The following is a 144179-nucleotide window of genomic DNA, read 5'->3' on the forward strand; positions in this document are numbered from 1 at the left end:
ACTTTTTCGGCTTTCACTCCCGTTCTTTCTGTTGGGAATGTCTCTTTTACCTCGGGCAGCTTGATGGGTTCCAATTTCCCACCAGATTATAAAGATAAGTACCTACACCAGCTTTTGATAGAATTCTAGGATTTATTATGAAAATAATAAAGCCTATGCGTTGTCACAGACTTAACAGGACACAGGTACACAATTAATACCAGGGATTCCTGCCTCTAGGGTTTTGGCCTTTGATGAGAAAGTGTGTGTTACAGTTGTCACTAGTGGGCACATCTGCATAACAAAATTGTGCTTTTAAAATACTTCATTGTCTTTCGTGTAATAAGAGTCAGTGAAACAAGGTAACTGTGATATCATTAGATCCTGGAAAGAAAATATGTTGGGTGATTGGGCTGAAAACATGAAGATATATTCCACCTAAAATGGTTAGCTAAATGGATAAGATGCCTGCTTTTGATTTCTAACATTTCTTTCTCTTTCTTAGAATTTCCAACTCTCTGCTTACATGACCCAACTGTTCTTGCACGTTGTTTTTTCCATTAGAGGTGTTATCATATTTATTGTACTGATCTTAAGCTCCCAGCCTCACAATCTCAACATCCCTGCCGTATCAGAGTCGTGTTCTGATGCTTGCTTTGACTCTTCAAACTGTGTTTTAATCCCTTTTGTATGCCTTGTAATTTTCTGTCAAAAGCCTAATGTGTGTGATATACTGGGTAAAAGCAAGTCTGATAAATAGGTCTTTAATGATATGGTGATGAGGCTGGGGGTTGGGTAGGAGAAGTGCTCTGCAGTCCTGTGATTAGCTGGCAGTCTTGAAGTGAGCATGTACCTCGTCTGTGAACCTCACCAGTGCTTCTCAGTCTTTTTTCACTTCTTAGGTAGGACAGGAAGGTTAGAGGGGGCTGGAGTTGGGTATTTCCCTGCCTCCATATTGGTTAGGCCCTGGTGAAACCCACTTCAATTAGGCTCTGCCAAAATCACTTGAGTGCAGGTCTTGTTGAGAAGATCAGTATTTTCAAATGTCTGCTTTTCCCTTCCCCCTGCTAGAAGTACATAGTCACCCTGAGAAGTTCTGGTAGGGCTCCTGGAGGTAAAAACTCACAAAAGTGTAGGAATCTCTGTAAGGATGGACCCCTAAAGAGTTTTTAACTCTTGGCCTTGTCTACAGTGAGTGATATTAGCTGGAGAAATTCAGTCTTTCACCCTAAGTGTGATGTTTGCTAGCTTTTTTGGGAGTTTAATCGGTGTGAGAAACTGGGAGGGCCAAATCTCGTTGGCCACCTGTTTTGTAAATAAAGTTTTATTGGAACATAGCCCCACCATTTGTTTACCCATTGTGGCTTCTTTTGCCCTTAAAACCACAGAGTTGAAGAGTTGTGACAGAGACAGTCTGGATGAAAGTCCCAGAAAGCCTAAAATATTAACTATCTTTTTACAGAAAAAATTTGCCAATCCTAGCCCACTTGTGTTGAGGAAATTCCCTTTTATTTCTGGTTCTGAGAGTTTTTATCATGAATGGGTATTGAAGTTTGCTGATTGCCTCTTAAACTAAGATGTTTTCTGTTTTGTTTTTAGACCAGTGATAGGGTGAATTGTATTTATGTTTTTTCTTTTTTTTAATTGAAGGATAATAGCTTATTTACAATGTTGTGTTAATTTCTGCTATACAGCAAAGTGATTCGGCTGTACATATATATACATTCGTTTTTGTATATTATTTTCCATTATGGTTTATCATAGGATACTGAATATATACTTCTCTGTGCTATACAGTAGGACCTTGTTGTTTATCCATTCCATATATGATAGCTTACATCTGCTCACCCCAACCTCCCACTCCATCCCTCCCCCACCCTCTTCCCCCTTGGAAACAAGTCTGTTCTGTATGAGTGTGAGTCTGTTTCTGTCTTGTACATAGGTTCATTTGTGTCATATTTTAGACTCCACATATAAGTGACATCATGTGGTATTTGTCTTTCTGACTTTCTTCACTTAGTATGATAATCTCTTGTTGCTGCAAATACCATTGTTCTGTTATATGGCTGAGTAGTATTCCATTGTATATATGTACCACATCTTCTTTATCCATTCATCAGTTGATGGACATTAAGACTGTTTCCATGTCCTGGCTATTGTGAATAGTGCTGCTATGAACATAGGGGTACATGTATCTTTTTGGATTAGTTTTGTCTGGATATATGCCCCGAAGTGGGATTGCTGGCTCATATCGTAATTCTATTTTTAGTTTTCTGAGGACCCTCCATACTGTTTTCCATAGCAGCCGTACCAACTTACATTCCCACCAGTGGTGTAGGAGGGTTCCCTTTCCTCCACATCCTCTCCAACATTTGTTATTTTATAGAGTTTTAATGATGGCCATTCTGACCTGTGTGAGGTGGTACCTCATTGTAGTTTTGATTTGCATTTCTCTAATAATAGGCACTGTTGAGCATCTTACCATGTACTTCTTGGCCATCTGTATGTTACTGGGAGAAATGTGTATTTTGGTCTTATGCCCATTTTTCGATTTGGTTGTTTTTGAACTGTTTGTGTTTTGGAATTTATGCCCTTGTCCATAGCATCGTTTAGAAATATTTTCTGCCATTCTGTAGGTTGTCTTTTCGTTTTGTTTATGGTTTCCTTTGCTGTGCAAAAGCTTCTAAGTTTGACACGGTCCCATTTATATTTATTTCCATTGCCTTGGAAGACTGACCTTAGAAAACATTGGTACGATTTATATCAGAGAATGTTTTGCCTATGATCTCTTCTAGAGATACAATAGAACATATAATGATACAATAGAACAGTTAGAGTTAATTGATGTTTCCAGGACATTACATCCAAAGAACCAGAATTCACATTCTTTCCAAGTGCACATGGAACATCCTCTAGGACTGACCACATACCAGGGCACAAAACAAACCTCAACAAATTTAAGAGTCTAGGAATTATTTGTAGCATCTTCTCAGACCACAGTGCCATGAAACTTGAAATCACAGAAAAAGAAATGCGAAAAACAATTACATGGAGACTAAATACCATGCTACTAAAAAAACAATGGGTCAATGAGGAAATGAAAAATTACCTTGTGACAAATGACAGTGAAAATACAACCATACAAAATCTAGGGGATGCAGCAAAACCAGTTCTAGGGGGAAGTTTATCACAATACAGCCCTTCCTTACAAAACAAGAAAAATCTCAACCTAACCAACCACTTAAAAGAATTACAAACAAAACAAAGTCAGCAGAAGAAAGGAAAGAATAAAGATCAGAGAGGAATAGAGATTAAAAAAAGGACAAAAACCAATAAAAGCAAAAGCTCTTTCTTTGAAAGGGCAGACAAAATTGACAAAACTCTCCAGGCACAAAAAGACAAGAGAACCTAAATAAGCAAAATTAGAAATGAAAAATCAACCAGTTACACAGAAATACAAAAAACTATAAGGGAATACTATGAACAATTATATAGCAACAGATTTGAAAACCTAGATGTAATAGACAAGTTTCTAGAAAGACAGAGCCCACCAAAATTGAATCAAGAAGAAATAGACAATTTGAAAAAACTCCCTACAAAGTCCAGGACTGGATGGCTTCACAGGTGAATTGTACCAAACATACAAAGAAGAACCTATACCAATCCTTCTCAAACTCTTTGAAAACACTGAAGAGGAGGAACAAACACTACCAAAGACATTCTATGAAGCCACCATCACCCTGATACCAAAACTGGACAAAGGTATCACCTAAAAAGAAAATTACAAGCCAGTATCTTTGATGAATACAAATGCAGAAATTCTCAACAAAATATTAGCAAATTGAATCCAACAACACATGAAGAAGATCATACATGGGACTTCCCTGGTGGTGCAGTGGTTAAGAATCTGCCTGCTAATGCAGGGTACACGGGTTCAATCCCTGGTCCGGGAATATCCCACGTGCCATGGAGCAGCTAAGCCTGTGCACCACAACTATTGAAGCCTGCGCGCCTAGAGCCCGTGCTCCACAACAAGAGAAGCCACTGCAGTGAGAAGCCCGCACACTGCAATGAGGAGTAGCCCCCACTCTCCGCAACTAGAGAAAGCCCATGAGCATCAACAAAGACCCAACACAACCATAAATAAAAAATCATACACCAAGTGGGATTCATCCCAACTTCACAAGGATGGTTCAACATATGCAAATCAATGTGATACACCACATCAAAAGACAAGACAAAAACCACATGATCATCTCAATAGATGCAGAAAAAGCTTTTGCCAAAATTCAGTGTCTATTCATGATAAAAACTCTTTCCAAAGTGGGTAGAGAGGCAACATATCTCAACATAATAAAACCTATTTATGACAAACCCACAGCCAATATAATACTCAATGGTGAAAAGCTGAAAGCCCTCCTGCTAAAATCTGGAACAAGACAAGGATGCTCACTTTCACCACTTCTACTGAACATAGAACTGGAAGTCCTAACCACAGCAGTCAGACAAGAAAAAGAAATAAAAGGTATCCAAATTGGGAGGGAAGAGGTAAAATTTTCATTATCTGCAGATGACATGACCCTGTATATAGAAAATCCTAAGCACTCCACACAAAAACTACTAGAACTGATCAGTAAGTGCCAGGATACAAGATTAACATACAGAAACTGGTTGCATTTCTTTACACTAACAATGAAATACCAGAAAGGGAATGTAAAAAAAAAAATACCTTTTAACATCACAGCCCCAAAATAAAAATACTTAGAAGTAAACCTGACCAAGGAGATTAAAGACTTATATGCTGAGAAGTATAAAACATTAATAAAGGAAATTAAAGTTGATTCAAAGAAATGGAAAGATATCCCATGCTCTTGAAATGGAAAAATTAATATTATTAAAATGGCCATACTACTGAAAGCAATCTACATATTTAACGCAATCCCTATCAACTTACCTATGACATTTTTCACATAACTAGAATAATCCTAAAATTTACATGGAACCATAAAAGACCCAGGATTGCCAAAGTAATCCTGAGGAAAAGAACAAAGCAGGAGGCATAAACCTTCCAGACTTCAGACAATACTACCAAGCTACAGTAATCAAAACAGTGTGATATAGGCACAAAAACAGACACATGGATCAATGGAACAAAACAGAGAACTCAGAAACCCACACACCTATGGTCAATTAAACCTTAAAGGAGGCAAGAATATAAAATGGGAAAAAGACAGTCTCTTAAGCAAGTGATACTGGGAAAGTTGGACAGCTGCATGTAAATCAATGAAGTGAGAACATACCTTTACACCATGCACAAAAATAAACTCAAAATGCCTTAAAGCTTATTAAGAAATCCTCTTCAATTATGACTATGAAAAATCCCTCAGATGTGTGCATGTGTGTATATATGTAGATACATATGGAAAATAAAGTTATTTTAAAATACGTGGCAATGCTAAGAAATTACACCAAGCTATACTCATAAAGACATAATAAAAACATTAGCTCCTGCCTCTGTTTTTTAAAGAAGTCTAAATTTAAAATGTGCATTTATCGGAGAAAGTCCTCTGCAAGTTTCCTCTTGATGTCTGGAGCATCTGAACAAAGCTGATTCCATGGAACAAACTAAATAACTGAGGCTTTTAGCTTCTTGCATGAATTTGCTTTGGGAAGAGGCCAAATTTGGGGGAAGAATTATATACCCTTCTCTAGAACTTGACAAAATCTTTCCCACAAATTAAGCATTCACAACTCCAAGGAGTTTCTCCTTTGCCCATACACAGCACTTTTCCCCATGAATTCACCCTTGACTTAGCCTTCAGTTTGGAAGGTCTGCTCTCACTTGCTTCTACTCCAAATGAATAAAATTCCATCTTGCTCAGAGAGAGAGTAACTGATAGTAATTTGTATTCACACAAATTCTTTTTTGCTGCTTCAATATATTATTTCAAGGAAAGTGAACATCCATGCAAAGTCACACCATTATCAACAGACACATTTACTTCTATTTCCCACCCATCAGCATGGGTCCCTTTACTATTATCCATAGCAAGAGCACTATAATATATTAAAATGACATGTAAGTTACCATGTTCATTAATCCACACCAAAGAGTAGTCACAAAGCACTTGCAGCCTTTCAACGTTGGGCACTTAATTATAGATATTCTTCTTCTACTTTTTCTATTATTTTGTGAAAATTTTCAGACACACAGAAAATATGAATTATACAGTGAACACACCTAGATTCTAAAGTTTACATTTTGCTATACTAGGCAAAGTCTTCTTTAGTTACACAATTCTGGGTATACCTATACTCTGATGTCCTGTTAGTTTACGTAGAGTAATAAAGGTCTGGTTCTGGTATTAAAAGCATGAAAGAGATTGTTAACCTTACCCAAGAGTCAGCCACAAACTACTGTGAAAATGAACTGAGCTTTTTTCTAGACTCACTGAAAAGAGATAACATTCTCATTTCTTCCAAAGAAAATAACTAAAAGACAGAGGTCAGTTAAGCACCATAAAGAAAAATAAATGAAATGACCTAAAATACTGACAAAAACGTTATGTTAAAAGAAGCAACATTTGGAGAAAAAGGAGTAACTTACTACTGTTCATGCCTATGATGCACACTGCTCACCATCCCAAATGTACGCAATACTGTTTCAGAAATTCTAATCTGTTCCAGCTCTAACACTGCTAACTCTAGCAGAACATTCACAGGCAACAAAAATAGTCCATACGGACACTGTAGTGATAGGAGGCTCAAACCAGTTATAACTGGAAGCACATGACCTGTCAAGATATTACAAAATAACCGCTGTCAGCCTAGGAAAGCTTAGAATATCAAAGGATAGATTTCACTTTTCACTCTGCTTTAGTTCAAGGTGAAGTCATTTAAATGATTAAATTTGACCTATTGTTGGGAGCACTAATAGCCATGTTGTTTATATATAAAGCTTTCCTCAAGGAACATAAAACAATTTAAAAACATTATTTTACTTTTCTTCACACTTTTGAGGTAGCAGCCACAAAACATTCCCAGTTAACTGAGGCACGAATCAATCCTGTGATTTGTCTACAGTCCCAATATGATTCAGACCTGTAGCTGGGAATGAAACCCAATGTCCTGATTACCATAAATACCAGAAATATGCTCTCAGTCAGCACTAAGTAGAAGAACAGTAATTTTTACAAAATGATGCTATATGGGTTAAAGCTTAAAGCCTTGCTAATGATTAAGATTATATGCAAACTAAAACAGAACTGGTGTCTGCTGAGGTCAGCTGCACAGAGCAGCTCTCCGTAATGCTAAGGTAGATGGTCTTACTCTCCCCAGTTCCCAGCAGCCAGGCCTCGAGGAGTGAGGAGTGGAAGGAAAACAGCCTTCTCTGCCAGAGCCCTCCTAACTGGGGTCAGAGTCACTCTAGAAGGCTCAGTTTCCACTGGGTTCTTCTGTTGATCTTTGGTGGTATAAAAAGCTCAGCATCTGAAAGAAAGGAGAGGGAAATTGTGATAGGCACACTATTTTTTCTTGGTGGGAGCTGAGGCAAGTAATTCTAAGCTAAAATTAGGCAACTGGGCTTTGCACCTACAAGACGACCATCAGAACCAGAGTTAATGTTCCATCAAACTATGCACCTAACATCTGTACATTTTACTGTATGTAAAATTTACATCATATGTAAAATTTACATCAATTTTAAGAGTAAAACAAAGTAGTGGCGTGTATTCAGTATGTAAAGTTAATGGACAGAAAATGCTTTATGATAAAAATTTCTGCAAACACACTGATCAATAAAAATGTCCATATTTTTAAAATATAAATAAATGGAGGCAGCGGGTGATGGTTGGGGGAAATCTGTCACCGTTAGATAAAACTCACAGGCCCTCTTTCAGTTAGATTTATGGAGTCTCTTATCTAAGTAGGAATCATATACAGGAAGTAGAGACATGAGAAAACATGCATATATAAAGATGGTCTTTCTCAGTATTATTCATAGTACATCTGTATATATGACCCATACAGACATGAAAAATAATTTACATGAATATTTTGAAATGTGTGAAAAATGCTCAAGATAAAATGTTTTAAAAACATGGTTTTCATTATACATATATACATGCATGGTACACATGTATGGCTAGAAATTATTAAATCTTAATTTTCTTTGCCATACTGTACAATCCAGATTTTCTCTACTAATCATAACAGTTTTATAATTTCACATACAATTACTACTCTCTACACCCCCAAACAAAAATCTATATAGACAGAAAGACCACAAGAAGTTTCGCTTATTTATAATATTGGAAAAGCCTACTTAAATTCATTGTCAACAAGCTCCATAATTTTATGTTAAATAGTGGGTAAACTTTGAATGAGACTCCATCATTTTTTAAAAAAGAAACAAGTTATGAAAATAATGTATTTTATTTTTAAAAATTAGACATAACTACAATTATATTTGATTCTTAGACTTAACTAAATATAAATACCAAGTATTGACTTATTGGCAGGAAAGAAATTATTCTGACAAACTGTATGACAGCAGGACATGACATCTTTCACATTTCCATGTTTGAATTTCACAGCACAGAGAGAGTCATTTCACAAAAACATTTTGAGGGCTTTATCAGTTTTTCCAAGGACTTCTCTTAATCCTTTGATAGTCAAATCATACTCATTTGAAGAATTTTGTTATCAACTGTAACAAGTCCAGTTTCTCCATGATTTAAGCACTACTGTGGTAAAAGGTTAATCCATTTTATGAAATGGATTACATTTTTGCAGACTTGCAATCAACCTGCATGGTACTACGTTGCATCTTAACATGAAACAATCAGAAAATGCCCCATCAAGTCACTGATCCCCTACTACTACTGTTAGCTGGGAAGGGGCAGGTGAGGAATATTTGAGAGGAACTAATTTTGTGAGTAGCTCATCGGCCTCTTTTTGGGTTATGAGAACTTCTCCTTTCCTAAACAATCTACACTAGTGTTCCTACACAGGGACACGGATAATACATACTCTGATAATGAGGAGCCTCAAAATTTTAAAGTCTTTAAGGCTCAGCTGGGAAATGGAAGTGCTCTTTGATAAAGCCAACTAGACCAGCCTAGAGAAAGGTGTGACTGAACTTGACCTGAAGGTCAGCATCAAGCCAGCAGTGAGGAAAACAGGACAGAAATCACAACTGGATTCGACACATTACAAACTAAACAATTACCAAACAACCTCTGGTCTGAGATGAATTGTAGCATCTCAGAAATAAGTGTACGTTTTGGGACTGATACCAAAGGCAGCTTGCCAGCCTCCAGGAAGAAGGGGATCTAGGCATACAGCAGTTAACTCTCTGCATGTATGAGCTTAGCTGGAACAGAAGGTGGTTAATTTTTTCCTGGTAGCAACATAAGCCATGAAAGTTAAACTTGACATGGCTTCCACAAAGTCTACTTCAAATGTCATCAAAATGCTACCACAGTGTAGCATTTAAATGAAAAAATTTCAGAACATTGCCTCTCACATGCCAGAAATGCAAATAGCAGCCGTAAAAACTGCCACCTTTTCAAAGCTAAAAAGAAGTTGCTGTGCTTGACTGATCCACATGAAGGGCAAATACTGTGGCACCAAATTGATCTGTCAAAAGGTTTTTAACCAACTTTCAAAAGAAAGGCTTTTAACTTTGAGGAATATGTAACCTAACTGATGAGAATCCTCTCCCCCCCACCACAAAGAAACAGAACATTTTAGGAATTCAACAGAAAATGCAGATGAAATGCTAATCTTCTTTGGATTTGTTTTCAAATTATACTGTTAATCCTAAGTATGACTAAAATGGTCCAGCTCTTAAGCAAGGAATATGAAAATGTCCCCAAGACACAATGTAAAACTGCCAATAGCCAAAAAGGATGATTCAGATGAATCCTTAAAATGTATGTGCAAATTAGACTGTTTAGGAGTCACACTTCTTCAACTGTGATGTGTCTGTATGGACTAGTGTATGCCATTGCATTAATACGTGTGTACGTCAGAACAATTTTTTTTTAATTATACATTTAATGTCACATTGGATTTCTTACCCGCTAACCCAGGATCCCAACACTAAAGGCATTAAACTAATTTTACTAAAGACAGACTCTTAGAACTGAGGGAAAATAGTAGTGATTCCCCAATCTCTCCTTATACTACTGACCATCTCAACACTTAGAAAAAGATACTCCTTCTGCTTAGTACTATAATAATTTAGAGAGAAAAAAATACTAACCAAGAACAGGAACTGAAGTCTTTTCTTGTTGATAAGAGGCCATGATACTATTTGCAGTAGAATTGGGACCTAGAACCTAAGTAGAAAGTAGACTGAATCAGCAAAGATTATCTTATAATTCTGCTGACTGCATATACCAAATCTCTACCAGCAATAAATAGCCTTTCATTTTCATTATGGTATCAAACACATATGTGATTTTAATTTGCCAGTTTCTCCAGTCTCAATTCAGACCTCTACATCTCCTGTCCACCAGAAGAACAAGGTAATGATGGGGGGAAAACAAAAAAAGAAAATCTCAGTGATATATGCCTGGTCCTTTCCAAATAAGTGAGCCATACCCTGGGGGGAGGGGATATAATAATAAGAGGTTATAGAATACACAGAGCACCAGACTGTACTCAAAGATTTGTGAGAATTTTTACATTAAAACAATTCTGTGCATATCATGGAGGAGAATGCAAACTCTGCACACGTGTTTAAGGTAAAACAAGAGACTTTGCAGGAATTCCACATCCGCTCGAGCCTCAGCAGGCACACTCCAGGCCCTCCGCCTCGCCTTCACTCAGGTCTGTGTGTTCTCTCCTGGCGCACTCTCAGCAGTGATGTCACATGCTCAAAACACTGCCATGTGACTATACCACGTAGTATACTGCATATATGACATTACCATGCTTTACCAACCAAGGCAAAAACACAATTTTCCTGGTCATTTCCCCTAGAAGACTCGTAAGTTGGTATCTTAGATTTAACATGATCTGAATAGACGAGGATAAGGGAGAGCATTGGGAAGCATTATAAATTGTTAGCCTCGAAAGTACTAGTTCTGAAGGTGATCACATTTCTTCTAGGAAATACTTATTATAGTAAATTCAAGTATTTATGAGGGGCTAATTCTCAGTTGCTTTTATCTTTATGGTTTGTAAAATGCTTTTATATCTACCCTCTCACCTAACCTTCAAAACATTCCAATGAAGTATACAGGGGAGTATTATCCCCATTTATAACTGAGGAAATCGAGACCCAGTAAGCTTATGAGCCGATTTCCAGCCTCTCTCTCAGCTCCAAACCCACCCTTCCTATACACTGCTGGTGATGCTGGGACTGGGGGCCTGAGAAAACACCCCTCCTTGGACAGCCGTTATGCTCCAACAATAGCAGACACCAGCTGGACGGAGAAAAGAGAGGGAATTTGTTCCCTTGTTCGCTTGCTTTCACTCAACAGTAGCTCTGTATCCCGCAGCAGCTGTTTGTTCCAGTTTCTGTTTATTTCTATACGCTTAGACCCAGCCTCATCCTGCCCCCTCGGCAATACCAGCACCAGCCAGCTGCCACCCCCTTCTCCAAGGTTCAAGAACCAGATCTGCAGGGGCCTCACCTCCAAGCGTCTAAACTCTAAGAATCCCAACTCTTCCTTTTGTTCCTTCAGCTTTATGGGTACAAGTGGCTGTCGGGTTTCAATCTCAATGTTCCTTCTCTGTGTTCCCTTACTGCCTTCTCAGTCCTCTAGTACTTGGTTAACCAGTTCCATATATTAAACTCTCTCTGATAAAATAACAGCTGTGGTTTTTGTTTTTCCTTAATGGACTCTGACTGATAAACCAGCCTTTCTGGATCAAAACTGAAACTTTGAACAACAGACCTGAGATGTAAGAGACTGAGCAGATATACACAATAAATAGATGACAATATATTAGAATTCTTGATGGGACACAAACAGCTTTAACATAATTAGCAAGCTTGTTGCAACAACACAGAAGTGACAAGTCAAATTTACCATAAAACAAGAGAAAAAGCAATTGTCTGAGCTTCCTTTAAAGAACTCAGATCCCATCCATAAGTCTGAACAGAGAGGTGAGAGGCTAGTTCTGGTCCTAGCTTGCCCCCTACCCTGACCAATCTCACTGAAGGTCAGGGCAACCATCTGACATCTGACTTTCCCATCTTCTCCATGACAGCAGTTTCATGCAGAAAGGAGAAATAAAAAGCAAACTTTACCTAGGCCAAGGTGTACTATGAACTATACTATCAAACATAAAATCTTACTGACAGCTTAAACATAAGCCTAAGACAATTTACCTATTGTATAGTATGTTTTAAGAACATGAAAATCTTTTGCTCTCACTATTAAGAGATTGTGTGAGAGTAATAACCTGTCAAAGTGATTAAAAAAAAAAAGAAGCACATTCTGTCTTTGAGGAAAACTTACAGGTGTAGCTGAACTCTGCTGGGGGGTGAGAGTCCAAATTTCTGGAAGTGACCTTTCCATTAGCTGCAGAGTATCTTCAAAGGCCTTCTGTAATTCCCTTCCTTGCTCGTCAAACTCAAAGAGAAAGAGTATCTTTAAAATATGGTATATTTCATCTAGAGAGAAGAAATTTGAGAGTAGTAAGTTGTATCACCAGCTCTACTGCTAGAATCCTAACAGGAGTTTCTTTACCAAGTGAAAATATCTAATAGCATACTACAATATCTCCCTCATTTTCTTCTTTCTCCCGAAAAGCTGGAATAATTCAACATATCTACTACAAAAAGAAAACAAACCCACTAGAGCCAAGCAGGAAAGCAGTGCCTCCTCTGTCTTTATCCTGGTTTCAGTGATAGTCTCTCACAGCTCAGGTAGGTGGATGCCAAAGAGGAAGACGTCTAGGCTATTGGCTGAGAAGTTTTGTTTCAAGAATGCACCCTGAAGTGACGAATCTACTATGTTTTTTGTGGGCAAGAATCATCAGTACTGAGAATATACCTTTCAGTTTTTCAGTGCCCTGCACCACATCACTCAATGCCTCCAAAAGGGCCAGATCCTCTAGTGGACTCCCTTCCTTGAGGCTGTGCTTCTTCCGTTCCGCTTTGCGCCGATTCTTAGATGATCTCCTGTTAGAAATTAGAGATGTTTTAAAAGGGGCTCTCCTTGTGCTGAACAGATTAAAATGGATGTAACTACTGGCCACCAACTTTCTGGGAAACCAGAGTATATACAGATGGTATTTGTATTTTGGGGAAAATGGTGAAGGTGTTAAGATGATACATAAAAATTAAATTGGGAGAGAAAAGGCAGGAAGTAATAAGGAAAACCCTAAAAAGTGATGCCTGGCCTTGAAGTTTTGATTAAAATACAGAATAAAATCAGATTTCATCTGATAATAAGAGGCAGAAAAATGAAAAGAACAAACAGCTTCAATTTTGTAGCAAAAACCAAATAAGTTTAAAGGCAACAAAATTAAGTTGAAGATAACAGACATACAAGATTGGAATTTGAATATCATAAAATATATATGAATCCCACATTCTCTCCTGCCTCAGAGGTCTTTAATTATGGCATTTGTTTTGTCTGGGACTCTCACCCCAACTCTCAAAGCCCAGTTCTAGGTGGCTTTCTTGCAGTTTCTGATTGCCCCACACAACCTCACAGGTCTCCATTCTGAATTCCTAAAGCACAATTTGGTTTAAATGTATAATCTTGCATTATATACTTTTGTTTCCCAAGGAAGAGTACAAGCTCTTATAACTCACATCTCCTTAAAAGGTTTTGGTAACATCCACTACAACTAGCTCGATTATGCTTCTGACAAGTTGAATTTTGAATTGAAGAAGTGTGAAATCTTTTTTCTTTATAATCTTTATATTTTTCTCAGTGCCTACACATTATAGTCACTTAATATTTCTTAAAGGAATAAAGTCAGATGTCATATATAAATTGAGTACCTAGTGTAAGCGCCATGTGGTTGATGGGCAAACACACAGGCCACGAAGTTGCAGCAGAAAACATTTCAAAGCTGAGTCTAATCTCTTAGATATGCTGCGAAGGTCCTTGCACAGCTTCCACAGGGCCTTGAAGAATGTCCTCCCCCTCCTGCTGCACTGTCCTGTTGGAAAACTGACCTATTTACTTGTACTTTCTCCATATACCCAGGGCATGGTCAATGTGCTGAATAAACATGATACATACGCTGATATTCTGGAGTTACTGTGGGAATATTTGCCACTCATGTCACTGCCACTCATGACACTGCTAGTTTCAGAGAAGAGATCTGACTCTTGACCGTGGGGTGCCTCATCATCTAGAGGAGAAGAACCAGACAGCATGAAAACTACCTGCAATGAGGGTTTACCTTCAGTGGGGTAAGGGAACTACAGTTAACCAGGTCATATCTAAGGACATGAAAACTAGTACAAAGTCGATCGCAAAATGAAATAGATAATATATACAGTTTTATTACTGTAAACTAGTACTTTACCAAACTTCTTTATTCTTTTTACATAAAAAATTTTTACTTATTTATTTATCTAGCTAGCTAGCTGCGCTGGGTCTTAGTTGTGGCATGTGGGATCTTTGTGGCCGTGTGCAAGATCTTCGTTGTGGCATGTGGGATCTAGTTCCCTGACCAGGGATCGAACCTGGGCACCCTGCGTTGGGAGTGCAGAGTCTTAACCACTGGACCACCAGGCAAGTCTTTTTTTTTTTAAAGCAAAGGAACTTCTGGAAATGAGGAGATCACTGTGTAAATACAGTAGTCTGCTGCTCTGGTCGGGGTGTGGAGAGAATGTTTGGCAGACCTCTGCCCATTGGTGCCTGGTCCTGCCCCCAAGCTCTCACCAGTACCCACAACAAAGACCCTCACAGACCCTCAGAGGCCTCGGACTTCCACTTGGCACACTAATCACACTGCGTGCTGAGACAAAGCACGATGCTGCCCCTCACCCCCCAAGCACTGGTGCCTTCAGGTGGGCACTCACCCAGATGCACCTGCTGTGCTTGCTCCTTGAGCTCTCGCACCACCAACAGACGTGCTTTATGGCGACTGAAGGTTGCTGTCTGAGAGTCCAGAAACGCCATATAATTTTTCTGGGCTAAGGGAGCAGATGGAAAATAATTTGAGCACGTTTAAACAAAGAGATAAACCTAGAGTGGGGGTGGTTAGCGAGGGAGTTGGAGCTTAACAAAGAAAAGAAGTTACCAGGTTTTTCAAGCAAGAATTTTTTCTTTATTGAGAAGTAACCAAAATTGCTATAGGAGAAAGAACTAGAGATTGAGATTCCAGATCTTAACGTTCATCAACATCATCCTAGAGGGCTTCCCTGGTGGCGCAGTGGTTGAGAGTCCGCCTGCCGATGCAGGGGACACGGGTTCATGCCCCGGTCCGGGAAGATCCCACATGCCGCGGAGCGGCTGGGCCCGTGAGCCGTGGCCGCTGAGCCTGCGCGTCCGGAGCCTGTGCTCCGCAACGGGAGAGGCCACAACAGTGAGAGGCCCACGTACAGCAAAAACAAAACAAAACAAAACAAAACATCATCCAAGAATACTCTCTACCACTAAACTTACAAAATCACCTGAACAAAAGACTTGGTATCTAACCCAAGAGAAGACTAGTAAATAAAAGGAGTGCACAGGAAGCTGCTAACAAAAATAGGAGGAAAGTCTCTGAAATGCTTCTTAAACATATAAGTATTAGGTCTTTGTAGTTTTTCATCTACAAATACACAATACTTATATGTTTAAGAAGCACTTTTTCTAGGTTCTAATTAATGGAGAAAAATCCAAGTAAGAGTGGGCTAGATGGATTGTTACAGGGCCAGGAAGGATGCTTCCAGTATCCAGTTAGGAGTACCTAAAGTGAATGATACACAAAGAACCCTCCCAGTTTTGAGTAGGAAAGGGTAGTAGAGAGCAGGCAGGGTAAGAATATAAATACATGTTAATGTCAGAAAGGCCAGACATTACTTACAGGGTAGACTGTGCAGAGCTTAAAATCAACCTCTACTCCCAAAGACTTTTATAAGTCCAACTGATGTCCTTCTTTTACACTTTGCTTTTAAGGGATACAGTGAACACCAGAGTATTCTAGAACTGATAACACTCATCTGTTATTGAGGGACCATCTGCAAAGGTTCTTCTTTTTATTATTACTTTCTGGGCCGCACCACACAGCATGCAGGATCTTAGTTCCCCAACCAGGGGTCAAACCCAAGGCCCCTGCAGTCTAAGTGCAGAGTCTAAACCACTGGACCACCAGGGAAGTCCCTTCTTATTTTTAAAAAATTTTTATTTTGAAAAAGTTTCAAACCTACTTAAAGGTTGCAGTAATTCAATGTACATACATATACCCTTCACTTAGATTTATCAATTATTAACATTTTGCCATATTTTTGGCTGCCTCTGTTTCTACACACACACATTTTTGTGGAACCCTCTGAGAGGAAGTTGCAGATATGATTCTTCCCTCTTAAATACTTCAGCATCTCTCTCTTAAGAATCAGGATATCATCTATATAACCACAATACAATTATTAAATGCAGGAAATTAACCGTTTGATACAATATTATCTAATATACAGTTCATATTTGAGTTTACCAACTGTTCCCAAAGATTCTTAATTGTATCTTATCACAGGTTTTTAACATTCAAATAAGTTATGTGCTACTATTTAGCAACATAGCATATTTAAAAACCATGTTCAGAAGTAAATTTCACACCCAGTGGAGAACTCTGATTGACTCGATATAATGAGTCCTTTCATCACTGACATGATTAAAGGATGTAATAGCACAGGCAGTACTTTCCCGTCTCCCTCTCCCCCAGCAGTTCTATACTTCCAAATCAGGAATTCTATCTTAATGTAACGCTCACCTTCTAAAATGGAAGGCTTTACGTTGGTTTCTATAATATCTGGTCTGTTATATTTATGTACCTAAAAAAAAAAAAAAAAACAACAATTTTAGGCAGGAAAACTTCAAATCATTGGAAAGTTAAGATACTTGGAAATGGATCACTTTCCGAGGTGACAGGATATTTTCCAGAGGAGTAGGCCTCCTATAAGGTAGCCAATGAAAACTCAGTTCATTTCAGTAAATATTAGTAATATTTCATATTTAGAGGACTAATTCCAAACATCAAGAATAAACTTTTTAGATGGTTTAAAAAGCACTGCTTATCCTTAGACCAGGAACCTGAACTATTTCTAACAAATTTCAGTAGCTCCGAAGACAAGGGACTGCGGCTGACACTGTCTCCCCTGTGCATCTTGCTCCGCTTAGCACTTCATGCAGGGAGGAGTTTTGAAGTCCTCTTACCAGTCTCAGAGCTTCTTCCCAGGCAGCTCCTTCTAACAGCAAGAGCACAGCTTCTTCATAATCCTGACAGGGGAACATCAAGGAAGGTAACAGGCTAATGGAGCAAGTGTGTTAGATGCCACCATAATAAACTGCAAAACTGCCCACAGAGCTGCCTCCCTCTGCCTTTCCAGCCTATCACTCACAGTCCCAGTTGGTGGGACTGGCCTAGAGTACATGCTCGATAAATATTGATGCAAGAGACAAAGGAGGGGTGTCAATTCTGGAAATGATCACAAAGCACAAGGTATGCATCACCTCTCTACATCCCTGAGCATCAAAACCACGAGAAAGACTGTTAGAAATGCCCATTTCCCCAGCTGCGCCTCCAAATCTGATCCCAGAGGTTTAGGTGGACTCCTGAATTGACAAGTACACACTCTGGAAAAATGGCAGACTAGAATAGTAACCTTCTAAACCATTTTTTCTTTTTTAATGTTTATTTTTTTATTTTGAACTTCAAACTTACAAAAAACTGATGAGTGTAATAAACACCTGCATACCCTACAGTCTTTAACCATTCGTGATGCTTGTACCCTTATCACTAAAAACTTTTGATCATGTACCCCAATACATAATTAGTTAATGTACTTAAAAAGCATATAAAAAACACGTTTTTAAAAGATGAAATATATGAGGCAACTGGCTGAGTTTCTTCAAGTAATCTCTGTCATAAAAAGGGGGGGGTGTATACATTAGATAAAAGGGATTTAAAGGACATAACAAAATGCAATACCTGTCCCTAGACTGGAATCTAATTTGGATCGATCTACTGTAAACAATTTTGGAATATTGAGGGAACTTAAATTGTAATTATTAGATGAATTAAAATGTGTCAACATGGAGAGATGAAGATCATAACCAAACACACCAAATTTACAAACAGAACAAACAGCATAATTTCATTTTGGTTAAAAATACGTGTGTGTGTGTGTGTGGAGAGAGGGGGTGGGGAAGAGACAGAAAGGAGAGAGAAAACTCTAGAAAGAAAACAAGAGGTGCTAATAATAGCAATCTGAGTGGTAGGAATGAGATGTTTTTATTTTCTTGTATGTGCTTTCAGCACTTTAAACAATCTATAATACATATATACTACTTTAAATAGGTTATTTTTAATTAAAAAGATTGATTAAACATTTTCTTCCGAGAGCCCAAAGGATCCTTGCAGGCCTGTACCACGTGTCCCAGAGTAACGCGGTAGGATGTGTTTTGCTTGACTGGCAATGTGTGAGTGTGTGTGTTTTATTGAGATCAAATTCACATAACATACACTGAATGATTTTAAAGTGTGTAATTCGATGGTGTTTACTGTATCACAATGTTGGTAACCACAAGCTCTCCCTTTCAAAATTTTTTTATCATCACATAAAAACACTCCATATCCATTAACCAATCCCTCCTTATTTCCCACTCCTCTCACCCCCTGGTAACTTCTAACCTGCTTTCTGTCTCTCTGGATTTGCCTAATCTGGATATATTGTAAAAAAGGAACCACACAATAGGTGACTTTTTGTGTCTGACTTATTTCACTTAGCATATGTTTTTAAGATTCATCCAAGTTGTACCATCTACTGGTTCTTTGTTCCTTTCTTTCCCCTTATTTTTTTTGATTGTAGTAAAATTTAATATAAAATTTACCCTTTTAACCATTTACTGTATAGTTCGGTGGCATTAAGCAAATTCACACTGTTGTGAAACCATCACCACCATCAGTCTCCAAAACTTTTTTTTATCTTGCAAAACTGAAATTCTATATCCATTAAACAGTAAATCCCCATGTTCCCCTACCCCCAGACTCTAGCAACCATCATTATACTTTCTGTCCAGATGAATTTGACTACTCTAGTTACTTCATGTAAGTAGAATCATACAATATTTGTCCTTTTATGTGAGTTATTTCACTCAGCATAATGTTTTCAAGTTTCATCTAAGTTGTAGCATGCATCAATTTTTCATTCTTTTTTATGACTGAATAATATTCCTCTGTGTGTGTGTGTATGTGTGTGTATCTGTGCATGTATGCACATATCACAATTTATTCATCTGTTCATCTGTCTTGATGGACATTTGGGTTGTTTCCACCTTTTGGCTATTATAATGCTCTAAAAATATCAACATTTGTATACAAGTTTCTTTGTGGACGTATGTTTCCATTTCTCGAGTATATATTTAGGGGTGGAACTGCTGAATCATATGGTAATGCTATGCTTAATTTTTTAAGGAACCACCAAACTCTTTTCCATAGCAGCTGCACCATTTTACCTTCCCACTAGCAATATACAAGGGTTCCTATTTCTCCACATCTTTGACAACACTTATTTTTCATTCTTTTGATTAAAATGATTCTAGTGGGTATGAAGTGATAGCCCACTGTGGTTTTGATTTACATTTCCTTAATGAACAACGATGTTGAACATCTCTTCATGTGGTTAATGGCCATCTGTATATCTTCTCTGGAGAAATATCCAAGTCTTTTGGCCATTTCAAACAAAATGAGTTGTTTGTCCTTTTGTTCTTGAGTTGTAAGAGTTCTTTACATATTCTGGACATAACAAGGAAACTATACACCAATATTCCTTGTGAACAAGCAAAAAAGCCTCAAGTAAACTTTCAAATCCACCAATATAGGTCATACATTATGACCAAGTTGGGTTTAACTCAGGGATGCAAGATTGGTTTAACATTCAAAAGTCAGTGCAGATGAGTGATCAAGATGGTGGAGTAGTAGGACATGAAGCTCACCCCCTCCCACAAATATATCAGAAATACACATACATGTGGAACAATTCTCACAGAATATCTACCAAACGCTGGCAGAGGACCTCAGAACTCTGAATGAGCAAGAAAATCTCCCTGTAACTGGGTAGGACAAAAGAAAAAAAAAAAGAGAAAGGAATCGGGACAGGACCTGGGCCCTTGGGAGGGATCTGTGAAAGAGGAAAGGTTCCTGTACCCTGGGAAGTCCCCTCACCAGTGGGGAGATTAGCCGGGACAGAGGGGGAGCTTTGGAGCCTGGGAGGAGAATGCAGCAACTGGTTTGCAGCAGCTAGAATGGAGAGACAGACAGTGCCACCGCCCTGCACTCCCCAGCCTAAGACACAAGTCCTCTGGTATGGGCGGGGGCTGGGTGTGTAAACTTGGGCTTCAGAGATCAGACCCAGGTAGACAACTGGAGTGGGCTGCACGCAAACAGCCTGAAGGGGCTAGAGTCTGGTGCAACCACACCTGGGAGTGCACGCGGAGGAAAGCTAGGCTGCTTTAGAGGCCAGGTGCCATTGTGTGGGCGGTGCGTGAGGGGAGGGGCAGGACCTGCCACTACAGCCTTTCTCCCTGCAGGAGCTCTCAGGCAGCAGAACACCGCCTACACGAGCTCCAGGAGCAGTCACGAGCAGCGACTGCCCTCTGGGCTTTAGGAGTAATCACCAGCTGCCACCACCACCCTTCTGGACTCCAGGATTGGTCGTGAGCTGCCTCTACTCCCTTTGCATGCTCTAGGGGTGCACGTGATCTGCCAGTGCCACCGAGAACCCCAAGACCAGGCACTAGCTCCCATATCTGCACACCCCCTATCAAGGGGATGATGGCCAGCACATGCTGAGGAAAGACGCTACAGGTAAAAAAAAAAACAGCCCTCATGGGACTTTACTGGTGGTCCAGTGGTTAAGAATCTGCTTCCAATGCAGGGGATGTAGGTTCGATCCCTGGTTGGGGAACTAAGATCCCACATGCCACGGGACAACTAAGCCTGCATGCTCTGTAGCCCGCGTGCCACAACTAGAGAGAAGCCCCTGTGCAACTAGAGAGGAGCCCATGCGCCGCAATGTAAGATCCCACGTGCCACAACTAAGACCTGATGCAGCCAAATAAATAAACAAACAAATAAATAAATAAATAATAAAAACAGCCCTCGCACCAAAAATATTAAACCCACACAAGATACACAGGGACAGACCCACATATAAATAGCCCTCCAAGACGAGTAGCTAACTGTTTCTCCTAAACTCACAGAATAAGAGAAATATAAGTAAAATGAAGAAGTAAAGGAACCACTCACAGTTAAAAGACCAAGAGAATTCCCCTGAAAGAACAAATAAACAGACCTCTTCAGTCAAATAGACACCAATTTCAAAAAGGAGATAATGAAAATACTGAAACAATTAAGGAAGGCTACTGACAGAAATGCAGAGTACTGTAAAAAAAAAAAAAAAAAGGAACTAGAAACTATAAAGTATAACCAAGAAAAATTAGAGAACTCATTTGCTGAGATGACAACTGAACTAAAAGCAATGAACAGCAGAATAAATAATGCACAAGAACAAATAAGTGACCTGGAAGATATCAACAGAATAATGGAAATCACCCAATCAGGACAGCAGACAGAAAGGCAAATTAAAAAAAAAAAAGAAAATGAAAGCAATATAAGAGACCTATGGGATAATATAAAGCATGCCAATGGGGACTGAAAATGTATTTGAAGAAATTATGGCTGAAAACTTCCCAAACATAAAGAAGGAAACATATCCAGGTATAGGAAACACAGAGGGTCCCAAACAAGGTAAGCCCAAATAGACCTACACCAAGACATATTATAATACAAATAGCAAAATTTAAAGATAAAGAGGATTCTAAAAGCAGCAAGAGAAAAACAAAGAGTTAATTACAAGGGGACCCCCATAAGGCTATCAGCTGATTTCTCTACAGAAACGTTGCAAGGCCAGAAGGGAGGGGCAAGATATATTCAAAGTCCTGAAAGGGAAAAGTCTGCAACCTATGATACTCTACCCAGCAAGATTATCATTTAGAATAGAAGGAAAGATAGAGAATTTCTCAGACAAGCAGAAACTAAAAGAATACAGCAATACTAAACCTATCCTAAAGGAAATATTAAAAGGTCTTCTCTAAATAGAAAAGAAGAATATATAAGAAAGAAAATCACAATTGGAAAGCAAATCACCTAAATAAGCCAGTACAGAGATTAAAAAAAAAATTTTAAATTTCTGTGAAAGTGATAACCACAATAAACAGCAAAAGGATGAACATGAAGATGTAAAAGAGGACATCAAAATCATAAAGTGTAGGGGAGGAGAGTAAGAAAATGTAGATTTTTTTTTTCATTTCCTAGAATGTGTTTGAGCCTATATGACTAGCAGTCTAAGGCAAGCAGATACAGGATGGGGTTAACATAGTGGAAAAACAGGGTAACCACAAATCAAAGACATACAATAGATTAAAAAAACCAAAAAGAACGTAAGTATAACACAAAAGAAAGTCATCGAACCACAAAAGATAAAAAGAAAAAGGGACAAAGAAAAAATATAAAATCAACAGGAAAACAAGGTTAAAAAGACAATTAATACATATCTATCAATAATTACCTTAAATGTCAATGGACTAAATGCTCAAATCAAAAGACACAGAGTGGCAGACTGAATTAAAAAAATGAGCCTACATACAATACCTGCCTGCAAGAGACCCACTTCAGGGCAATGAACACACAGAGATTGAAAGTGAGGGGACAGAAAAAGGTATTTCATGCAAACGGAAATGACAAGAAAAGTGGGAGTCACAACACTCATATCAGACAAAATAGACTTTAAAACAAAGTCCATAAAGAAGGATAAAGACGGACACTATATAATAAAAGGATCAACACAAGAAGAGGATTTTACACTCGTCAACATATATTCACCTAATATAGGAGCATCCAAATACACAAAACAAATACTAACAGACATAAAGGGAGAAACTGACAGGAATACAATAATAGTAGGAGACTTTAACACCCCACTCACATCAATGGACAGATCTTCTAGACAGAAAATCAATAAGGCAACAGAGATCCTAAATGATACAATAGAACAGTTAGACTTAATTGATATTTTCAGGGCATTACATCCAAAAAAACCCATAATACACATTCTTTTCAAGTGCACATTAAACATTCTCTAGGATTGACAACATACTAGGGCACAAAACAAGACTCAATGAATTTCAGAGTATAGACGTTATCTCAAGGATCTTTTCTGACCACAATACCATGAAACTAGAAATCAACCACAGGAAAAGAAATGAGGAAAAAAATGACTACATGAAGACTAGACAACATGCTACTAAAAAACCAACAGGTCAATGATGAAATCAAAGAGGAAATTAAAAAATACCTTGAAACAAATGACAATGAAAACACAACCATACAAAATCTATGGGATGCAGCAAAACCATTTCTTAGAGGGAAGTTCATAGTGATACAGGCCTTATTCAAAAAACAAGAAAAATCTCAAATAAACAACCTAACCAACCACTTAAAACAATTACAAAAAGAAGAACAAATAAAAGAATTATAAAAAGTAATTCATGAAGTAATTCATGAATAAAAATAATTCATGAAGTAATTCATGAATTACATGAAGTCAGTAGAAGGAAGGAATTAATAAAAATCAGGGAGGAAATAAAGATTTAAAAAACAACAGAAAAAAAACAATAAAACAAACAGCTTGTTCTTTTAAAGGATAAACAAGATTGACAAGCCTCTGGCAAGACTCACCAGGAAGAAGAGAGAGAGAACCCAAATAAACAAAATAAGAAATGAAAAAGGAGACATGACAACTGATACTGCACAAATACAAAAAACCATAAGGGAATACTATGAACAACTATATGCCAACAAATTGACAACCTAGAAGAAATGGACAAGTTTCCAGAAACATAGAACCCACCAAAATTGAATCAAGAAGAAACAGATAATTTGAAAAACCAATCACTAGAGGTGAAATAGTCTGTAATTTAAAAAACTCCCTACAAACAAAAGTCCAGGACCAGATGGCTTCACAGGTGAATTCTACCAAACATAAAAAGAAGAACTTATACCTATCTTTCTCAAACTCCTCCAAAAAACTGAAGAGTGGGGAACACTCTCAAAGACATTCTATGAAGCTGCCATCATCCTGATACCAAAACTGGACAAAGACACCACCAAAAAAGAAAATTTTAGGCCAATATCTTTGATGAATACAGAGGCAGAAATTCTCAACAAAGTGTTCGCAAACTGAATCCAACAACACATAAAAAAGATCAGACACCACGACCAAGTGAGATGCATCCCAAGTTCCCATGGATGGTTCAACGTACGCAAGTCAATGTGATACACCACATCAACAAAAGGCAAGACAAAAACCACATGACCATCTCAATAGATGCAGAAAAGCATTTGACAAAATTCAACATCCATTTATGTTAAAACCCCTTTCCAAAGTGGGTATAGAGGGAACATATCTCAACATAATAAAGCTATTTATGACAAACCCACAAGCAATATAATACTCAATGGTGAAAAGCTGAAAGGCTTCCTGCTAAAATCTGGAACTAGACAAGGATGCCCACTCACACCACTTCTATTCACCATAGTATTGAAAGGCCTAACCACAGCAATCAGACAAAAAGAAATAAAAGGTATCCAAATCGGAAGGGAAGAGGTAAAATTGTCATTATATGCAGATAACATGATACTATACATAGAAAACCCTAAATACACCCCAGAAAAACTACTAGAACTGATAAACAAATTCAGCAAGGTAGCAGGATACAAGATTAACATACAGAAATCAGCTACATTTCTTTACACTAACAATGAAATATCAGAAAGGGAATGTAAAAAAACAATACCTTTCAAAATCACAGCCCCCCAAATAAAATACTTCGGAATAAACCTGACCAAGGAGGTGAAAGACTTATATGCTGAAAGCTATAAAACATTAAGAAAGATAATTGAAGATGACTCAAAGATATGGAAAGAAATCCTATGCTCTTGGATTCAAAGAATTAATATTGTTAAAATGGCCATACTACTGAAAGCAATCTACAGATTTAATGCAATCCCTATCAAATGACCCATGACATCTTTCACAGAACTAGAACAAGTAATTGTAAAATATATATGGAACCACAAAAGACCCAGAATTGCCAAAGCAATCCTGAGGAAAAAGAACAAAGCAGGAGGCATAACCTTCCCAGACTTCAGACATACTACAGAGCTACAGAAATCAAACCAGCATGGTATTGGCACAAAAACAGACAAATGGATCAATGGAACAGAATAGATAGCCCAGAAATAAATACACACAACTACTGTCAATTAATCTTTGATAAAAAAGTCAAAAATATATAATGTGAAAAACACAGTCTCTTTAGCAAGTGCTGTTGGAAAAGTTGGACAGCCACATGTAAACTGATGAAGTTGAAGCACACACTACACAAAATAACCTCAAAATTGTTTAAAGACTTAAACATAAGACATGACATAGTAAAACTCCTAGAAGAGATCACAGGCAAAACATTCTCTGACATAAATTGTACCAATGTTTTCTTAGGCCAGTCTTCCAAGGCAATGGAAATAAAAACAAAAATAAACAAATGGGACCTTGTCAAACTTACAAGCTTTTGCACAGCAAAGGAAACCATAAACAAAACGAAAAAACAACCTATGGAATGGCAGAAAATATTTGCAAATGATGTGATGGACAAGGGCTTAATTTCCAAAATATACAAACAGCTCATATAACTCAACAACAAAAAATCAAACAACCCAATCAAAAGATGGGCAGAAAACATAAATAGACATTTCTCTAAAGAATACATACGGATGGCCAATAGGCACACGGAAAGATGCTCAACATCATTCATTATTAGAGAAACACAAATCAAAACGACAATGAGGTACCACCTCACACAGGTCAGAATGGCCATCATTGAAACTCTATAAAATAACAAATGTTGGAGAGGATGTGGAGGAAAGGGAACCCTCCTACACCACTGGTGGGAATGTAAGTTGGTGCTGCTGCTATGGAAAACAGTATGGAGGGTCCTCAGAAAACGAAAAATAGAATTACGATATGAGCCAGCAATCCCACTCCGGGGCATATATCCAGACAAAACTAATCCAAAAAGATACATGTACCCCTATGTTCATAGCAGCACTATTCACAATAGCCAGGACATGGAAACAGTCTTAATGTCCATCAACTGATGAATGGATAAAGAAGATGTGGTACATATATACGATGGAATACTACTCAGCCATATAACAGAACAATGGTATTTGCAGCAACAAGAGATCATCATACTAAGTGAAGAAAGAAAGACAAATACCACATGATGTCACTTATATGCGGAGTCAAATATATGACACAAAAGAACCTATGTACGAGACAGAAACAGATTCACACTCATACAGAACAGACTTGTTTCCAAGGGGGAAGAGGGTGGGGGAGGGATGGAGTGGGAGGTTGGGGTGAGCAGATGTAAGCTATCATATATGGAATGGATAAACAACAAGGTCCTACTGTATAGCACAGAGAAGTATATATTCAGTATCCTATGATAAACCATAATGGAAAATAATATATAAAAACGAATGTATATATATGTACAGCCGAATCACTTTGCTGTATAGCAGAAATTAACACAACATTGTAAATAAGCTATTATCCTTCAATTAAAAAAAAGAAAAAACATAAATACAATTCACCCTATCACTGGTCTAAAAACAAAACAGAAAACATCTTAGTTTAAGAGGCAATCAGCAAACTTCAATACCCGTTCATGATAAAAACTCTCAGAACCAGAAATAAAAGGGAATTTCCTCAACACAAGTGGGCTAGGATTGGCAAATTTTTTCTGTAAAAGGATAGAGAGTTAATATTTTAGGCTTTCTGGGACTTTCATCCAGACTGTTTCTGTCACAACTCTTCAACTCTGTGGTTTTAAGTGCAAAAGCAGCCACAGACAATGGGTAAACAAATGGTGGGGCTATGTTCCAATAAAAATTTACAAAACAGGTGGCCAACGAGATTTGGCCTACAGGCTATAGTTTGCCAACTCCAACAACAGCCCTCCCAGTTTCTCACACCTATTAAACTCCCAAAAAAGCTAGCAAACATCACACTTAGGGTGAAAGACTGAATTTCTCCAGCTAATATCACTCACTGTAGACAAGGCCAAGAGTTAAAAACTCTATGGGGGTCCATACTTATGGAGATTCCCACACTTTTGTGAGTTTTTACCTCCAGGAGCCCTACCAGAACTTCTCACGGTGTCTGCGTACTTCTAGCAGGGGGAAGGGAAAAGCAGACATTTGAAAATACTGACAAGACCTGCACTCAAATGATTTTGGCAGACCTAATCGAAGTGGGTTTCACCAGGGCCTAACCAATGTGGAGGCAGGGAAATACCCAACTCCAGCCCCCTCTAACCTTCCTGTCCTACCTAAGAAGTGAAAAAAGACTGAGAAGCACTGGTGAGGTTCACAGACGAGGTACATGCTCACTTCAAGACTGCCAGCTAATCACAGGACTGCAGAGCACTTCTCCTACCCAACCCCCAGCCTCATCACCATATCATTAAAGACCTATTTATCAGACTTGCTTTTACCCAGTATATCACACACATTAGGCTTTTGACAGAAAATTACAAGGCATACAAAAGGGATTAAAACACAGTTTGAAGAGTCAAAGCAAGCATCAGAACACGACTCTGATACGGCAGGGATGTTGAGATTGTGAGACTGGGAACTTAAGATCAGTACAATAAATATGATAACACCTCTAATGGAAAAAACAACGTGCAAGAACAGTTGGGTCATGTAAGCAGAGAGTTGGAAATTCTAAGAAAGAGAAAGAAATGTTAGAAATCAAAAGCAGGCATCTTATCCATTTAGCTAACCATTTTAGGTGGAATATATCTTCATGTTTTCAGCCCAATCACCCAACATATTTTCTTTCCAGGATCTAATGATATCACAGTTACCTTGTTTCACTGACTCTTATTACACGAAAGACAATGAAGTATTTTAAAAGCACAATTTTGTTATGCAGATGTGCCCACTAGTGACAACTGTAACAAACACTTTCTCATCAAAGGCCAAAACCCTAGAGGCAGGAATCCCTGGTATTAATTGTGTACCTGTTAAGTCTGTGACAACGCATAGGCTTTATTATTTTCATAATAAATCCTAGAATTCTATCAAAAGCTGGTGTAGGTACTTATCTTTATAATCTGGTGGGAAATTGGAACCCATCAAGCTGCCCGAGGTAAAAGAGACATTTCCAACAGAAAGAACGGGAGTGAAAGCCGAAAAAGTGTGTAACGCTCCATCCTATTGAGAACAGTCTTTTCTCATTGTTGCTACTTTGGCAAGTTAATATAAAAGGTATAATTCCCTTCAGATTTAATTTATACTTTCTACCAAGGTCAAGCCACTAGTGCATATTATAATAGTGTTCTTTGGCACAGCAAGTGTAATTACTTAGAGATATACTGAATTTAGATTACCAAGTCAAGCCAGCAAGATGGGAGACCCTCAGGGGAAATACTATCTCTGGATTTCCTAAATACCAACAGTTCCTTTAATTTTCATGATCACTAAGGTACTTGCTTGTTGATTGGGGGTGGGGGAGGGGTGTGGATGGGAGGCACTGAGTTTACCTGGGCGTACTGTTCCAAAACTGTGGCTGCGTCGCCGTGCTTCCTCTGCTCAGCTAGCTTTCCTGCAAAGACAGTAAGCATCTGAGCACAGTCGGCTTACTAAGAACGGTATTCCCAAAACTCAAGTTGAAACGGTTTTAGGTGGTACTATTTAAATCAAAATGGTCCCCTACAAATTGGAGATTGAGCTCTACAGAGTATACATTCAAAGTGAACTGCTTTAAAATAGCATTTTCAAAAGTGTTCTCCCAGACTGCTCGAAGGATCATAAAAGGCAGGACCAAGAAACCATTCTCAGGTCAAGTACGTTTGTGAAGCACTGGGTAAGATAGAGTTAAGCGTTCTTTTGCTGAAATGCTTCATTAATATGTCTTTATTGTGTATCAAACTGTATACTTTGTGAATTTCTATGAGAGAGACAGGCAGGAATACCATGGGGTCCTATCTTAAATGGCAGTTACAATCAAAATTTAGCATGGATGTGAAAATCACATATAGTCAAAATCAGTCATGAAAAATGCTTACAAAGGCACACATGTGGGAAACTGACCTAGCATCTCACACTAATCCATTATTTCCTCTAATAGGAAGAGGCTGCTGTTTCTTTGGTTGAGCACTAGATGGGGGTAGTTGGCTTATGTCAGGGGTCTTGCAGTATCTTCAGATCTGAGACTCATTCTCAGCCCAGTTGAGATAATTACACTATGAGAGGCACACAGAACCCAGAGTTAACTAAGGGGCTGGCAGAGTCACATCTCCCATTTCATGCTAACTCCAGGGCATATTATCACTGTCAAAACCAGGAAGAGTCATCTCCACTGTTTCAATAGCTATCTTTTCTTCCGTTTGGTGACTTGTGTAAACTAAGTTAAATGTACACATGAAGTGACTCCACCCTCTAACATTTCTCAAAAATCTTTGAGCACTGTCTTCTCCACCTTTTTCTGCTAAGCATCTGGGAGAACTAGGTGCACTCCATTATAAGGCATGACACACAGCAAGCTAAGAGTTGAAAAGAATGTAAGAGAAGATAACAGACACCAAGAACAGAACTAGAAAATTTAAACTAAAAATAACAAGTTTCGAGAGCAGAAATATCAACGGAGCCAGAATGAAGAGTTAATAAGACTCAAATAAGGACTTCTTGGTACCTGTAAAAAGAGTTCAGCTTGGAAATTGAAAGGGCTTATAGAAGAGTCCACAGATATAATAACCAGAAAATGCCAGAAACAGAAAAGTGATAATCTCACACATTTTTATAATCCCAAAGGAAAAAAAAACAATGTGAAATTACTCAAGAGAATATGTATGTACATTTAACAGGATGTAGTTTAGATTTTTTTTCAGGACTGCTTTTTATGGGGATATCATAACAATATTTACAAGACTCTTGAAAAGGTGGGGGGAAAATATACCAGCCACTCACTCACTTCAAGCATGGCTGAGAGGGCCAGAGCCGCACCCGTCACTTCTCCCAGGCACTCTGGGAATGTCACTCCACTCTAAGAAATCAGACTGGAATAACCTCACCTCCAGTTCAGGCAATCCCTAGATCCTGACACAGCTAAACTGCCTTTGCTTTCACATTGCTTATACATTTGGCTTCGTTTCTGAAAATTGCTATTATGGTTTCCAATGATCTATTGGCTATATTTGAACAGTCCCACCTGGAAATTCACCTTTACATTCTCGCAGGGCACATTGCTACCCAGCTACACTGTACCCGGTCTCCTGTAAAGTGTGAGTTTGGTGAATGAGGTAGAGAAAAGTGTTAGCTAGATCATTTCCAACTTTGAGTGTTCTCTCACGATTCTAGCTTTTCCCCTTCCTGAGGACTGGAATACAGATGTGGAGAAAATCCACCTTCAACTTTCTGCCTAAGAGATGGCAGATCTGCACCATGGGAGGACTTGTCAGTGCCATGAGAGACACAAGTAAACTGCTTTGTTTTTTGTGCCATTGTATTTGGGGAACTCTCGTAGCAGTTAAACTTTTACTCTACCTAATAAGCCACTCCAAATTAACCTTTACCCATGCACATGACAGTGCACCAAGGTGTGCTCCCACCTGACACATGTCTGCAAAACTGCCAAACAAAACCACAGAGACACAAAGCCATTAGAGAAGTTATCTTGGAGAACCTAATGGCGTGTTTACCTGCCAGAGTTCTGCCCAGGCCAGCCAGCTGGTCTTTGGTCAAGTGAAGCTGGGCTGCCACACAGAGAGCTTGCTGCCAACTGCCACAAGCCAGAAAGGCGCTGAGAGCTTTCTCGTGGGCACCAGCGCGGGCAAACACAAGCCCTGCTGGCTCACAGAGGTTCTCCTGCAGCAGGTGTTCCCCGTAAGCAATGCTGATGTCCTGGGACAGGAGGAGACAAAGGGTTGGTGAGGACAGGTGATAACTGTTTTTTTAAATCTCCAAGGTAGGCTGCCTCGGTCATTATACTTGAAACTCCCTGGAATGACTTAGAAAAACCCTGTGGATGACCAGTGAATTCATCTTTCTTCCACTCAAAACCTTACTGAGGATGTGCCATGTATTCATCCAACAAATAATTACTGAGTGCTGTTCAGGGCAGCGGGAGTAACACAGCAAAGCAAAAAATAAAGCCAAACAAAGCAAAAACAAACAAACAGAAAAAATAAACAGTAACAAGAACCCCTCCCAAGTTCCTGCTCTTGTGGTGAAAGAGTATGGACTTATAAACACACTGTGGTCGACAGCATAATGGCAGATAGTGGTAAAGGGATAGAGCGATGGAAGTGCTGTTTCAGAGGGCTGTGAGGATTAGAAGCCATGTGAAGAGTTACGGGACAGTATTCCACGCCAATAGCACAGAAAGCACCACGGCCATCGGGCAGGAATGGGTATGGAACGCACAGGAAAGAATAATAAAAAGGCTGGTATGACTGAAGCACACAGAGCACAGGAGACGAACAGATAAGGCAAATGAGAGAAAAGAGGCAGGCTTTGGCCAAATTCTGTATTCCCCAGGCTCAGTATGAGGCAGGAAAACAGAGGGACATAACACGGGGTCCCTGCCCTTAAGGAAACCCACAGCCTGGTGGGGCAACAAATCAGTAGATAGCAGATTGATAAATGCCATCCCCAAGGTTAGAACAAGGTGCTCTGGGAGCTCAGTGTTTGGCACCTCAGCCAGGAACGGCTTTCTGGCAGAGGAGACCCGAGAGTTTAGAAGGACAGGAGGGCTAAAGAAAGTGGAGGAAGAGGGCTGCCAGAGGCAGCTGATGCTGAAGAAGCAGGCAGGGGCCAGATGACAGAAAGACGTGTACAATTTGTGGACAAACTGAAAATGGTGGTGATGATGGCACGGGCTCCATATCCCAGGTCGGCCACCTCACGTCCCAGGTCCTGAGGCAAGGTGGTTCCTCATTTGAAAATTGTGCACAACACCTACCAGGTTGTTGTAAGAATTATAATACATGTAGCTGATAAGCAAAGTACTGCATATGAGAAAAGCTAAACAGATGTTTGTTCAAACAAGCGAACCAAACTTTATGCAGAAATACATGGGAAAGATCAGCACTATTCAGGATGATCATGAGTTTGGGCTGGAGGAGGGGCAGGATGGAAACTGCCATGGTATTCCCGAGGAGGATCCAGAGACAACGCCTAGGTTTCTTGCCTGGGCAAGTTCTTCAGAAGAGGAACAGGTCAGGGCCTTTCTCCCAGATAAGAAGTTCAAGATGAGGCTAATTAGTTTGAAGATAAATCTTGAAACCAAGGACAGTGTCAGGGACTCAGGAGCCTCATCCTTCTCCAACTACAGCACAAAGCAAAATCAGGAGAGCCTCATTTCACATGCTACACACCTTGTACTGCTGCGAGTTTGGCGGATATAACTTCAGAGCTTCGTTATACAAGTTTTTATCTTTTATTAAGTTTAAGCATTCTGGGAAGTACTCCGGTCCTACAGGAATAAGATTCATACACACACAAGCTTGAGACTTGGGAAGCATAATGGATTTCATTTCTACCAATGGTCCCTACATAAAATCAACAAGGGACCTTTTTAAGACCCGCATAATTAGAGTATCTGGAGAACGGGAATGCAGGAGTGTGAGCTTTAATGAGCACCACTGCAGATTCTGAGGTATGAGAAGCACCAGCTGGAATCAGAGTTCTACTTAAAAGGAATTTTACACCACCCCTGATGAATGACCATCCAGCCCAGTGTTTGCTCAGCCTCCTTAGTAAGAATCACCTGGGGAGCTTATTAACCATACACACGCCTGAGTCCCGTCCCAGCCCAGCTGAACCAGATCCTCCAAGGAAGCCAGAAGCTGAAGGCTTAACAAGCACCCCAGGTGACTCTTCCTTGTCCCCGTCTCAGCCCTTAGGAAAGAGTCATAACTGCTGAAGCGTGAGGCTCCACTACTGGTCAGGGATGGGGTGAAGCACAACACCCGGCATCGTGTTGCTTAGACTCCATTTCACTGCCAATCAAAACTGTGTCAGGGCACTGCCAGTAGGCATGGCCACCAGACAAGCTGGGTTTCCTTCAGGTGTCTGCAAACACCAGGAGAAGAGTGAATTATCAACCAATTTTGATTTTAAGACACTGAAGTGAATTTCGAGGAAGATCACTCTTGACTCAGAAGCATCTGCTCTTTCTTCTTAGCTATGGAGCTCCTCCCGTTCATTCAAAGACATTTGCTTTACCCTCAGCTTTTCAAAACATATGATAAAAATAAGGTGCGCGTACGTAATTGTTAACATTTTCAGGTGTGGAAATTGAAATCAGTCTGTCTAAACTAACATTTGATTGCAATTTATACCCTCCCTAGTTCCAAAGAATATTTGAAGCAGAAATAAACATACTAATCCTCACACTTACCACATTTGCTGAGGTGGCCAATGGCTTTTTCATACCGTTTCAAATATTTGTCTATAGTGAACCGCTGATAATTCGTTTCCATTTTCTTAAGTGTATTTAGAAATGGAAGGTATTCTTTGGGATCCTAAGAATTTAAAAAAAGAAAATTTTTAAAGGACAATTTTATTGCTTGTGATTATACTACTTATAAAAATAAACATAATAATTATAGCAATGAAACGAAAGCTACATCATTTTTAAAATATGTAGTGTATTAATATATTAATTGTATATAAAACCAAACTACATAAAGCCACTTTTGGTAAAAATGCCTTAACATACGGACATATTCTCCAGGTTCCCAATTTGCACTGGAAAAAGAAGCTACATGATAGAACTGGACTGGAATATGAATCATTTGTTATATTTCCTTTATAAGAGAATAATTTGTTCACACTTATGCCTGTAAGCTTAAAAATAACTCAGTAATTTTATTTCCATTGCTCATCCTAGCAATCAAAACACTTTGGTAAGCCCAGAACAGCGACAGAGAATGAGCTTGGAATTATGGGCCCTGGAGACTCACAGTTCTGCCTCGAGGCCTGTCCTCACAGCCTTAACATCAGACCAAACACTGCAGTGTCAGGAGTACTGTTTCATACTACCATGTTCGCATAAACAAAAATGAGAAGTATGTCTAAGTAGTAACTCCACATACCTTCTGTGACTTCTCAGCTACCATGAGGACCAAATCAAAGTTATAGGTCCCAAGAGAATGATCATATAATTCATTAACATCTACAAGCAGCAGCAAATACTTCAGGGCCTCTTCAGCACTCACAGCATCAGGAACAGGTGCAGCACTTCCTGTCAGTGTGTAAGAAAACAAAACAGAACAAAACCATTTGGGAAAAAAACCCACACACCTAGCAACATAACCAAAAAGACAAAGTAATACGTTTTCCTGGCAGAACTGGACACCAGATGAATATATTCTTTTGACTCTTTTGTACAAGCTTTATAGGGCAGCATTCAAAGAAATGGACCCAGGTCTTAAAATGGAGACCAAAAGGCCACACGCCAAATCAGTGATGTGACCCTGGTCCTGGTCAGTGTGATCTCCAGAAGACCGAAGACCCGATGTCAGTCGAGGCCCCGATACACACACTCTGTCAACATGTCTCTACCTTGAAGCTCGTGTACCTTCTGCAGCACAATTTCCAGTTCTGGGGTTGTTTTTTTCACGTGAGAGGTGAGTATTGATAGGCAGTACCTGAAGTAATAAGTGAAGTACACCAGAATAAGAAAGACGAGCAAGCTGAAGAGAAACAACTACACACTTCTGTTACTCAAAAGATGCCACCTAACGACAGCACACGTACTTGTGAGGATTTATGTTCTCCATGGCTGCTCTCATAGCATCGCAGATAAGGTCTACTTTTTTCCCATCAGGATCGCTGGACAGCTGGACAGTGCTGGTAACTGGTGGAGGGTACATGGTTTTTGTAACATCTTCTTCCCTGCGAACAAGCGTGTGTTACAAGGTCACTAACTGAACATATGTCCCAGCTATCAAACTACTAACATATATGTTGGAGTGCCGATGAGATAATAAATAAAAAATGGCTTTTGGAAGACAGTTTAATTCTAAAAATATTCATATATGGTGAAAAATGGAAAAACTTGCTGAGAAAATGGAAACATGTCCACAGAATACTTGTATGTTAATGTTTACAGATGTTACATTCATAGAGCCCCAAACTGGGTACAGTCCAGGTGTCCACCCACAGGAGAAAGAAGAACTAAACTGCAGTATGTTTACACTACGGCATACTACTCAGCAATAAAAAAGAATAAACTAGTGATACATGCAAAAACATGGATGAAATCTCAAGATAGTATACTATATGATTCATTTATATAAAGTTCTTGAACAGGCAAAACTGATCTACAGTGAAAAACTCAAAAAAGCAGTTGCCAAGAGGGTGGGGACAAAGAACAAATGAGAAGGGATTTGGGGGAACTTTCTGAGATGAAGGAAATGTTCTCTATCTCGATAGGGGTCAAGATTACATGGAAGTATACCTTTGTCAAAACTCAGTGAATGGTACACTTATAATCTGTGCATTTCATTATATATAAATTTGACATGCAGGGGGACCCGTACACAAAGAATATGCTCTAGCTAATGTTATGCAAGGTGAAGTACTGACAGGTAAAGTGGACTGATGCCTATAATTACCTCGAAATTTGTCTAAAGTAAAGATGAAGGGTGGGGACTTCCCTGGTGGCGCAGTGGTTAAGAGTCCGCCTGCTAATGCACGGGACACAGGTTCGAGCCCTGGTCTGGGAAGATCCCACATGCCACGGAGCAACTAAGCCTGTGCGCCACAACTACTGAGCCTGCGCTCTCTAGCCCGTGAGCCACAACTACTGAGCCCACATGCCGCAACTACTGAAGCCTGTGTGCCTAGAGCCTGTGCTCTGCAACAAGAGAAGCCACCGCAATGAGAAGCCTGCGCACCACAACAAAGAGTAGCCCCCGCTCACCACAACTAGAGAAAGCCTGCACGCAGCAACGAAGACCCAATGCAGCCAAAAATAAATTAATTTTTTTAAAAAGTGCATTAGGAAAAAAAATGAATGGTGGATGGACAGATGGGAAATAGTGATAAAGCAAATACAGGAAAATATGAACTGTAGAATCTAGGTGCTGGTACAGGATGCTCACTGGACAATTTTATCAACTTTTCTACATGTTTAAAATTTTTCATTAAAAAGTTAGAAAAAATAAAAAAAATAGAAAGTTAGAAAAAAGTCACTGCAGAGGAAGACACCATTTATTTCAATTAATAGTTTTTTATGTACACCTAAAATTAAAGTCAAATAATAATTCTAAATGACATCTTTTAAAGTCTTACTTTTAAAAAGGGAAAAGACTGAAAATCCAGTACATGCGGCATCTAAGAGTTAGAGATTAAAAAAAATATATTGAAAAGTAATTTTTCTCCTCTATTTATCTGTCTGATTTCCTTAACCAGAAGAGAGAAAATTATGCATGCAATACTCATGAATTATTCAAAATACTTACTTCAATTCTGTGAAAAACAGATTAATATGATTTACAGAATCTATCTGTCTTATGAAGGTTTCCACATTTTCAAGAAACACCTACCCAAGAAAAAAATAAAAAAAGGATAAAACATTTTAGTTCAGATCATCTTAGTTCAAGTCTAAGGTAACCTATGATAAATATCAGATTCAGAATGTTACCTTAGGGTTATGATCATGAATCAGATTGAGATTAATTCTCAGTTTTCTCATGCATTCAAATGCTTCTTTAAACATTAGTCTGTGAAGAGACAGAAAATGAACAGAGAGGGCATTTCACAAAAAGTAAGCTCCCTGGACTCAGCATATTTTCATAATGATATAAACCAGTTAAAATCAAGACTATAGCCCAACTACTACTGGATTTCTACTCTGAAATCATAGAATGAAAAAAATCAGGTACCAGATTCATTTACCTTCCTAAAAGCTGTGATTTAGTCATCATGGCTGGTTGAGGACTATATCCACACACACGCACACAAGAAAATCATTATGGAACTTAGAGCTACTTTCTTTTTTAACAAAATGTTAGTAAACATTTTCCAATATAAAGTTTCCCCCAAATTCAGAGATTCAGACAATGGATCATTTCCTTCACGACAGTGGCTCAGGCATTTTTGGGTCATAGGCCTTTTTATAAGTCTGCTGAAAGCCTTAGGCCTTCTGCCCAGACAAATACACACAGACACAGGATGGTGCAAAAATTCCCTGGGTTCACAGGCCATCTAAAGCCTATATCGTTCCCCTTAGGCTAGGAAGCCCTGTTTCGTACATTGAGCCTCATGATTCCTTCTGCTAGGAATGTTTATTACACCATACGATATAAGAATCAAAGTGTGAAAAAAAGAGAGCCTCTGAGAATCTGATTGAAGATATATGTAACGAAAGATTTGAAGACTTTTAAAAATCTTAATGGAATACTTGCTGTCTTCACACATAAGTCATAACAATAAGCTAACTAATCATATACATGGTACTTACTTGTCCAACCACTTCCGAATCTGAGCTAAAACCAGGGCTCGATGATGAACAACTTCTAAGTTTCCCCTTGGCATCTTAAAATAAATAAATCAAATAGATAACTTTTTTAACTAAATAGAAAAAAATTAAATACCCAGGATATACAACTTTACCTAACTCTTCTTAGAGAACTAACACAACACTGTAAAATGAGCATAGCTTTGGCAAAATTTAGTTGTGCTCAAAACTTATTTTGACTTTTAAAAGAAGTTTCCCTCTTCGCCTTACTGGGCAGAGCCTGTATTAACACTCCTTTGTATAAAGCTAACAGAGAACTTAGCAAGGAAAGGCTTATAATAAATTAACACAAATGATAAAACAGCTTAAAATATAATCCACAAGAATTCTGTTTGCTATTTACTGTCAAATGACTATCAGAAACATAGCCTGAAAAATCAGCTTACCTGTAATATAAGCTTTGTGTCCTGGGGCACAACAGTGACAATGCGTGAACCCCTCTCCACCTTCCGCAGAGATTCCCCATTAGACACATGGCTGCTGCTCAGACCTGCCTGTAATGCTAAAGACACCACAGGCTAAGCCTTAAGAATCACTGTCAGGACAAGCCACTCTCCACTAACTGCAGCTGAAACTGCATGTTATCCAAAGTAGAAGGAAGCAATTAACAACTAAGCCGCACTGCTCTCTTACTCAGCCTCAAGACCATTAGCCCCTCTGATAAACAATCTTATCCCAGAATTTTGTGCTCTCTCACAGAGCCCTCATGCACATGCCCATACACAACGTCTCAACTGATATGGAAAACACAGGGAGGACTGGGCACCTTCTGTCTTAGTGTACTGATAAAGCTACGATCGTATCAGTGAAAGATTCCGTTTCCAAGTTATCAATAGAAGCAAAGAACATAAGTGGGCTTCTTTTTTCATAAGAAAATTGTGTGCATGCGCACACAAACACGCTGGGTGGGGGGACGTGGAACACAAAAAAAAATGCAGCCGATATCCTATGAGCCATGAGATGGAGTCCTTCAGATACACAATGGAGGGTTGCCACAGTGAGAAAAGGAAGATTACAAAGAAGATTGAGCATATTGCCCGTTTGGTGCCTACATGGTAATTCAAAGTAAAATATTAGTTATATTAAAAAATTTCCTGAAAATTGTTTGTTTACCTTAGGATGTGCTGCTTAAGGAAGGACCTCCTTCTCTTTGCTAACTGATGTGGAGTGACTCAACTGAGATATCATGTTGAGATTAGGGGCTAAGTAAATGAACTTGAAAAGTTTTCTCCAGTCTAGGACTCATGATAAAAAGCCAAAGTATGCAACAATCTTAAGTCACCAAGACTTCAAAGGACAAACGATATTAGAACAGGGACTATTTTCTATTTTATACACTGAAAACTTACTTTTCAATGATGCATCTCTCAGGCAAAAACACTGGCAAGTATGGGAATAAGTCGTCAACAATAAAAACTCATCATATACTGCAAATGATGTGATATTTGAAGCAACCTACAAAAGGTCAGGGAGGCAAACGGGAGAGTTAGCTATATTACTTGGAGCCAAGGCTGAAAAAGATCCACTGTCAGAACAAGCCTTGATACCTCAGTGTCATTGATGTAAAAGCGACATCTATCAGTCAGACCGAGGACACATTCCTGCAAAGAAATAAAATATGAAATTACAAACAATTCTAACCAAACTAGTTAAACCAAACTTTTCTATTACATGGTTCCATTACCCTATGATTTCACATCTAGGTCCTTGTAATGTGGACTGAAGGTGCCTAAGATGTGGTTGGTCCAGTGCAAAGTGTGCTATGAGGCCATCCAGTGCATCAGCAAGCTCCGCCGTTTCTATCTCCTATGCATGTCTCAAACGTATCACCTTTTGGCCCCTCACTGCCTCCACTCACAGCCACTTTCACTCTCCTCCCTTTCAACCTACTCTCTACGGGGCAGCCAGAATAACCTTTCAAACCATGAAGCACATCACACTACTCCCTGATTAAAATCATCAATTTCCAATCTATGTTAAATGAGCAAAGCCACACTCTTTCCCATGGCCTATCACTAAGGACTAGCCATTGCTTCCGTTAGGTTCCTTGAGGAAGCTGAGCTCTTCTAAGCTCACAGTATGGATAGTTCCTCCTCCCTGGAACACTCTCCCTTTCTTAGAGATAGAACTTTCTTTTTCTTCACATCTCAGCACATACACCACCACCTCCTAGAGGCTTTCCCAGACCACCAAAAGTTGGTCTCCCCATCCTCACAGCTACCATCCTCTAACTAGCCTCAAACACTTCTCTATTCTCTACCATTACACCCTGCTCATTTACTTCATTCTCCTATCAGAAGGGACAGCCATACCCGTATTGATAGATTAAAAATTCCAGAAGGGCAGGAACTAGTCAGTTGTTTGGTTTTGTAACCACTGTATCTACCACCGGCCACAATTATAGGCATTCTAATATTTGATGAATGATAACCTACTGAATACTAGTTTCAAGATTACATTTCTGTTGTCCCCAAAAGTTACTTATAAACTAACTTTGAATGTTTTGTACAAATGGGGATAAAAGTCTGCCAATTGCATTTTTCTATTTTTGAATTTATACTTCCAAGGAAAGGAATCAACTAACCACTACATGCAATCTCCTAATCCCATTTCAGAGATTTACAGGCTGAGGCTCAGGAAACTTCTCATTGTTGAGAGTGAGTAACTCCTCATTGTTGCCTTGAGATTTAGTGGACACTCAGGTCCACCTCCAAAGTACACACTCTTTCTACTTAATGCTATCAGTTCCTGGGTCACTGCTCTAAGTGGTAAGTTTTTCTGCCTGTGTTTACTTACCTCTCCTCCAACCATGGCCAGTTCGGTCTGTGTGCACGGATAAGGAAATCGAACAGGAAATCCACCAGGGTTCTTCCATGGTTCAACAGCCAGAGAGGGTGATTCTGCAGGATTGGCAGATGAGGTTTACCAAGAGCTGATCCGCTCTTTGTAAAAAAAAAACTGTTACATTAATACTTGCTAAAATACTTAACATGCAATTTAAATCACTTTACAAATTTGTTTTGGAAACTCAGTAAAGTACTCCAGTTCATTACAAGAGAAAATACAGGGAGAACACACCAGCTAATTCTACTCTATAGATTAGGGTTTTTCAGGGTAGTTAAAAGACCTAATAATCACGGCAACATGGATAAGATACAAGTATATGTACTCAAGAATTAAATATCTACGTAAGTCATAAACATGCTTTCCTAACTTTTTTTTTTTGTGGTACGCGGGCCTCTCACTGCTGTGGCCCCTCCCACCATGGAGCATAGGCTCCGGATGTGCAGGCTTAGCGGCCATGGCTCACGGGCCCAGCCGCTCTGCGGCATGTGGGATCTTCCCGGACCGGGGCACGAACCCGTGTCCCCTACATCGGCAGGCGGACTCTCAACCACTGCGCCCCCAGGGAAGCCCCCGCTTTCCTAACATTTTGATACTCACCCCAAAGGTACTTAAGTATCTGACCACCAGCCACCTGCAGTGCTACTGACTTGGTCTTGGAGTTGCAACACAGACTGATTATGACCCCATCCACTGTCACAGATGAACTGACAAGAGTAAAATAAAAAACAAAGGAAGTGAAGGAGGTGTGAACAGACTTGTTTTTCTCAAAAGTAGTGACATTTCATTGATTTTGCAAAACAGAAAAAGAAGCAATTTTCCTTTGGTGCTGCACTGCCTATTTCAATATAACATAAACAGAATAAATGCACACACATATGTATATACACACTAATAGATAAACTATTGCAAGCGCAAGCCCAGGTAAAGCAATTACCTGTCACATGACATTTTCCACAATGTCAATAAGTAGGTGTCTACATTGTGAGGTCATCACTCCTATTCTGGCAGCAACTTTATATAACTTATTGCAACTTATTTCAATTTATTGCATTAAATAAAGCAGTGAATCTGTGGGAAAGTGAGCACGCTTAATACCTATATTGCTATTATATTCATTCATAGAAATCTGTGGGTCTCCCTTAATGGGAAGAGAGGAATCTGTTATTGCCATTATATTTTTTCCTGAGTCAATGAACCAAGAGTAGACATGTCTTAAAGGAAGTGGAAGAGGTACGATAAAAGCAAATGGTGCCAATGCTAACATTTATTCAAAGAGTTTTAAACAAATCTACAAAAACCCCCAAGATGCCACAAATTTGGGGAGGATAAGTTATCTGAGAAGTTAAAGGAATAGACTCTGGAGGTGCAATGGCTGGGACTGGATCCTGGCTCCACCTGCGTTATCTCAGGCAAGTTACTTAAACTGCTCTGTGCCTCAGCTGTCTTAGCTGTCAAATGAGGGCGCCAACAGTACATACTTCAGAGAGGTGCTGTGAGAAATAAGTGAGTTAATACAGGAAAAGCATTTAAAAGGGTACCTTTTACAAAGCACAAGCTATAGTAAATGTAAGCTATAAGCTGATTGGGGGACTATATATTTGTCAAAGACTAACATTTTTGTATGAACAAAATAGTCTTTTTTGAGAAACAAAAGTCAAAGCAGCAGAAATATATTTTAAATGACTTCTCACTTCCTTTATAGCAAATGAGGTGACCGCATTTACCTTCTACAAGATGATAAAAAATTTCAAATTTTTAGTAGTGGAAACATGCATAATTTAGGCATTTCTAATGTAAATTGCTCTGTTTTACAAAGGAAGCCCCTGTTAAGTCTGCATGCAGCTAGAACATATTCTGCATCCAGACATATTCACAAAACCTTTAAAAATGTGAAACATTACTGGGACTTCCCTGGGGGCCAGCGGTTAAGACTCCACGCTCCCAATGCAGGGAGCCCGGGTTGGATCCCTGGTTGGGGAACTAGATCCCACGTGACGCAACTAAAAAAGATCCTGCGTGCCACAACTAAGACCTGGCGCAGCCAAAATAAATCATAAATAAATAAATATTTTTTTAAAAATATGAAGCAGTATCATTCAAAGATTAGAAATTAATGACTGCATTTGGAATATGCTTCATGTATACAATAAAGAAAGGTTCCTAATTTTGCAACAACGGTTTTCAGAATTTAAACCTAACCAGCAGAACTTTAATTACATGTGAATCTGGGGATTACTATCAATGTATGCCGAAGGTGCCGAGTTTTGACACTGGAAACCTGAGGATTTCTCGGAGCTGTCCACACAACGCTATCTGGTGCACAACAGGGCTTGCGATACAGAAAACAACATTCATTAATGAAACCTGTTACGTGACAAAGATGCAGTCGGGAATCAAAATGAAACTCAGGGCCAGGGAGCTATGAAATTTTAGCAAAGAAAAACAGAAGAGGTTTTCTAGTAATAAATGCAATCAAGTGCCAAATAAAATGTACAGGAGGCTGGAAGAAGTATTTTGAAGTCACTAAATCAAAATGAAGTGCATATATATAGATCTCATAGTCGATTTTAATAACAAGGGTAATTAGAGTGGCTAATTCTCATAGGCTAATAATTACTCTGCTGGAATATAAGGTGAATGAAAATTTTTAACACACCTTAAAAATGTTTTGCCTCATCTCTTGGCATTTGTGCTATTTTTCACCACTTCTTGATGTATTTTAGTCTATATTTTGACATGACTAAAAACTAGACTTAACCCTCTTGCTAAGTATGTCTAAAAAGGAAGCCACTGCCCCTCAACCCTGCTCACTGGAAGTAAAAAAAAAAAAAGTCCCATGCTCATAAAAGAAGCCTAACTCTATCTGCTTATTAACACATGGAATACAGCGAATTGTTGGAATACCTAATGTTGAGCTGTCCCTGCTCGTCATCCATCGCAGAAGGGGCCACAGTCAGATGGTGAATGACAGACTGTGGGCTGGACTGACTGTGGCTCACAGCCAGGAAAACGTCTTCCTGAACCCAGGTGAGAAGGCCAAGCTTCAGTGGGTTTACTTCTTCATCTTCACTGTTCTCAAACTGAATTCTGTTTTAAACATCGAAGAATTTTCAAAACATGAATAAAATTTAGCATCACCGAGATTTTCCTGAATGAAGGATGAACCACTTTATATATAGTCAACTCCTAATTATTTGGAGGGACAAAACCTGAGGTAATGCCCAATACCAGAAAATCCAAAAATAATGTTTGCCTGGCTTAAGAATACAGTTTTCTAGTATTTAAAATTAAGTGTCTTATACTCTGAGATCTTTAGATTTGAAGAGAACATTTCAAGAAACTGACGACACAAGAAAAACTGGCAGCCCCAGGCCCTACACTAATAAACCCCAGCAGTCTTCCATGGTTGCCATTTACCAGCGTTCAAAGCAGGCTTCAGCAGATATTTAGGTCTCAGCTGAACGGATCCGAAGCATCTCGTATCAAAATGACTACTTCGTTTGGGAGATGACTTCTTTGCCGCTAATGCCTTCCTCCTGGAGCATTCAGACACTGGAGGAGGGCCTGTTTTCACTACTTCACGCGGGAACTCACAGTGGCTCCTTCCTGTCTTTCAGCTCAAGCAGCACATCCTCAGCACCCACTAAAGCTGAGTCACTAGTCTGATCTTCCTACTCAAGCAGCTCTCCCTGGACTCAGTCTCTTCACTGCATTCAGCCCCACACAGGAGCATTCCTGCCTCGGGTTCTCACTGACACTCTTCTGCCCACCACACTCAACATTCTCAATCCTTCTTTGGCAATCCTAAACCTATCTCTTTTTCAAGGTTCAAGGTAAGTTATTTATGCCCTTCATGAAATCTTCTCTAAATGACTTAGAGCTATCCTTCTCACAATTTTTTAAAAAATGAAACTATATTCTCAATTTCCTCATGCTTTCTAGTTTGCCTTAAATCTGTCCTCTAAACTTTCAAGTCTGTGAAATGAAATAATCCATGTACATGCTCTTTCAAAAACTACTAAGCATTATATAGACAGCTCCCAAATCATACACAGGTAGGAAATATATTCATTAAATATATTGCATATATTGGCATTTAAGAAACATTTTATTTGTTATATTCAGTTATTTGCTCATTATTCCCATTAATTTAGAAATAAATGCGCCCAGGAGACAAAGTACTGCGTTAGTTAAGAACATGGGCTTATTAAATAGAACACAATCAAATTCTAGGTTCTCACAGAAATGGACTTATAATTAATAATTTGGCTTCTGGGTCATTTTACAATGCCTATAGTGCACCCGAGGTATTCAATTATATCCAACTGTTTGTAGTACTGTTTCAATAGGAAAATGAATTCTGATTTGCAACAAGAGCCTCAAAACACAGCAACCAAAAGTTCTGCATTGTAGGATGAAACAAACTAGAGACTGCATTAGGTCAGCCGCACATTAACAATGTACATATCCTCATTTGTGTAAGCAAACGCACTCTGCTCTACCATCTGCATCTCCATCTTTCCCATGGGATTTTCCCTGTTGAAAATCCCCCCAGGGATGTTGGGGGAATGGGTTCTAAGTCAGCCTAAGACTTATGCTCCATTGCCACCCATCAGCATATATGATATTCAGATACATAGGTAACTGACTTCTCCAACCAGGCTGTAAAACCAGGACCAAGGTGTTGTATCTACTTCTTGTTCCACTGAGCAACAGGCACAGGATAAGACAATAACAGCTGGCTGAATTTAGGACTAAATGCTGGCTGCTTCTGTGCCCAGAGGTCCAAGGCAACTAAGAACAACCTACTTGTAGCTCTTGTCCAGATGAGGTGTTCTAAGAGAAATTTTAAATCCATTTCCACCCACAGCTCCCAGTTTCACCGTAGAGTCTATGCTTGGACTATCACCTAGGAAAAAAAAAATGCAAATACTATCATAGTAAACTACAAACATTTTTCCTGATACTAAGGATATGGGGTTCTGCATTTAATGGGCTCTAGAAGGTAATCCACTTTACAAGTAAAGCAATCTAGAAAATAACCACATCTCAACCTCTTTCTTAAATTAAATTTCTGCCTACCTTTCAGGCTAAGAATTCAAAACTTATTTGAAAACAAGGCTACCACTGCCATGAGCCAGTATAACCTACGATACAACCATAGAATTCACAAATTTCAGGTTCTTCAAGTATATCAGGAAAGCAACTAGAAACTGGCAGCAATGTGACTGTGGAAAGACAACTAGATTAGACGCTAGAACACCTAAGTAGAGGTCCTTGTCCTTTCTTGCTCAAGCAGACTGCAAACCCTCCGGCATGCTGTTCCCTCATCTATAAAACAGAAAAACTCCACCTCTGACACAGCTCCTAGGAAAGCTGTGAGATCAACTGAAAATACGTGCAATGGCAATGTTAAGGATGTAATGAGATACTACGTTCTTTCTAGGGTTGAGAATTATTCTTAAATAACTAACCCTTCAAATTCAACAAAGCAAAAGGAATTGTTCTTATTAGCCAGAGTAGGATTGAACACCCCCCACAAACACAGAAAAAACCCTGCAAGTCAATTAAACATCATAGTAAGAATGATATTAATTATAAACTTCAAAATTTTTGGAAGCCCTAGAGCTAATGCAACACCAAACTGTAATTTGCTTTCGTGTAGATTTGATTCAGAACATCCTGATAGCAGTTTCTGAACATACCACATTTATAAACAGAAATCTGGTTACTGGCATCTAGGACAGCGAGGTCATTGCTCTTTTTAGGGTGTGCCGAGAACATGACTTGATTTACAGGGTGTGGGAGCAGCAGTCGGTAGGTGCACATGGGAGGTGGAACCACACTCTGCCGGAAGACTGTCACCAATACCCTGTCTGCATGCGAGAGAAAAAGAGGATGAGACATATGGATGTTCAATTCGTAAAACAAGGCATCTGAACGGCACAGTACCACTAATTAATAATGGTGGTAGAAAATATACAGCGATTCTTAAAAGTAACTGTTGGTGTTTTTATCATGAATAAGCTTAAATACAGTGTAGAGGAGGGAAGTAAGTGTCAGAGCTCTGTCTATATCTGGCTATTGTCACCTCCAGGCCTATAGCAGTCCATCTCGGGGCTTGGAGTTTCAGATGCCAGGGACTAGGGCAAGCAGGCCAAAAGGTCAGAGTTCTAGCATTAAACCTGGGCCTGCAACCAAGCCAGAATAAACCAAAATCCTTAAAGCACTTCCCTGTGCATGGATCTGGTAATAAGGCATATGTGCTTAAGTCCTCTATATAGAACATATGATTGTAAAATCAGTATTATGATCACTACATAGAACATAAATTAGTACATCAACTCACGTTACAACCTTAGAAGCAAGTTTTCCTTTAGGTCATTAGCAACAAATAAACTGTCTATTCAGGAAAGACTGACTTTCCCTAGTTTCTTTCCCCTCACTAAACAAAAAGCCTCAACCTAATTAAAAAACACCAATCCAATCCGAGTACTAGGCAGATGTCTGTAACTTGAACTGAAGATACTGGAAAGGTATATAATTAGCAAGCAAATTATATATATAAATTAAATATATATCAAAAAATAAAGCAACATAATGGAGTGGTGTGGGGGTCAACGCAACCCTATGTCAGGGCACAAAGACAAGGCTGACACACCAACGCCAGAAGCCTATTGTTGTCTTCCTCTCCACCCAGGGTCAGAAATGTCAATGTCTTCAAAGCCCAGACAAGTAAATGTGTAAAGGCCATGGTTGTAGTAGAAAAGGGAGTTGAGGGAGGCAGGGGGAGAGGAGAGACCATGGTTCTCAGAGGAGTACACGCCTCACCTAAGGGCGTTCCCATTCAATCGAAACCAAAACAAGTAAAAACAAACCAAACAACCAGAATAATCAATCAAATAAAAATCCTACACTGTTTCAGTCAAACTACCACATCTGCAGGCTCCTGGCTCAGGCCCTCTGCGGGCCCACGGACACACTTTCCAGCTCCTTACTTCCATCAACAACAGCCACATTTGCCATGTCACTTAAATTCTCTCCTGAGCTCCGGTCAGTCGTCCAGTGCCAGTCATAGCAGAGGTAATGCCAGCCTTGACAGAGAACATGCAGCCGGTATGGGGTCACCGGGTCCCACATCAGAGACACAATCTTGCTCTTCCCACAGGTGCTGAAGGGCAGGCTTTGCTTGAGATACCAGTGATAGTTTCCAACAGTCCAGAGCTGAACTGCAGGGGAAAATGAAAAGGAGGCCATCAGAGGCAGGGGTCTGAGGACCGGACTTCGTACCACTTGCTAGAGAGGGATGAGGACACCCTTTTCTTTTTCAAATGACCCTTTCTGCTCAGCCTCTTCATTAAGATAATAATATTAACAATAATTGTTAAAGTATAGTTTGTCATGAGGATAAAATATTAAGCATCAATAAGGTCAGAAGCACATGTGTTCATTTCTACCTCTACCTTCAAACTTTATGATCATGATGATGGAAGGCTCCTACCACAGGACAGTGCTTTAGTGAGTTGTTTTTTTCCATTAAGACTTAGAAAGAAGAAAATTTGGCAATTAGATTAAAAGTATTAAAACACTCAATCCAAGAGCACTAGACTAGCATCACTATGTTGTATTACGCTTAAGACGCTTATTATTTTCTTCCAGGTGTTTTGCATGCAGTTATGTCCAAGGGAGATTAGCATGCAATTACCCTTAAAAGAACAAGACCAAAACCTGTAGTGCGCAGGAAATAGGAAGAAGTTGGTCAAAGAGTACAAACCCTTCAGTTATACGTTCCAGAGATCTAATGTATAGCATGGTGACTACAGTTAACAATACTGTATTGTATACTTGAAAGCTGCTACGAGAGTAGATTTAAAATGTTCTCACTGGGCTTCCCTGGTGGTGCAGTGGTTAAGAATCCGCCTGCCAATGCAGGGGACACGGGTTCGAGCCCTGGTCTGGGACGATCCCACATGCCACGGAGCAACTAAGCCCGTGCGCCACAACTACTGAGTCTGCGCTCTAGAGCCCACGAGCCACAACTACTGAGCCCATGTGCCACAACTACTGAGCCTGTGTGCCACAACTACTGAAGCCTGCATGGAGGCAAGTGGAGCAACTAAGCCCGTGCGCCACAACTACTGAGCCTGCACTCTAGAGCCTGTGCTCCGTGACAAGAGAAGCCACCACAATGAGAAGCCCACGCACCGCACCGAAGAGTAGCCCCTGCTCACCACAACTAGAGAAAGCCCGCACGCAGCAATGAAGACCCAACGCAGCCAAAAAAAGTTCTCACCATACAACAAAAATGGTAATTATGTGAAGTGAAGGATGAGTTAATCAACCTTACTGTGGCAAACATTTCACAGTACATGCATGCATCAAATCATCACATTGTAGCTCCTGAATGTACACGTTATATGTCAATTATATCTCAATAAAGCTGGAAAAAAAAAAGACCTAATCATGTCAAAGCCAACCTCTGTTAAACAGATGACACACATAAATGAAGATTTTAATTATATTAAGGAACTTCTTTTCTTTAAACATCTCCCTCATCACTAATTCTTAACTCAGCAATCACAGCAAATCCAACCTAGTTCTCAAACAAGGCTACTACAATACTTCAACCTACCTCTGGGTTAAGTTAGACTACATGCTCATGCTCTGTGAGGACAGACGTTGTGGCTGTTCTTGCAGCTACACTTTTATCCTGAGCATATCACAGGGCCAGCCGTTAACACATGGTTAATCAGTGGTTCTCAAATCTGGCTACACATTAAAAAATCACCTGGGGACTTCCCTGGTGGCGCAGTGGTTAAGAATCCGCCTGCCAATGCAGGGGACATGGGTTCGAGCCCTAGTCTGGGAAGATCCCACATGCCGCGGAGCAACTAAGCCCATGCGCCACAACTACTGAAGCCTGTGTACCTAGAGCCCGTGCTCCACAACAAGAGAAGCTGCTACCACAATGAGAAGCCCACACAGCACAAGGAAGAGTGGCCCCCACTCGCCGCAACTAGAGACAGTCTGCGCACAGCAATGGAGACCCAACACAGCCAAAAATAAATAAATAAATAAAATTAAAAATAAATAAGTAAATAAATGTCAGTGTTTACAAAAAAAAATCACCTGGAAGCTTTTTTTTTTTAATTTAATACTGATGTATAGTCCCCATTATAACACACTGAGAGCAGCTCTGAAATAAGACATTGGTAGCATTTTTTTTTCCTAAAGCTGCAGCCAGGGTTGAGAACTATTGTGTTGAATGAATAAATGAATGAATGAGCTTCTCAATAACATTTCAGTTAAAGTTCTATTGATTAAAAAGTTTGAAAGCCACTCAGAAAATAATCAAGCAAATGAAAAGATTTATGAAAAAAATGTTCAGTGCACTGCTATTGATGACAGTGAAAAATGACAAAACTTTAAATGTCTAACAACTAAGATTTAATAAACTGTAGCATAAATGAATATACAGCAATTTAAAATGACACAGATAGATATCTGAAATGGAAAGTTTGTGACACACTGTAAAAGCAAGTTACAAAACTGCAGGTATCATACCTACATATTTAACAAAAATGAGATCATAGCTTTACTGAGATGTATACATAAAATCTGAAAGACAAGAAACTTTAAATAGTGATTATTACTGACAGAATTACGGAAGAACTCTTCTTCGCATCTTTATTTTCTAACGCTTTCACATATTACATATATGCTGAAAAATACATATTTACAATTTGATTTACAATTTAAAAGCTATAGAAGATTCTTACTTATATCTAATCTCATTTCTCTTTCACTTCCACAGTATTCCTTTGGCTAGCATTTTTATTTGCTACAGTGGTACCATCCATGAAGAGAAAGCACTGATGACTTGTGATAATTTACATGTCAACTTGGCTAGGCTATGGTGTCTAGTTGTTTGATCAAACACTAGTCTAGATGTTGCTGGGAAGGTATTCTGCAGATGTGATTAACCTTTATAATCAGCTGACTTTAAGTACAGCAGACCATCCTCCATAATGTGGATAAATCTCAACCAAAGAGTTCATAGAGCCTAAGAGCAAAAACTAAGGCCTCCCATGGAAAATGGAATTTTGCCTCAAGACGGTAACAGAGAATCTTGTCCAAGTTTCCAGACTGTGGGTCGGTCCCACAGATTTTGGACTCAAGACTGCAACATCAACTCTTCACTGAATTTCCAACCAGCCAGCTTACCCTGATTCTATTTCTCTAGAGACCCTGCCTGATACATAACTGAAATCCATCCCATCAAAAGCTAACCACTCCCTCATCTCTACCTACCCCCCTCAGTTATCTCTGATTCCATTACAAGACTAAGAGAAAAGGATAAAGGAAACTCCATGGCCTACTACTTTCAATTACATTTTATGAGGCAGAAGGCTGAGGTACTAGAGCTGTCTTACCATAGGTTTTTAGAGTGGAATTTTCTTCCCTCTGAAGGTCTTCCAGCCAAACTGCAAGCACAGTGGAATCTGCATTCCAGAGAAGGTCATTAACCTAGTAGGGAAAAAAGACCTGTCACTGGCCTTTATGTATTTACCTCAAAATCTTTATGATAGCTGAATTCCCTGCTCTCACAAGTCAAATAATCCCACACTTGAGTTGATCCCTAGCTGTAAATTACTAACCTATGGAGTTTTTAAACAAATCTCTGTCGTCATATGTAAAGGACTTCAAAAAAATGCATTATGTTTAAATACTTAACCAAATGAAGGTGACATTTTTAGACAATCAAGAATATTTGAATATGGACTAGATATTAGATAATATCAAGGAGTTATTACTAATTTTGTAAGGTATCATAATGGAATTGTGGTTATATTAAGAAAAATGTTCTCAATTGTTAGAGAAATGAATATTGAAAATATGATGTTTAAAATTAAAACCCTAGGAAATTTTTACAAAGTGTGTGTGTAGGGGGCGGAGCAAAGAGTGAAGAATAGATGAAAATAATTTTGCAAAATGCTGGTACATATCTGTTGAAAGTAAGTAATAGGTACATGGGAGTTCATTAAACTCTTCTCTCAACTTTTAATATATCTAAATTTTTACATAATTAAAAATTACCATGATTTGTTTTCGCTCCAGCAAAGATCCAAATGGTACACAACCTCCTTAAGGTTTACATGTTAAAAACGGCACATGTCTTTATCACTGGAAGAATTATGCTTTTGTCAAAATAAACAATAAAAACTGGCATTTATATTTCCTTTCTGTGTTTTATCTAGGGTGCGGAAGGAATGCTATTGCTTCTCTACAAAATCTCCTTAGGAAAAACAATTTGGTTTATAAAAATAAAATTCAGTCACAGGAAGCCACTATTTTTATTACTGTCTCCTCTGGGGCTTCTATTTACATACCCATATCAAATACAAATCTTCTTCTCTATAGCTGTGCAAAGTCCTCTAAATGTGATGGTAAAACAAGTCAGGCACCTACCTTAACCTCATCTTTAAAGAAAGGAAGTGTAAAATGTCCATGGAGAAGTCCATTTTTCTCAAAAAACACAACATCCTGCTGATTGGGTTTATCTTGCGTAGATGCAATCAAACTGCCTGAGGGCCTTAAAGCAAACCCAGAGTGTTAGAGCATCCAAAAGCTCATCCAGCCAGCTAAGAACAAGATGAAATTCAGAGAAACACTTTTTTCAGCAAAAACAAAAAGCCTCCATCCAAGGAAGTTTTAAATCCCATGTTTCCTGGCAAGCAGTCACCCTAGTGTGGGACTGTATCTGCCCAGAGGACAGAGTGCCTTTTCCTGATTTGCACAAGGGCTCTATTTGCCCACAAAGACTCACAGATTGAGACTGCACTTGGGTGACTTTTTAAAAGAACCAATAAATTATTTAAACCATTCCCAGTATAATGTCCTATAAAACCATAAACTATTTCTCTTTCAATTATATGACTTCAGCAATATTACATGCTCAGGTAGGTATTTTTAAAGACTTCTAAATCTACTGAAAACACCTTGATCGCCCCACCTTGTTTGTATTTGTCTCTAGTTTTAATTCAAATACATTTCTCTCTTTTCTCTGTCGTCCAACTGCCACTCAAATACTGGTGGGAAACATGTCTAAAACCTAGACACCTAGGTTTTGCCTATAACAGATGCTGCTGAGGCAGAAAATATTTCTTCTATCTATAATCAGGACAGCCATATATCATAAGCAGGTTGTGACCTGCACAAGGGTACTAGGCCAACAGGTGAATTGGGCCCAAATCCAGCCTGCGTGTTCCTCAGCAAACAGGTCCCCTTAGTGTGGGAGTTTGTGCAGAGAAAGGAAGCCCTTTTCCTAGTTTTCACCAAAGCTCTGCTGCCCCACAGAAATTCACAGACTGCAACTTCCCTTCGAAGCACCACTTTCTGTTTTACACAGTGGCTTCATGTAGGCCCCGCCTATAACCTACAAAATGTGTGGGCCTTGGAATGATGAGGTCTGCGAAGCTCAGAATCTACTATTCAAACCACATTCAGACTTCAGGGAACTAAAAAAGAAAGATACAGGCTTACAGTCAAATGAGAAAAAGTAATTATCTCTTTGTGTTTTATAAACACCTACATTCAGTAGGTACCACCACTCCCACCCTAGTACCAAGAAATCTCTGGCAAGAAGTTACAAGGTTTCTTCTCCCACTCACTTCCAAGCCAGAGCAGGTCCCAGTCCTGCCACAGGCTCACTGGTTGACTGTAAAGCAAACTCCCGGCTCCACACTCTGACCTTTCGAGCCCCTGTGTAGTAGACAGAGGGAGAAAAACAACAATGGCAAAATTTAAAGCATTGTGATAAATGTTGTCAAGTCTGAACTTCCAATCACCTTCCTTATTAATAAAAACTGTCATGGTTTCACAAAGCCAATTAGATGAATCTTGTTAAAAATTCGTATCCAGGGCTTCCCTGGTGGCATAGTAGTTAAGAATCCGTCTGCGGGGCTTCCCTGGTGGCGCAGTGGTTGAGAGTCCACCTGCCGATGCAGGGGACACGGGTTCGTGCCCCAGTCCGGAGGATCCCACATGCCACGGAGCGGCTGGGCCCGTGAGCCATGGCTGCTGAGCCTGCACATCCGGAGCCTCTGCTCCACAACGGGACAGGCCACAACGGTGAGAGGCCCATGTACCGCAAAAAAAAAAAAAAAAAGAATCCGTCTGCCAATGCAGGGTTCGAGCCCTGGTCTGGGAAGATCCCACATGCTGCGGAGCAACTAAGCCCATGAGCCACAACTACTGAGCCTGCGCTCTAGAGCCCGTGAGCCACAACTACTGAGCCCATGCGCCACAACTACTGAAGCCCGCGCACCTAGAGCCTGTGCTCCACAACAAGAGAAGCCACTGCAATGAGAAGCATGTGCACTGCAATGAAGAGTAGCCCCCGGTCGCTGCAACTAGAGAAAGCCCGCGCAGCAACAAAAGACCAAACACAGCCAAAAATAAATAAATAAAATAAATTTATAAATAATAAATTAAAAAAATTTTTTAAATGCTTTAAAAAAAATTCATATCAAACTGGCAGGAGGCTGGGCCAAATAGCCTCAAAGAACTCTTCTGATTCTTAGCTCTATATTCATTTAACACCTGAAGCAGCACATTGTTACCTCATGGGTGTAATGAAAGAAAACCCTCAAAGCAAAAGTAAGAAAAATTTATTTCCATACCTGTCTCTGGGCAAACAACACTCACAGCAAAAAACTGTCCATCACCACGCCAGGTAACTTGTGGTCTATGGTCATCCCAGGGCAAAGCAGACTCGTGCTAAAGAGAGGAAAAAACACAAATGTTACTGGTGGCCTTAAATGGCCCAGAACCAAACAAGCCTCAGGCTATTAAAGTTAAATCTTTTATATAAGGTTTAAGCTATCTAGAAATCGAGTTTCACAGAATCCTCAGGAACCCTTCCAGAAGGGCCCTTAGACCCAAAAATCAAGAGAAAAGAACTTAAAACCAAACAAAACAAAATCTTTCTCTGGACATTAAAAAGTGGCCTCCAAGCATAGCAACAGGGAAAAAGAGCTACATATCTAGATACTAAAAATAACAAGCTGAGGAATCTATCAGGTAACTATATAAGAAAATTAATGTTTGTCTAAATTTAAGAGGGTAGAGTTTTAGTCACTGAGTAAACTTCACAATGCTGCAAAGAAGAGTTAAGAAGATGAGGAATGTGGGAGGGAAGAGCCAGAAGAGATAAAGCCAGCAGCAGTGATGAAAACATGGACAAGCTCCGCATTCTGCAGCACCGAAAGAAGAAAGGTTTCCAGTGCCACTTGCATCTCAGTCCCGAATGCCTTGAAGACAGAAGCCAATTCTGTGGGGTTGGGGACAAATGACCACCTGAGCATCCGTCATCACATTCCAGTGACAGGCCATGTCAGAATGGTGCTAGTGCCACAAACTGCACAGCAGGGAATACACAGCAGCCTAACAAGATTTATTCTCAATGAAACTGCCCTGTGGTATACACAAACTTCCTCTAGTGAAGGGTTAGGAGACAATATGAGTTACACGGAATGTAGCCAGAAATTAATTAAGGATGGAAAATGTAACGGCAGGCAGTGTATGATTTCATCTATCCTAGAAGGTCAGCACAGGGAAATCTCCACATATAATACAGACAAAGTGCTTCCATTTGCTCAGGCCCACATCTGGGGATTATCCTCAATTCCTCTCTCTCTTACCCTACATCTGATCTATTATCAATAAATCCTGTAGCTCTATCCTTCAAAATGTATCCAGAAAGAAGGAAAACATAGGGTTTCATCCAGGAAGAGAAATCAGGAAAAAAAAGACTAATATATACATATGTAGGAAAAGTATAAAAACATGCACGTGAATTATCAACAGTGAACGCAGGGCAGCAGCTCCTTCTGAGGAGGAAGGGGGAGGGTATCAGGAAGGGATACAGAGTGCTTCATTTCTGTCTGTGGTGAGTTATTTTTTTTAAATGAATATTGGTGATACTTATTCTCTATGTGAAAAAAAAATAACAAAACAACTTGGCAATAAAAAAGAAAAAGGATCTTTCTAGGATGACTTATTCCCTAAGGTCTCCAAACAGCTTGTTTTACTAGAGCAGAAGAGATCTGTCCATTACCGCCCTCTACCTGTGAAACAGAGCAGGACCCGATGGTCCCCCCAACCCCATGTCCTCAGCCTGCCTTTTGTCTGCAGAAAAACTTTAGCCAAACAGTAAGTTTAATCAGAGAAGTGAGAAAATGCAGAAACAAAGGAAAACAGTCCAACATGACTAAATAATAATAGTTTAGGCATTAAGCACAGTCAAGGACCTTTTTAGTTCCTCCTCAAGGGCTACAGATAATATTCTGAGCCATATCCTGTGAGCTGTCTTATAGATACTGAAACCGCCACCAGGTGGAAGAAATTAACTACATGATGACCAGACTGTGGCCATGACATAAGCTGCCACAAATCCGAGAACTGGCCTCCAAGAAATGGGAACAAACCGACCCTGGAAGTAAAGACTAACTGTACTTAATAATCAAGATGACGCTGGTCAGACCACCGCATGACCAATTTCAAGATGACTGTCAGAGCTGCCTGTACTGTTTCTGCATGTAGCGCCCCCTCGGCCTTTAAAGCTCTTGCCCACTGGTTGTCAGGGAGGGGAGTCGGCCTTTGGACAAAAATCACCCCCCCAACCCTCCCACCCCCCAGTTGCTGGCATCCAGCGGAATAAAGCAAACTTTCCTTTTCACCAACCTTGCCTCTTTATTGGCTTTAGAGCGGCGAGCAGCCGGACCCCACTTTTGGTAACACCTGGACACCTAAGAGCTCCTGGTGGGTAGCAGAACTTCTATTTGTTCGAAAGAAGGTTCTTTATCCATCAGACCAACCTTACCATTTGCATCTGAAAGGCGGCTTGCCTGCCTTCTGATCCATGGAACTGCGTCTCCTTCCTGCCCCAGCCAACAGTGATGAACTTGCCTAGAGAACAAGTGAGTGAGAATATGCAAGACAACCAATAAGCTAAATAAAATAAAAGCAGTTTCATGGCTATTCTTCATGAACTTGGGTCCTCTGAGACCTCTCAATAGATTGACCAGCAGTCAATATTTTTAAAACCTACGTTCCATATTATATACTGAAGGGATTCTGAAGACTTTGAAATGCCCTTATCTTGGAAAGAGCTTTACTGCCATTGTATATAAATTCCCTTGATGACAGTCAGCAATCCATCCCCACTTTACAAGGAGAATGAAACATGAAGAATCTATGCAATATGTCCACAGATAACAAAACATAAAACTCAAGAAGACAAGAGCTGGGAATAAAATTCCAATCGTAAGTTCAATCCACTAAATGTATCCAACCTCCCTGCTAGTGTTGGAGACCACGATTATGGAATTCAAGCCCTCACAGAGTCTGACACACCCTAGTGACAGAGGCCAAAATTAGAACACAGGGCTTCTGCCTTCCAGGCTGGGCTTCTTTCTAAATTATAATGCTGATCTTACATAAAATATAAAGTCAGTTGCTGAAATAACGTAGCCTCCTGTTCCTGAAGGTAGGACCTGGCATCCACCTATAAGAGGTACTTACAGAGATGCCCCTGAAAGCATCGGCCAGATCCAGGACCCAATATTTCCCTCCTACAACTGATGCTGATTCTGACGAAGCAGAGCTGTTTATAATTTCTATAAATTATGGGTCAGCATGACCGTTTCCTGTCTGCTCTGCTTGGGCACACCCAAGTATTGCAGTATCCCAAAGCATACCTTGCTGCTGTATACAAATAGTAGTACCTATCCTGGTGCACACCCCTGCGCTTCTATCCGAAAGTTTCCACAGAGAGATAAAGGGTCAAGGAGCGAAGCAAGACAACTTTTCCAGTGGGATCAGATGATAAGTGGTGGAGTTACAGCAGGAATCAGCAAACTACAGCCTGCATTTGCTTTTACAAATAAACTTGTATTGGAACACAGCCATACCCATTTCTTTATGTACTATCTTAAGTGCTTTCACACTACATCAGCAGAGTTGAGCAGCTGCAACACAGACCATATGGCCTGAAAGCGGAAAACAATTACTATCCAGTTCTTTACAGAACAAGTTTGTCGACACCTGGGTTAGAAGAAAAATATCTATTCACCGCTCCACAGAGTGACTTTTTGTACTGACAAATACATTTCTAAGACCCAAGAACCTGACTTGGACTCCCCCTCCTTTGCTTTACTCTATTAGATTTCTTATGAAAAGGTCGGTGGGATGAGCCAGGCCCAGAGCACTTTCCCATGCAGAGATGTGTTGGTTACTACCTCTATGACTATCCTCTAAGCTGGATGCCCCAGAGTCCCACCCTGGGCCCTAGATGCAGCACCATGCCTGCTCCCTGAGCAAGCACATCTAATCCCAAGATTGTAAAGAGTCCCCACATGCCAATGACTCCCAGTCCACGGCTCTGGCCTCTCCTGAGCTTCAGCCCCTTCTACTTACCTGCTTTACTTGGTGATCCCATATGGCCCTTAAACAAATCCAGGAAGGAACTCATCACCCACCCCTTACAGACCAGCACTTCCCCACCTTCCCTCTCAGATACTGACATCCTTATTTCCACCACCTGAGCTTCTGGCTAGAGTCCTACTAAACTTTCTTCTTCACCTTACATACCCAAAGCCTATTTATTTCACTTTCTAAACTGGTATTTCTCAAACTAGCTAGGGCAGGAGGGGAACCATCATGCACACATATTCCAAAAAAGTTTCTCATGATTCCAAAAAATGTACTCCTATCCTCATTGAGAATCAAAATTTTCCTGCATTTTTCCCTTTTCTAGTCCCACACCCACCTTCTTTATCTCTCATGTGGATTCCTGTAGCAACCTCCTACCAGATCACCCTGTATCGTCTCTTCCCTCTCCACCAATCAATCTTGCATCATCAGAACCTTTAATGACTGATCTCCTGTAACTTCATGTCCAAACTCCCTATCAAACTTAATCAAAATCTCTCCCCTTTATTTCATTCCACATCCATGTCCTGTCACTAGGCAATGCTGAAGTACTCACAGTTGCCTGAATAAGCCATGCTGTGTCAAAGGCCTCCATGAAACATCCCTGCCTTGGAATGAACTAATTCACTTGCTTGGACCACTCCCCCACCCTCAACCCTCATCTACCCAACACCAAGTCAGCCAAAACTCAGCTCAAGTCGGCCTCCTCTGGGAAGCCTTCTGTCCCCATTTACTGTCCCTATTTACTGTCCCCATTACTCCCTTTCTCTCCTTATGCTACCCTAATACCTGCACATCCTGTTATTACTGACTCCTTAAGGGAAAAGATGAATTAACCACAGCACCAAACACACTGCTGGGTTCACACTACCTACTCAAACATTATTTCTGAACAAATTATTTTTGAATGAATAAATGAGTAGCACTTTTCTAAATGATTTCTTAGTAGAATGAGAAGTCATGAAGTTAGACCCCAGCGAAAGTTAAAATACCATCTCCCCCATCCTTCTCCTCAATCAGACCAGCTACCTGGTGCCCTGAAGTTGGCCAGAGCTTCTTACACTCAATAAGCATCTCCACTCTTCTCCTCTTCAATACTTCCACAGCCTAATGCCCATATCACCTCAGCTAGATCTTAGCACGAAAACAATATGATGGGTCCCATGAAAATTCAGGTCTAATAAGTAGGAACAAAAATCAGCTCTCTATGCTGTCTCTCTTGTCTTCTCCCCAAAATTGTACCTCAGAAATGCTTTCCTTATTCTAGCTAGTACAGTCCTTTTCATTAAACCCCCTGACTAAGCCTGTCCTGGGGTTTGGGCAACAACTACCCAGGTGATTTTAAGCACAGATTCCTATTCCCCAAATTACTGACAAAGCCAGCTCTCAGACTTGGAGAGGCACCAGAGGTATGCCTTTTAAAATCTGGAATGAACTAAAGGAATTGGTCTATCTGTCAGTGAATTAAGTTGGGGTTTAAGCTTCATAGTTCTTTGGGCTTATTATGATGTGGCTATCAGTGTGCAAGACAAGTCACAAAATGGTTCAAACAAAGCTATACTTACTTTCACCAAAATCATCCTGGTGGATTTGCTGTTCCATGATTGGTTCAAACTCTTTTGTCATCATAATTAGGGTCTGTTGACCTTGGAGGAGCACAAACAAGAATGATTTTGTTCTCATTTAGCATATCTGCCATTCTGTAAGTACCTACAGCATTGGAAGCTACTGAGCTGGAGTGGAGGAGTTTATAGTCAAAACAGAGAAGACAGAATTTATTCAAAATGTTCTGACTCTCATTTTTTAAAAAAAGTTTCGACTGGGTAAGTCACCTAGTACTTATTCTCAGCTATTTATGTATGTCAAGCTAACATTAAAGTCCACATAGCCCTCTTCCACTAACTTCAACGATTTAGTCAGCAAGATATCTCTTCGAATGTATACCTCATCACGGTGCTAGTTTGCAGAAACTCATCTGGAATGAAAAGACTTAAGGGAAAAAAATAGGACTGGGAGAGCAGTTCTTAGAATCAGTTTATTTTATGTAGCAACTCTTCCTCTTAGAGTAGGTTAAATATTGTTGACATTTTAAACCATAGCTATGGACCTTAGCAGCAACTTTTTAAAACAATATATTAAGAAGTAAAACTTAACTCAAAAACACCACATTCCCTATAGATTACCATGTTGGTATCCTTGTTCCAAGAAATGGTTTTTTTTTTGAAACTTAAGCACCCTAAAACTTAAGCCTGTGAGATATTAGGAGTCATGTTTTATAAAAGTCAAGAATTAGGGACCAGTAGTGAGAGGCTTACCTGTGGCAAGAAGCACCAGCTCTTGGTCAGGACTCCAACTCATGACAGAGATACCACTGGCTACACTCCCGACACATTCCAGCTGAGAGAGACATTTTAAAATGTTAAGGGAGATATGAAAATATAAGCATCTCCGTAAATATTTACTATGACCTTAACCAAAACAATTAACAAAACACACAAAGGTGAAATTATTCAGTGAACATTTATTCAGTAACAGGTATTAAAAGACCAGGCATGATACAGACCATAGGGACTGGAAGTGACTACGGCCACTCCATTCCTCCCGTTAAGGAGATAAAAGATGCCTCTACAGCAGGGTTAGGGATGTAACCGAGGTCTCTGGGAATTAAGTGGGGGCTCAGGACAGAGACTGACAAGTGGCCCAGGACAGTCCAGGAAAGCTTCTCGGAGGAGGTGCTTTGAAGGGTAGGAATAGGGCCAGGAGGAAGAGACTGTGGGGGAAATGTGCAGTTAAAAAGAGCACTTAAAAATCAGCTGCAACTATAGAGCCTAAGGTATACATATACACAGGAATGGTGGGGGTGGGAGGTGAGGCTAAAAAGGAATTTGGTGAACAGTGAGAGGTCTTATACGGCACAATAAGGAATATGGATTGTGTCTTGCAGACACTGTGATGCCACAAGTGTGGAGGATCAGCACCGTCTGGTGGAGACCGATGGATTGGAGGAGCTCAGTAATTAGGAAAACGTTCTACAAAATGTTTTGAAAGTAAAAGCATACCTTTTCAATGTGAGAAATACTAAGTAAGTTATACTTGATGGCTTTGATATTTGTCACCATGAACTGAGAATAAGATTTACTGTTGTACTAAATGGGACCGTTAAAAGCAAAGGTGCCAGATTTAGACTGCCAGGGTTTAAATCTCACCTGATAACTGTTTGACCTTAGCCTAGTCATTTAAGCCCTCTGTGCCTCAATTTCCTCTTTTGAAGAACAGAAAAACAACAATCTACCTCATAAGGCTGTAGTGAAGATTAAATACAATTCTGCATGAAAAACACTTGAAAAAGTGCCTGGCACATTGTAAACATTTAATAAATGTCAGCTGCTATTATTATCCTATGATTAGTAATATGACTTGTGATACATCCATGTTAAAGAGATCACAACTAAGGGAGTAATCAACAAAGTTTAAAAAGCTGTCAAGAAGGTGAGGATAGAAATCCAGAAACTAAGCCTTATGCTAAGTAGAGAAGGAGGCAAATGGTTGAAATCTATCTTCTCTGGCAGTCATAAGATGTGCACATAATGATAGCATATCACCTTAGCGCCTGTAGTTCAGGGACTCTTAAAGTTAGCCATCAAGGAGAGGCTTATTCAGCATTCATAAAAGAAAACGTAAGCCATATAAACATTTCAAAGACTTCATAAATTGAGAAATAAAAGTTACAACTCAGGATCAGATATACCATACAAGAATGGCCAGATTTGGGTTTTTGTTCAGTTCTTATTTGGAATGTTCTGATTGTTCTAATTAATAAATGCAGTAGACAAAACTGAGTTTTAGAAGAATCCTGAAATATAGCTAAAGCCATGCCAACAATTTTCTGTAGAGAATTATATAATGCAAAGACTTTAATTTGCAAAATGCTTAAATATTATGGCTCCTGACAATTTAAACTTCTACGAAAAACTAGTGACATGAAACAAAAAAAGGCGTTTGAGGATGTCTAAGATTTCCTCCTCACTGATCTCTTCCACTTACCTGGTGTGTGTTGAGATTGCAAAGTAGGACATCTCCAGAAGCTGTGGCCACACACACAGACTCGTGATCCAGCAGCTCCTGAATACCAACAATGCAGCCACTTCCATCCTCTGGGAGAAAGCCTTCTGCCACCAGAGGAATTTCATTTTTCACCTTTCACCAAAACAAACAAATAAGCAAATTAAGTCAATCTACTTTCAAGAACAATTCATCACACTTCCAGAAATACTTTTTAATGCTTCTTTTATAATATAAAAGCTTTCAAAAATGTTTTTTTCCTAGATTAAAACCCAAACTTTCATTTGAGAAATTTCACAGCACTACCATCTTTAACACAAAACACAGTTCATGTGACCTTTGTGCCAAGCAAACATAAAAGCCTGGTATCTTTGAAAATATCCAATAAAACATGAAGCTAATAACTATGATTTTCTAAAATGTATACACTATGGGGAAAAGGGACTAAGAATGTAATCACCTAAAATACATTAGTAGCAGAATATAATTAAGGGAAGGTATCAGAATCAACCTAAAGAGCTTTTCAATATACATACGCTCAAGCTCCAGAAGTGAAGATTCTGATGTAGTTGGTATGAGATGGAGACTGAAAAAATTTAAAAAGCCCTACAGGAAATTTTCACCTGCATTCCCACTTGAGAACTGTTAATAGATAGTATTTACATGGTAGCAAGGGTAAAAAGTAGGGCACCCCACAAAATACAATGTCAAAGCTTTGCCAGCTTAGATTAAAACAGAAGCAGACTAAAAGACAGGGTACTAGTTATGTCTAATATGACATCAGTATAAAGCGAAGGGAGCATTCATTTGCGGGGGACGTAAATTCAGAAAGATTTAAAGGAAAGACTATTTGGGGAAGCAAGTTTGGAAAAAGACAAGTCAAGAGTCATGCCAAGTGCTAGCACCCTCCATCAATAACTTACCTCTCTTATGACAGGGTCTACTTCTATCAGTCCATGTTCTGAGCCAATGAGCACTGTGTCCTGTTCAGTTCGGAGAGAGAAGCACTGAGGTTTCCCTGGAGCCTGAATATCCCTGAACTCTAAGCTCCGAAATAACTTTAGATTTCTCATGATGAAGCGACTCCTGAAAGAAAAGTACAAACATCTCCTGATGACACTTTAATTTCTCTGAGAAACAGAAACAGCTTAGTAGCGATAAATCACACTCCAATATAAGCAAAATGATTCAGGGAGCAGAGAAGTTAGAATAACCAAGAAAAAAAAGATCTAATCTGAACCCACACAGAGATGAGTGGTAGCAACCTAACCAACTGTGTAAATCTATGGTCTACAAATTGAGGCTGTGAAATCTATTTTACGTTCTCACTCTTTGAAAGAGGCAAGAGTCTCAACTTCAGAGTTTTTTCTTCAAAAAAGATTTAACATCAGTTATTCTGAAGGAAAGTTGAGAAGAATGCAATGAATGAGAAAACATTTTATTTTGCACATGAGGATATTTTATAACTTGACAGATTTACAAAATAATATAAAAATCCACATATATACTGGCAGTTGAAGAAAATAAAATTACTTTAATATCACCAACTACATTTATTTATAAACTGGCTCTGTATCTTCATTAAAAAATTAAAATTGAAACCAAACATAGAAATAAAGAAAAGCAGTTATGGGACTTCCCTGGTGGTACAGTGGTTAAGACTCTGCGCTCCCAATGCAGGGAGCCCAGGTTCGATCCCTGGTCAGGGAACTAGATCCCACATGCATGTCGCAACTAAGAGTTTGCATGCCACAACTAAGGAGCCCATGTGCCGCAACTAAGAGCCCGCCTGCTGCAACTAAGGAGCCCAAGTGCCACAACTAAGACCCAGCACAACCAAATAAATAAATAAATATTATTTTTTAAAAAAAGAAAAGCATTTATTGTTCTCAGGGAGAAAAGAAGACACTATGAAATTACAACAGTATACTTCAAAATGATGACCAACAATTCAAGGAGCTTCATAACCTGATATAACTACTTCACATTACTCCACTTTCCTGGCCTGATTTTCACCAGGGCAGTAGAAAAGCTGAGAAAAGAACGATCAATAGGAAATCTACCTTGGTCTGACAAAATCAGACTTGTTTTAACGTATAACATTACCTAAGAGGAAAAAAAAGTTAATGTGCTGTATATTTATATCCAGACCTCTTTAAGGTTTATACTGTAATTAGAAGTCCCTAACTTATATTAGGGGTGACAATTACACAGACCACACTGGCCTTCTTGTCACCTTAATCCAAGGTGAATTCTCTCATCTTGCATTTCCTACTTATGACAATGAAAGAATAAACATGAATTAATCCTTATACTACATAGCAGATAAAATGTTAAGTGTAGTAGAGTGAGACAACATAAAATGTGGGTTAAGAGGAAGGCAAGCCCACACAGTGGAAGTGAGGAAGAGAATCACGGCAAACAATGGTTTTGTGCGCTTTCATGACAGTTATATTCAAGAACTTCTAGAAATTATTCGAACCTGTATTATACCATACAGACTTTTTATTTAGATCTAATTCTATATAGAAAGCTTGGGTTTTTGAAAGCATATAAAAATAACATTACCTTTCATCTTTAAATAACATTAAGATGACCACTGACATAGATCTGAAAGGATGGGTGGATTTGAGATGAGAGGATGTCTGGCTAGAGGGGAGTAAACACGGGACAGAGCAGCAAGAGGTGAAAACAGGCGACAGAAGACCAGATGTATTTCAACCTGATTTAGCTAATAATAATTATGTTGTAATTGTTGCCATGATCAGAGCATCAAAATGTCTCCCTGTGAACTTGGATTCTATTCACCAACAATCCGTGGAGCTCTGGGGTCCGTGAACCCCAGCATAAGAATTTGGAAGGCAAAGGCAGAAGGAGCTGAGGAGGACTCCTTTTTTCCTGTTACCTTGCTGTTTCAGTCAATGTCACCCCAGCAATGGGCCTTCATCCTTCCAGGGCCCCTTGGTCCCAGCCTCTGGCACTCCCATGACTAGCATGATAACAACCACCCCAGAGGTACCAGCACTAACCAGGCCGGTACTCCCTCCAGGTGCCTGAAATCTAGTAACATGGAGCTCCCCCTCTGAATTGCAGAGCTATCAACACCAGCTTTCCAATGCCTCTCCTCCCAGGTCATGATAACCCCAATGGCTTCCCTTGTTTTGATCCTCAGACCTAGCTAAGTGTTGTAACTGCTTTCAGCAGTTTACTTTTTTAATTATTTCACTGCTCCCTTTTGCTTTTTGTTCCTCCAGCAGGTATTTAACCAATTCTTCGTATTAAATTCTGTTGAAATACTGTGTGGTTTCTACTTTCCTGACTGGACCCTAACTGACAAACATATCAAACAACCTGAGTTCTCAAATCACTGAGCTTTCAGAATCACCGGTCAAGTGTCATAGGGAAGAACCTTTTGTATTCTATTACAAGTTAATCACTAAAGGGATGCAGCCTATAAGCTAAAATTATACATAATGACCCAACTCTCAGAACCCTGACTCCCAGGTAATGCGCATTAAGCTAAAATACTTTTATTTAGCTCACAAGAAACATCCTGACCAGGCCCACCTGTGAATGCCTGCAGGGAGGAAGAAATTAACACATCCCCTCTGGAGGCTGATGGGAACCAGGAAATGTTTGACTTTACTCCCTCCCCTTTTAGTATAAAAGAAGTCTTAAGTCTAACTCAGGCAAGATGAGTCTTTGGAGGCACGAGCCCACCATCTAGGTTTGCTGGCTTTCCGAATAAAGTCGTTATTCCTTGCCCCAACACCTCGTCTCTCGATTATTGGCCTGTAGTGTGGTGAGCAGTACGAGCTTAGGCTTGGTGACACAAGGGCAGCTCATCATTCATCTCCCTCCTCCCCAACCCTTCCAGCCTCAAAGTGAACTTCTCTAAAATTTCATACCTATCAGCCTTATCCCCTTACCTTCTCAGAAGTGTCCTACTCTTTTTCAAGACCAGCAAAGGAGAACGCTCCAAACTCCCCCAGGACCTTGGCTTATTGGTACCCTTTCTTTTACATCTGCAATCTCCAACTCCCCTGCCCTCAAATGACTCATCCTTTCTCAGCCCTTAAATGTGCTAAAGATCTCTCCACACCATAGATCAATTCTGGATCCTCTCTGAAATTTCTGACAACTCCTCTATTTTCTTCCCTTGCTCCTTCATCCATCCACCTCTTGGCTAATTATCGTGCCCATGACCACAAGTACCAAACAGATCACTAATATGCTTAGTAGAGCTAAACGTCCAGCCCTGACCCTCCCTAAACTGAACACTCAACTCACATTTTCAACCTCCTGCTGTTACCACAAGGATTTCTCAAAAAGCACATCAAATGCAACCTGTTAAATGAAGTACCTGCTATTCTCCACCAAACTAGTTTCCCCTCTGGGGACATGGCATTCCTACTTTCTCTGTCCTCCAAGCTGAAACTGTGTCTGCTTCCCTTTTGCCCACACTTTCACAGTAACCTATTCACTGATTACTGCCCTGCCTGTCAATGCTCGGTTTGAATCCTTTTACACAGTACCGTAATCCTACGATCCGGTTTGTGGCCTACATCATATATCGACTGAGCACTTGCTAAGTGCTAGTTCTGGACAAGAGATGACTGACAGTTACTGCCTCCTCAGAGGTCACAGCTTAACGGGGGAGAGGGCCACAGAAGATACCACATTACATGGAGATGCACGGGGACAACACCTCCAAGGAAAAGTTGCAGATGCGAGAAGGGACTCGCAGCACAGCACCTGAACTTCTATTACCGTCAGCTTCTATCATGCATTGTTGCGCTTTAATTGGTGCATTACTTGGTTCGGCGGTATAGTCCGCAACTGCAAGGAATCCGAAGACTGGGTAAGTGTGCAGTTGGGGGAGCAGCATATGATTCCCCCTCCTGCCGCGCCGCGCAGAGCCCTCTGATGGCCGTGGGTGCAGCAGGCGGCGAGTCTGCAGAAAGAGAACTCAAGGAGCGCAGAGGTGGTCAAGCCGCACTTCACTCCCAGACCAGCAGCAGGCAGCGGTTGGGCGCTAGGGGGTCCCCTTCATCAGGGCACCCTCTGGCGGACAGGGCCCGTTTCCACGCCCCCACCCCAGCTAGGCCGCTCGAACGCTCACCTACGCCGCGCTCTGAGGAAACGCAAACAGCGGTGCGTCCGCCCAGGGCTGCGCACGGGCCTCTCCCTGACCGTGCTTCTGAGCTCTCACGACGCGCACTGGGTCTCCGGGTCGCCAGGCCGCTCGAGCCCCTCCGGTAGTGGCGAAGCCAGGCGGAGGGGCGACCTGCGAAGCATGTACTCGCAAGCGAAGAGAGCCCCACACGCGCCGAGCGGCCGCGCAGTGACGTCATGAGCCGAAGGGGGCGCGGCCTGCCTTCTCCGTCTTCCCGCAAAGATATTTGTGGAGCTGTGCTGGCCGCCGCCCCCTATCCCTACATCCTCCTTCCCAGCCTATTGTATTTGATCCCCGCCTTGACGTCAGACGCCAAAGCTAGTTAAGTGGGGCCGGTGGGTGGAGCCTGCGGAGTCTGGGGAGCAGAGCGCGTGCGCGCAGCGCGCGTGCTCACACCGCGTGTCTCCGCTACAGGCCGGAAAGACGCCTTCCTCCGCGGCAAGCGGGAGGAAGAGTACAGGCCCCAGGGGGCGGGGTTTGCAGCACCCGAGGTCGCCATGGCTACCGAGCCCGAGACCCCTGTGGCCGCCTCAGCTGCGGAGCCCGCGGTGCCGTCGCTTGTGGATCGTTACTTCACTCGCTGGTACAAAGCGGGTAAGTGGAGAATGATGTCAGTCTCTTCTGGGCCCAATTTGTCCGACAGTATAGGGACTATGATGAGAGATCATAAGCCACACGCACCTTCCCCAGCGCTTCCTCCCCACGTCAGAAGGAACTGGATCTCTCTGTTCCTCTGTAGGCCAAGGGAATGGCATTTGCAAGGACGTGGAAAACAGCAGGGTGCATTCTGGGTTGGGCGAGCGCAGTGCGAGTTCGCGAGGATGGGTCGCTTGCGGGAAGATGGTAGACTAAGGTGAGATCCCCGAGGGAGGCAGGAGCTGGATTGCAATCTCCTTGAGTGCCTAAAGGGATTTGAGGGGCTCAGCCCTCCAAGAAGAGGCGATACATAAAATGATTTAAATGGTAGCGGTCTAAACTAAGGTAGAGGCATAGGGATGGAGAGGAGAGGGTGGGTTAGAATAGAAGCATTTAGAAAGCAGAATCTACAGTTTTACGTAAAGGAAGTCGCTGGTATTACACATTTGCCACTTAGAAGTAGGTATCCTGTTGTACAGCTTTGTGTACCCAGCAAATCAGTGATGAGAGAATCGTCGGGGACCCTCCTCTAACCCAACTTGCTCTCATTCATTTAGGGATAATAGGTGTACTCATCTTTTACAACACTGAAATATTTTACAATAACATACGTTTTATTAGCCAGACTTAGTGTAACCAACTGTCCGGTTAACCCTGGACTGAGGTGTTTTCGGGAATCCATTACTTTCAGCGCTAACATCAGGACAGTCCTGAGCGAACCAGAATGAGTTAAGTCTCTCTAAAACTGACCAACAAAGCATGCTACTAAATTAAATAAAGAATACATTACTAATGACTTTTGTTCTAATAGAAATGATTGTACTCATTTTAAAGTGAGGATAAAAAAAGGTGGAGCAAAGAGTTAACCATCATTTTAACATTGAATGAATGATTCCATCTGGACCAGATGTCTTTAAATACTTTATGGTCAGCCTTTAGGTATATCTTTTTGAGTAATGAAGGGATACCAGTGATATATGTGTCCCGCCTTCATAATTAACTACGTCTATAAACCAAAGAAAGTACTACACAGTGGTAGTAAATATTGACTCAACAGCCATCAGACTCATTCATTTTTTCTAGATGTCAAAGGAAAACCCTGTGAGGACCACTGTATACTCCAACACTCTAACCGGTAAGCAAATTGGGAATTTTAAATGATCAAAAAAAATTTTTTTCTGTCATTGTAGCCTGGCATGGTCTTGTATTGAATAAATATTCATTAAATGATTATCTTCCACTGTATTGAGATGGTATTATTTATAGTAGGAGTTTGGTTGACAAGAATGAGTCTTTCAGTGCCTAAGCTAAACAAATAAACTTGCTTACCCAAACGTCCAAATGGAGGACCACACCCTCAGTCGGCTACTACCTCAAGAAACCGCCTGTGCCTAACCACTGAAGTGGCCAAGCCCGTGGAGAGGGCTAGGGTAGAAGCACAGATGGTATCCTGTCCATACCGGCATGCCTCACTTTTCTCTCTTCCTCCTCCGTGCTGTCTAAACACCTGTGGTACGCTTCCCTTTTGGGAAAGGAAATTCAGTCCCATTTTCCCCATTTTTATTACTGCATTCTTCTCTTCAGTTAAGCTCCAATAGTAGCCAGAGGACAATGGGGGGAAATGATAGGCTGACTAAACAAATGTCAGCTCAGCTCTTCTTGTGCCAGTAGGAATACTGTGTTATAGGAGGAAGAATCATACCAAGCAATAATACAGGATCAATTTTTGCTCCTCGTAGAATATGTGTCATCACACTGGCAGGATCCCATCCAGTTCTTCAAAGTGGAAAAGTAATTAAAAGCATTTCCTATCAAATCAGTACGAACTGTAGCAGACTTCAGAACAAAGTCTCTGGGAAATTTAAGCGGGTATGTTCCTGTATTTCTCTACTTAAATCCTCTATTGTCGTAATAATGGTAAAGCCAGCCAGTCTTAGAACCCAGTAATGTATGCTCAGCATACTTCCCTGGCAGTTAGAGATGATTTTAAGAATACTTAAGCTCTAAAGAAATTCTCAGGCCAAAAAAATGAGGTATTTCAGAAGGTATATTATCTGTCATATTAGCTTCTGGGCCACCATCCCTGTCATCCCCAGGATGAAGGATGGAGAAGGTGGGTCTTTGAAAGAACAACACTAATACCAATATAACAAGATATTTTGTCCCTTCCTGTTTTGTTAAGCCAGTATTTCGAATTCTATAAAATACAGATGATCAATACTTTATCATAAATTTTCACATGTGAACTTAAAAGTAAAAATAAAGTCCTGAGGTAGTGAAAAAAAATCAATCTGGGAAAATATACAGTATTTGCTTCGTATCAGTTGCCACTCCTAACTCATTGCCAATTTAATACACATCTAGCTACACCCTCTACCTCCACATAGTGTTTAGTTATAGAAAATGTTACCTGTGCCCTCTACAATTCTAGGCAAGATGAACATTTTACTGTTAAAGGAGGGTATCACACCAAGGACAACTCAAAACCATACTAAACTATCCTGACAAACCCCCTGGAAAGGAAAGTTTCAGTGGATGATTTAGGTCCTTCATTTACTGAGTTCATACTAAGAGTTCCTGCTAATTACCTCACTGTTCTGGAAGACCCTTGTTTACACTCCCCTTTGTAGGCCTGATGGCCCCTAATAACCTGCCTTATAATTACTGATTTTTCCTCACTCAGGAAGCAAGTGGACTTTAAAAAGCATGGACCATTCTTAAAAGTCTACAAATTACAAGTAAAACAGTTAGTGCTTGTGATGTTCCTGTGATCAATCTTTGTCCAAAATAGTAACACTTTTGTTACTACTGAGGAACAGAGAGGGACCTGCACATGGAACCCACTGTAGATAAGCTTTGATCGCATCTCAGCACTGCCCATCATTTATTCTCCCAAGGGAGGTGACCAAGAGGGGTTAAAACACTTCTTTCTGACACAGAGCCAGTGATAGACAAACCATCTGGAACAAATCCCCAGCCCCTCCTCCCAAAAGTGGGGAGTCACACTGACTAGTCTTTTGAAACGAAGTACCCACAGGCAGAGGAGTGAAGCGCATGCAGTAACACCTGAATGCTGTCTAATAAAGTTGTGAGTGGGAAAGAGGCCATAAAGAACAGCATCTTGACCTCAGATGTTCACTGCAGTAAAAATTCCTGGGAAAAAAGAGCAACACATGAGACATGCTTGCATCCATTTCCCATGAGCCTCCTTGTACTGGGTTGGCCAAAAAGTTCGCTCCGGTTTTTCATGTTAGGGAAAAACCTGCATGAACTTGATGGCCGACTCGATAGATATTTGTCAGAACCTCCCCAGATATATCCATACAGTGGAGTACATGAAAATATAACCGTGCCACAACATTCAAACAGACATATGTCAAAATGTAGTATTTGCTAGCGGGTTATAGGATAATGAGTAAGTTACTCTATATGCTACTTAAAACTTTTCTGTTTTCCAGATTTTCCTCAAATTGCTTTTTTTTAAATTAGAAAAATATCCCTTCTCCAGAAAGTCTTAGTGATTGACCTAATAAAGAAGTTCCTTTCTCTATTAAGTTCTGATATAAAAATAAGGTAGGAATCTTAATGAAACTAACTTTATCCAATATTGCGATCATTCTCTATAATGTTGAATTTTATATTATGCTTATTGATGAGATTTTCCTACCCTTTTGAAGTCTTTACACTTGGCTATGTGCAGCTTTCTCATGCACAGTTAAATATAAAGTATAATAAGTTAAGATAAAATACATTCTTAATATGTAACTAAACTACCTATTATCACATTTGTCTTAGTCTGCTTTTTCCCCTAGAGCCTAGGATGGTGCCTAGCCCATAGAGGCATTTAATATATAAATATTTGGATAAATGAATGGTTTTTCTGTACTTAAGTCATTTTTATTTAAAACACTAATTCCAGGAATATATCCTATCATAACTCTGAGGGCTGCCTCACAAAGAAAAGTGAAAATGTACATCAATTAATTTTTTCTTCCCTTTTATTATCAGGGGGCACAGTTTCTAACAGAACTTGCACCTCTGTGTAAGATTTACTGCTCTGATGGAGAAGAATACACCATATCTAGGTGAGTTACTTTTTAACCACAATTTTGGAGAAACAAAGAAGATAATATTTTTCTTCAAAGCAATATTTCCTTTAAATAGCTGTGTTAGAGGGCGGTTGATGGAAGTGAATGAAAACATTCTCCATACGCCATCTATTCTTCAAGAGAAGGTAAAAGGGTCTGGGGAAGTAAGATCCCATCCACACACTTTTTACCTGATGTTTTACCATTTGACTGTGTTAAATATTCCATTTCCCTTCTAGCCATCCACCGAAGGATACATTGCAGTTGTGTTGCCCAAGTTTGAAGAAAGTAAAAGCATAACAGAAGGGTTACTGACACAGAAACAGTATGAAGAAGTCGTGGTGAAACGCATCAGTGCCACAACAGCGACCTCATGAGGATTAAGATTGAGTGAAAACAACAGGGCATTCTTATCCTTCCCTGGCCTACCAGTCAGTGCACTAAGGAAGAACCAGAGATGCTGAAGCATACTTCACACCGGGCCATCCGCAGGGAGGCCTGATCTTAAAACCTGACCTAGGTTTCCTTCTTTGTCTTGCATAACAAGCCTTGATTCCATTTTGTCTTCAACCTCCCAGATCTGCCTGCCCATGGACTCACTCTGTTCTTTTGCTTTTCTCTTTCTAACAACTGGCAAGCGACAGATGTTTTTCTGATTAAAAACCAACAAACAAAGCACTTTGAGGAAAATTTGAAAAGACAGAAAAGTAAAAATAATTTACCCATCATCCTGTAACCCATTAGTAAATACTAGGTTTTGATGTGATTCTGGTTGAGTATTATGTCATGCTTATTCTTTTTGCCTCAATTTTCCATCACTTTGAAGTTGAAAAACAACAACCGGCCTTTCTTACCCAATCTGCTTCAGTGTGACACGACCAAAACGTCTGGTCCCACCCCTTCTGCCCCAACTCCCCCGCTCAGGTTGCTGGGAAGAGGCAGGGTGTAGAGTGTACCTTCTCTATGTCTATGGGTTGGCCTTCAACTCTGAACAATGTAGCACTGTAACACTGGTTTCTTAATGAGGGACACATGAAGAGGCTTTGAAAGGGGCTTTGCTAACATGGAAGTATCAATATTATAATGCTGTATGAAGTAACATGTGCATTTGTGGTCACTCAGTCTCACACTCTAGTTACAGGGTAACCAGCAAAGAAGTTCTCAAGAGGTTCCTGGAATTCAAAGACACACATGCTTTTGAACAGAACAAAAGCTTTCACATCATTTAAACAATAAACAAAAAACTATGAATTCATGGTTTAAGATTGTATACTTGTTTACATTGAATTTCAAATAAAAGGACTTTCCACATTGGTATTTTTCCTTAAGGGCTGCAACATATACATACATATAAACATTTCTGTTTTTAAATAAAACAATTATCCTTGAATATAAATTCTTTTAGTTCACCATCATCTTTTGCTGTTCAAGTCATGTTATCCCTTCCCTACCCCTACTTGCATTTAAATAAGAGAATATTCTCATTTGAGTTATGTAAAATATTTTGTAAATAAAATTTTAAAATTATTTTTGACTCACAAGGAAACTTCTTTTAACCCTAACTCTCCCCTAAGTGTACCCAATGGACATAATACAGGTAGTAATTATACAAACATCTACCTTGATAGTGCTATGAGCTGAAAGTGTAAGCACAAACCAGCAAATTCCCATTTCAGGTAGCACAAATGGTTTCCAAAGGTGTCATAAAACAAAGATACTAAAGATAGTAAAAGAATTATATATCTATTTTACATATAACATTACCTCACATCATTTTCCCTATATTTCCATTGTAACTTAAAAGAGTATTTTGGTTTCGGGGCATAAATATCATGTTTGATGATTTTTATAAAGGTCATAACCAAGCTGAGTGCATCCCATTTTCTCTCCAAGTCCTACAGTAAATTCAAGTTTGCCTAAATAAAATATTGACTAGCTAACTGGTGGTTCTTCAGGATCTTGTGAACACTGACTGTGATGGCTGACCCAGATACCGATCATCAGACGAGCCTACAGAACTACTGCCATTTGGCAACTGACATGTCCCGTTAGATTTCAAAATAAATTTCAAAGCACTGGGATACAAGCACAAAAAAACAAAGTTAACTATACTACACCATAAAGACAGAAATTATAACCAGATCCTTCAATCAAAACCCACCCCACAAAAACAAAAGCTTTAAACCCTAAAATTAAAAAGACTAAAGTCATTTATTTAATGAATATTCCAAAGGCACATATGTATACGTACTCAAATTATTTTGAACAGCTTAGTTCAATTGTTCTCTGTCTTCTATCTTCTGTTCCATCAGTTACTACTGAGATGTACAAAAACTGCTTTTTAAGCCAGTAAAATAAGCTTAGGATTCCAGCTAATATTCAGGGCAGACAGGCCAGCTATGCTAGAACGAGAACTAAAACCATCTCCTAGTGAGTTCCTCCAGGATTCCGTGGAGAGAGGGACATGCATCACAACAGATTTCCTGTGCTTCGTGAAACCCTTACTAGAGAACAAACATGTGCTCCTGGCATGGATGATCTGTGACAGGGGACAGTGGAGGTCCAGTCATACTCAGTGGACGGAGGGATTGAAGAAGAGTCCACAGGTTTAAGGAAAACCCTGCATCACCCAGACTACTGTGTCTCTTCTGCTGCAAATTGGTATAGTAGATGATAAGCTTAAATTTAAAAAAATAGGAAGGGTAAAATGTGCCAAAGGTGAGCATATATTCAAAATAGCTTCTTTGGATTAAATTGTCATTAAGACAGTTGGGATATTTGGTTTGACTTTTAAGGAACATTATTCATGGCAATGTCCCATTTAAAATCACACTGCAATTAGAAATATAGCAACTACCATGGCATTTACAGTTGTCAGAAAGCTTCACAATCGGTTTCATGATCAGAAAATAAAGCAAGATTTCAGTTTGTTTTCTTTACAAAATTGTTGTATTTCTGAAATATAAAGGATCGTTTGCTTTCTAAAAATGTCAGCTTTGCCACATGGTGTTCCAGAGATCTGACCTCAAAAGCTTCTCAAGTTTTACCATCCACAGAATCTTTATTTGTAACTGAGACCCATCTGTTGTTGTCCATTTGAAGCTGGAAACAATTAAGACAATTAGTTTCTGCTTTACTTTTAAAATAAAAATTGCAAAATTAAGTAGTATCTATTTTCTTTTGCATTTTCCTTTAGACTAATATTTTTAATGTGAATTTAAGGTACACAAATTATCTTACCTTCTTCAGCAGTTTATAGCAAAGCGACAGAAGTTGGACCAAAGTAGCCATTATGCATCTTGTCTTTGTAATACTCTTATCAACCTATAGTGACAGAAAGCAAGCAAATCAAATTCTTATAAGGAGGCCTTCAAAAGACCTTCGCATTTAGTTTGAAAATGGTAAAAATTTCTTCATTATAGAAATCTAAGGGATCTCAAAGGGTATACAGATTAAGGCATCTGAGCTGACTTGATGACCTGAGGTCCCAGAACACAGAGCAGGGATTGTTGCCCAAGTCTCATGCCAATTTCATGGAATCCCAGGAAGAATGGATGGAAAATCAACCTGTTCTATTTCAGATGGTTTAGGGGCTTCTCAAAGTGCACCAAATAGTGGCAGTGAACCCCCTTCTTTGAAATTCTTTGCACTCTACTTTTTTTCACTCAAACTCCCTGAAACAAACAACAGAATCCCTTCACTCTGAGGTGTCTGTGCCCTAGTTAGTCAGGTGATGATGTTGGGATTTAAGGGTAGCTGCTCTGTGCTATGGTATTAATCATGTCCAAAAAGCTAATTTACTTGGTGAACCTACTACTTCCTGGGGTCAGTTATAACTGCAGATGATAAATGGTTCTTGCAGTCAAGGCAGGAAAAATGGAAATACATGGTTCTTCTGTGGGTATTAACACTTTATTTGAAGAAAAAGGGGCTGGAAGCTAACCTAATAAAAAAAGAAGTGTGAAAGTTTCTCAAGCACTTTCCTGAATGTCCCACCCTCCCTTTTACCTTTAGAAACACTTGATTCTGCAAAGGTGTCTTAGTTACTGCCTGGAGCTGGTGGCACAGAGGAACAAGCTTGTTTATTTCCAGGAGAAGCATAAGCTTATCATCATCTTTCAGCTGAAATGTAAATAAGGAAGTTATAACAACTCCAATGAAATTCCATCTTTTAAACCTTAAATACCTTTATACCTTAATAATATACCCTCAAAGTGGGTATTTATGACGACACCACCAGCACCAGGCAAGGATACGTGCATTACCTGTTTTGAGAAAGCTTGCACACTTGAAGCAAGCTTCAAACCCTCTTCAGCAAAAACCTGGTAGGAAGGAAAAACATCACTACGTTAGGCATATGTCATCTAGACAGTTGGTAAGAAATACACTCATGAAAAAAAAAAAAAAAGAAATACACTCATGGATAATTTTCATACAGAAGTTAAAAAATAAAACCTAAACATAAAAGGTCTGTCATGGAACTTCTATGTTTTTTGTTGTATCCAGGAAAACACAAGAGTTTAACAGTATTCAGAAGCAGATTTCCCAGACCTGATGCAGAATCAGTCCCTGCAGTGGCTCCCCTACACCGGGACACCTCCAATTACTGTGCAGGATCACAAAGACATTCGATACTTAGCCATAAAAATTATGCCTGGGCTTTTAGATGGATCCGAAGCTCATCTCATAATATCCCCAATTATAAGAGGGTGTTGAATCTTGGAACATGGGGTCAAAAGGGTTCGATGAGGTCAAAAGCGTTAGAACATTCCTGCTTCCAGCTCGGCAAGATAGAATTTGTCACCTATACACATTCTTCAACTAGCCATTTGAGGGGATTATTTTTCCTATTGACCATACATTGTACAATTTAGTGAGGAGAAGAGGATGATGGGAAAGAATACTGAAAAATACTTTAGAATATTTGGGATGATTATTTTTAAGTGGTACACAGAGTCTTTTAGAGTGAGAGACACCAGGGAAGTGAAGACTGAGCTTCAGGTGGCAGCAGGAAGAATGAAAAGAACAGGGCAAATTTGAGAGTGATTTGTGAAGAAAAATAATAGATCTTGGTAATAAATTAGATAAAGCATATGAAGATGCAGAACAGGGAGGCAATAATTTCAGGGTTAACTTTAACTCTCTTTCCAACAGCCTTGCTATCATTGGATAACCTGATCTCAAGGGCAAATTGTCCTTCACATCCTTCCCTATCCTTTAAAAGGGAAAACAATGTAGGCTTCTCATTGCCGTGGCTTCTCTTGTTGCGGAGCTCTAGGCGCGCGGGGTCAGTAGTTGTGGCTCGCGGGTTCTAGAGCACAGGCTCAGTAGTTGTGGCTCATGGGCTTAGTTGCTCCGCAGCATGTGGGATCCTCCCAGACCAGGGCTAGAACCTGCCTGCATTGGCAAGCGGATTCTTAACCACTGCGCCATGAGGGAAGCCTCTATTCCAACTTTTTAAAAAGGGAAAAACTCACTTATAGTCAACTTTACAGAAAATTCCAAATGAAGTATTTTCTATAATTCTGCTGACTCTGTTGACAATCATCCTCTCAAGCTGAAATCCCTTCCCTGAAGAGGCTCAGGTGAAAGCACATGGGAATGCCCAAGGAAAATATGTAAAGTTGATAAAGTGATAGAATTTTCAGATTTCAAATGCAAGAATGCCCTCGGTTCTAGAGAGGCAAACAGGCTAACATGGGCGTCAGGGAATTAAGAAAGGACTCTGTAATCCACTTATTAATCTAAGCCTCCAGGTGAGCGAGGAGAATTAGAGCTAGGCCTATGTGGAGTTTCATGAGACACACAGGGCAGAAGGGTGAGTGTCAGTATATGTGTCTCTCCCTGAATGCCCTAAATCATCAGGAATATGGAGGAAGAAAAGGAAACTAACATGTACTGAGAAGCTATAATGGTCTCAGCCCCATGACAGATGCTTTCTTATGTGTTATCTCATTTAATCAATATCATTCATCCAATTCAATAATGAAGAAGCCAAAAACCTTTCCTCGCATTCAGGACAGTATAAGAGAAATCCATTTGCTGATAGGATATTTTCACCTACTTGGGAAAACCTGAAACTTAATATTGCATCTAGTGACTATCAAAGCCCATTCTACTTTATCCCTATAATATTTGGTTTTTGTTTTTCCAATAAGATAATCAAAAAGCTCCAAAAAATGCTACTGCAAGTCCTCTAATTTTCTACTACTATCTATAGTATACATGTGTTGTGTGCACAGGTAAACACACAATTACAGTAAATCATTTAGAAAACTAGCTATTACCAACTTTTATGCTACAGTATTAGCATAAAATGGAAATAAAATCTACCTCTGGTTGATGAATTAAATCCTGCAAAGTTTTTAGTGGACTCTCTCTCCTGAAATAAAATGAATTATTAACGAGGTAGGAAAAAATTATTGCCTTAAATTGATTTTATACTAAAGTTTTAGAGCATTTCATGCATTAACATACCCAAATTTTGAAGAGTAATATTGAATAGACTAAAAATATTTTGAGTATTCTTAAAACAACTTTAATATTTAACTATTACTTCTTAAGGTACTTCAAAAAATTTCAGGTAAACATTATATATGTTCATTTTATGATATAAAGAAACTTAAAACTGACAAGTTATATTTAAGTTTTATTTTTCCTTTTTAAACCTTTTTATTTTGCTTCATAAGTTAAAGATATAAGACCTGATAATATGTCTTAATTAAAAGGCCTTTGTTCCACATGGAGAAAAGATCTGACCAAAAATCAGGAAGTTCTCATTTTTTATTCTAATTTCAACTCTGGCAGGAATTCAGTTGTTTTTGATGAGGCATGTAAGTTAAGTTTCAATTCTGAGTCTATGAAATAATCATAATAATATTTGTGCTACCACTCTCATCAGAAGATTAGGGAATATCACATTGACAGCTACCAAGAAGAATTAAGTTCTGCCCTTTAACAGCTATGAGACGTGAACAAAATATTCTTATTCTCTGATAACCTGTTGTAAGGATCAAATGAAATTATGAAGCAGAAACTACTTTAAAAACCATAAGGCACTGGTAAGTGTGAAATATTTTAAAACTGTAATGTACTAGAAAATCTAAAATATATAAATTATAAAGAAATATGAGTAACTGCATATAAATGATAAAGAAATTATATAAATTGTTAAGACAACCTTAAACAATAGCCTGAAGAAAAGCTATAAAATTGCCCAGGAAAACTACAAAACTGGATATTGTGAAAACTAACAGATGAGTCTCAGAAAGAAGCAATTAGATGAGGCTGGCAAGCCATCGTCTTAAGGGAAAACAGAAAAATTGTTTGGGAAAAAACAGGTATACCGACAGGGTGGGTAGAAAACAAAGCCAGCTTGAGATTTTACCACAATCATATTACCAAGACTTGCCAAGTTGGCACAAGATGTTATCCATTACCATTATCCGTTCCCATCAAGAATTCTAATATATTGTCATCTATTTATTGTGTATATCTGCTCAGTCTCTTACATCTCAGGTGTATTGTTCAGAGTTTTGATTTTGATTCAGAAAGGCTGGTTTATCAGTCAGAGTCCTTTAAGGAAAATAAAAACCACAGCTATTATTTTATCAGAGAGAGTTTAATATATGGAACTGGTTAACCAAGTACTAGAGGACTGAGAAGGCAGAAAGGGAACACCGAGAAGGAACATTGAGATTGAAACCCGACAGCCGCTTGTACCCATAAAGCTGAAGGAACAAAAGGAAGAGTTGGGATTCTTAGAATTTAGACGCTTGGAGGTGAGGCCCCTGCAGATCTGGTTCTTGAACCTCGGAGAAGGGGATGGCAGCCGGCTGGTGCTGGTATTGCCGAGGGGGCAGGATGAGGCTGGGTCTAAGCGTATAGAAATAAACAGAAACTGGAACAAACAGCTGCTGCGGGGTATAGAGCTACTGTTGAGTGAAAGCAAGCGAACAAGGGAACAAATTCCCTCTCCTTCCTCCGTCCAGCCTTGCCCTGTCCCTCTGGTGTCTGCTATTGTTGGAGCATAATGGCTGTCCAAGGAGGGGTGTTTTCTCAGGCCCCCAGTCCCAGCATCACGAGCAGTGTATAGGAAGGGTGGGTTTGGAGCTGAGAGAGAGGCTGGAAATCGGCTCATAAGCTTTCTGGGTCTCGATTTCCCCAGTTATAAATGGGGATAATACTCCCCTGTATACTTCACTGGAATGTTTTGAAGGTTAGAAGAGAAGGTAGATATAAAAGCATTTTACAAGCCATAAAAATAAAAACAACTGAGAATTAGCCTCCCATAAATACTTGAATTTACTGTAATAGGTATTTCTTAGAAGAAATGTGATCACCTTCAGAACTAATGGTTTTGAAACTAACAATTTATAATGCTTCCCCATGTCCTCCCTTATCCTCATCTATTCAGATCATGTTAACATCTAAGATACCAACCTACGAGTCTTCTAGGGGAAATGACCAGGTAAATTGTGTTTTTGCTTTGATTGGTAAAGCATGGTAATGTCATCTGCGCAGGATACCATGGGTCACATGGCAGTGTTTTGAGCACCTGACATCACTGCTGAGAGTGCGCCAGGAGAGAACACACAGACCTGAGTGAAGGCGAGGCGGAGGGCCTGGAGTGTGCCTGCTGAGGCTCGAGCGAGCGTGGAATTCCTGCAAAGTCTGTTGTTTTACCTTAAACACATGTGCAAGTTTGCATTCTCCTCCGTGATATGCACAGAATCGTTTTAATGTAAAAATTCTCACAAATCTTTGAGTACAGTCTGGTGCTCTGTGTATTCTATAACCTCTTATTATTATATCCCCTCCCCCCAGGGTATGGCTCACTTATTTGGAAAGGACCAGGCATATATCACTGAGATTTTCTTCTTCTGTTTTCCCCCCATTATTACCTTGTTCTTCTGGTGGACAGGAGATGTAGAGGTCTGAATTGAGACTGGAGAAACTGGCAAATTAAAATCACATACGTGTTTCATACCACAATGAAAATGAAAGGCAATTTATTGCTGGTAGAGATTTGGGTATTTGCAGTCATCAGAAGTATAAAATAATCATTGCTGATTCAGTCTGCTTTCTATCGGGTTGGTCAAAAGGTTCGTTCGTTATTTTCCATAAGATGGCTCTAGTAGCACTTAGTTATCTTTAACTTCACTCGAAACAATTTTGTTAGATTGTATGTGACAGCATGCAGCACGTGCATTTAAAAAAAGACATTAAATTGGTGAATTTTTGTGTAGCCATTTTAACATTGAAGATGGAAGGAAAAAGGCAACATTTTCGTCATATTATGCTTTATTATTTCAAGAAAGGTAAAAACGCAGCTGAAATGCAAAAAAAAAAAAAGATTTGTGCAGTGTATGGAGAAGGTGCTGTGACTGATGGAACATGTCAAAAGTGGTTTGCGAAGTTTCGTGCTGGAGATTTCTCGCTGGATGATGCTCCACAGTCAGGTAGACCAGTTGAAGTTGATAGGAATCAAATGAGACATTAATTGAGAACAATCAACATTATACCACGTGGGAGATAGCCGACACACTCAAAATATCCAAATCAAGCGTTGAAAACCATTTGCTCCAGCTTGGTTATGTTCATCACTTTGATGTTTGGGTTCCACATAAGTTAAGCAAAAAAAAACCTTCTTGACCATATTTCTGCATGTGATTCTCTACTTAAACGTAGTGAAAATGTTCCATTTTTAAAACAAATGGTGATGGGCAATGAAAAGTGGATACTGTACAATAATGTGGAATGGAAGAGATCGTGGGGCAAGTGAAATAAACCACCACCAATCACAGCAAAGGCCTGTCTTCATCCAAAGAAGGTGATGTTGTGTATACGGTGGGATCGGAAGGGAGTCCTCTATTGTGAGCTCCTTCCGGAAAACCAGATGATTAATTCCAACAAGTACTGCTCCCAGTTAGACCAACTGAAAGCAGCACTCGACGAAAAGCATCCAGAATTAGTCAATGCATAATCTTCCATCAGGATAACGCTAGACTGCATGTTTCTTTGATGACCAGGCAAAAAAGCTTGGCTGGGAAGTTGTGATTCATCCGCTGTATTCATCAGACATTGCACCTTCAGATTTCCATTTATTTAGGTCTTTACAAAATTCTCTTAATAGAAAAAAATTTCAATTCCCTGGAAGACTACAGAAGGCACCTGGAACAGTTCTTTGCTCAAAAAGATAAAAAGTTTTGGGAAGATGGAATTATGAAGTTGCGTGAAAAATGGCAGAAGGTAGTGGAACAAAAGAGTGAATACGTTGTTCAATAAAGTTCTTGGTGAAAATGAAAAATGTGTCTTTTATTTTTACTTAAAAACCGAAGGCAGTTTTTGGCCAACCCAATACTTCGGTTCTAGGTCCCAATTCTACTGCAAATGGTATCATGGCCTCTTATCAACAAGAGAAGACTTCAGTCCCTGTTCTTGGTTAGTATTTTTTTTTCACTCTAAATTATTACATTACTAAGCAGAAGGAATATCTTTTTGTAAGTGTTGAGAAGGTTAGTAGTATTAGGAGAGAATGGGGAGTCACTACAATTTTCCCTCAGTTCTAAGACTGTATCTTTATTAAAATCAGTTTAATGCCTTTAGTGTTGGGATCCTGGGTGGGGGTCTGGGAAATCCAATATGACATTCAATGTATAATTTTAAAAAATTGTTCTGACATGCACACTTGTCAGTGCAGTGGTATACACTCATGCACACAGGCACATTACAGTTGAAGTTTGAGTCCAAACAGTCTACTTGGCATGTACGTTTTAAGGATTCATCTGAATCATTTTTGACTATTGGCAGTTTTGCATTGTGTCTTGGGGACATTTTCATGTTCCTTGCTTAAGAGCTAGAACCTTTTAGTCATCCTTAGGATTGACTATAATTTGAAAACAAATCCAAAGAAGATTAGCATTTCATCTGCATTTCCTATTGAATTATACCAAAAATGTTTTGTTTATTTGTTGGGGGGAGAGGATTCTCATCAATTAGGTTACATATTCCTCAACAAAGTTAAAAGTCCTAAAGGCTTTCTTTTGAAAGTTGGTTTAAAACTCTTCTTGTTTTTTGGCCGCAGGGGATCTTAGTTCCCCCGACCAAGAACCTGGGCCCTGGCAGTGAAAGCGGAGTCCTAACCACTGGACCGCCAGGGAATTCCCTAAAAAACTTTTGAAAGATCAGTTTGGTGCCAGAGTATTCGTCCTTCATGTGGATCAGTCAAGCACAGCAACTTCTTTTTAGCTTTGAAAAGGTGGCAGTTTTTACGGCTGCTATTTGCATTTCTGGCATGTGAGAGGCAATGTTCTGAAATTTTTCATTTAAATGCTACACTGTGGTAGCATTTTGATGACATTTGAAGTAGACTTTGTGGGAGCCATGTCAAGTTTAACTTTCATGGCTTATGTTGCTACCAGGAAAAAATTAACCACCTTCCGTTCCAGCTAAGCTCATACATGCAGAGAGTTAACTGCTGTATGCCTAGATCCCCTTCTTCCTGGAGGCTGGCAAGCTGCCTTTGGTATCAGTCCCAAAACATACACTTATTTCTGAGATGCTACAATTCATCTCAGGCCAGAGGCTGTTTGGTAATTGTTTAGTTTGTAATGTGACTAATCCAGTTGTGATTTCTGTCCCCTCTTTTCCTCACTGCTGGCTTGATGCTGACCTTCAGGTCAAGTTCAGTCACACCCTTCTCTAGGGTGGTCTAGTTGGCTTTATCAAAGAGCACTTCCATTTCCCAGCTGAGCCTTAAAGACTTTAAAATTTTGAGGCTCCTCATTATCAGAGTATGTATTATCCGTGTCCCTGTGTAGGAACACTAGTGTAGATTGTTTAGGAAAGGAGAAGTTCTCATAACCCAAAAAGAGGCGGATGAGCTACTCACAAAATTAGTTCCTCTCAAATATTCCTCACCTGCCCCTTCCCAGCTAACAGTAGTAGTAGGGGATCAGAGACTTGATGGGGCATTTTCTGATTGTTTCATGTTAAGATGCAGCGTAGTACCATGCAGGTTGATTGCAAGTCTGCAAAAATGTAATCCATTTCATAAAATGGATTAACCTTTTACTAGAGTAGTGCTTAAATCATGGCCGAATTGGGCTTGTTATAATTGATAACAAAATTACTTCAAATGAGTAAGATTTGACTATCAAAGGATTAAGAGAAGTCTTTGGAAAAACTGATAAAGCCCTCAAAATGTTTTTGTGAAATGACTCTCTCTGTGCTGTGAAATTCAAACATGGAAATGTGAAAGATGTCATGTCCTGCTGTCATACAGTTTGTCAGAATAATTTCTTTCCTGCCAATAAGTCAATACTTGGTATTTATTCTTAGTTAAGTCTAAGAATCAAATATAATTGCAGTTATGCCTAATTTTAAAAAATAAAATACACTATTTGCAGAACTTGTTTCTTTTTTAAAAACAGATAAAGGGTCATTGAAAAGTTAGTTACTATTTAACTTGAAATTATGGGGCTCGTTGACCCTGAATTTAAGTAACCTTTTCCAATATTGTTAAATAAGCAAAACCTCTTGTGGTCTTTTTGTCTATATACAATAGAATTTTGTTTCAGGGTGTAGAGAGTAGTAATTGTATGTGAAATTATAAAACTGTTATGATTAGTAGAGAAAATCCGGATGTACCGAAAAGTATAGCAAAGAAAATTAAGATTTAATAATTTCTAGTCATACGTGTGTATCATGCATGTATATATGTATAATGAAAACCATGTTTTTAAAACATTTTATCTTGAGCATTTTTCTCACATTTTAAAATATTCTTGTAAAATAATTTTTCATGTCTGTATGGGTCATATATATAGGTGTACCCTGAATAATACTGAGAATGAATGCCTCTCTATATACATATTTTCTCATGCCTCTACTTCCTGTATATGATTTCTACTTAAGTAAGAGACTCCATAAATCTAACTGAAAGAGGGCCTGCGAGTTTTATCTAATGGTGACAAATTCCCCCCAACCATCGCCCACCTCTTCCAGTTATTTATTTATTTTTTAAGTAGGGACATTTTTATCGATCAGTGTGTTTTTAGAAATTTTTATTATAAGTATTTTCTGTCCATTAACTTTACTTACTGAATACACGCCAGCACTTTTTTTTACTCTTATAATTGAGGTAAATTTGACATACAGTGAAATGTACAGCTCTTTTGTGCATAGTTTGGTGAAATTTAATACATGCATATGGCCTCGTAACCATAACTACCCCCCCCCTCCCATTTGAAATACAGAACATTCTTCCACTTTGAATCACTCAGTGGGCATTTTTTTTCTTCAACCCTCCCAGATGCCTAAAGTGGAAGTGGAATTCCTCTTCTTGGGGCAGGGCCTCCAGGCTGTGTTTGCTCTGACTGGGAGGTTGTTAGGGTCACGGAAACATTAACTCTGTCTCTGATGGTCGTGTTGTGGGTACAAATCCCGTAGCCTAGTGTTAGCTTAGAGTTACTGTCTCAGCTCCCACCAATATGAAAGAGTGTGTCTGTCACATTTTCTCTTTCCTTTCAGGTACTGAGCTTTTTATACCACCAAATATCAACAAAAGAACCCAGTGGAAACTGAGCCTTCTAGAGTGACTCTGACCCCAGTTAGGAGGGCTCTGGCAGAGAAGGCTGTTTTCCTTCCACTCCTCACTCCTCGAGGCCTGGCTGCTGGGAACTGGGGAGAGTAAGACCATCTCCCTTAGCATTACGGAGAGCTGCTCTGTGCAGCTGACCTCAGCAGACACCAGTTCTATTTTATTTTGCATATAATCTTAATCGTTAGCAAGGCTTTAAGCTTTAACCCATATAGCATCATTTCGTAAAAGTTACTGTTCTTCTACTTAGTGCTGATTGAGAGCATATTTCTGGTATTTATGGTAATCAGGACATTGGGTTTCATTCCCAGCTACAGGTCTGAATCATATTGGGACCGTAGACAAATCACAGGATTGATTCGTGCCTCAGTTAATTGGGAATGTTTTGTGGCTGCTACCTCAAAAGTGTGAAGAGAAGTTAAATAATGTTTTTAAATTGTTTTATGTTCCTTGAGGAAAGCTTTATATATAAACAACATGGCTATTAGTGCTCCCAACATTTGGTCAAATTTAATCATTTAAATGACTTCACCTTGAACTAAAGCAGAGCGAAAAGTGAAATCTATCCTTTGATATTCTAAGCTTTCCTAGGCTGACAGCGGTTATTTTCTAATATCTTGCCAGGTCATGTGCTTCCAGTTATAACTGGTTTGAGCCTCCTATCACTACAGTGTCCATATGGACTATTTTTATTGCCTGTGAATGTTCTGCTAGAGTTAGCAGTGTTAGAGCTGGAACAGATTAGAATTTCTGAAATAGTATTGCGTTCATTTGGGATGGTGAGCAGTGTGCATCATAGGCATGAACAGTAGTAAGTTACTCCTTTTTCTCCAAATGTTGCTTCTTTTAACATAATGTTTTCGTCAGTATCTGGGCCATTTCATTTATTTTTCTTTATGGTGCTTAACTGACCTCTGTCTCTTAGTTATTTTCTTTGAAGGAAATGAGAATGTTATCTCTTTTTAGTGAGTCTAGAAAAAGCTCAGTTTGTTTTGACAACAGTTTTGTGGCTGACTCTTGGGTAAGGTTAACAATCTCTTTCATGCTTTTAATACCGGAAACAGACCTTTATTACTCTACGTAAACTAACAGGAAGTGAGAGTATAGGTATACCCAGAATTGTGTAACTAAAGAAGGTTTTCCCTAATATAGCAAAATGTAAACTATAGAATCTAGGTGTGTTCACTGTATAATTCAACTTTTCTGTGTGTCTGAAAATTTTCTCAAAATAATAGAAAAAGAAGAAGGTCTATAATTAAGTGCCCAACATTGAAAGGCTGCAAGTGCTTTGTGACTACTCTTTGGTGTGGATTAATGAACATGGTTACTTATATGACATTTTAATATATTATAGTGCTCTTGCTATGGATCATAGTAAAGGACTCTCTCTATCCTCTGAGCAAGATGGAATTTTATTCATTTGGAGAAGTAGCAGGTGGGAGCAGACCTTCCAAATTGAAGGCAAAGTCAAGGGCGAATTTATGGGGGAAAATGCTGTGTATGGGCAAAGGAGAAAGTCCTGGGAGTGATGAATGCTTAATTTGGGGGAAAGATTCTGTCATCTTCTAGAGAAGAGTATATAACTCTTCCCCCAAATTTGGGATCTTCCCCAATTCATGTTGCAAGAAGCTAAAAGCCTCAGTTACTTTGTTTGTTCCATGGAATCAGCTTTGCTCAGATGCTCCAGACATCAAGAGGAAACTTGCAGAGGATTGTCGCCTGTAATCAAAGTGTATTTTACATTTAGACTTTTTAAAAAACTGAGGCAGGAGCTAATGGTTTTATTATGCCTTTATGAATATAGCTTGGTGTTATTTCTTAGCACTGCTGCATATTTTAAAATAAATTTATTTTCACATATACCTACATATATATACACATATATTTATGTGTGTATATACATACATGTGCACACATCTGAGGGATTTTTCATAGCCACAATTGAAGAGGATGTTTTTAAAAATAAATAAAACTGACGATTCTTAGTAATTTAAGGTGACTACAATTTTGGGAAGCGGAATTAGCTTTTTTTCCTCCTCCCGTGCCGGCCCATAACCTGCTTTGCTTCAGTAGAAGCACCACCTGGACAAGTCCTTGGGAGTCTTTGGCTGTCCTTCCTTGTCTGTCATATTTAGTAGCAACTGAGTTGAGGATGAACATCTTAGAAGCTAGGTAACCATAAATGTCTGAGATCTGTAGACAAGCCAAAGTTAATATGGTGATGTTTGGCAACCCTGAAGGCCTGCTCTTGATTCCTATTTTCTCTGTGCTCCCTAAGCCCTTGCCTATGCCTCATGCTTACACTAGGCTGTTCCACCATTACTCTTACTAGCTTTGAAGCCCCAGGAACTTCAAGACCAACAGATGTCCTCTTGGTATAGAGAAAGGACAAAATCACGGGTCCACTCATCTTAGTGTCCTTGAACAAAGTCATGGAATCTCACTGAATCTTGCTTTTCTACAACCTTGTGTGCCCACCCAGGCTAACCTGGGTTTCGCAGCCTCGGCACTGTTGATATTTGGGGTTACGTCATTCTTTGCTGTCCTGTGCCTATAGGATGTATAGCAGTATCTCTGGCCTCTACACATTTGATGCCAGTGCTATGTACCCTCTACTCCTGTTATGATAATCACCAATATCTTTAGACATTGCCAAATATCCCTTGGGGTTCAAAATTGTCCTCAGTTGAGAACCATTGGGCTAAGATGACGTCCAAATACTTAGTAAAAACTATTCATCTTTTTTTATGTGTGAGGAGGATTCTGTTTTTCTGCAAGTGTGATTTATACGGATCAAGTGAGAGAATTCATAAAAGTGCTTTGAATGAAATTACACAGTTGTTTAACCTTATATTGGTATTTTTCATTTTAAAATGCAGTATAGCATTTGGTCCTAGGATGGCCTGGGAGTTCCCATTCTCTAGAACCACGTTCCATGCCTCCCCTTCATCAAGACCCTCACCTTTTGGGGGGTAATCGACTGAGGGTTCATAGACCCTTAAGGGATCTAAGATAGAGTATTTCTGTAATCCTATGTATTTTATTTGATGCAGTTAAAAATATTATTCTATTATTCTGAGGGGTCCATAGGCTTTACCACCCTGCCAAAGAGGTCCAAATGTTAAGAATTAACCAAACTTCAACCTGTCCATCAGTGAATGTTCATAGAGTGTTTACAGTAGTGGTTTGGGCAGAAACTGAGGTGAACAAGGCATACCTCTCTCAAGTCAATGTACCCAGCTCCTAGCTGATACCCTGATCCTCCAGGGTAAGGCTTAGTCCTTGCTGACTAAGCCCTTCTGTGGCTATTTCTGCTTCTCTAGCTTGCTAGTGCCAGCCAGCTGTGCTTACTTACCAGGTCTCCAGGGTGGGGCATTTAGGTCTTTCAAGGCTGTCTAGGCAAACCTGGAGGCTAGGAGAGTGGTTCCGTAGGGCTTCTCCCTGGGAATGGTAGAGATGCCATCACTCTCCTACGAGTGATTGAATGTGTGTGTCTTTGGGTGTAATTGTGGCTCAGGATCATCGTATGGCATTTGGGCTCCTTTATAAGAGGTAGAATTCTACAAGCTAATACTAGCTAACAACCCTTGTGATCACCTCCTGGAGGCCACACACTCATATTCAGACGTTTACCTCTGATATTTACATCAGCTGTGTGAGGTAGGCATTTGAATTCAATTTTACAGGTGAGCAGACTCAGGTCACACAGCTAGTTGGAAGCAAAACAGTTTCAAATTGCAGAATCTAAAGCCCACGTTCTTTCCACTATTTTATGCTGCCTGCCAGTGTTGGAGACAGGGCAGAGAATGTACTGGGGACTGTTCTAAAAAACTGAAGGTCCAATTATAAACTGCCCCACAGGAATATCACAGAACATGCTGGGCTCTGGAAGGGCTTCCTGGACCACAAGGATCTTTACGTTCCTTCAGTTCCTTAGTTGGGTTAGAATGACCAGCATGGACCAGCCTCCCACAGACCCACACTGCAGAACTGGCAGCCTTTATCCTGCGCCGTTCCAGACTCCAGTTGTATACCCTGCAGGTTGATGGAGAATCCAGTCTGGTTGGAGATGAGCATCTGCTGCTTGAAGTGTCTGGAGAATGGCTGTGGGTTGCATCCTCATGACCTTAGTGCTGATAACCCAAGATAAATCTGCCCCCAGTTTTTTAAAGGGGGAAATCTATATAGCACCCATTCCCTGAAGAGTTTTTCCCTTAAGATACACATATCTTGCTCATAATACACCAGGTTTCAGCAGCCAATCACCATGATGGGTTGGTAAGAACTGGTATTGAGACGTAAATAACTATTGGAACTAAAAGAAAGTACAGTTAAGGCAGGCATCAGACATCTTCGTCAGCTCTTTCCAAGCCTTCAGAGTCACTGACCAACTGTGAAATGCACTCTGCTGCTTTGTGGGAGACTGAACCATTACAGCATACTTCCTGTTGGTGTTTATTGAAAGGGATCTTCTTATAGGCCACAACAGCATTTACTGTATCTATCTAATCTATCTTCATCCCACTCCCCCTTCCAAGCAGAATTTAACAATACTGTAGTACCTAAAGTGGGGAATATACAAAATAAGGGACAGAATAATTTTAGAGGTAGTTTCTCCCCCAAATACTTAAGCAATCAACCTATAAAGCACATCTTTTTGGTCCATAATCATTCCCCCCTTCTCCCCCTATCCCTCCCCCCACTGTTGTTTTGGCAAATGGACATTTTAAGGCAGATGCTGCATGCATGAAGTTCTCATTGCGTGAGGAAATAGAGGAACACACTGTGGAGGGAAACGTGAGGATTGTTTAATACTGCGGGAGTGAAACGGCTGGCTCAGCTCTCTCTGTATGGGATGGGTGCTCACCCAGCAAAGCTGATGCATGGCCACCACAGAGACCATGCTTCATCGGAGTTCAGAAGCACCTTCTGTAGAGGAAGAAAGGCCCGTGCTCCTCGTACTCAAAGCGGTGGACCCACAGTGGTTGGAAGCTCTGAAGCGATGCTAGGATGGAGCCACCCGTCCACACCGCAGTGTCTCTTTCGGGCAACACGTTTACCTGGGGGGTGTCATTAGGACACATGCTGTTCAGCTCCTTCTGCAGACGGTTAGGGAAACCACTGAGCATGCTGCTCCCCCCACAGAGTAGGATATTCCCCATGAGGTCTCGTTTGAGGGCGATGTCACACTTGTTAAGGCAGGACACTGTCTGGGTGTGGAGGCCCAGCTGCATGGACTTGATCAGAGAAGGCTTGAAGAACATTTCTGAGCAGAGGAACCTTTCCTGGCACAGGTATATCTCCTGCCCATCCGGCAGGGTGTACTGGATCGTATGCTTAGTAGCTGGGACTTTCTTCTCTTCAGTGGGGTCCAGGGCCACAAAGCAGCATTTCTTCTTGATGTCCTCCACAATGCCCAGCTGGTCCTCAGTGAAGTGTTTCCCCGAATTGTTCATCAGGCCCATCAAGTAGGTTGTCAGGTCAGAACCCGCATAGTCCAGCCGTCCGGTGATGCTGGGCAAAGGATAGCCCTCGTAGATGGGAACTACGTAGGAGACACCGTGGCCGACCTCCACAACCAGGCCGGAGGTCCTTCCGTAGGAGTACATGGACAGGCGGGACTGGTAGGCGATATGCATTGCGGGAGTTTTGAAGGTCTCAAACAGCATTTCAGCATACTTCTCTCTATTGGTGTGTGGGCTCAGGGGTGGGTCTGAAACCAAGACCGCGTGCTTCTCTGGGGCAATCTTCATCTCTTGACGGAAGAGATAGTCCCAGATATCCTGCACTGTATCCCAGTCCACGATGATGCCATGTCGCAGAGGATTAATTAGCTTGAGACGAACCTCTGGGTTGACAAGCTCCTGCCCCACGAATGTCTCCTTGCGATTGTCCCCGGTTTTGGCCGTCTCCATGTAGGGTTTGCCCACTGTGGATGAGATCACGTGGGTGGGCTTTGGCAGCCCGGCAAAGCCACATTTACAGTAGCCCGTGCCAAGGTCCACGACCACTGCTTTGGTCGACTCTAGCTTGGACTTATTATTGACCACAGGTGATTTCGTAGGTTCTTCCGGCTCTGAATGGTTACGGCGAACCCGCACTGCCCGCTTCGCTGGGCCGTCCTTTAAGGAGGCAGTCTGGAGGACCTGTGTCTGCAGGGAGGCCTGTTCACCCATTCTCTCGGAAGGCCCAGCCCCTATGATTGCCGCCTGTGGAGCCTACATGCTCTCAAGAGCTGTTTTGCTCTCAGAAATTTCCTCAATCCCACTGGCCTCAAGGCCTGAAAGGCTTAGAAGGCAACTTGAGAATTTCCCCAGTGATGACATCACTGATTATGACATAATCCAGTGTCCCAGGGCTTTTAGGCTTACTGGGAACCTTTGTCCTGTGTTAGGGTGGATTTGAAAGCGTTTTTAAAGTGACTTACTTTTTTCTAAATTTTTTAATAAACGAGGTTTATCCAATCAATTAATATTTATTGAGTGCTTGCTATGTGCAAGGCAGGCAGCCGTGAAAAAGAAAGACAAAAATCTCTGCCCTTGTAGAGTTTACATTCTAGTCAGTGGGGATTGGGGAGAGACAGACAATAACCAAAATAAATATATGTTAGAAGATGTTAATGGCAAAAGAGAAAAGCAAAGCAGGGAAAGCTTGGGGGAGGGTGGCTGTGTTCATGTGCCATGTATTTTTCTCCCTGAGATGGTGACACTTGAGTGAGGACCTGAAGGAGGTGAGGGAGAGTGCCACGTGTATGTCGGGGAGCAGCAGGTGCAGACGATTGTGGGTTAGAGCAGGGTCTGCAAACTCAGGCCTGCAGCCTGTTTTTTTTTGTTTTTTTGCAGTACGCGGGCCTCTCACTGTTGTGGCCTCTCCCGCTGCTGAGCACAGGCTCCCGACGCACAGGCTCAGCGGCCATGGCTCACGGGCCCAGCCGCTCCGCGGCATGTGGGATCTTCCCGGACCGGGGCACGAACCCGTGTCCCCTGCATCGGCAGGCAGACTCTCAACCACTGCGGCACCACGAAGCCCTGCAGCCTGTTTTCTAAATAAAGTTTTATTGGATCACAGCCATGCTCATTCGTTTATGTATTGTCTATATTTGCTTTTATGCTACAAGCTCAGAGTTGAGTCATTGCAATAAGTACTGTATGGCCTAAAAAGCTGAAAATGACTATCTGGCCCTTTACAGAAAAGGTTTGCTGCTTCCCAAGTCAGAGGATTCCAAGAAGACCAGTGTGGCTGCAGTGGAGAGAGCAAGGAAAAGTAGAGATGGGAGAAGGGGTCGGGGAGGGAGAGCAGCTCAGGTTAGGCCTCATAGGCCATTAATAGGACTTTGGCTCTAACTCTGTGTGAGGTCAGAAAGCACTAGAGAATTTTGATCAGATAGTTGACACCATCTGATTTAGATTTTAGCAGGACCAATGGCTGCTATGGTGAACATGCCAAGCACTTCTGTCCCACTTATTTCTTAGGGCAACCTGCAGAGGAATTATTTTTGGACACATATTTGCACACATACTCCTCCTTTGTCCAGGTCATTGGGTTGACAATGAAATTAGACCCTACAGTCCCACTGATGAGAACACTGAGGCTCTTGGGTACATAGCCCACCCAAGGATATCCAGCCAGCAGTGCCAAGTTCTGCTGACTGCGACTTCTTCCCAGAGGTGTCCCTTGATGCGACCCAACATGTGTCTCTGAGGCTGCTTGGCCACTGTATCACATGCCATCTCTGAAGTTGGGCCTGTTGGTGCTGACACCCACTGCTCTCAAAGTGCCCAGGATCCATCCTTATGTTATGCAGCACCGTGCTCTTATTAAAGAGGCAGTCACTACAATTGTGGGCTTTCTCCTTTAAGGAAGTTACTGGGGATGCTCTTTACTCCTTTTGGGATATGAGAGAAGAAAAGGACCAAGTCCAGTTTCATGAGCCTTGTGACTATGTGATAGGGGCAGCTTCTTGGTTCAATGGGTAGAGGAGGAGATGGTATTGAATTTTGAAAGAAGAATAAGAAAGTACTTTTCTCTATGCCTGGCTGCCTGAGAAATAGCTTATTTACCTCTGCTTTTCAGGGGTTTGCATGGCCAACTTGGATTGTCTGACTTTATTTCAAGAGAACTTGTATGACAACCAAAGGTGTATTTAGTTTAGAATCATCCATTTTCTTTCTCCTCAACCCACCTCTTGATTTCTGAGAAATATGCAGCTGCTTAGTACATTTTTACTGCCCTGGAGTCCTGTAAGAGCCTATATTAGTTTCCTATTGAGACAGTAACAAATTACCACAAATTTAATGGCTTAAAACACAAATTTATTATCCTGCAATTCTGGAGGTTAGAAGCCCACAGTCAGTCTTAGTGGGCTAAAATCAAGGTCTCAGCAGGGCCTCGTTCCTTCTGGAGGCTCTAAGGGATAATCCTTTTCCAGCCCTTAGGTGCTGCCTACCTTCCTTGGCTTGTGGCCCCTTCCTTCATCTTCAAAGACCTCTCAGACTTCTGCTTCCATTGTCATATCTCCTTATCTGAACTTGACCCTCCTGTCTCCCTCTTCTTAAGAGACTTCTGATTACTTTGGGCCCACCTGGATAATCGAGGGTTGTTAATCTCCCCATTGCAAACTTCTTAGCTCACATCTGCAAAGTTCCTTTTACCATGAAAGGTAACAACATAATCATAGGTTCCAGGAATTCAGATGTGGATATCTTTGGGGAACCATTATTCACACTCTGTCACTCAACCTGTGCATACCACTTCACTAAGACACTCAGAGCCTGACATGCTCTGTTTCACAGGCTCCTCCCCCACTGCCCATGCTTGCTGTCCTTGGTGCTTTCTATCATAGGTGGGAGAGGTGCTGTGCTAGCTTAAGGCCAATTGCTCCATCTAGCCTGTAACGTCCATGGGCACAGGGACTCTCAGGGTCCATCCCCACATCCTTCAGGCTAAAGCCAATGGTCACATTTCACTCCTTTTACTTCACCTCTCAGGATTTTGCATACTTGGATGCTGTCTCCTAATGGAAACCCTTTTCCCCTTAGCTGTCACGTCACCCTTTGTGACCCTTCTCTCTGGGTCAGCACACAGTGATATCAATGATGGAAGGATATAGAGACTGTTGGCACACTGCACCCAAAACCTCCACTGCCTGGCACCCACAACCCTGCACACCTGTCACCAGCCATTTAAGGCATATGTGGGCTCCTGGGGGTCTCTGGTGAGGTCCCTCTAGGTAGAGACACTCTATGTTGCTCATGCTTTCTTAGGCTGTATTTTCTCATGGGATAACACCTACTTTTGCTCCTCTGGCCCAAGACCAAAAATACCATGAGATCCTTCTTGAAAGCAACGCTGAGGCTCTCCCCTAATGTGGAAAAAGAAAACATGAAAAAATTAGACCAAGAAACACATTTCTCCCTGAGGTGGTATCCTTGCTCCTAGCTTTGTTTTTTGGGACACCACCCACCCTTGACCTTTGGAGGAAAGGTGAACCAGGCCCTGTAATTTTAGCAGCTAAGGAGGGAAGAAAGAGAATCTAGTAAGGAAAAGGCCAAAGTACGTTTCTTTTCACGAACGCAGATTCCTAGATCCCACCCCCACTTTACTGAATCTGCATGTTTCGAGCCTAAGACTGTTGAGACCTAGGAATCCAACTCTTCAATATGTTGACCGTTGGGAATCTCTGAGTCAAGCTCCCAGCAAAGAAAAGAATTCCTTGTTAAACAGACATGAGCCTCATTCCCAAAGCTCAGCCCTCAGTGTGATAACCCCAATACTAAGACTAACCAGTTTCCTTGAGGTGGAAGGGAAAGGAGCTGTCTTCAGAAGGTGGAGACACTCTACTGAGGACTAAACCTAGATCATTTCTCTTTCCCGAGCTCCATAATCCACAGCCTAGTGGCCTCTGGACATCTCTAAGTCAGCACGCCCCAAATGGAACTCATTGCCTTCCCCCGTATAACCGCTCTTGCCCCTGTATCCTCTGTCTATATATGAGGAGCCCTACCATCCACCTAGATGCTCAAGCCTGAAACCTGGAGGCAGCGGATAGGGATCAATCTGATGAGGGGATATAGCACTATCAAAATCAGGTTCGACTAACATCTTGAGTAGTTTGCCCAAGCTCATACAGATTATAATAATGGAGCTAGATTTGAACTCAGGTCTTCTGAGTCCAGTTCCTTACTCCTCTTTCTATTCTGTACTGTCTTCACACAAGGAGTGGAAGAAGAGGAGGCTTAGGGGGTCCACGTGCATTGCCTTTAAATAGCCTAAGTGTTGTCACATGGAAGAATTAGCTTGCCTTGCACAACGTCAAAAGTAGACCCAAGACCAATTAATGGTTTCTTCAGAGAGGTACAGATATCAATCCAATGTGAGGAAAAGTTTGTCCCTCACAGCTGTCCATGCCAGATCAAGTGTCTAATCCTCAGGTTCTGTGATTTTGAGATCCCACCAGTGGAACTTGGTGGTGCTCATAACTGAAATCCTTATAAAGTTGTTTCCCACATAATCCAGTTCCCTAGTGCCATGTTCCAAAAAACAATTCAGCAAACAGAAATTCCCATGAGTTCTTTATTAACATTCTTATATGTTCCACAGCAGTATTTCTTATGTCTTAAAAATCCCTCTTTTCTTTCTTATCAATGTCACCTAACCCTTCAACTACTTCTGCTGTTATTAAGTTTCCCAGAAAACTTCCTTGGCCCCAGTTGTTTCTCTTCCCCTTTTCCTCCTGTTTCTTTACCAAAGCCCTAATCTGTCTTTTGTTTTAGAGGGGGGACAGTTTGGCACAGAGGACCCTATGGGAACCTAATGAATTTGTTTGTTCTGTATGACAGGCCATCTTTGCTTGGGCAGAGGAAAGGGATTCATCCTTCCCTCTTCCTCATTCCCCACATCTAATCTTCTAATGTAAATGCAATGCTTCAGGCTAGACATGTCACAGAAGCCTATGAGAAAGGGTCTCAAATGCTAGACTAGAAGCTTGGATTGAATTGAGGACAGTTGAGAACCAACCAATTAGATTAGGTTCTACTTTCTGAATTTCTTTAGAACCTGTCCCTTCTTTTTTTCCACACTATCACAGCCCTAGCTTAGGCCACCTTCAAGTTTTACAAAAATTTCTTCAACATCCTCCTTTTAGATCTCAGAGTCTTTTCCCTCCATATTACAGCTAAACATGAATCTTTCTAAGATTTTGTCCTGGAAACCAAATCTGACCACTCCCCACTTAAAGGCTTCATTGGCTCCCCAGCTGTGGTCAGTTTAATCTAAGCCCTTACCTCTAGAATTTGGGGTCCGCCCTAGTTGCCCCCATGACTGCCGTAACCTGATGTATTTTTCCAAACACCTTAACTACTGGAAGCTCCCCACCATGCCTCCCTCTGAGTGTCTGATCAGGCTGTGCTCTCTGCTTGGGATGGCTTTCCCTCCTCTTAGCTGCCTGACAAGTATCCACTTATCTTTCAGTACTCTACGTAGGCAGCACCTCTCTGGAGAAGCTTCTGACTCCCTCCCTCCTTTGTGCACCTCTGTTCTCCCAATAGACGTCCACCTGCAAACTCCTCTGCATCCATTCATCTTCTTCCCAACTAGACTGGGCACTGCTTGTGGCCAGGTTTCTATCATCAGGGCCTACACACTCTTCAAGGTGACCTGGTACATTGGATTTGGAGGAACTTGGGTTAAAGTACAAAAACTCCAAGAGCTGTTTGCTCTTGGGCAAGTCATTTGCATTCTGAGCCTTGATTTCCTTAGCTCTGTCTACCTGCCAAGATGCTGTGAAGTGTCACGTGAGGTGCCTGCTACAGTGTTTGGCTTACTGTAGGGGCTCAAATATTTATCACCCTCTTGGCCAAGAAGCTGAGGAGGAAGAGGTGTTCAGCTAGTGAACGGGGGATTAGGAGTGAGGATATAAGGGGAGGGAGCAGAAACCTCTGAGACCCAAGTGTGGTTGGATTTCTAAAACTGTGCTGGCCACCTGCTCCGTCTGGGAGCAAAGTCGCGTTAGGCCGATGGGGGTGGGGCTGATAGGTCAAGGGCCTGCGAAGGCCAAGCCCTCCCTGGGCTGCTGGAATGGACCAGCCCGTGGTGACATCACAATCCTGAGGAGTTGCCAAGGCACTGCTGGAGGTGGACCCTCTTATTTCTCCCCATGGAGCTCTAGGATGTGGATGAGAGAAAGGTGAGCAAGGAAGGCAAATGGCGACGAGGAACAGCCCTAGCCCCAAGCCCGTGGGCACGGCTCAGGGGGACCCTGGAGAGGCAGGCACGCTGCCAGGTCCTGAGGCTGGCATCTGGGACACAAGTTCATCCACTCAGCTGAAGATGAAGCCCAAGAAGGTGCATAAGATCAAGGCACTCATCATTGACCTGGGCTCCCAGTACTGTAAGTGTGGCTACGCGGGTGAGCCGAGGCCCACCTACTTCATCTCCTCCACTGTGGGCAAGCGCTGCTCGGAGGCGGCTGATGCTGGTGACACCCGCAAGGAGGTGTACGTGGGCCACGAGCTGCTCAACATGGAGGCGCCTCTGAAGCTGATTAACCCGCTAAAACACGGCATCGTGGTGGACTGGGACTGCGTCCAGAACATCTGGGAGTACATCTTCCACACAGCCATGAAGATCTTCCCCGAGGAGCATGCCGTGCTGGTCTCCGACCCCCCACTCAGCCCCACCAGCAACCGCGAGAAGTATGCAGAGCTCATGTTCGAGACCTTTGGCATCCCTGCCATGCACGTGACATCCCAGTCGTTGCTGTCCATCTACTCCTATGGCAAGACCTCCGGGCTGGTGGTGGAGAGTGGGCACGGCGTCTCACACGTGGTGCCCATCTCCGAGGGCAACGTGCTACCAGGCCTGACGAGGCGTGCCGACTACGCCGGCAGCAACCTCACTAGCTACCTGCTGCAGCTGCTCAACGACGCCGGCCACAAGTTCACGGACGACCACCTGCACATCATCGAGCACATCAAGAAGAAGTGCTGCTACTCGGCACTCAAGCCAGAGGAGGAGCTTGGCCTGTGCCTGGAGGATCTGCATGTGGACTATGAGCTCCCCGACGGCAAGCTCATCACCATCGGCCAGGAGCGCTTTCAGTGCGCCGAGATGCTCTTCAAGCCCACCTTGGTGGGCAGCGACCAGCCTGGTCTCCCCGAGCTCACGGCCGCCTGCCTGAACCACTGCCAGGAGGCGGGCTTCAAGGAGGAGATGGCAGCCAACGTGCTGCTGTGTGGCGGCTGCACCATGCTGGATGGCTTCCCAGAGCGCTTCCAGAGGGAGCTGAGCCTCCTCTGCCCCGGGGACAGCCCCACAGTGGCTGCTGCTCCCGAGAGGAAGACCTCCGTGTGGACCGGCGGCTCCATCCTGGCCTCCCTACAGGCCTTCCAGCAGCTTTGGGTCAGCAAGGAAGAGTTCGAGGAGCGGGGCAGTGAAGCCATCTACAGCAAGTGCTGAGCAGTGGTGTCCCTACGGTCCAGGCCCATGGGCAGGCAGCCACAGACCGCTCTGTACACATTTACAGAATTTCACATAAAATTTTAAGATGCAATGGCTCTTGTCTGGTCTGGATTTCTTGCTCTAGTGTGATAGCAGAAGGTGGTGGGGAGTTGGGTTTAGGCATATTAGCACCTTCTGCTCTGCTGGGTCAGGAGCAGCAGGGGGGTGGGGGAGGGTCACTGGCCCCTCCCCCTCTCCTCTCCCCATGAGGGCAACATCATCATAGAGCCCAGAATGTGGCTTCCTGTTCTATTAGCTCTTCAAGGTTCAAAATCCAATCCAACAGACACTCAGACTGCTTGCTCACCCATGGACCAAGGGGGAAACAAAAGCTCAGATTAAGAGACTAGCTTGGGTCACAGTTAAGTGGTGGGTGGGAGACTCACAACTAAGTGTCTGATTTCCATCTCCTGTTTCTACCCCTGATGGTCACCTGCCTGTAGCTTTGTCACTGCTTGACTGCCTCACTAGCCAACCCTCACTGCCTGCCCCCTTCAAAGGAACAGCCCATGGGTGTCTCCTGAGTGGGAGGGGCCATTTCTACCCATCGGGGGCCCTCTCCCTTTAGACACCTGCCAAAGTTGCAGCTATTTTTAGAGTCACAAAAAGCCACTGAATCTGGAGGCTGTTAGAGAAACCAGAGGCCATTTAGAAATCATGTGGTTCTCTCCCTCCTGTAGAGTTGGGGAAACTGAGGACCAGGATGGAGGGGGCCATGTCAGTGGTTAAGCCTAGGTTTCCTGACCCAGGTCATGATTATTTCTAGAAGGGCAAACATGGTTACTTTAGTTTGGAATGCTATAGCAAAATACCACAGATGGGGGGGCTTATAAACAACAAATCTATTTCTTACAGTTCTGGAGGCTGGAGGCCAAGATCAGGGTGCCAGCATGGCCAGGCTCTGGTGAAGGCCTTCTTCCGGGTTACAAACTCCTGACATCTGGCTGCGCTCTCACTTGGTGGATGAGATGAGGGGTATCTCTGGGGCCTCTTCTATAAAGGCAGTAATCCCATGCATGAAGGCTCTGCCCTCCCAAAAGTCACCTTCCAAAGGTCTCCACTAATACCATTACTTTGGTTCGGTTTTCAACATATGAATTTGGAGGGAGGGGTGGGGGATTGGGAGGGTGGAAGCAAACATTCCACCTATAGCAATGGTTCTTAATGGTTAGCAACCATTAAGCACTTACCAAACATCTACTATGGGTGAGGCCCAGAGCTGGAGACAGAAATGGCCAGAATGTGGCCCTTCCCTTGGGATTACACACAGCTAGTGGGGGATCCAGTGGACAGCCACATTGGTGGCTGAGCTCAGTGTTCCTGGGGGTGGGAAGGAGGAGGCGGTGTAGTGGAAAGCTGCAAATGGAGAAGGAAGTGCTAGGCGTGGTGACCACTTAGTAGCTTTAGGGCTGAGGGAGAAGCCATTGAGTCTTGTGAGATTTCAGCTGGTGAATGACTGACTGCCTAGAAGAGGGTGGTTCCTGCTTCTTCTCCTCCCCCACCTCCCAATGGGGTCCATGACCAGGGGCCCATGAGCAGTTGTCTGTGAAATCAGACATTGGTGAGCTGCGTAATCTGATGGGCTATCAAATATCTGTGAGCCAACTCTTACCTTAGACAGAGAGTCCTGATTTGGGGGCATTCTGTGAGGCTGCCTCTGTCCCTGGCCTTGTGCGAGAGCTGCAGCTTTGGGAAAGAACCAGACAAGGTCTTTATCACCTAACGTCTTGCCATCTAGCCCTCCCTGTTGCGTAGAATTGGGTTTCTAGCCTGGAGTTTGAGTTCCTCTGGAGCTGACAGGGCCTTGGTGCTATGCAGGAACCTGGGCTCTTTCCTGTAGAGAGAGTTGCATACTGGAGGACTAGAGGCTGATGGTGCCAGTAGACACATTTCATTTGGCCAGAACAGTGTATAAATTTTTTTCTGGAATGTGAATTCTTTCAGTGGGGCCTATATTCTTGTGTTGCCAAAGTCTCTTCCACTTTGATGTCTTCACATATACCTGCTGCTTCAGCATAACTTTTGTTGTATTAGCCAGCATTCTTTTCTGTTGCTTGCAACCCAAGAACATTTGCTTAATACTTATCCTAAATATCTGATGAATTATAGAGAGGGAAATGGAGGCTTATAGAGGGGAAAGTGATGTGCCTCAAATCACACAGGCAGTAAATTAGTGCTGCATGTGAACGTTCTTCCACATGCTCGTCTTGACCATCTCTAAAAACCATGCCTATGTCTACCTTCCTGCCTCCACAATCCTTTCTTCCTCACTCCCCTCATTCTCAGCAAGTTCTCCTATCTCCACAGTCACAGTTTCAGTGCCCTGATCTCCTGGTCCTCTCCTCTAAAAGCATCCCTGTGTGGCCAATGGTATGAAAACACTAATCACTTAATCTCTGGTGACTCTTATAATTGAAATATTAAGACCAACATTTCATTTATTTCCCAACAGAAAAGCTACTACACATGAAGAATTTTTGTCACAGTATTAGAGAATGTTAGATAACACATTCACACTTTAGAGTGCAAACCTAAGCGTGTCAATTGGCCGTTGTTCTATATTCTCTTGTTTAGGTATTTGTCCCCGAGGTTAAACTTGAGCTTCTTAAGGGCAGGAACTTGGACTTCCTCATCCTGGTTTTCTCTGGGCCCAGTGCAGAGAAGTGGCATGGGGTGGGTGTTTAGTACATGCCCATGGAAATGACTTACTCCCAGTCAGTGAGGTAGAAGTTACAAGTATCTTTCCGCATTTTACAGGTGAGGACCCTGAAGCTTGTAGAAGTTAAGAATCTTGTCCAAGTTTACTCACCTGGTAAATCACAGTCTTGTGCTAAATCAAAGTTTTGTGATTCCAAAATGCATCTCTGCCCTTATCTCCTTTCTGCAAATTTTCAGTCTCTTTTACAAGAAAAAGAATACATATAAAAGATTCCTTTCAAGTAATAAACAACAAATATGATGTAATTTCATAATTATCCCAAGGCATAAAAGTTAAGAATGCCAATCTTTTAGCAAAGGAGAGACAACTTGCTTGAGACTTCCAGAGACATAAGTAAGCAAGTATTAGAGTGACATCATGTGGTAAAGTCCTACTAGTTAGACATGGCAAGAGGCCTGTTATCCTCACTGCCTGTCTGGGCAGCCTGATCTCTCTCCCCAAAGTGTATTACCAAGTTTGTCCTAAGAATTATCTGCATAAGGTAGGTTTAAGCAGTTCACTTCATTATAATACAAACCATTAATGGTGTTTTATTTGATAAGTGTTTTTTCTTTTTTTTAATCCTACATTTTCTTGTAATGTAGTGGTTCTTAACCAGTGGGGACAGGGAGTGTGGGGTATTGGTGATGCTGGAGCTAGCTCTTAACGGCTTGTGACAGCCCATTGTTAATATCAGGAATTTTGCAAGCCAGTTAAACCATGTTGGTAGCTTGAAATTGTCCAAGGTATAAGTATTACCTTTTTTTTTTTGGCAAGTAGGCATTTCTGTGTCTTTCAAGGGGATTTAGTTAGTGTATAATGCAGATGCACATTGCACACTAAAGAGGAGGGGGTAGTGGCTGAAACGGCAGATAAAAATTTCATGTTAAATTTTTCTGGCCCTGCCTCAAAAATAATTTTGCTTCCTCATGAAGATGCAGCTCTGTAAGGTCAGAATGCCTTTTACCACCTGTCCAAGCTCCACTCACCTTCAAGGCCCCTCCCAATGCCCCTTCCCACCACTGTGGCCTTGCACACCAGCCTTGGCTTTATCACCTGCCCAACTCAGCAAAAAGGACAGACTGTGTCTTTTCCATCTCTGTGTCATGGCTCAGGGTAGGTGCCCTGGGGAAAGTAGGCTCTATGTATTGCTCAGAGGCTCCTTAATTTGTATTTGCTTGTCCTGGACTTTTTGCTCTTTCCTCCCAGACCTCTGCAGAATTTCTAGGGTTCTCAGCCTTCAACCTGGCTGTCTGTCAGAATCATCTGGGGAGCTTTTAAGAAAGACCCATGCCCAGCTTCAGTCCCAGTTAAATCAGAATGTGTGGGGTGGAGTGGAAGAACCAGTGTGATCTCACAGGCCGCCAGTGATTCTGATGTGGGAACCACTGTTCTAGGGAAGCCTCAGGCCCCACCTAGTCTTTCATTTTCACAGGCAGAAATGCCAAACCTTTCAGGCAGCACTCAGTCTAGAAAAATGTTCTTTTCCTGAGATGGAACCTGAGAATCTGCCAATTTTCTGAGCCTTTAACATTCCAGAGACCGCTGCATGGTTTCTGAAAGGAGTTTCACCCCTCCTGGCTTCTGCATTTGCATAAATATGTAGAATAATAATTAGGATCTAAATAAGTCATAAAAGAAGCAATAGGACTATGCTTAGTGAGTTCTGGGAAAGCCAGGCCAGAAAGCAGTGCTTTACGGATGACCCTTGAGCAATTGCAGAGAGCCACTTCCGTGGTTTCAGGCAGGAAGCGTCCGGCAGAGAAAACCGTGAGGATGGGAACTGGATCAGCAAGACCTAGCATGAATGTAACCCCTCAACCACAACCTTGAGAAGCACCCCTCCCTCATTTTTATGGCCAAATAGATGGATATGGGGTTGAATTCTGCCAGGATCCCTTTCTCCCCCATCGCTAAAACAAAGGTAGCTTGGTACATTTCCATAGCTCTAAGCACTTTCTTCATCTTCTTGTGGCTTGAGAGGACCAGGCCTTTTCTCTACTTCTCACCCTGGTGTGTGCATGCATACCTGCATATACACAAACCAGTATGCGTACATGTACATGCATGTACACAGAGCATGCAGTCTCCTTAGAGGAATTTATTTCTTTGCGAAGGGGGGCATTAAAATGGAGGGCAAAGTTCTTGTCTTGGTCTTGTGGTTCTCAAATTTTGTTGCTTATTAGAGTCACTTGAGGAGCTTTCAAAATTCCTGATGCCGAGGATTTCCGGCTCATGGAGTCACCTTATTCTCTCAGGTCCTCCCTCTTACAACTAAAGGTCCCTGGACACTGAGAGAGATTCTCTCCTTGGCCAAACTCTAGCCAGGGTCGCCTGAGCCCTTTCTTAACTAAGCCTCAAGCTTGGCCTATAAAGACTGGAAAAAACACTAAATAGTTTCTAACAGCTCAAGGCTGCAGCCACAGGATGACCCTATGCCTCCTTAGAATGTCTGAGAAAATTCAAGGATGCCCAGAGAACTCACTGTTTGTTCAAGCCAACACCCGAAGGAAGATAGGCTCCCTGTCTCCCAGCCCCTGCGGGAGGGTAGGAGCCTAATTTCAGTAAGTGCCAGTTGGTTAACCCAGATGGGTTTCACAGAGACCAACCCTTGCTTCCTGCTTTTTTGTATTTTTTCACTTCTCTGACTCTCCTAAGCCCCTGCTTGACTCCCTCCCTATGCCTTCATTCTCCCTTTAAAATGCAGTCATCTTGTGACTTCCCTGGTGGCGCAGTGGTTAAGAATCCGTCTCCCAATGCAGGTCTCCCAATGCAGGGGACGTGGGTTTGAGCCCTGGTCTGGGAAGATCCCACACGCCACAGAGCAACTAAGCCCGTGTACCACAACGACTGAGCCTGGGCTCTAGAGCCCTCGAGCCACAACTACTGAGCCCACGTGCTGCAACTACTGAAGCCCGCATTCCTAGAGCCCATGCTCTGCAACAAGAGAAGCCACTGCAATGACAAGCCTGCGCACTGCAACGAAGAGTAGCCCCCACTTGTTGCAACCAGAGAAAGCCAGCGCACAGTAACAAAACCCAACACAGCCAAATATAAATAAATAAATAAATTTATATATTAAAAAAAAGAGCAATAGGAGCATCTTTTTTTTTTAAAAAAAAAATGCAGTCACCTCTGTATAAATCAAAGTGGAACTCTTTTCTCTCCTGTAACAGTATTTTACTGTCTAAAATCTGTTCTTACCACTTAAACTAATGTCTGGCTTTGTTTAACTTTGATAATATAACACACCAAATAAACATAGGAAGACTCCAAAAAGTGAAAGAAGTACTTGTAGGCAAGTTGTTATTATCTTTAGAAATTACTTATATTAACTATATTTTCTTATTTTTCATAAGACCCCCCAAATGCCAGAGCATCACAAGTTTAAAAAATAAGAAAATATATTTAATAAAATTGGCCCAGTGATGAATGGATACCAAATAGACAAACACAGAATCTAAGAAAGCACAGTTAGGACCTCCCTGGTGGTCCAGTGGTTAAGACTCCCTGCTCCAAGTGCAGGGGGCAAGGGTTCTACCTCTGGTCAAGGAACTGAGATCTTGTATGCCGCATGGTGCAGCCAAAAACAAAAAAACCAACAACTCTCTTTGGGACTTCCCTGGCTGTCCAGTGGCTGAGACGTTGTGCTTCCACTGTAGGGGGTGTGGGTTCGATCCCTGGTCAGGGAACTAAGATCCCACATGCCAAGCAGTGTGACCAAAAAATAGAAGAAAAGAAAAGAAAACACAGAGTGGGTTTCAGTGGGGCTGAATGGGGACTTGATCTCCCACTCCATCCTCCTGCGGCATGGAATGGGGTAACATGCAGTGGGGTATCGTCAGTGGGTCCAGCATTGCTGTACCTCCATCCTCATGCAGCAGCAATGAGGTGGAAAAAGGTGATGAGAGGTGGGGCTAGTTGGCACTTACCTCTCTCCTCTTCATTCTCTGGTGACGAGGGGGCCCAGTGGGGAGCTGATTTTACACGCCCACTTGGAGGCAAGTAATTTGTGGATATCGAGAAACTGATTATAAAGTTTATATGGAAAGGAAAAAGACCCAGAATAGCCAATACCACACTGAGGAAGAAGAAAAAAGTTGGAAGACTGACACTATCTGACTTAAAAACTTACTTAAATTACAATAATTAAGACAGTGTGGGATTGGTGAAAGAATAGACAATAGATCAATGAACAGTATAGAGAGCTCCAAGATAGACCCACACAAATATAATCAATTGATTGCTGACAATGGAGTAAAGACAATTCAATAGAGAAAAGATAATTTTTTAAATAGAGTTAGAACAATTGGAAATCCTTTTGCAAAAAAATAAACCTAGACACAGATTTTACACCCTTCACAAAAATTAACTCAAAATGGATCATAGACCTAAGCACAAACCTATAAAACTTCAAGAAGACAGCATAGAAAATCTAGATGACCTTGGGATTGGTGATGAAATTTCAGATGCAACACCAAAAGCACAATCCATGAATGAAAAAATTGAACTAATAAGTTGGACTCTATTAACAGGAAAAACTTCTGCTCTGTCAAAGACATTGTTCAGAGAATGAAAAAACAAGCCTCAGAATGGTAGAAAATATTTGCAAAACAAATCATCTGATAAATGATATGTATCCAAAGAACTCTTAAAATGCAACAATAAGAAAATGAACAATCCAATTAAAAAATGGGCAAAAGATCTGAACAGACACTTCAACAAAGAAGATATACATATGCCAAATACACATATGAAAATATGCTTATCCTTTATAAAAGATGCAAAATCGTACATCCACTCTAAAAGGCAATTTTTTAAAAACCAAGCTAAATGTATTCTTACCATATGATCTAACAATCACACTCCTAGATATTTACTCAATTGAACTGAAAACTTATGTCCACATAAAAACCTACACATGAATGTTTGTATTATCTCTACTCTAGTTGCCAAAAACTGGAAGCAACGAAGATATCCTTAAATAGGTTAATGGATAAATGGTGGTACATCTGTACAATGAAACATTATTCAGGAATAAAAACTATGGACTTTGGTTAATAATATGTCAGTATTGGTTCATTAATTATTACAAATGTGCCACAGTACTGCAAGTGAAAATGTGTATGGGTGGGTGGGGGTGGTACATGGAAACATTCTACGTTATCTGCTCAATTTTTCTCTAAATTTAAAACTGTTTAAAAATAAAATCTTTTAAACAAGCAAACAAAAGGCAATCTATAGCTTGGGAAAAATATTTGCAAACCATATATCCAGCAAAGGACTAGTATTTAGAATATGTAAAGAATTCTCAAAACTTAACAGTTAAAAACAGTCTAATTAAAAAATGGATGTAAGAAGTAAACAGACATTTCACTAAAAAGAATATACATGTCTTCTTTGGAGAAATGTCTATTTAGATCTTCCACCCATTTTTTGATTGGGTTGTTTGTTTTTTTGATATTAAGTTGCATGGGCTGTTTTTAAATTTTGGAGATTAATCCATTGTCAGTTACTTCATTTGCAAATATTTTCTCGAATTTTGAGGGTTGTCTTTTTGTTTTGTATACGTTTCCTTTGTTATGCAAAAGGTTTTAAGTTTAATTAGGTCCCATTTGTTTATTTTTGTTTTTATCTTCATTAGGAGGTGGATTGAAAAAGATTTTATCGCTATTTACGTCAAAGAGTGTTCTGCCTATGCTTTCCTCTAAGAGTTTTATAGTATCCGGCCTTATATCTAGGTCTTTAATCCATTTTGAGTTTATTTTTGTGTAGGGTGTTAGGGAGTGTTCCAATTTCCTTCGTTTACATGCAGTTGTCCAGTTTTCCCAGCACCACATATTGAAGAGACTGTCTTTTCTCCATTGTATATTCTTGCCTCCTTTGTCATAGATTAGGTGACCACAGGCACATGTGTTTATCTCTGGGTTTTCTATCCTGTTCCTTTGATCTATATTTCTGTTTTTGTGCCAGTACCACACTGTTTTGATTACTGTAGCTTTGTAGTATAGTCTGAAACCAGGGAGCCTGGGTCCTCCAGCTCTGTTTTTCCTTCTCAAGATTGCTTTGGCTATTCGTGGTCTTTTGTGTTTCCATACAAACTATAAAATTTTTTGTTTTAATTCTGTGAAAAAATGCCATTGGTAATTTGATAGGGATGGCATTGAATCATACAGATGCCTGAAAAGCACATAAAAAGATGCTCAGCATCACTAATTATTAGAGAAATGCAAATCAAAACTACAATGTGGTATCACCTCATACTGGTCAGAGTGGCCATCATCAAAAAAATCTATAAACAATTAATGCTAAAGAGATGTGGAGAAAAGGAACCCTCCTACACTGTTGGTGGGAATGTAAATTGGTACAGCCACTATGGAGAACAGTACAGAGGTTCCTTAAAAACTAAAAATAGAGCTACCATATGATCCAACAATCCCACTCCTGGGCATATATCCAGAGAAAACCATAATTCGAAAAGATACATGTACCCCAATGTTCAAAGAAGCACTATTTACAATAGCCAAGACATGGAAGTAACTTAAATGTCCATCAACAGAGGATTGGATAAAGAAGATGTGGTACGTACATACAATGGAATATTATTCAGCCATAAAAAAGAACAAAATAATGCCATTTGCAGCAACATGAATGGACATAGAGATTGTCATACTGAGTGAAGTAAGTCAGACAAAGATAAATATCATATGATATCACTTATATGTGGAATCTACAAAAGGGGTACGAATGAACTTACCTACAAAACAGAAATAGAGTCACAGATGTAGAAAACAAAATTATGGTTACCGAGGGGTAAAGAGGGGGGGAAGGGATAAATTGGGAGATTGGGACTGACATATACACACTACTATATATAAAATAGATAACTAATAAGGACCTACTGTATAGCACAGGGAACTCAATACTCTGTAATGGCCTATATGGGAAAAGAATCTAAAAAAGAGTGGCTATATGTATATATATAACTGATTCACTTTGCTGTACACCTGAAACTAACACAGTATTGTAAATCAACTACACTCCAATAAAAAGTTTTAAAAAAGGATATATAGTTGGCAGATAAGCACATGAAAAAATATTCAACATCACTAGCCATTAGAGAAATAAATGCAGATTAAAACCATAATGAGAACTATCACACATCAGAATAGCTTTTAAGAAAAAATGATGACAGCACCATAGCTGGTGAGGATGAGAAAGTAGGTCACTCACACATTGCTCATGGGAAAATGATACAGTCACTCTAGAAATCAGTTTGGTAGTTTCTTACAGAACTAAACATGTAACTACTGTATCACCCAGCAAATGCACTCAGACACTTATCCCAGAGAAACTAAAAGTTCTCTTCACACAAAAACCTGTACACAAATATTCATAACAGCTTTATTCATAATAACCAGAAACTGGAGACAACTCAGATGTCCTTCAATGGTTAAGTCAGCTGGTACATCCATACCAGGAAATACTACCCAGCCATGAAAAGGAAGGAGCTAATGAAACACCCAACAACTTGGATGAATCTCCAGGGAATTATGCTGAGTAAAAAAAGCCAATCCCAAAAGGTCACAGACTTCATGATTCCATTTATATAACATTCTTGAAATGACAAAAAAATATAGAGATGGGACTTCCCTGGTGGCACAGTGGTTAAGAATCCACCTGCCAATGCAGTGGACATTGATTTGATCCCTGGTCCGGGGAGATCCCACATACTGCGGAGCAACTAAGCCCGTGTGCCACAACTACTGAACCTGAGCCCTAGAGCCTGCGAGCTGCAACTACTGAAGCCCGTATGCCTAGAGCCCGTGCTCCGCAACAAGAGAAGCCACCGCAATGAGAAGCCCACGCACCGCAACGAAGAGTAGCTCCTACTTGCCCCAACTAGAGAAAGCCCGCACACAGTAACAAAGACCCAATGCAGCCAAAAAAAAAAAAATTATATATATATATATATTAAAAAAAATGGAATACAGATTAATGGTTACCAGGGTTAGGGAAGGGGTATGTAGGGAGAGCTGGGTGTAGTTATAAAAGGAAAATTCAAGAGATCTTTGTGATGGTGAAACTGTTCTGCATCTTGATTGTATAAGTGTCAGTATCATGGTTATGACATTATACTATAGCTTTGCAAGGTGTTACTTTTGGGGGAAAATGGGATCTTTGTATATTACTTCTTACAACCACCCCCATGAATCTACCATTATCTCACAATAAAAGTTTAAATGAAAATGAAGAGATAGACTGAGAAAAGAATCCTAATGCCCAGGCCACACTTTAGAGTGGTTAAATCGAAATCCCTGGGGGTGGGACCAGGTATTAGTATTTATCTTTAAGTTTTCCATGTAGTTTCAGTGTGAAACCAAATTAAAGAACCACTTTTTTAGACACCTGTGTGGAGCATGTGGCATCAGTGTAGAGGTGGTGGAGAGCTTCAGGGGTTGTACAGATAAACTTACACCAGCCGTGTGGTCTTGGGAAAGCCATTTAATTTCATTTAACCTCAGCCTCTTCATTTGTAAAAATGGTGACGAACTGTCCTTACAGTTCCCAGCGCTTTTCTGAAGATCAAAGAGAGAATGTAGGTGAGTGGTTTATAAATTGTAAAGTGCAATATAAATGTTCTGGTCTATGTACAATGTGTGTTGTATATATGTGCAAGTGTGTTTTTAAATATGTACAGAATACCTACTGCAGGCAGAAATCTTCATATTTATCTCATTTAATTTCATCAACAACCTGGCAATTAGGAATTGTGATCCTGATTTTACAGAGAGGAGGAGCAAGAGGCTCATAGAGGTAAATAGTTAACACCCCTGGTGTTAGGAGTATAAATAGATTATATTCCAGCAAAACTCCACTCACTGGCCATGGGTTTGCCTAACAGCGGTGGATATCAAGTCATTTAAGTAGGTAAGCCCCTACTTTCACTTCTAAGACACACAAACAAATAAAATTCCTGTAAGGGCAATTTTTGTTGAATCATCTGAGTAATAGTCCGAATTCTTCACTTCATTTGCCAATATAGATGAAGCTAGGTGTAAGAGAGGAAAACAGAAAAACAATTGAGAATAAGAAAGCACCTGGTTTCCAAATGATTTATTCCCAGCATGAAGCCAGAAGAGAGGCCACCTGGGGTAAGAAGGGCTAGTGGTGTCCCATTAGCAAGTGTTAAATCCCTCTTAATGCCCTTGTTTGATTACAAAGGTATTTAAAAATGCATTAAGTATGGAAAAGGTGATTCTGGCTGGCATCAGACTTCCACAAAATAAGTGCCAATGTAGAGGAGAGAAAGAAGCTCTCACCTTTTCATGTGCTTTTGTCATAAATTAAATTAATTACTGGAACATTTGTAAAAATAGAGTCTCAGAGGGATCAGTTCCAAATCAGAGAACTGAGACAATTATATGTTAAAAAGTCCACATATGTAACTGAAAATATCTTGGTCACTGGTATGCTTTTTGGATTAAGAGAATTACTTTATTGACTGGCCATGTGTGTGCAAATAGAGACCAAGTAATTCAACGTCTTCTACCGCCCAGATGGAGTTGGAACAAGGGATCAGCCTCAATGCTGGCCACCTGGCAACGTTTTTCTAATGATCTTCCAAGAATTTGGAGCTTTGCACAAACTAGCCACCATCTTTCCACCTCTGAATGATGTTTTTCCATTCACTATGATCTCTGTTTATGTGTGTAGATTCCCAAGTAAATTAGATGCTTAAGGTTTTAACTCAGTGAATTGACAGCAACTCACGGGATGAATTTTAAAACATGGGGGAAGAGAAAGGTAAAGACATGAGGAGTCATTTTGCAGCTTGTTCCTTTTCCTTTTGAAACCAAGAAGCAACCTTCCTACTGACCCAGGTCTTGGGGGAAGTGGCCGGATTCAGTCCTAACTTGAGGACATCTAAGACTTGAAAAAGTTGGACATGGAATTTTACCATTCTTGGTCTTATTTTCCTAAACTGGTGAAATGGTAATAAGAAACATGGTATGGGAAAACCATTTGGTAGTCTCGGGTGATCTTCTTGGCATTGGCCTGGGTCACTGGGCATTGGGGTCTCTGGTGGGGCACCTATCAGGACAGTATCTGCTTCTGTCTCCAATGGGTACTTCCCCTCTGCTCTTCTTTTTGCCCTCTTCCTAGCTATCAGGGAACACCTGGATTTTCTCACTGTCTCAATTCCTTTGCCATGCTGTTTCTTAGCAAGCAATTAGTAGCTTTCAATATTTAAAACTTTTGAAAAATCAGATTAGATGTAGGCTGTATAGTTCCCTATTATTAAGTTAGAAATACTAATATTGGACATTGGAGTCATCTTTCACAAACTGCAGCTTTTCTCAGTTTCAAAGCACCATTGCACCTCCCCTGTGGCATTTGATCCTTATAAGCAGCCTAGAAGAAAGTGGGGGGGAGTGGGTGTTGAACAGCATTCTCATTTTATAGATGAGAAAAGTGAGGCTCCAAGATGCATTGAATTTAATTATTGCACACATAGCACTGTGTCTGCTGCACTGGGGGGACATAAGGGACATATCATTCCGCACGCAAAGCATAGTAAAAGCTAACATGGCAGACGATCACCGTTCGCTGAGCACCCAACTTTAATTCAATACAGTAAACTGAACTGAGCACCCACCTGGTCCGGGCTCTGTTCTAGCCCCTGAGGGTGGGTGGGTGGGACACGAGGATGGAGTAGCCTTGCTGTCAAGTTATTTATGGTTTTGTTGGGGTAGGGTTGTCAGATTTAGTAAATAATGATAAGGATACTCTGTTAAATTGGAATTTCAATAAATAAGAAGTAATTTTCAGTATAAACATGTCGCATCCAATTTTATCTGGCAGTATTTTACATGGAGGAAAGTAGACTAAAAGTCTGAAACTATTGTGACAATAGTGGGTACTCTGGGAGGATTTCCTGGAATAAGTAACAGTTGAGTTGGGTCTTGAAGGCAGTAGAGGCCATAGAAAATCTAGTCAAAGGAGGCACAATAGAGTCTAGGGAGCTTAGGGAATGGGGTTATTTATCATTTTGGTCTCAGTTTCCTCATCTGTAAAATGGGGATAATAATAGCATATCTGTTGTAGGATTGTTGTGAGGATAAAATGGCTTTATATGTGTGAGGCACTTAGGACAGTGCCTGGCACAGAGTAACCGCTATTTATGTATCTGCTCCAGTGAGAGGTGACAGTGAAATTAACTAAGGCAGGGAAAAGCTGAGGAAGAGGAAGGGATTTGCCAGAGGGTCACATTACTGGACTCAACTGACCGGAGGAGCAGAGCAGTGAGGCAGAAGGTGGAGGGGAAGAGAAGTGACATACATTCCTAACAGGGGTGAGTGGGAAAAGCTGGAGCCTGGCAAGAGGTGAAGAGGAGCTGGTTTGGGGGAAAGTGACCAATTCCATTGGCACCTGAGTTTGGGGTGCCCACTCTAGGTGGAGAAATGTGGCTGGAATCAGGAAAGAAAGCAGGGCCAGGGGTAGAGGCCTGGGAGACTTCAGACTGGAGGTAAGGAAAGCCAGGGCATGAATGAAATCACCCAAGGACTGAATGAGAAGCGAATAAGAATGCTAAAGTTGTACCTTGCCAATGTTCTACTTGCAACTCATAGCTATTCTTAGTATTTAATGTAGTTTACACTCACTAAGGCAGTTTCATAAAAACCAAGGCAACCATGGAGGTCCCCCAAAGTTACAGACTTGCATTTATGGATGTGTGGACATGGGCTATCTCTGAAAGGCAGGCTCTGATGAGAACTGAGAGACTTGGAAATGGTGGGAGGAAAACTTACTTTTTAATTTATATCCTTTTATGCCTTTTGATTTTTCCTCCAAGTAAAAGTGCTATTTGAATGAAATTTATTTATTTATTTATTTTGCGGTACGTGAGCCTCTACACTGTTGTGGCCTCTCCCGTTGCAGAGCACAGGCTCCGGATGCGCAGGCTCAGCGGCCATGGCTCACGGGCCCAGCCGCTCCGCGGCATGTGGGATCTTCCCGGACCGGGACATGAACCCGTGTCCCCTGCATTGGCAGGCGGACTCTCAACCACTGTGCCACCAGGGAAGCCCTGAATGAAATTTATTTTTAAGAAAAGGAGAAAACACTAGAAATTTTGGTAACATAGTGTAAGAGCCTGAAAAATTGCTCTCATTTACATTTCATTCTTTCTTTAGTCATCCTGGAGTGGCTTTTGTGGAGATCTATGGTTTTGGTCATTTTCACCCTTAGGAACAAAGATTTATGCCTCAGGATGTGTCATGCCTTGCATGTGTCCATAGAGTCTTAGCTTAAGGAGAATATATTGCTCTAACCATTGCACACATTCTTCATTTCTTTCAGTGCCTGCTGTCTACATCAGTCTCTCTGTAGACTTGGATTGTGGGGACCAATAGTGAACACTGTATTAAAATTCATTTGACACCTGTTTGAGACCGGCCCAAAGTACCAGCCCAAGGTCCTGGTCCCCAGGAGGTGCACAGGGGTGAGTCACTTTGGGGACCTTGGATTTTCCCACATCTGGTAATGGACATAGGAGAAACAGATGAGAAAGAAAAATTTGTCTTTCTCCTGTAGTTACTACTGAAGTGTTCCAAACAAGAAATAGATAAGAAAAGGTCATGGACAACTGGGGAACTGAAACAGAAATGATCTGGTCAGATTTTTTTTAGATGAAAAAACAGGCTCTGGATTGGGAAGCAGCTTGCCCAAGGACACATAAGTGGCGAATGGAGGAGCTGGGACCATTGTGAGATTCCCCAGGAACTGGTCCTGCACTCTCTCTACAGCGTTGGAGATTCTGGTGCAGCTACATGCAGCTTGGCACATCCAAAGCCTTTGCACTGCTTTTTAATCCTTTAAGAATCACTTAAGGAAGAACAGACTTGTCTGCAAGTGCAAGTGACCTGGCAGGAGTGCACTCTTTGCAGGAACAATGTGATTGTGCTCCCTCTGCGGAGAGGAATGAGTCACCTCCAGTAATAGCCAAACCAGTTTCTCTCATAATACTGGGGGAAAAGACTCCACACATCAAAACCATATCTTCAGAAGACACTGGGGTGGTGCTCTGGCCTGAGTTCCCAGGCACCCTCTTTGGGCCCCAGCTTTTCCATCAGTGTTAAGGAGCTCACCTGGCCAATTGTATCTCACCAGGAGGTGCGATGGCATTAAAGACACTTCCCACAAATGGCAAAGGCTCACAGCTAGGTCAAGAACAAGCCAAGCCTTCTTGGTGAAGATGGGTACAGCAGGAAGAAGGTCATGGCAGAGAATAATAGGTTGCATTTACCAGCCTGCTTTGCAGCTAAGTGTGGTGTGGCCATGGGACTAAATTCAGGCCAATGAGGTGTGAATGGAAATGCTGTGTGCAACTTCTGGGTCATCGTCAGTTTAAAAGAAGATGTTCTGGAATAGCTTTCTCTTTCCTCTTTCCTTGAGCTGGAACATGAATGTGCTGTGACCTAGCTTTGACCATGCAGACAAGAATAATGCCCTTGATGATGGCAGAGCAATAGGATGGAAGGAACCATTGGGTTCCTCAATGGTTACATGGAGGAAAACCACTCACTAATCTAGACCTCAGGGCCATTAGTGACAGAAAAACAAATCTCCATCTCCTTTCAACTACAATATTTTGGGTGTCTTTTGTATATAGAAGCTTATCCTTTACGTTGACTTCAATGGACAGAGCACAATAGGATATGAGTGATATTTTGAGCAAAACTTCTTTTGGAAAATTACTGGATTGGGCACAGAGTTTCTCTGTAGAACTATTCCCCATGCCTTTTCCTTTCTGACAGTTTCCTAATTGAGCAAATCAGCTTTCTCATATGACCCTTATAATAATCCTGTGAACAGGGTTTTCTTTCATCTTATAGTTGAGAAAACGGAGACTCAGAATGGGGAGGTAATTTCCCCAAGATCACACAGTTAATAAATGATAGGACTACGATATAAACTCAGGTCTTTGTGATTCCAGAGTTCAGGCTCTCTGCTCTGTGGGACGCTGCCCCTCCCAATAAGCCAGAATCTGTTTCTGAATATAGTTGCACACTATGTCTTGGTGGTTTTAAAGCCTTAAGATCATAAGTAGAAAGGGCTTGGTTGTTTCATAAAGGTAGAGGCTGGCAGGAAGCTGTAATTTCGGAAAGTACCCAAATTGTAAATTACCGGTGCTCTGACAGTTTATTTACATTCCTGTTGTATGGAAACCAGACCATGTTTTTCCATAGAATCAATGTGACTTATGGTGACACACACCCAGGCTAGCTCCCAGATACCTGTATCACTCATAGCCTAGGTCTAGGTCTAGGGAGCAAGGAAAGAGAGTCATGGTAGAGATTATGATTCTCCAATGACCAGATGCCTCAGGCCCATTGTGCCCTACGCTTCTGGCCTGCTTTGCCTCCACCCGCCACTTCCCCTACATTTCAACTGAACCTCCCAACTCCTTAGTCTGGCTCATTTCATGTAGGAATAAATAAGAAAGCAACGTGGTTGATCAAATTTACACTAAAGTGATTGTTATCTAGGAAAATCTATGTCATTCAGTATGGTAGACTTAGAAAATTTGCTTTCTATTTAGTGTATTTAATTACAGCGTTATTGTGGCCTACAAATATACCTGGACCAGGCCGGGGAATTATGTTATTTTATTGAACACGTTTAATTCTTGCAAACAGATTAAGCTTCATATGGAAGGTTATAGGTAGTATCTTAAAGCAGAGTGAGGTGGGGAATCAATTTCAGAGGGCAATCAGATATATAGCTACCTGGTACAATTGCCAGAAGACTGGATGGCATTTATAGAGTTTGGAAAGCAAATGAATTATCTGGGAACACAAGAGCTCTGTGGCAAGTCTGCTTTGTTCTATATCAGTCAGAATTTAGTTCAGGAGACAGAGTTCATCCTGAATATACTTTTTTAGCAGGAAGAGATTTTAATGCATGTAATCTTACCAACTTTTGCTTACCAAAATGGTGATGAGTATTGGGGCAGCTGGCTCTGGTTCTGGGCCTCTGGGTATGCAGAACATTACAGAAATGACCCACTAGGAAAGCACCCACCGCTTAGGCCACCTGAGACTATTGAGTTCAAGAACCCATCACTGTAGCTTTGACCTTGGATAAGGAAGTGGGAATCATGAAGCTGCGGTCACTGTAGCAAGGCCAGTGCCAGTGCCACACCTACCTTTGACACACAGGAAGCTGAGCAGATGCTGGTGTCTGCTGCAGAAAAGTCTGCCATCCTCATGGTCATGCTTATATTATTTTTACCTCACCAAACTCAGACAAGCATATCTAATTGCATCCAAATAAAATTTGCATCCAGAACCTGCAGAGGAGTGCGGGAGGTGTAGTTTTAGCTTTCTAACCTCTGCCATACAGCAAGGCCCTCTAGATGTACCCTGTACAATAGAACTCTCTGTGATGAGGGAAATGTTCTCTCTGCATGGCCCAGTACAGTAGTCTCTACCCAGATGTGGCAACTGAATACTTGAAATGTGGCTAGTACAACTGAGGGACTAACTTTTTAAATTTTATTGGAATTTTATTAATGATTTAATTTTGAATCGCCACATATGGCTAGTAGCTAGGGTATTGATTAGTGTAGCTCCAGAAGGAGGGCGGAAGGGAGGCTGAATGAGCCAACCCACAGTATCCATAACACTGATTATAATCCTTGCAAATCACTGTGGAGGATAACCCTCATGGTCTCTATTTCTGCACCTGTAAGATGAGGATAACTACTTCCGAGGGTAATGTTACAATAAAGTAGCTGGGAAACAGCTTATGATTAGCAATACATTCAGGACCATGAACACCAGAGGGCTGGGATTAGGATGTAGTAGGAAAGATGATCCCAGAGGATAATTCACTTTACCCCAGATAAATTCACTTGAACCTAGGGTCTGGCACAGTACCCTTAACAACTCAAGGGCTTTACAAAGTGTACTTTTCCAGAAAGATGCTGATATGTGCTTGGCTGAACTTGGTTTCTCCAGTCCAGACCTCTCTCCTGAACTCCATATCCACGTATCTACTTACTGAATGGCTTCACGTGGATGCCCAACAGTCACCACAAATGAAACACATTTATCCATCCACCCATCTGTTGTCCATTTGTCTGTCCATTCATCCATATATCCATCCATTCATCCAAACATTCATCTAAACACACAAACATGTATTATATGCTATCATATGCCAGGTAATGAGCTAGGCACTTGGGGTGTAGTATTGAATAAAACATAATACTTCCTCTCTTCGAGCTTACAGCTTAACAGGAAATATAGAGAAGTAACAGAGAGTGGGGTAAGTAGAAGTACAGGGTGCAATGGGAGGACCTTGGAGGAGCATCAGCCCTATACCTGCAGGGCCCAGGCTGGGTCAGAGAAGGCTTCCTGGAGGATCAGAAGAGTTGTAGTTAGTCAAAATAGACAGAGGGGTACAACAAAAGCAGAGGCTCAGAGGCAAGAGAGAATGCAATACTTGCTAAGAACCAAAGATGTTCAGTATGAGTGGAGTATGTGAGGGAGTGGTGTAAGATGGGGTAGGAGAGGTAGATAGAGACAGATGATTCAGGATCTTGCAAGTCAAACTAATTGGACTTTATTTTAAAGAACAGGGGAACCATAGAAAGATTTTAAGCAAGATATTTGCTTTGGGAAAAAGCTGTGCTGTGGACTAAATTATGTCCCTCCCTCAAATTCACATATTAAAGCCCTAACCCCCAGTTTGGAGATGGGTCCTTTGTGAGGTAGATAGGTTTAGATGAGGTAATGAGAGTGGGCCTTCATGATAGGATTAGTACCCTTACAAGAAGAGACACCAGAGAGCTTGTTCTTACACTATCTCCCTGTCATGTGGGAACACAGAAAGGAGGTGGCCTTCTATAAGCCAGGAAGAGATGCCTCACCGGAGACTGACCTTGCTGGCCCCTCAAACTTCTACTTCCTTTCTCGACAACTCTGAGAAATTTCTGTTGTTTCAGCCAGCCAGTCTATGATATTTTGTTATAGCAGCCTGAGCTAAGTAATACAAACCCTCTGGTTGTAATGTGAATGAATTCTAGGAAAAGAAGTCTGGTGACAGGGAGATCATTGGAAGCAGGAGGCTGTCAAAGTAATTCTTTTAAGAGATGACTACCTGCATGAGGGTAGTAGCAGTGGGAGAGGAGGATATGGGGATACATAGAGATTTCTGATCTGGGCAATGGCTGTTTATTGGTCCTAAGGTAAGGAACACTAAAAGAAAAGTTGGTTTTGAGATGGGGAGCTGTGTTCAATTTTGGGTGTGATAATACATTCAATCTGTTGATCCCTTATTCTACTATGTCTAATAACTTCACTTGATCAACAAGTTTTGTAGTGGTCTTTTAGGGAGATGAGTCAGTGATTGAAAAGATTAATAACAGTAGTCTTTTTGAAGGTTTTGGGAGACAGAATAATGTTGCACCAAAGATGTACACACCCTGACTCCAGGAATCTGTGAATGTTATCTTACATGGCAAAAAAGGGATTTACATATGTGATTAGACATGGGGAGATTATCCTGGACTATCTGTGTGGGCCCTATCTAATCACAGAGTCATTAAAATGGAGAACATTTCCCTGTTGGGTCAGAGAGATAGGATGGAGGAAGAAAGAAAAGAGAGGGCTCCAGGACCACATGGCTTCACAGGTGAATTCTATCAAACATTTAGAGAAGAGCTAACATCTATCCTTCTCAAACTCTTCCAAAATATAGCAGAGGGAGGAACACTTCCAAACTCATTCTACAAGGCCACCATCACCCTGATACCAAAACCAGACAAAGATGGCACAAAAAAAGAAAACTAGAGGCCAATATTGCTGATAAACATAGATGCAAAAATCTTCAACAAAATACTAGCAAGCAGAATCCAACAGCACATTAAAAGGATCATACACCATGATCAAATGGGGTTTATCCCAGGAATTCAAGGATTCTTCAACATATGCAAATCAATTAATGTGATAAACCATATTAACAAACTGAAGGAGAAAAACCATATGATCATCTCAATAGATGGAGAAAAAGCTTTCAACAAAATTCAACACTGATTTATGATAAAAACCCTCCAGAAAGTAGGCATAGAGGGAACTTAACTCAACATAATAAAGGCCATATATGACAAACCCACAGGCAACATCATTCTCAATGGTGAAAAACTGAAAGCATTTCCACTAAGACCAGGAACAAGACAAGGTTGTCCACTCTCACCACTCTTATTCAACATAGTTTTGGAAGTTTTAGCCACAGCAATCAGAGAAGAAAAAGAAATAAAAGGAATACAAATCGGAAAAGAAGAAGTAAAACTGTCATTGTTTACAGATGACATGATACTATACACAGAGAATCCTAAAGACGCTACCAGAGAACTACTAGAGCTAGTCAATGAACTTGGTAAAGTAGCAGGATACAAAATTAATGCACAGAAATCTCTTGCATTCCTACACACTAATGATGAAAAATCTGAAAGAGAAATTAAGGAAACACTCCCATTTACCATAGCAACAAAAAGAATAAAATACCTAGGAATAAACCTACCTAAGGAGATAAAAGACCTGTATGCAGAAAACTGTAAGACACTGATGAAAGAAATTAAAGATGATACAAATAGATGGAGAGATATACCATGTTCTTGGATTGGAAGAACCAACATTGTGAAAATGACTATACTACCCAAAGCAATCTACAGATTCAATGCAATCCCTATCAAACTACCAATGGCATTTTTCACAGAACTAGAACAAAAAATTGCACATTTGTATGGAAACACAAAAGACCCCGAATAGCCAAAACAATCTTGAGGAAGAAAAACGGAGCCGGAGGAATCAGGCTCCCGGACTTCAGACTATACTACAAAGCTACAGTAATCAAGACAGTGTGGTACTGGCACAAAAACAGAAAAAGGAACAGGATAGAAAACCCAGAGATAAACCCACACACATACAGTCACCTTACATTTGATAAAGGAGGCAAGAATATACAATGTAGAAAAGACAGCCTCTTCAATAAGTGGTGCTGGGAAAACTGGACAGTTACATGTTAAAGAATGAATTTAGAACACTCCCTAACACCCTACACAAAAATAAACTCAAAATGGATTAAAGACCTAAATGTAAGGCCAGACACTGTAAAACTCTTAGAGGAAAACATAAGCAGAACACTCCATGACATAAATCACAGCAAGATCCTTTTGACCCACCTCCTAGAGAAATGGAAATAAAAACAAAAATAAACAGATGGGACCTAATGAAACTTAAAAGCTTTTGCACAGCAAATGAAACCATAAACCAAACAAAAAGAAAACCCTCAGAATGGGAGAAAATATTTGTAAATGAAGCAACTGACAAAGGATTAATCTCCAAAATATATAAGCAACTCATGCAGCTTGTATCAAAAACACAAACAACCCAATCCAAAAATGGGCAGAAGACCTAAATAGACATTTCTCCGAAGAAGATATACAGATTGCCAACAAACATATGAAAGGATGCTCAGCATTACTAACCATTAGAGAAATGCAAATCAAAACTGCAATGAGGTATCACTTCACACTGGTGAGAATGGCCATTATCAAAAAATCTACGAACAATAAATGCTGGAGAGGTTGTGGAGAAAAGGGAACCCTCTTGCACTGTTGGTGGGAATGTAAATTGATACAGCCACTATGGAGAACAGTATGGAGGTTCCTCAAAAAACTAAAAATAGAACTACCATACAACCCAGCAATCCCACTACTGGGCATATACCCTGAGAAAACCATAATTCAAAAAGAGTCATGTACCACAATGTTCATTGCAGCGCTATTTACAATAGTCGGGACATGGAAGCAACCTAAGTGTCCATTGACAGATGAATGGATAAAGAAGATGTGGCACATATATACAATGGAATACTACTCAGCCATAAAAAGAAATGAAATTGAGTTATTTGTAGTTAGGTGGATGGACCTAGAGTCTGGCATACAGAGTAAAGTAAGTCAGAAAGAGAAAAAGAAATACCGTATGCTAACACATATATATGGAATCTAAAAAAAAAAAAAAGTTCTGAAGAATCTAGGGGCAGGACAGGAATAAAGACTCAGACATAGGGAATGGACTTGAGGACACGGGGAGGGGAAAGGGTAAGCTGGGATGAAGTGAGAGAATGGAATGGACATACATACACTACCAAATGTAAAATAGAGAGCTAGTGGGAAGCAGCCACATAACACAGGGAGATCAGCTTGGTGCTATATGTCCACCTAGAGGGGTGGGATCGGGAGGGTGGGAGGGAGACGCAAGAGGGAGGAGATATGGGGATGTATGTATATGTATAGCTGATTCACTTTGTTATACAGCAGAAATTAACACACCATTGTAAAGCAATTATACTCCTATAAAGATGCTAAAAAAAAAAAGGGAAGGGCTCAGTTTTTCATTGCTGGCTTTGAAGATGTAGGAAGGGGGCCACAAGTCAGGGATTGTAGTAGACTCTAGAAGCTGGGAATGGTTCTCAGCACTTGGGCAATGGGTGAATATTGGTTCACAGAACCTGTAAGATAATACATTTGTTTTGTTACTACATTGTGGGTAATTTGTTGGGGCAACATAACAACTGAATACAGGCCTTCACATGCATGGTTTGTAGGTATGTCAGTCAGGGTACAGTCAGGAGCTTAAATCACACTAGCAATTTGAACAAATTTATTATAAAGAATTATCAACTAGTAAAAGGTGATTAACAAATAAAAAGAGTAAGATAACTCTAAGGAATATCAGAATAGAAACTGTAGGGTGCAGCTACTACCTCTAAGGCTGAGAGAAAGTATCAAGGAAGGAGTAAACTTGGCCAGATGATTTTAAAGAGGTCTTGCAAGGAAGGTAATTGATTGGGATGGTTTAGAGTTTATGGCATAATAGGTTTGGATCAGTGCATGAAACAAAGCAAAGATCTTGAAGCAAGCCTTGATAAGCAAAGATCCCAAAGCAAGTACTGGTAAGCAATTATTAATCCTGATGAGTAAATAATTTTAGTTGTTTTGCATTTTAATCTTCCAGGAGTAAAGCATTTCCTGGAACAAAAAGCTGAATTATTTTTGCTTGTTCTCAGTGTTGTTTAGCATAACGATGGAAAAATATTCAGGTTTCAGTATTATTTAATACAGATAGAGAAAAATATGTTGGTTTAAATTCTCATTACTTTGCAATTCTAATAGGGGGAAAAAGATACCTTCATTGTTGTTTAAATTTTTGTTTCATAAATGAGTGGAATAGCTTTTCATGTATAGTTATGTGCGAACTCCTGTGAATTAATCATCTTTTTCTGATTCATCTGTAGGAATGTTGCATAAAAAGGGCATTAATTCCTTATCAATTGAGTTATAATTTTTCCCAGTTCGTCATTTGCTTTTGACTTTGTTTCTACCGTTTTTTTTGTTGTTGTTGTACGCGGGCCTCTCACTGCTGTGGTCTCTCCCGTTGCGGAGCACAGGCTCCGGACGCGCAGGCTCCGGACGCGCAGGCTCCGGACGCGCAGGCTCAGTGGCCATGGCTCACTGGCCATGGCTCACTGGCCTAGCCACTCCGCGGCATGTGGGACGTTCCAGGACCGGGGCACGAACCCGTGTCCCCTGCATTGGCAGGCGGACGCTCAACCACTACGCCACCAGGGAAGCCCTTACCTTTTATTTTGATACAGAAATGTCTATATTGTCCTACTAATTAGTCAATTCCCTTTAAGATTTGTAGGTTTCAGGTAGTGCTTTAAAATGGCTTTTCATACACATCAAATTGTTACCTGTGCTTACCCTACCACTTCAGGCAGTGAGAGTATAGAGGGATGGAAAGAGTGTTTACATTTTGTGATTTATACATTTATGTGTTGTTTAAATTATTAAAAGCACGCTCTACTATTATACTTCTAAAATAATTTTAAAGTATAGAAATGCTTTTCCTACTCCAAGATGATAATCTTCTAGAGCTTTTTAGGGTGATTTTCAAAAGACATGCTTATTTATGGAGTTATATCCAGTTTTTCCTCCCAAATGCCTAGGCAATTGCCCTTTGTTAAAACTGCAGTGATTTATAGATTTAGAGAAAACTGACATCTTTATTATTATGTATCTTTCAATCCTAAAAAAAGGTATCTTACTCTCCTAAAACAAATTTTCTCTCCAGTCTTCTTTTAAGTCCCTAGGTAGAATTTTAGAAACTTGTGATTTCTGTGTACTTACTTTTTTACTTAGCTACTTTATTTTATTACCTTATCAGTTAATTCTCTTGGCCTTTCTAATTTTCTTAACTCTCTGTCTTAGGCATGTAGTTTTATAGATAACATAGTATGTGGTTTCATTTTTGAACTCAATTTGAGTTTTTCATTTGCTATTTCTTTTTAACATCTTTATTGGAGTATAACTGTTTTACAATGGTGTGTTAGTTTCTGCTGTATAACAAAGTGAATCAGCTATACATATACATATATCCCCATATCCCCTCCCTCTTGTGTCTCTCTCCCACCCTCCCTATCCCACCCCTCTAGGTGGTCACAGAGCACGGAGCTGATCTCCCTGTGGTATGCGGCTGCTTCCCACTAGCTATCTATTTTACATTTGGTAGTGTGTATATATCCATGCCACTCTCTCACTTAGTCCCAGCTTACCCTTCCCCCTCCTCATGTCCTCAAGTCCATTCTCTACGTCTGCATCTTTATTCCTGTCCTGCCCCTAGGTTCTTCAGAACCATTTTTTTTTTTTTAGATTCCATATATATGTTAGCATATGGTATTTTTCTTTCTGACTTACTTCACTCTGTATGACAGACTCTAGGTCCATCCACCTCACTACAAATAACTCAATTTCATTTCTTTTTATGGCTGAGTGATATTCCATTGTATATATGTGCCCCATCTTCTTTATCCATTCATCTGTTGATGGACACTTAGGTTGCTTCCATGTCCTGGCTATTATAAATAGAGCTCATTTGCTAAGGATTTTATCCCACTTTCATTTAGTTCTATAGCAGATGTTTGTTCTGCTTCTATATACTTATTTCAAACAGACTGTCTTAGTCTGTTTGGGCTGCTATAACAAAAATACCATAGACTGGGTGGTTTAAACAACAGACATTGACTTCTCACAGTTCTAGAGGCTATGAAGTTGAAGATCAAGGTGCCAGCGGATTTGGTGTCTGGTGAGAACCTGTTTCCTGGTTCATAGATAGCCATCTTCTCGCTGTGTCTTCATGTGACAGACAAGAGAGACAGGAAGCAAGCTTTCTAGTGACTCTTACGAGGGCCCTAATGCCATTCACAAGGGTGCCACCCTATGACCTCGTCTAATCCTAATCACCTCCTAAAGGTTCCACCTCCTAGCACTATCACATTGTGGGATAGAGTTTCAACACAGGAATTTTGGGGAGACACAAACATTCAGTCCATAACATAGTCTCTTTTGAGTTTCCTTCCTTTTTATATCTTTCTTGGTAATCTACCTTACTACTGCCAACAAAACAAATCTGGTATTTTGGGTTCTACTAAATAACAGTTACTTTTATATCTCTTCAGATATAGGTTTTTGTTTAGATCTTCTGAGTTCTGTCCCAAAGTATTATCATATATTATTATTATTTCTACATTATGTAAAAAGATTTTTAAAAGGGCACCAAAATTGGGTGACAAGGTGGTCTAAGATTTCTAAGTTCCATTAAGCTCTTCAGATAAAATATACTAAATGGCTGTCATATTTTGAGTACTTATTATGGACTGGGCAATTCACACATGTTATCGAATTTAATCTGTAGGATATTTCTAGAGACGGCTATTATTATTCTCATTTTCACCTGAAGAAATCAAGTCTCAATAAGTAGGAAATGCCCAACTTCAAACAGGAAGTGGATTTAAACCATAGTCTCTTTCTACCAAGTTCCTATTCTTCTTGCTCCTCACATGCCTTCTACATCTTGAGAGAATAAGTAAAAGCTAGTTATGCAACAAATGAAAGGGTTGGGAGTGAGACTTCTCTGAGTATAATTTATTTATTTTTGACTTTGACCCATGTAAATGTTTTACAGTTTTTGGAAAACAATACAGGGAAAATAAAGCTAATCCTAAAATTGAGAATGAATTGAAACAACCTTAACTCTTTATAATATTGGTTATATAACGACATAGAGATAAGAATTATTTCAAGTGACTTTGGAACATGCTCTTCTGGTATATCTTCTTGGTGGATTATATTCTAAGGAAAAAAGAACTGCAAATACTTTGAAACTTGACTCAGTAGTTTTATCATTAGAAATAATATTTGTATTATAATTTTAAAATTACATTATATATATATTAGGATAGAATGGATAAGAACATTAATGTTACTAAGATCCAAAACTTTCATTGCTAGAGAAATGAGATACAAAGTAAAAACACAGTGTTAAATGGAATATTACTCAGCCATAAAAAGAAATGAAATTGAGTTATTTGTAGTGAGGTGGATGGACCTAGTGTCTGTCATACAGAGTGAAGTCAGAAAGAGAAAAACAAATACTGTACGCTAACACTTATATATGGAATCTAAAAAAAAAAAAAGGTTCTGAAGAACCTAGGGGCAGGATAGGAATAAAGATGCAGACGTAGAGAATGGACTTGAGGATACAGGGAGGAGGAAGGGTAAGCTGAGATGAACTGAGAGAGTGGCATGGACATATATACACTACCAAATGTAAAATAGAGAGCTAGTGGGAAGCAGCCGCATAGCACAGGGAAATCAGCTTGGTGCTATGTGTCCACCTAGAGGGGTGGGATAGGGAGGGTGGGAGGGAGACGCAAGACGGAGGGGATATGGGGATGTATGTATATGTATAGCTGATTCACTTTGTTATACAGCAGCAACTAACACAACAATGTACGCAATTATACTCCAGTAAAGATGTTAAAAAAAAAAACCCCAAAATACCTGGTGTTAAATTTGAATTGTACATACTAATATGAAATCATGGTTAATTTTTTTTTTAACTTTTTCTGTTCACTGAAAGGACCTAAAAGCAATGATATCCCAGTAGCAATGTTAACTGAGACTCTATTCCTCATTCTTGGAAGATAGTTGTGCTGCCAGTTCCAGCAAAGCCTCATCATCTGGGTGGGAAAGGATTGAGTGCCCTAGGCTAGGACTGTTTCATGGAAGGAAACAGTTCAGCGCTTAACTCAGCAGTTAGAAATTTTAAAGTTGTTTGCCAGGAGTGAGGTCTGCCTGTAGCACTCTTCATCACCCTCACAATATCTTTTGTAAAGACTACATTGCTCACTAATGCTTTTATGTGAAAGTGGACTCTCATGGGTGAACGTGAAGGTGGAGTCATGTCCTGTGTCTGGGATGGTGTGAGGTGGGAAGCTGGAGATGAGAGCACAGGAAACCCTGAGAATGCAAATCTTTGGGAGTTAGCAAAAATTCCTGGAAGAACTCCAGATTTTCAAAGGCTATATAATTGGTAGGATCGAAGCTCAGGTGACCAAGGGGGTAATGGACAACCCAACTGCTATCTGTGTTATAGGAGGAATAAATAGGAAATAACACTACAGTGTATCTATGATATGATAAAAGAATGGAACTGGAAAAATACTATGGCTCAGAGAAGGATGGAGGGATATAGAAGGCCCAGGAAAGGTTGGAGGGATCTACCAGGCTGGATGCTGTGAAGAGGAATTGTGAGTTCACCTTCCCCTTTAAGGGCCCTCTCCCACCCTCAAGAACACTGTCACTGTACCATAGCTCCATGATGGGGTCATATTCTCAATGCTCAGTCGTCTGAGCCTGAGGTGCACTTCAAATAAACTCTGCTTTCAGATGCATCTCAGTGAGTCTTGGGGCACTAGTTGCATTTCACACTTTCTGTATAGTATGGGGTTCATTTTTCCATTCCTGGAATACTTACAGAGAAATCAAAAACTTACTTTTAGGAAAAACAGACATATCAATTTGGCAAAGGAACCCTAAGGTAAGCCAGCAGCAGAGACTAACCTTTTTCTCCTCCTCTTCCTACTTTTCTAAATCAATTATGTTGTTACAGAGAGCCACATAAGACGGAAACTCTCAGGGAGGATTAGAATGCGGGGAACAGGGGAGGGCTTGAAGCTCACAGACCCTTTATCTGCGTGTGACAGAGGGCTCCATGGTAAAATCCTGATCACAGTGCATCACTGGCCAGGGCTGGATTATTAATAGAGTTCAGGATTCTTATAGGAGGACAGAGTCCCTCAACTCTTATTAACCAGTCATGGTTCCACCTCAGGTATCTCTGGGCCAAGGCTTCCCTTTGTGTTAGGGATGATTTGGAGAACAATGCCCTAAGCCTTTGAAAGCCTTGAATCAGATGCTGAGCCAGAGCTCTGTGAGCAGGGGAAAGTCCTATGTGAAGGTATACACATGTGCCTGCAGTTCTGGAAATGAGTGCCCTTCATCTGCAGAGGATAAGGACTGAAAATATCAATTGAGCATAACATACAGAAAATACTTCTTGAAATTTGCAAAGAAGGAAAAATAGAAAATATTTTTATCTACTTTAAAGTGACTAACAGGGATGATCACAGAGCTCTATTAATATGGAAAATCAGATTATCTATGAATAAATGAATGTCTATTGCTTGTTCAGAGAGAAAAAAGTGAATATTCAGTCCTAGCCTCTCACTCTAGTCTCTCAAGATCAGTGCAGAGTCAAAAAGAGGAACAAAGGTGTAGAATTAAAAGGTAAGGTTTTGTCTAGTCAACCCTGGGCTACTCAAGTTCAACCTTAATCTCACCTTTCCATGAGGGCCCAGTCTACACTCTGAGGATGTCAGTTCCTAGAGCACTTCTCTATTAGGAAATAGAGCTCTCAGAGAGGAGGCTCACAAGAAGGGTTCATATTCCCTGTTCTGCCCATCCACCCACTCAAAGAATGATGGAGCTGGGCCATGGGTCTTGGTCACTGGTGGTGGTGTGAGATATACTGGAACCACTGTTGGTTTTGGAGGCAGAACTCCTGGATCCTGATTTTGGACAAGCTATTTCACTTCCCCAAGGTTCAAGTTCCTCCTCAGAGGTAATACCTGGCCTCCATACCTCACAGGGTTGTTGTGAGGATCACATGAGATAATGTCTGTGAAAGGCCTTAGTATTATTGGCATGGATAATTCTGTATGGTAAATTTGGCGCTTTCAGAGTCCTAGTCTCCCAAACATATCCCCCAAAGGATCATCCCACTCAGCCTCCTAAAATAACACTTTGCTCCTCTCTTCACCACAAGTAACCCAGGCTTTTGGATTCTCACATTGGAGAGGCTGACTGAAAAGAATTCACTGTAGCACAAAACAAGCTTTCCTAATGAACAGGAGATTAATCTCTCCCTCTCTCTCCTGTATCCCTCTTCCTAGGATGGCTTATGCAGTTCCAGGGCCCAGTACAGCCTGGGGTTAACACTGAAGGGGAAACCAGTAGGGAAGGGAATGTGAAAGAAAGCCTTGGCGTGAGGAATAAGAGAAGCATTGTGAAGTCTGGGATGTGGGGGAATGTAGTGTGTTTCCGGCTCTGTGAGGCCCCCATCCTAGCCCTCTTGATTTTAGCTTATTCCTCTTGTCTTCTGCAGAAACTTGGACAAGCTCCCTGTTACAGGAAGTTTGTGGCCACCGTTTCATCAAGATCCCCACTGTGAGTGGGGAGTAGTGGCCATGGAAGCTGACATTCTGCTGTTTGGGGAGCCTATGGAAGATACTGCTGCCTCAGAGTCCCATGCCTCCTACCATTCCTCTGAGGGGGGTCAGCTCAGTCTCTGCCTTCAACCTCTCAGTGACTCTCAGAGGACCCATAACCAGGCCCTCTCTTAGCCCTTGTACCTCTAGTTTCTACCTTCTCACTGGATTCCACAGAGGCCTATGTTCCAGACCATGTACAGACTCCATAACACTGGCTTCCATCTTCTCTGGGGACTCTCCAGAGGCATATTTACCTCTGTTGTCTTTTTGCCCGAGTACCCTTTGGGGCCCATCTTCCCTCACTGAACTCTTAACTGTCTCCTTTCCTCTCATTGTGTTCTGTTTTCTTTTCTTTCTTTCTTTCTTGTTTTGGCTGCACCACGCAGGTCTTCTTCTACCCCGACCTGGGATTGAATCTGGGCCCTTGGCAGTGAAAGCGTGAAGTCCTAACCACTGAACTACCAGGGAATTCCCTGTGTTCTGTTTTCTCAAAGCAGCCCCTTGTCACTCCTTTCATCCCCATCACTGGCTTTAGTGAAAATTTGTTTGGAATAGCTAAATTTTCACAACAGGTTTCTGAGCATTATTTTGTTTAGGACTAAAACCTTCCTTTCTATGTATCACGTGATAGGGGGTTTTAGAATTCTGGTTGTTTGGCCTATTACACTATTTTTCATCCCCAGATCACTTTTTCGTTGAGTCTTATCAACCAAAGAAGGAAATCAGCTGATTAATTCCATGAAATTGACAGCAAAGGAAGTTGGGTGGCACCCAAAGGAAAGTAAGTACACACCCAACAGAAGGGGTAATTGCATGCAGTCTCATATTGGACTCACATCGAGGAGTGACTAAGGTGAGAAAAAAAAATAGTATTAAGGATAAAGACCTTCAAGTTATCATAGTTCATAGATAAGGAGCGTCAATAATTTAAACCTTAACTTGGCAGAGAGCAAAGAATAAAGAAAAAGAGCAAAAGCACATGCAGATTAAAGCATAGCAATTTGTGGCTCTGGTGGTCTTGTCTGGTGGGTCTTGGGGGAAGGTGACACTTCCTGCAGTTATCTCCTTTGGAATGATTCCTCCGATTCCTCTGTTTGAGGTCGCAGGACAGCCTTCCAGTGACTTCGTGTCATGTATATCTGTTGACTTTGGAGGCCTGGAATTACTGCTGTGTTAGTTGTTTACAGTACCTGGTAAGGTCCTTCCCACTGAAGTTCGACCACAGTCTTCCTCTGATATCTGACCTAGTAACTTAAAAAATGAAGAAATTTATGTTATTCAAGAGAAGAACAGAGAGTTAACAGGATATTTTGGTAATTCAAAAGAAAACTCTTGGGACTTCCCTGGTGGTCCAGTGGTAAAGAATCTGCCTTACAATGCAAGGGACGTGGGTTTGACCCCTGGGCAGGGAACTAAGATCCCACATGCCATGGGGCAACTAAGTCTGCGTGCTACAACTACTGAGCTTGTGCACCTCAACTAGAGAGCCTGCATGTCGCAAACTACAGAGCCCACACGCTCTGGAGCCCACAAGTCACAATTAGAGAAGAGAAAACCCGCACGCCACAACTAGAGAGAAGCCTGCGTGCCGCAACGAAAGATCTGGCGTGCCGCAACTAAAAGATCCCGCATGCCTCAACGAAGATCCTGAGTGCTGCAACTAAGACCTGATTCAGCCAAAAATAAATAAAATAAATAATAATAATAAAAAGAACACTTATCTAGGCACAAAATGTGTATATTACAATTTGCAGTAAAAGATTTATAAGCCTTTTTCTGTGAATAAATCTATTAACATGGAATATACCTTTGAATTTTCCTTTTTGTCATTTATAGAATTAATATGGCTTTGTATGTATATGTAGACATATATAAATACATAATGCATATATAATGAAATTTTAGTTTTTAAGATATACTTTATCTCAGCATATTAAAACAAGTGTATATATTACACTGAATTATCATTTAATAACCTAATATTTCCTTAACAAACCATATTCATTATCTTACATACATATTCACATTTTCTGTGATTATTATATAAGTATAGTCTTTATAATTTTTATTGATTACCACATTTAGCCAAGGTAACCAATTTTTGTTTCCTCCAGAAACAGGGAAAACTAAAAGGCAAGAAACCAAGAACTGCTTAACTAAATTTTTATGGGTACATGTTTTAGATCACCTTTTACATTTTCAGGAAACAGAATAAACACATCAGCCAAAGGTGCTTACACACTCTATTAATTTATAGTCCTTACATAATGTATATGAATACGGGTAGCAGGCTCAGTAGTTGTGGCTCACGGGCCCAGTTGCTCCGCAGCATGTGGGATCCTCCCAGACCAGGGCTCGAACCCGTGTCCCCTACAGTAGCAGGCAGATTCTCAACCACTGCACCACCAGGGAAGCCCACAGTGTTCTTTTTTAGACAGACCAGTTATCCAATCTCCTCTTGAGAGTTTCTTTTCCCTTTATGCCTCAGGCATTTCTCAAATGAACATCCTCGTTCATGTCAAAGTTCCCCAAGTGGCCACTATAATTTTAATTTCTCCTCAGTGAAGTTATGCCAGGAGGTAGCACAAACTTGTTAGCAGACAAGCCCATGAGAGACTGCTTGACTGTTGATCAAAGGTAAAACATCACTTGTGTTGTGAATCCTCAACCCTAAGGTTAAGCTGCCTCTACTTGCTGACCTGAGAAATCAGCAGCCACCTGGCTCTCAGAAAGTGTGGAGAGCTCTTTGCCAAAGCCAAGTTCTCATACCTAGAGAAGACTGGGGAAAGTTCTCATAGACAAATAGAAGACAATAGATAAATAGAAGGCAGGACAGGGTGTTAAAAGCCAAATTTCACCAGGGGAGACGAGTCTGATGGGAAACCAAAAATTCCAGGAGACAAATAAACTGATATTGAAGGACCAAAGAAGACAACCAGAATCTAAATTCCATGTAAAACCACACAATCAGACAGACAAATTTTGAATGTCTTGAGACTCAAGGAATCTCAGATATGCACATTAGTACTATCATAGAGGCCAATCCTTCGTAGGGAGGGATTTGACCAAGTATCAAGAGAATCTCCAAATGTCCTAATCAGGACACCCAGAGCAAATCTGTAGTCTGACAAAGTCAGGGTTATTGGCCCATTGCAACGAAGGAGGTCACACATTGGAGGAATCATGGGGTGTGTCACCAAGACAGGGAAAAGTTATGATACGATTTTGGGGAAGGGTGGCATTAGGTGAAATTTATATGAAATAGTATTTTGATATGTTAAAGCAAAGCAGGGCTGTGTGTAAAGGGGCAACATCATGTCTGGATGGCAAAGCGGAAACTAGGTTTCCTTTCCTTAGAAACTACAAATTAAGATAGATGCAAAATGTTAATGTCCCAAACTCCCTTATCTGAATCTGCACCGGGGTTGAAAATTAAGGCAGGTGCTCTGTGTCAATGTCAGTTAGATCCTGCAGGCAAGAGTGGGATGTTTCGTTCTTACTTCAAACCAAAGTTTCTGGAAAACAAGATTTCTCAGTAACAAAGTAATAGTTATGCTACTGAGTGTCATGCAGACGCTTCACAGCTGTAGTGTTTCCTTGGGAGAACTATAATTTTCTGCTAACTTTGCACCTGGCTTTATCTGTGATCGGTGTCTGTTTTCCCATTTTGATGAATGGCATGGCAGATTTTCATTTTTTCAGGTCAAACTAATTTTCACTTTTCCTCTTGTTGAACTTGCCGGAAAGAAGCTGTGGTGGCAGGGACCTTTCCTGGAAATTATTAATTTCTTTCTTTCTTTCCTGTTTCCCACTTCCTAGCATGGGCTATCTAATTTTAGGGCCCCAGTGCAGCCTGGGGTTGCCACAGAGACCAGAATGAGAAAGCAAGCCTTGGGGTGAGGTATAAACGAGTATAATGAAGTCTCAGATATGGGGCATGGGAAGGGGCAGCATGCTTCAGGTGCCCTTACTCTTGTCAGACCCTCTTGTTCCTACTCTGTTCCTGGCGGCAGCTTGCAGCCTCTTGCGGTTTTGGTAACTGCTGGGTCAAGATCGGTGCAGGGAGGGTTGGGAAAGCATCACTGTGGTGGTTGACCTTCTGCTCTGGGGAATCCTGTGAAAGATGCTGCTCCCTCTGTGTTCCCTTCTGTTCCCACAGCTCCTCTGCTTGAGCCTCCTTTAACTCTGGCCTCCTCCCTTTTACCAGACCTTCCAGAAGATGAATAACTAGCCCCTCTGTCTGAGCCCTTTCACTTCTGGCCTATTTATCAGCCTTTCTTCCCAGGACCCTACAGAGTCTCATCTTCCCCTGCTGCTCTCAATTTTGTATCTGACTCTGCTCCTGCATAATCTGTTTTCTTCTCTGCCCTGCTCTTCATAATTGGTCCCACTCCCTCATCACTCCTTTCACCTCCATACTGGCCTCTCTGCCACCAGAGGCTCTGTCACTGGCTCCCACATTCTCGCTCATCTTTTTTTCCACTCCCATGATGGCCTTCTCCCCTCTGCCTGGGAGTCCTCCTTGCCTTGATCTCTCCTAACATTTCATTTATCCTTATTTCACCCCATTACCAGCTTTCTCATCTTTTCCATGAAGGTCCTCTCTGCCTCCACTCTGCCCCCCAGGTCCCCTTATTCAATCTCAACACTGCATATCCCTTTCTGCCTCCAGAGCTACAATCTTAAGGAACCATCTTCTACCCCCATCATCTACCCTTCCTCCTTTCCCCTAGAACACACTCAGATACTAGATTCTCTTCCCCAACCAGATCCCTCCTCTTGCATGATCGTACCCTTTTGGTCAGGAGTTCAACCTCTTATCTCTCACAACATCCCATTCACTCCATGAATCCCACTGATTCATTTGCCTGTCACCCATCATCACCAACAGTCTCTACCCCACCATTGCCAGACTCTACTTTAATACTGACTCAGTTTGGCTTGATTGAAATCCTACTGAACGCTGTCCCAGAGAGCTTATCTTCAGAAAACCCCCTTTGTCTGACTTCTACTGCAAAAGACTTAGGCATTGACTGCTCAAAAACCTTGTCCATTTCAACCTCCTCCCGGGGGCAGCTGTCTGTTAAGGACTTGTTTTTCCCTACCTTCTCATACTGTGATTTCCAGCAGGAGGAGCTTTTTCCTTTCACCCATCAAGTTCTGTCTCTGGGGAGACCCTGCAATCAGGCATGTGGAAGCAAGCAGACACTCTTTCCTTAGCTCTGCTGTCCAGAAGCTCCTGAAGATATGTCACAAAGAGTGTGGATTTCCAGATTTGGGAGGACAAAGAAGAAGGAATCATTCTAAAACAACGGAGGGCATACTACCAACTCACCTTCTTTAGCATCACTTGCTGTTGAGCACTACTCCACAGCCCTCCAACCCTTCTAGAGATGTGAAGGCCAACCACAGTAACTGCATAGTCCACAGGAGCCTCCAAATTCCAAAATCTTGCGAGACTGTGCAGCACAAATGTAGCTAGCTCTTCAGAGGTCCCCCTCTCTGCACAGTGAGTCCCTCCTGGCTATCTTTCTGGTCTTTGATAACAGTCCCACACTAGTCTCCCTTTCTCTTATTCAATCTCTAATGTCCTCCTCCCCCAGTCCAAATGCACTTAACCAATCCCCCATTGCTTCCTCAGCCCCAGACTTTGCCCCCACCTTAAAGCCTAGCCCCAGTCCTTGGGGGAAAATTCTAGAGGGAAGGAGCTCACCAAAGAAGGACAGTATCTTCTCTGAGTTGAGTTTCCACTTTAGGAATATGATGATGCAGGTGAATTTAGGTATTCTTTCAAAGATTAAACAGTCCAGGGAGATAGTCAAGGCCAAGGAATTCCCCAGCTCCGGAGCAGCCTAGGTCAGCAGAAGCCCTGTGTTCCTAAGCTTCAGGCCCTAAGGAAAAGCCAAAAAAAGAATTTAGCCCCAAAGGATGAGAGGACCTTAAGGAGATCCAAAGATTAAATACATCAAGGAGGGGAGGTAGGATTAGGGATCTTCCAAGCCAGTCACCTTTCCGGATTTAGCTGACACTCTAGTGAACAAGACCCCTCCCCAGTTTTTGCCCCAGATGTAAAAGAGACTTCAACAAAAAGTCACCTGGAGAAAAAGGATGAGTTGTTTGTTCAGTGGCTTTGTCCCAGGACACAAGGCTAAGGGCAAAAAGGTCACTTACAAAAAACTACAACTGTGCACGGTCCACATTCAGTTGAAACCAGAGGAGTCTTTGCGTGAAGGATCCGAGTCATTGTTTGAAGCACTTGGGACACATGAGTAAGAAAAACAAAGCTCCCTCCCCTTGTGGAGTTTACAGCGTTGGTCCTTGAGTCAGCTCCTTCTCTGCATACTCAAAAACGATATCAAACCTCCTTCACTTTCCTCAAGCTCCTGCCCCTCCCTCCCCCTCAACAGATTTGCTATTTGGCCCACTTTTTTTTTGCGGTACGCGGGCCTCTACACTGTTGTGGCCTCCCCGTTGCGGAGCACAGACTCCGGACGCGCAGGCTCAGCGGCCACGGTTCACGGGCCCAGCCGCTCCGCGGCATGTGGGATCTTCACGGACCGGGGCACGAACCCGTGTCCCCTGAATCGGCAGGCGGACTCTCAACCACTGCGCCACCAGGGAAGCCCTTGGCCCACTTCTGAAGGGATCATAAGCCTTCAGATTGGAACTTTTCATCACCAAATCTTCAAAAATGGTTGCATAGCACCCTCCTTTCCCTCTTCCTTACTGCTATGTAAAGTGCGGGGTTCTTTCTGGGATGCCTTCCTTGACCCTCCCAAGACCGGATTGGTGCCCTCACTTTCACCATCACAACTCTATTTGTAATTTTGGATTACTCTCTAGGTCCCCAAAGTACCAGGACCTTCTCTATCACCCTCACTACTGGCCTGGTGTATCGCACCTAGTTAACGGTAAGTCCGTAACCGTTTAGACGAACTAACTAGCAAGCGTTGCGCAGAACCTCCTCAGGCACAGCCCCACCCAGCGTGCTTCGCAAGCCCGGCCGAGGCCTGGAGGGGGACTACATCCGGTGGGACTACCCCTGGGGGTGGGGCCATACCGGGGGCGGGGCCACATCCGGGACAGCGGCCAAGGGCTGGGGGCGGGGCCCGCGTTGGGCTCCCGGCCCGCTTTTAGAGGCGGCGGCAATTTCTCCTCGGAATCCTGAGCCCGGAAGTCACAGCTCCGGATTCCCCTCACGGATGAGGTTGTAACGGGGCTTTCCGGCAGACTGAGGGGCGCTTCCACCTCTACTGCCTGTGTTGTTCCACTGGCTATCGCTTCACCTCAGCCCACTGGGGCCACACCATCCAGGCTGCGGCCTCCCAAGGCCCTGAAAGGCCCCGGAGGCCCTGAGCACGGGACCTGCCCTCTCTTCCTGAACTTAAAGAGGACATCTTCGTCACCATCACTGTAACGCCGACTGCTGTCTAGTGGGCTCTGGGCAAGTCCTTGGGCTCCCAGCCCAGATGTCGCCCTCCCACAGGCCTGGAACAGGACCGTACACCGACCTAGTGAGGTGGCCGAGAGGAGTGGAAGGAACCGCGCACCTTTGGTCAGCGCCAGGGCCCAAGGCTGGCGCAGAGGCTCTGCTGCGGTTGCCACCTGGGCTGGTAAGGTCGCAGCTGGCACGCTCCCAGCAGGACCAGTATCCACATTGTGCGGGGTGCTTGCTGCCCGCTGGGAGTTGTTTTCTGAGGAGCTGCCGCAAAGGCCCTGCCAGCCAGGCCAGGAGGCAGGGCTGGTGAGGCCCCGAGGGAAAGGCCCGTGATGGGAAAGGGCAGCGTGACTGCGGAGATGAGACCACGCCTGAGGGGCAGACGCAGGACCCTGTGCAGACGGATGCCGGGATCTCACCTCCCTGGGCTGGGCTGAGGCCTCCAGCCGACGTGGTGGGGCCGAGGGCACAGAAGCTTGCAGCTGCCTTCACAACAGGTACCGATACAGCCATGCTTCCGTTGCGGGCCCTCAGCGCCAGGTCCTGTGTTACACAGGAACTCTGGCGTGATGTGGGCGTGGTCACTAGAGATGGAAGGAAATACCATGGTTCTTCATTTTGGGGGAACAGGTTGTCTTACTCTTGCCTAAGTGTTTTATAGCGAATTTGCAAGATAGAGAATAGTAGATGGCAGTACCCCATGGACCGCTAAACTCAAAACACGTAATACTAACATTTTGATGTATTTTTTCCCAGCTTTGCTGTGCGTGTTTTCAGTGTTTAAATAATATAAATACATATATTTTTTAAAAGGTGGGAAAACACGTAAGCAATGTCTGTATCATTGTACGCTCTTCCTAAATATCAGTTTTAGTGTCTTCCATATTAACCATTCTGTTTTTCTATGATATGTAGGTTTGTTCCAAGTTTTTGATATTGTAAGACGTTACTTAACATGTTTGTGCATGATTGCACTTGCTTAGAACTGCCTTATTCCAAAATCATAAAGCTTTTCATGAACTTTATTTTCTCATCCAGGGTTCTACCCTTGAGCCACCTCTCTTCTCTTTCTGTAAGTCTCTTAGGCAAGATATCTACCCATGTGGTAGTTATTTCATTACTGACTTCTCCCATTTGCTTCACATTTATACATCCGGATGCTCGCTGAACATTCCCAACCTTGATTTCCCACAGGTACCCCATACTTAAAATCTGTAAATGTAGACAATGATCTTCCTCTGCCATCAGCCACCCTTGCTTGGCTAGTCCCAGTATCTATTAGTAGCACCTGGTCCCCAAGCCCAATGCATAAGAGCCCTTCTGTGCGCCTCCTCCTCCTTCATCCTTCCCGTAATCAGTCAGTCACCAAGTTCTGCTGATTTTACTGGTTACCTATTTCTCAAATTCTTCATTCTTACTACTACCTTGGGAGTTCAGACCTTCATTGTCGTTCACCAAATTATGCGGTGGCACCTTAACTAATCTCTGATTTTAACTAATCCTCTACTTCCTGATTTCTACTTCTTTAGCTTCTACTACTTTCAACTCTGCAGTTTTTCTACTCCAGTAAACACACCTGTTTTGTTCAGTGCTTCGGCATCCTATTGTTTTTTTAATTGAAGTATAGTTGATTTACATAATTAGTTTCAGGTGTACAGCAAAATGATTCAGATTTTGCGTATATTATACGCACAAAGGTCCTTTTTAGATTCTTTTCCACTGTAGGTTATCACGAGATATTGAATGTAGTTCCCATGCTGTACAGTAGGTCATTGTTGTTTATCTATCAATATTTTATATATAGTAGTGTGTATCTGTTAATCCCAAACTCCTAATTTATCCTCCCCTCCTTTCCCCTTTGTTAACCATAAGTTTGTTTTCTGCATGAGTCTATTTCTGTTTTGTAAGTTCATTTGTATCATTTTTTTATTCCACATATAAGTGATATCATATAATATTTGTCTTCCTCTGTCTGACTTCACTTAGTATGATAATCTCTAGGTCCATCCATGTTGCTGCAAGTGGCATTATTTCATTCTTTTTTATGGCTGAGTAATATTCCTATATATATATATATATATATATATTTTTTTTTTTTTTTTTACATATACCCCTCCGCTCCCCACATCTTCTTTATTCATTCATCTTGTCAGTGGACATTTAGGCTGCTTCAAGGTCTTGGCTATTGTAAATAGTGCTGCTATGAAAATTGGGATGCATGTATCATTTCCAGTTAGAGTTTTCTCTGGATATATGCCCAGGAATGGGATTGCTGGATCACATGGTAACTCTATTTTTAGTTGTTTTTTTTTTTTTTTTGCGGTACGCGGGCCTCTCACTGTTGTGGCCTCTCCCGTTGCGGAGCACAGGCTCCGGACGCGCAGGCTCAGCGGCCATGGCTCATGGGCCCAGCCGCTCTGCGGCATGTGGGATCTCCCCGGACCGGGGCATGAACCCATGTCCCCTGCATTGGCAGGCGGACTCTCAACCACTGCGCCACCAGGGAAAACCTATTTTTAGTTTTTTAAGGAACCTCCATACTGTTTTCCATAGTGCCTGCACCAATTTACATTCCTGACAATGTAGGAGGGTTCTTTTTTCTCCTTACTCATTTTGATTTCTCTACCTGGAGTTCCTTAGGCAGATAAACACTAGAGTTCTCACAGTCTACTACAGTAGGTCAGGGCTGTGTTTTTTTTTCAGGGAATTTGTCCATTTCATCCAAGTTGGTGAATTTATTAGCATAGTTCATAATATTTTCTTATTCTTCTAATGTTAGTAGATCTGGTGATTTCCCCTCTTTCATTCTTGATGTTGGTAATTTGTGCCTTCACTTTCTAGATCAGTCTGAGTAGAGGTTTATCAGTTGTCCTTTTTTTTTTTTTCAAAGAAAAGCTTTTGGTTTCATTGATTTTCTTCTTTGTTTTTCTGGTTTTATTTCGTAGATTTCTGCTCATATTTTTATGTCCTTCTGTTTGCTCTGACTTTATATTGCCTTTGTTTTTCTAGTTTCTTAAGGTGAATTCTCGTTAGAGCATTGATTTGAAACTATTCTACTCTTCTTAATATAAACTTTTTTTTTTTGAAGTTAACATAGCCTCAAGATTTTATTTCCTTTGTAATAAAACCAAAGGTGAAGCCCAGAACAGGATGATTTGGCCTTTTCTCTTGTTGTCTCTTCCCAGTTCATAATGCATGCATCTATTAATAGGTGGCATTCTTTTAGATGTATAATAGGGCTTAAGCGTTCAAGCCTTAGCACAGTTTTCTTTGTAGTTTTAGCCTTTGCTGGAAAATCTGCCTAGCTTGCTCACCATAGCCACTCTACTTCCTGTGGTAACACTGCTTTCCCGGGACAGGCCTGAATCCTTGCCCTTCTTGTACTGTGTCATTTTGTGGGGTTGTGCTAGTCACACTTCTTATGGAAAGTCTAGTGGATCTTAGGAATATTTACCATGTTTACTGGGGTACTAACACTATAAATTTTGAATGCTTTGAATTTCCCTGTAAACACTGATTTATCTATATCCCACAACTTTTCATGTGTTTTCATTTTCAATTCAAGTTTTTATAATTTATCATTTGACTTTGAGTGATTTAGAAGTGTGGGAAATTTTCCAAATATCTTTCTATTCTTGATTTCTAATTTAATTATATTGTGAATTCAAAGCATTAATTCAAAGTATTGAGAACATACTTTGTACAATTTCAGTTTTTTAAACTTTGTTGAGATTTGACTTATGACCCAGTATATTCTTGGTGACTATTTCATATTTACATATGACTAACTGATAGCCAACTCTTCGTATCCACGGTTCTTCTGTATCCAAGGTTCCACATCCATGGATTCAACCAATCAGGGATTGTGTAGTACTCTAGTATTTACTTTTGAAAAAAAATCCGCATATAAGTGGATCTGCGCAGTTCAAACCCGTGTTTTTCAGTGGTCAACTGTACTTGAAAAGAATGCGTATTCTGCTGTTTGTTGACTAGAATACTCTATAAATATCAATTAGGTCAAGTTGGTTTATAGTGTTGTTCAGGTCTTCTATGTCCTTACTAATTTCTTTCGGCTTCTTCTATTACTAAGAGGGTCGTTGATGTTTCTGACTGTAATCATGGAATTGTCTGTTTCTTTTCTGAGTTCTAGCAATTTTTGCTTCATGCCGTTTTGAAGCTCCAATCTTAGGTGTATATACATTTAGGATTCTTATATCTTGTTGTTGTTGAATTGTCCCCTTTATCATTATGTAATGACTCTCTTTATCTCTGGTAATATTCCTGTTCTGAAGTCTGCTTTGTCTAGTATTCATAAGGGCACTCAGCTCTCTGATTAGTGTTTGCATGGTCTGTCTTTTTGCATCATTTTAACCTTTTACTTATTTATGTCTTTATATTGAAGGTGAGTTTCCTGTAGACAGCATAATGTGTTGTCTTGCTTTTTTATCCAGTCTGACAGTCTCTGCCTTCTAATTGGGGTGTGTAGATTACTTACATTTTTACTATTGATATGGTTACATTTAAATCTACCATCTGGCTAGTCATTTTCTATTTGTTCCATCTGTTCTTTCTTCCTTTCCCTTCTTTTTGCTAACCTGCTTGTGGATTATTTTTTTATGATTCTGTTTTCTCTTCACTCTTGTCTTATTTGTTAAACCTCTTTTTTCTAATAAAAATTTCTTTATGTTATTTAATTTTCATCTTTATCACATTTTTGAATAGTCATCTTCAAATTATATTATACCAGTTGATGTATAGAGTAAGAACTTTTCTTTCCCCCCATTTTTTGTGCTATTGTCATATACTTAGGGGCTGTATTATTTCAAAATAATTTAAATTTCTTAAGTAATTTATGATTATATCCTTTGAGTAAAAATATTAAAATATTTCACATAAAGTCCCCTTGACCATCCCTTCCTTTGAGGTAAACAACGTCACCAGTTTGTTACACATCCTCCCAGACCTCTGCTATGTATTTATATATGTGTGTGTGTGTGTGTGTGTGTGTGTGTGTATGTATATGTGTGTATATATATATATACTTAGAATATGTACAGTTTACTTTTTTTGCATAAGAGATATACTATGCATACCATTCTGTAGCATGCTTCTTTTACTCAACAATATGTCTTGTCAGTCTACCCATATTAGTATTTTTGGATCTGCCTCATTCTTTTGAAGTGCCGCACAGTATTCTATTAAATGGATTTCTCAGAGTTTTATTATTATTATTTTTTTAGTTGATGGACATTTTTTTCTGATTATTCATTATGGTAAATAAGGCCCCAGTGAATATCCTTCTGTATGCCTTATTGTGGACATTTGAAAATGCTTTTCTAGAGTACATACCTAGAAGTGGAATGACATTTCTCATAGAACCCTCCAGCAAGACATAAAGGGGAGAGGAGAGGCAGAAATTAACCCTAGAAGGTTTTAAGGTTGCACTGGGGCTAGTGGGGGTGGTGAGTGTGTCGGGGATGTCATAGAGGATTTAAAGCCTTGGAAACCCTTTGGAGAATTTAGTACAGTAATGGTCTTGTCTTCGGAACTCAGGGACTTCTGAGGGAACATGGATTGGTTACTATTTTCATGCCTTGGGTATAAGGAAGCAACTTTTTTTATTCATCAGAGTTAGAAAAGAGAAGGGTGTGACTCATTTTGGTGGTCTATCAGATGGGTTAAATAAGTTGCCCCAAGTCACATGGCTGTCACAGAGGAATGAGCGACAGTCCAGTGGGCTTATGAAAGTTACTAAATTTAGAGATTGTTTGGTTGTATACCTTCACTATTCACATGAGAAGCAAGGCCTGGAGAGGGAAAGAGACCCGCTCAAGGTTTCATAGTAAGTCAGTGATACTGCTGACATATTTCAGCCCGGCTGTAAGAGGCAGAAAAGCAGAAATAGAAAGGTGATAGCTTAGTCCAGCTGTGGGGGGAGTGGTGGGGGGCGGCTGAGGAGACAGAGAAGCAAACAACACTTCCACCTACTCTGCCCCCTGCAGCCCACTCTCTTCCTTTCTCCAGATTTTTGTGGACTTATTTCTTCAGCAGCATCAAAGAAGTCCAAAAAGGAAAACTAAACAATCCAAATTATAAGATAGAGGAAAAAACCCATGTCCATGTAAATGTTACTATTCTGCAGCAAAACAAACATGGTAGAAATAATGAGGCTTTGGTTTGGGTCTGTGATGTGGAAGATGGGCATAAATAGTCACTAAACCAACTAGTGGAGCCGCAGTAATTCTGTCCTGGAGGGTAGAGCGAGGGGTACATTACCCAAATGCAGCTATTAAAAAGGGATCTAGATTCCCTTGCAATAATCATTAATTTCAGGCAACAAAACAAAATAAAATAAAGAAAACCACAAAAGGAGGGGTGGGTCATTAAAACAAAAAAGATGGGCACTCAAAAGACTTCTCACAGCTGGAAAGCACCAGGTGCTTGCCTACTTTTACAGTAGAGGTCCTCAAACTGACCTGCCCTTAAGCTGACTAAGGATGCCCTTTGAGAAGTGCAGCATCTTGAGATTCTGTCTTTAGAGTTATTGGGGACAGAATATTCTTCAGGTTTGGAAATGCTTGAGGGGAAGTCCCCTAGAGTAGTCTTTCTGTCTTGGGATACTTGGGATGCCTTTGAAAAAGCCAGATTCCTGAACTTCCCCGCTCCAGATCCAGTACTGGATCTGTGGGTGGGTCCATAATCTGCATATTAAACAGTCACGCAGGTGATTCTTACGCCTGCCTGCTGACATTTGGCCCAGGATGGGCTTGCCCGATCATTCTGCAGTGATAATGGTACTGTCTTTTTGAAGACCTGCATTAATTATGTCAAACCCCTTTGGTAATTTCACATGGTTGGATCAATCTAGTATCTTTGTTTCCTTTAAATTTCAACTGAGCTCTAGACAATGAGTTTTCTGGATCTTTGTTAGGACACACAGGGTGAAGAGAATTTTTCAGGATGTGAATGTTAACTGATAAGTGACCTAGGACAGTGGTTTGGAAACGTTTCAGGGGACAACTTAGAATTCTCATTTCTATTTGGAGCCATGAAGTTCAAAGATATATTTTAT

General features: G+C 41.0%; 5 protein-coding genes across 9 annotated transcripts; 2 read left to right on the plus strand and 3 right to left on the minus strand.

Annotated features, from left to right (window-relative positions):
* Positions 1-4274: 4274 nt before the first annotated feature.
* On the minus strand, positions 4275-67602 carry ELP1 (elongator acetyltransferase complex subunit 1). 5 transcript variants are annotated; one of them, XM_082842768.1, is made up of 37 exons: positions 67351-67602; positions 63148-63310; positions 62207-62359; positions 60478-60559; positions 59728-59808; positions 56553-56638; positions 54352-54448; positions 53341-53431; positions 52139-52262; positions 51103-51196; positions 47668-47898; positions 46375-46545; positions 45479-45578; positions 43574-43756; positions 41267-41373; positions 40619-40722; positions 39370-39423; positions 39172-39277; positions 38209-38324; positions 37766-37839; positions 36947-37025; positions 36765-36844; positions 35056-35193; positions 34861-34946; positions 34392-34540; positions 33695-33818; positions 32670-32767; positions 30993-31194; positions 28836-28897; positions 17319-17381; positions 16876-16936; positions 14984-15097; positions 14196-14307; positions 12993-13120; positions 12456-12610; positions 10247-10322; positions 4275-7467 (listed from the first exon to the last, which is right to left on the minus strand). In XM_082842768.1, exons 2-37 carry the CDS (start codon positions 63295-63297, stop codon positions 7400-7402), a joined length of 3999 nt encoding a protein of 1332 aa, XP_082698894.1. In that variant the 5' UTR covers positions 63298-63310; positions 67351-67602; the 3' UTR covers positions 4275-7399. The 5 variants fall into 5 exon arrangements, 3 of the variants coding, with proteins under 3 accessions (XP_082698894.1, XP_082698893.1, XP_082698895.1); XM_082842767.1 differs by having other exon boundaries at positions 67347-67602; XM_082842769.1 differs by lacking the exon at positions 47668-47898 and having other exon boundaries at positions 67347-67602.
* Positions 67603-67891: 289 nt separating this feature from the next.
* ABITRAM (actin binding transcription modulator) lies at positions 67892-73565 on the plus strand. The gene is made up of 6 exons (XM_082843645.1): positions 67892-67994; positions 69120-69171; positions 69776-69905; positions 72045-72121; positions 72201-72270; positions 72364-73565. Exons 1-6 carry the CDS (start codon positions 67898-67900, stop codon positions 72499-72501), a joined length of 564 nt encoding a protein of 187 aa, XP_082699771.1. The 5' UTR covers positions 67892-67897; the 3' UTR covers positions 72502-73565.
* A 1541-nt stretch (positions 73566-75106) lies between these two features.
* On the minus strand, positions 75107-90630 carry LOC309963777 (alpha-catulin-like; the record flags this gene model as incomplete). Its single annotated transcript, XM_082842324.1, has 5 exons — positions 75107-75226; positions 75365-75448; positions 76133-76246; positions 76390-76446; positions 90595-90630. 5 exons carry the CDS (start codon positions 90628-90630, stop codon positions 75161-75163), a joined length of 357 nt encoding a protein of 118 aa, XP_082698450.1. The 3' UTR covers positions 75107-75160.
* Positions 90631-90643: 13 nt separating this feature from the next.
* ACTL7A (actin like 7A) lies at positions 90644-95981 on the minus strand (the record flags this gene model as incomplete). The annotated part of the gene is given in 4 exon segments (XM_082842325.1): positions 90644-91945; positions 91949-92055; positions 95020-95088; positions 95930-95981. Coding segments are annotated over 4 exon segments (1530 nt in total).
* A 1809-nt stretch (positions 95982-97790) lies between these two features.
* ACTL7B (actin like 7B) lies at positions 97791-99182 on the plus strand (the record flags this gene model as incomplete). The annotated part of the gene is made up of 1 exon (XM_082842390.1): positions 97791-99182. The coding sequence occupies exon 1, from the start codon at positions 97929-97931 to the stop codon at positions 99180-99182; it is 1254 nt and encodes a 417-aa protein (XP_082698516.1). The 5' UTR covers positions 97791-97928.
* Between the last annotated feature and the right edge of the window lie 44997 nt (positions 99183-144179).

Source organism: Leucopleurus acutus, assembly GCF_964270905.1.
Source record: "Leucopleurus acutus genome assembly, chromosome: 7".
Classification (NCBI taxonomy): Eukaryota; Metazoa; Chordata; class Mammalia; order Artiodactyla; family Delphinidae; genus Leucopleurus; species Leucopleurus acutus.

Coding starts and splice junctions, on each gene's coding strand:
- ABITRAM (XM_082843645.1), top strand. CDS start 67,898: ATGGCTACCGAGCCCGAGACCCCTGTGGCCGCCTCAGCTGCGGAGCCC. Junction 69,172..69,775: donor ATACTCCAACACTCTAACCG/GTAAGCAAATTG, acceptor TGCTCCTCGTAG/AATATGTGTCATCACACTGG. Junction 69,906..72,044: donor TCTCTGGGAAATTTAAGCGG/GTATGTTCCTGT, acceptor TTTTATTATCAG/GGGGCACAGTTTCTAACAGA.
- ELP1 (XM_082842768.1), bottom strand. CDS start 63,297: ATGAGAAATCTAAAGTTATTTCGGAGCTTAGAGTTCAGGGATATTCAG. Junction 43,757..45,478: donor CATCTGGACAAGAGCTACAA/GTAGGTTGTTCT, acceptor TGTTTAAAACAG/AATTCAGTTTGAGAACAGTG. Junction 15,098..16,875: donor AAAGCCTTCCATTTTAGAAG/GTGAGCGTTACA, acceptor CTGCTCCCTTAG/CCCAGAAAAATTATATGGCG.